At 41.5% G+C, this 134,593-nt stretch overlaps 2 protein-coding genes, 1 long non-coding RNA gene and 1 other non-coding gene across 8 annotated transcripts; 2 read left to right on the top strand and 2 right to left on the bottom strand.

Annotated features, from left to right (window-relative positions):
- The first annotated feature begins 16,340 nt into the window (after nucleotides 1–16,340).
- ZYG11A (zyg-11 family member A, cell cycle regulator) lies at nucleotides 16,341–102,649 on the top strand. Its single transcript, XM_032303731.1, is given in 15 exon segments — nucleotides 16,341–16,632; nucleotides 33,305–33,470; nucleotides 49,150–49,901; nucleotides 66,686–66,826; nucleotides 69,138–69,314; nucleotides 71,736–71,800; nucleotides 78,891–78,990; nucleotides 79,084–79,137; nucleotides 85,351–85,512; nucleotides 85,588–85,632; nucleotides 90,656–90,850; nucleotides 94,277–94,338; nucleotides 94,737–94,834; nucleotides 99,797–100,038; nucleotides 102,503–102,649. Coding segments are annotated over 15 exon segments (2,496 nt in total). The 5' UTR covers nucleotides 16,341–16,542.
- On the bottom strand, nucleotides 50,711–50,817 carry LOC116568338. Its single transcript, XR_004276559.1, has one exon. It is a non-coding gene; the product is annotated as a U6 spliceosomal RNA (small nuclear RNA).
- ECHDC2 (enoyl-CoA hydratase domain containing 2) lies at nucleotides 102,288–134,378 on the bottom strand. Of its 5 annotated transcripts, none has more exons than XM_032303644.1 (10): nucleotides 134,011–134,377; nucleotides 116,046–116,113; nucleotides 115,874–115,961; nucleotides 112,708–112,794; nucleotides 111,818–111,907; nucleotides 110,355–110,414; nucleotides 109,954–110,141; nucleotides 105,842–105,892; nucleotides 103,869–103,916; nucleotides 102,288–103,007 (listed from the first exon to the last, which is right to left on the bottom strand). In XM_032303644.1, exons 1-10 carry the CDS (start codon nucleotides 134,141–134,143, stop codon nucleotides 102,930–102,932), a joined length of 891 nt encoding a protein of 296 aa, XP_032159535.1. In that variant the 5' UTR covers nucleotides 134,144–134,377; the 3' UTR covers nucleotides 102,288–102,929. The 5 variants fall into 5 exon arrangements, with proteins under 5 accessions (XP_032159535.1, XP_032159533.1, XP_032159534.1 ...); XM_032303642.1 differs by having other exon boundaries at nucleotides 111,818–111,910; nucleotides 134,011–134,372; XM_032303643.1 differs by having other exon boundaries at nucleotides 110,355–110,411; nucleotides 111,818–111,910; nucleotides 134,011–134,369.
- LOC116568126 lies at nucleotides 130,764–131,118 on the top strand. Its single transcript, XR_004276511.1, has 2 exons — nucleotides 130,764–130,795; nucleotides 131,024–131,118. It is a non-coding gene; the product is annotated as an uncharacterized LOC116568126 (long non-coding RNA).
- Nucleotides 134,379–134,593: the final 215 nt, after the last annotated feature.

Genomic DNA, 134,593 nt, shown 5'->3' with positions numbered 1-134,593 from the left:
CTGATTTCCAGCACTGCTTCAGTTATAAGTTTTATACTGCTTCTGTATAAAATGCCTTTATTCTCTGTATGTGTACCTTTTATAAGATGTCCTTCTTAGTGTGAAAGAACAGAAAGTCGAGTCCTCTTGGAAAGCTACTCACTGACTGGAGCCTGGGTGGTTGGCAAAAAAAAAATAAATTAGAAAGAAAACTAGTAAGAGAGAAACGAGATTAGGAACTGGAGAAAGGTCTGCCCTTACAGTATAGTTTTTAAACTAGAACAAGCTATCCTTCTGGAATCCTCTCCTGAGGCAGTGAGCATATTTATTCCTGGGAGCATGGGCTGCTGCTTCCTACACAGACTGCTGGGTACTCTGTAGAAATACTTGCCCAGGCATCACAATGTAAAATATTACAGCATTCTGTGTTAAAGAAGAACTGTCTGGATCTCTAAATGTCATACTGTTGTGAAATGTGAATTTTTATAAAATTGTCTCTTGTTAAAACTGACCGTTCTTTTCCCTCTATTTCAAAGTCATTTTGTTCAGTGAAATAGAGACGACACATGGTATTACCGGCTCAGTTAAAGTACAGTTAACAACAGTAAATTTTGTCACAAGAAGTTAAATTTTCTTTCTTTCAAAATACATGTATCTTAATGTTCTCATGTTGGAGAAAGATGTCCACATCTCACTGCCAAAAATGAATGAGAAGCACTAGGCTATTATTAAGTGTAATGATTCTAGTTGCGGTGCATAAAAAGGAAATATTTTTTGATGGGTTATTTTTTAGACAATTGCCTTTCCTTTATGATACCTGTTACAGCATAGTAAAGAATCAGTTATCATTATATCAATAATGAAAGCTGGGAGGTAGGAAGTCACCACAAAACTTAATTTCTGTTTTCAGTTTTAGTTTGTGAATAAGGTTAATGACAATTTGAGATAACTGTGTTTTCTTCATAGATGGCCAGAATGTTTTTAGTAGAGATTTAAGTGGTATATTTAAATTATGGTGATTATATAGATGCATTTTTATTTAGAAAGGAGCTGGCTTAGTAGTATGATGATAACATTTTTGACATATGTATTTCAAACCACTGTCACAAAAGTCATACTTGAATTATTTCATACTCCTTTGCAGGGATGAAAACTTAAACTGAAAGAAAATAGGTATTTAGGTATTAAAAACCATATCATATTCTGGGTTACTTCTGACTTAATTGGTTTAAGGAATTTTTATAGGCTCAAGATAAATTTTCACAGATTGTCTATTTCAGAGGAAGTGGAAAATTCTTTTAACTTTCCCCCTTTTTCCCAGATTTTAATGTCTAAGGCAAAATGTAGAAAATAGGATGGCCTACACTAGCTTGGAAGTTGCTGGCTATGTTGACTACTATCTCCAGGTCTCTTAGCTTGGATAGTTAAGGGAAAGCCTGTTTGAGAAGTTTGGCTTCAAGTTTCTCTTATGTCTTATTCAAGACAAAAGTGCATGTTCCTTATATGCTAATCTTAGGTTTTTATCTTTACAAATTGTTTTCAGAAATAGCTAAAAATGTACAGAAAACAACAACTCCATTATTCAGAGTAACTTAATAGATGAAGACTCAAAAATACTTAAAGTTAATTCTAAACTTACTACTTTGAGCATTGGTAATGGTCGGATATTTCTTAGACTTAAAAGCAAAATAATTGGTCACATCCCATATATAAAAATTGCAGTGCCTTTGTGGTTGGGATTGTTCTTAAAATTGTGTATCTAAGGCACAGAATTGTTTCTAAGGTCTTGAATCTGGCTAAAATGTAATAGTTGTATATATTGAAATTATGAGGCATATCTGGCCTGTGTCTACAGTTAGAATCTGTTAGGCCTCCCTTTTACATGTGTATACTGGAATGTTAACAGTACTTGGTGCCTTCAAGGGTTACCTCCTCAGTGGCTTAGAGGTGCTGTTTCAACGTAGACTAGGGTTGAACCACTCATTACTGAAATCACTGGTGCACTCAGATATTATAAAATGTCGCAACATCAGTCCACAAGCAGCAGCGAGGTTTAGATCTACCAAAGAAAATGGAATTAGACTTTTTAGAGTATGATTCATGTTGGTATCACTGAGTAAAACAAAAATGGTTTGAAATTAAAGCAAAAATAAGGTATCTCATTCTTTTCATCAAGTATGTTTGCTTGTGGTCTTTAAATTCTAAAAAACCATTTTTCCTGTTGGCAGTTGAAAAAAAAAACATAAATCAAGTAATAATAAGGGGTTAATTTACCCTCTGGCCAAGGACTCAGTGGCTACTGATCTTAGTTGAGGCTTTTTTAAATTGTCAGACCCACAGTTCCAGGAATTGACCTTAAATATTGCTGCTCTTTAGCCCTGGACAGAAATGCCAGTTGGTAGCAATAGTCAACTTAATTACCCAAAGTGGAAGTGAATCACCATAAAAGGGTGCTACAGGGATTTAATTTCATGATCTCTTTTGTTTGCAGACTTCCAAAGAATCAAAGATTCATGTTTATAAACATCAGTCTCTCCAGCCTAGAAAGTTGTTCTTACTACTGAAACCTTTTAAGTTGGCCCTTTTTCCCCCTTGTCACTTTCATTTAGCTGTATGTTTAATTATGCTATGTGTCAAGAGAGCATTGGACCATCTTCTAGCTCTTTGGAGCACATTTTTTTTTTTTAAGATTTTATTTATTTATTTGACAGAGAGAGAGAAGAAACACAAGCACGGAGAGTGGGAGAGGGAGAAGCAGGTGCCTCAGTGAGTAGGCAGCCTGATGCGGGACTTGATCCGAGGACCCTGGGATCATGACCTGAGCTGAAGGCAGACACTTAACGACTGAGCCATCCAGGCACCCCTTTGGAGCACATTTTTATGAAAACATATTTTATGTGCTAAATTATGATATGATAGATTAGATTAATGAACGATGGTTTTGGCTTAGTGTTTTCAAAGTGCATCACTGCCCATAGAACAGCGTGCAGCCGCAGGCCCCAAGGTTGAAAAGAGGTCATGAGTAGCAGGGAAAACAAACTTAGTTTCATGTGTGTTGAAACCTACCCCTCTTCTGCCCTCTACTGGTGTGTTTACACTATTTGGTCATTGTGCAACTTTTATTCCAGAATAAACAGTATTATTAAAAGTCTAAGTAAAAGGCAGTATCATAATACCAGCTGATGTGGGCACTTTTTTATCTGTATGTAACTTGTTTAGGAACCTTATATGGGTAGGGCTTCAGAGTAGTGTATACCAGGACAGCTTACAGAGCAGTTTGCAAAACTTCGTTTCCCTCTCAAATCCATTGTAGCAGTTTCAAGTGACTGTGTGGATGTTGGATGTTTAATCTTTACCATTTGCTTTGTATTGACACATTTTTCATTTTTAGTGTCAACTCATACACTATTTTAGAAATAATGCAAATCCAGCCTTCATCCAGTGATGAGAATAACAATATAATAGGAATTTGCTAAATGTGCTTTTAATGAGTAATTGCTTTTTTTTAGTATCTCATAGACTTTGCATGACACGGTACACTCCTAATTATGCATTCTTTAGTTTTCAGATCTTAATCTAAGACATTGTATGTTAACTGATTGGTAGCCTGAGAAAGAGCTTTCTCTGCCTGTTTCTTCCATCACCAGTTTTTAGGGGTAAATTATGGGAAAAACAGTGCTACTTCTCATTTCTCTGGATGAATTAAAGTTTGTTTGGATGGCACAACCAAACTTTAGAGCAAGATAGAATGGCTATTAAGAATACTTAGAAAATCCACATTGATCAAAATTATACTGTGAAGTCATAAATCTAGTTCATTAATAATATGTGCTTAATTTTGAACTTAATTTTGGGAAAACTGTTCAAATGGGTTCTTTAAGATTATTTAATCAGCTTAGAAGCAAGAAGCTACTTAGCTAATGAAAGCTGAGACATACTTTCATAAAAGCAAGAAATTCTTGGGAGCATTTTTTTCTTTAAAAATAGGATGATGTTAATGTCAAGATTTATACTCAGATAATCTGCAAGAATAAAATTTTAAAATCCTTGACTTTTGTAGATTTCCCACTGTCAAATTCCCATGGACTTGTGAGAGAAAAGCTATCTTTTGTTTGAATTCTGATGGAAGAGTTTAACTCCTTTCAAAGGATATGAAAAATTCATTGGGAAGTGTAATGTGTTCATTTTAAGGGCTCTCAGTTATCTGGACTGAAGGCACTGTTCTCACTGTGGCCAGATGAGTGGGAGTGTTCTGTACATGAATCATGCTATATTTTAAATCAGGACATCACTTAGTATAATGTTGTGTGTGTACAGAGTTTTGTTTGGGAATTTTTTTTTTTTTGCCTAAATAAATGTTATAAATTTTATGTAAAGTGTGTCTTGTCTACTTTATTTCTAGACATTCCCTTTAAATCTAATGCAAGATTTAGATTCCTGAAAAAAATAAATAAATGAAAATAAATGAAAAAAAAAAAAGATTTAGATTCTTTGGTTATTGACTTGTAATAGTTGCTTACCAGTGGTTGTACTGCAGAAGTTTCTAGTATTGGAACTCTATTCATTTCATTAAATACATACGGTAGATACTGTTAAAGTTTTGGAATTTATATAATTTATAAGTCGCTCAGGGAACTTATAGTTTTGTGGAGAAGAAATATTAAACATATAAATATTATTGGGACGCCTGTGTGGCTCAGTTGGTTAAGCAGCTGCCTTCAGCTCAGGTCATGATCCCAGCGTCCTGGGATCGAGTCCCACATCGGGCTCCTTGCTCGGCAGGGAGCCTGCTTCTCCCTCTGCCTCTGTCTGCCATTCTGTCTGCCTGTGCTTGCTCTCTCTCCCAATCTCTCTCTCTGACAAATAAATAAAATATTTTAAATAAATAAATATTACTTAACATTATATCACAGACCAGTCCAAAGTGCTCATTATAGAGGCATGGAGATTCCACTTAATCCAAAGTGGGGACCCATTACACAGCCCAACAAGACTTCCTAGAGAGCATAATATCTGGTTTGACATCCATTCACACAACTATTGAGATAATTAACTGATTTTATGTATATTAAGTACATTTAATGAGGGAGATTACCAAAAACAAAATATAAGAACCCCATAGCCAGGAAGAATCCTTAGTTATTTTAGTTTCAGAAACTCATTTTGTAGTTGAGGAAATGTAGTCTTAGATAAAATGAGCTTGTCGGTCACACAGCAAGTCAGTGACAGACTCTGCCCTATTGTTTTTTTGTTGTTGTTGTTTTAGATTTTTATTTATTTGTTTGACAGACTGAGATCACAAGTAGGCAGAGAGGCAGAGAGAGGAGGAAGCAGGCCCCCTGCTGAGCAGAAAGCCCTATGTGGGGCTGGATCCCAGGACCCTGGGATCATGACCTAAGCCAAAGGCAGAGGCTTTAACCCACGGAGCCACCCAGCCGCCTCTGCCCTATAGTTCTTATTTCCAACTTCCAATCCAGTGGGCCTCTCTTCCCTACCATATTGTTACATAATAGTATGAGATTTCTTAGCATTATGTGATTAAGCATCAAATGAATGGTACAGAAAATAATGTGCACCAAATGGTGAGAGAAATAGAGATTGTCCCTGAGGAGGTGTTCTAAGCATTAGTGTTTAAATGCTATAGAATTGGTTTTTTGTTTGTTTTGTTTTAAGATTTTGTTTATTTGACAGATCACAAGTAGGCAGAGAGGCAGGCAGAGAGAGAGGGGGAAGCAGGCTCCCCGCAGAGCAGAGAGCCCAATGTGGCTGGATCCCAATACCCTGAGATCATGACCCGAGCTGAAGGCAGAGGTTTAACCCACTGAGCCACCCAGGCGCCCCTGCTATAGAATTGTTAATGAATGGCCACTACAAATAGTATTGCTTCACTAACACACAAACATGAGGTTAGCTGTGTTAGGGTGACAGGGTTTGTTTGTTTTTAAGTTTTACTACAATTTTTATAATAATTACTAGGATATTTTAAATATTTTATTTATTTGACACAGAGAGATCACAAGTAGGCAGAGCAGCAGGCGTGGGGGGTGGGGTTGGTAGGGGGTGAAGCAGGCTCCCCACTGAGCAGAGAGCCCAATGTGGGACTCAATCCCAAAACCCTGAGATCATGACCTGAGCCGAAGACAGAGACTTAACCCACTGAGCCACCAAAGCGCCCTAATAATTACTAGTTTTAACTTGTTATCTGTCCAATAATTCACTCAATAGCGATATGGCATTACTATGGGCCATTCATACTGCGGAAAAATACTTCTGGCTAATACTTAACCAGATAAGTGGATGAGCCCTATAGAGCCAACATTCCAAAAAGGAAAAATTTAAAAGTCCTCCACTCTTCCCCCTCCCTCACCCATTGTCACAGTTTTTATTATGTAGATTAACCCAATCTCTCTTGACTAAATTCTTCTTTCCTCCCCATTACCCTTCCATCTCCTATTCTCTATTCTTAATCTGCATTTCTGCATTTCAGGAGTCTAGTGAACTGATCTGACTAACTGCATAACTCCTGGAATTGGGAGGAGGGGATGAATGGTAGAAACTGAGCATTCACATTAATCATAATTTTAGATTCCAATGCAATCTCAGAATTCAGCCTTTACACAGGCTCCTGCCTATGAAAGAGTAAATCGTAGGGTAGGACTACCCACAGGGAGCTCTCAGCTTCCAGAAGTAAGCCTTTGCAACAGGTTTGGAGAAATGACACTAGTAGCCAGATGCTGCAAATAAAATGGCTTACTCCCATGCATTCAGCAGGACACCTGTTTAAAATCATCTTGTAATGACTCAGTCAAAGACTATCTCTCCTGAGTATCCTTCCTAGACTGGGATGTGAATGTAAGACCCAAAAATGAAAAAAACCTTTGTGCAGGTGCCTGGCTGGCTCAGAGAGTGGAGCAAGCAACTTTTTTTTTTTTTTTAATATTTTATTTATTTATTTGACAGAGAGAGACAGAATCATAAGTAGCAGAGACGTAGAGAGAAGCAGGCTCCCTGCTGAGCAGAGAGCCCAATGTGGGGCTCGATCCCAGGACCCTGAAATCATGACCAGCGCCGAAGGCAGACGCTCAACAGACTGAGCCACCCAGGTGCCCCAAGAGTGGAGCAAGCAACTCTTGATCAAAAGTTTGAGGGCACCTGGGTGGCTCAGTGGGTTAAGCCGCTGCCTTTGGCTCAGGTCATGATCTCAGGGTCCTGGGATCGAGTCCCGCATCGGGCTCTCTGCTCAGCAGGGGGCCTGCTTCCCTTCCTCTCTCTCTGCCTGCCTCTCTGCCTACTTGTGACCTCTCTCTGTCAAATAAATAAATAAAATCTTAATAAATAAATAAATAAATAAATAAAGTTTGAGCCCCACGTTGGGCACAGAAATCACTTAAAGCAAACAAACAAACAAAAAAATTAGATCTCCTGTCACTTCCCAGTAATATACATTATAAAAGGAACCATTTTCAATTACATATGCATTGTGATTGTCATATTTGAATATGGGTATTAAGGAGTTACCAAACGTATTTTCTACCTAATTCTCTGTCTCATGAGTTCAGCCTTAAACAAAACACTTTAGGGACCCCTGGGTGGCTCAGCTGGTTGGACGACTGCCTTCGGCTCAGGTCATGATCCCGGAGTCCTCGGATCGAGTCCCGCATCGGGCTCCCAGCTCCACGGGGAGTCTGCTTCTCCCTCTGACTTTCTCCTTGCTCATGCTCTCTCTCACATAAATTAAAAAACAAAACAAAAAAACTTAAAAACTGCGGATATTATAATAATGAGCCAAGTGCAGCGTTTAACCCTCTAAGATTTTGCAAGAGAAGGTAATTATCCTCCCCTATCTTACAGATGAAAGGAAGCCTAAAGAGGTCAAACATAGAGGAACTTGTAAATTAAACCTAGATACAGTTTTAGAGACAAACCATAAGACTTTTTTTTTTTAACTTATTTATTTATTTGACAGAGAGACATCACAGGTAGAGAGGCAGGCAGAGAGAGAGAGAGAGGAGGAAGCAGGCTCCCTGCCGAGCAAAGAGCCCGACGCGGGACTCGATCCCAGGACCCCGAGATCATGACCCGAGCTGAAGGCAGCGGCTTAATCCACTGAGCCACCCAGGGGCCTGAAACCATAAGACTCTTAATCTCACTAAACAAACTGAGGGGGGGTGAGGGGAGGGGAGTAGGGAGAGGGCGGTGGGGTTAGGGACATTAGGGAGGGTGTGTGCTATGGTGAGTGCTGTGAAGTGTGTAAACCTGGCGATTCACAGACCTGTACCCCTGGGACTAATAATACATTATATGTTCAAAAAAAAAATTAAAATATTTTAAAAAACCCTAAATACTGTTTTGATACTAGTGTCCCCACTATTGGTAGAACGTTGGCTACTTTGTAAAGTATTAGTACTGATGTTTTTCAATGTGAAGGCAAAGGTATAATTATAATCAAAAACCCTCTGAAACGGTTCATGAAATAGAATCACATTGTTTGTGGCTAGTAGCAATGGTTTTAAAGACTTTTCCCCTTTAAAGACCTATGAGCATAAACCAACAATAGTCTAGGATTTGGGGCAATAAATTAGCACTATGTGGCAAGTGCAATTGTAGGGGATCTATAATTTCAAATACTACTAGTTACTTGATAGATTCCAATGGTTGACTTGAAATTCCAATATAAGGGGTGCCTGGGTGGCTCAGTGGGTTAAGCCGCTGCCTTCGGTTCAGGTCATGATCTCGGGGTCCTGGGATCGAGTCCCGAGTCGGGCTCTCTGCTTGGCAGGGAGTCGGCTTCTCTCTCTCTGCCTGCCTCTGTCTGCTTGTGATCTCTCTGTCCAATAAATAAATAAATAAATCTTTAAAAAAAAAAAAAAAAAAAAAAATTCCAATATAACCAGAAAGTACATCAAGGCAAGCACTATGCTAAGCCTTTTTATGTCTATATTCTCAGCTAAGCCTTGCAGCAACCTTGTCAAGATGATAATCATTCCATTTTATGGATGCAGAAATCGTGAGTTATTAAATAATTTTGCCAAGATTACAAGCTATTAGGCATAAGAATCACAGTAAGACTCAGGTCTGTCAGGCTCTGAAATCTATGCTCTTAATCACTGTGCTATAAGGAGGGAAAATCCAATTTAACCTTTAAGGACAATCTCAAACCCAATTTAAACCTTTCCTGTTTAGGGTTGCTGACACTTTGTACCCCTCTGTGATTCTAGTTCCTTCATTTCCTAGGCATGCTTTTTCCATAATAAAAGTTTTATTGCTGATCACTACAATGGGAGAAATAAACCAAAGCTTACATACATAGATATGGGTAAACCACAAATGTTAATAGCTCATTTTTGTCTTTCTTTGATGCCCAGAAAGAAACAAAGACTTGCTCAAAGCTACAGAACATCACATGACACTTTCCCTTAGAAAGCATCCTTTTTCTTTGAGAAACCAAAAATAACACATGGGGTAGATAGTCTAATAGTTTTTGAAATTCTGCGAGTTTGGTGTTATTATTAATCTTATTTTCCAGAAAAGGAAACTGACTGAAGCTCATAGGTTAAGTAACTGCCCAAAGGAGAGGTGAAGTGGAATTTGAATTCAAGATTTATTGACATCAAAGCTTGTGATCTTACCCCTATACTTGAGGACAGCAAAACTTAAGAGATTTTAGAACATTCTTTTGTGGTTTTTGTTTGTTTGTTGTTGTTGTTGTTAGATTTTATTTATTTATTTGATAGAGAGACAGTGAGAGAGAGAACACAAGCAGGGGGACTGGGAGAGGGAGAAGCAGGCCTCCCACCGAGCAGGGAGTCCAATGCAGGGCTTGATCCCAGGACCATGACATCATGACCTGAGGCACTTAATGACTGAGCCACCCAGGCACCCCAGAGATTTTATAAAATTCTTAAAGAAATTCTACCATAATTTAAAGAGATCTTAACTAGGGTTTTCTAATTTCATTTCAGAAGTTTAATTTCTTTACACTTCATTTGTCTACATCTGCACTATACCTCCCCTACCTTTTCTTCAGAGCTGGCAGGAAAAGGGTGGGGTATATCAGTAAGACTTTCTAGAGAAGGTGACATCTAAGTGAGATCTAAAGGATCTGTAGGAATTAGTAGGGAGTGGTAGAGTGGACAACAACGAGTATGCAAAAGTACATTTCTGGAATTGAAACAATTTCAGTACACTATGGCCAAAGGAAAGGTTATAATGAGGGTACTCGTGGTTTAAACTAGAGCGGTAACCTAGAGCCAGATCATGAAGGGCCACTGAAAACCATCCTAAGAAGTTAGGGTTTCATTCTAACAACAATGGGAACATGGAAGTGTTTTAAACTGGAAAGAAGGGTGATCAGATTTGTGTTTTGGGTAGAGTACTCACTGAAAGTGGGTGAAGAGTTAGAAGGGATGAGTCTGGCAACAGATCAATTAGTACCATGGACTGAATCTTCAAAAATGGTTAAACTGAATTGAAAAACTGACAACTGACAAATAGGTGCAGAAGGGCACCGAGGAGATTAGGAGAAAAAGGGATAGGGGAACAGGTTATCACAAAATTCATCCCTCCCTAAATAGATGCAACCTTGTTTGTGATTTCAGAATAAAACTTTCCTCTAGCGCTACAATTCATTTTTTCCAGGGAGCCTTGTATTTTTTTCAACAAATACTACTGACCACCTTCTATTTATTTTTTATTTATTTAGTTAGTTAGTTTTTATTTATTTATTTGACAGAGATCACAAGCAGGCAGAGAAGCAGGCAGAAAGAGAGAAGAGGAGGAAGCAGGTTCCCTGCAGAGCAGAGAGCATGATGTGGGGCTTGATCGCAGGACCCTGGGATCATGACCTAAGCCAAAGGCAGAGGCTTTAACCCACTGAGCCACCCAGGCACCCCATACTGACCACCTTCTAAAAAGTTAGGCACTGTCCTAGGCCCAGGGATACAACAAAACAAAGTCTTTGTCCTCACTAGCTTACATTTTTTTTTTCCTTAGAGAGGAGCAGACAGAAAATTAAAAGAAATAAAATAAATATCATGACAAATAGTGTTAAGCATGAAAGCAGAGCAAAAGGAACAAGCCATTTGAGGATGGTGTGGTGATGCTTGTGAGGACTGCTATTTAATGTATCACAGCCAGGGAAGTCCTTATTGATAAGGCTCAGTATTTGAGCCAAAAGTTGCAGAAGATAAGAGAGACATCCATGAGAATAGCAAGGAGTCCAGCAGTGCTGGGGTGGAATAAGCACAGGGGAGAATTGCAGAAGGTAAAGGGAGAGAAGGACTTGAAGAGAACAGACTCTGTAGAATCTTATAGAACACCGTCCTTCATAATTTTTTAAATTTTTCCTGATATAGAAAGTTACTAGAGTTTTGTGCAGAAGGGTGACATGACCATCTAATATGATCACTCTAGGGATGTCTGGGTGGATCACTGGGTTATAAATCTGATTCTTGGGGGTGCCTGGGTGGCTCAGTGGTTTAAGCCTCTGCCTTAGGCTCAGGTCATGATCTCAGGGTCCTGGGATCAAGCCCCACATCAAGCTCTCTGCTCAGAGGGGAGCCTGCTTCTTGCTCTCTCTCTCTGCCTGCCTCTCTGCCTACTTGTGATCTCTCTCTTTCTCTGTCAAATAAATAAATAACATATTAAAAAAAAAAAAAGAATCTGATTCTTGGTTTCAACACAGGTCATGATCTCAGGATCTTGAGACTGAGCCCCGGTCATGCTCTGAGCTCAACGCAGAGTCTGCTCAAAATTCTGTTCTTTCCCTCTGCCCCTGCCCCACCCTCGTGTACCCATGTACATACCTGCTCTCTCTCTCTCCTTCATAAAAAAAAAAAATAAATAATCACTTTTGCTGCTATGTTGAGAATAGAGTTCAATGGAGTAAGGGTGGAAGCTGGGAAACCAGATAGGAGGATATTGTAAAAATTCAAGTGGGCAATGACAGGCACTTGATCCAGGGAAGAGTTAAGACATAGACAGTCTCTAGATATATTTTGAAGATATAACCAACAGAATTTCTTTTATTTTTTTAAAAGATTTTATTTATTTATTTGACACAGAGAGAGATCACAAGTAGGCAATGAGGCAGGCGGGGGGGCGGTGTTGGGGAGCAGGCTCCCTGCTGAGCAGAAAGCCCAATGGGGGACTTGATCCCAGGACCCTGAGATCATGACCTGAGCCTAAAGCAGACGCTTAACCCACTGAACCACCCAGGCGCCCCTTGAACCAACAGAATTTCTTAACAGAGATGATAAGGATATAAGAATAAAAGAGGAGGTGTCACCTGGCTGGCTCATTTGGGAGAAGATGGGACTCTTAATCTTGGGGTCATGAGTTCAAGCCCCATGTTGGGTGTAGTGCATGCTTAAAAAAAAAAAAAGGGGGGGGGTACTTGGGTGGCTCAGTCGGTTAAGCGTCTGCCTTCGGCTCAGGTCATGATCCCAGAGTCCTAGGATGGAGCCCCACATCAGGCTCCCTGCTCAGTGGGAAGTCTGCTTCTCCTTCTCCCTCTGCTGCTCCCCCTGCTTGTGTGCTCCCATGAGCATGCTCTGTCTCTCTATCAAACAAATAAATAAGTTCTTTAAAAAACAAACAAACAAAACTTAAACTGTTTCCCAAAGTTCCTATGTGGTAACCACTGACTTATTCCTTTTCATTTAAAAAAACTCTAGTATTATAATTAATCACTGTGAAAAATAAACAGTCATTGCTTTCTCACTATATATGCTGCTTTATACCCCTGAATCATAATCCCTATTTTGGTTTTGAGAGCTCTTGTTTCACAGAGTTTTGGTGTGCACAATAAACTCTTACTAATCACTACTTTGGTGATTCATTGGTTTTACTTCAAATATTTCTGAACTTTTGACAAGGTATTACCCCCATATCTCTTCTATGCTTTACAGCAAAGCTTCCCCATAGTATGATCTATATTCTCGGTCTCCTACCATTTTCTTTCACCATGGCCACTCCATTAAACAGTTCTTGTCAACTTTCAGGTTGCTAAATTTAGTGGTCACTTTTCATTCTTTGTCTTGACTATTCAGCAGCATTTGACTCAAGTGATGTCTTCTCCAAAATACTTTTATTTGGCTTCCAGAACACATCTCTTCCTCCTCTCCCATCCCTACCTCTTTCTTCTTTCTTCTCTATTCCGCCTACCTCATTGATTGCTCCTTCTCATCCTCTTGATTCCAGAATTCTCCTTTTTTTTTTTCTTTTAAGATTTTACTTATTTATTTGACAGAGAGAGAGACAGCGAGAGAGGGAACAGAAGCAGGGGAAGTGGGAGAGGGAGAAGCAGGTTTCCTGCTGAGCAGGGAGCCCTATCCGGGCTTGATCCCAGGACCCCCTGGAATCATGACCTGATCCAAAGGCAGAGGCTTAACACACTGAGCCACCCAGGTGCTCCCAGAGTCTCCATCCTTGGGTATGCCAGGACTTAGTACTTGTGTACTCCATTCTCATGGGGATTTTATCTAGTTTTATAGTTTTAAAAGCAATCTGTATGCCGATGTATCCCTATTTTAAGATGTCTACCCTATGGTTCACTTTTAGACTTCAGGCTCATATCCAGCTGTCCATTCAACATATCCTCCTGGTTATGTAAGCAGCCTCACTGTGTCCAAAAATAAAGAAGTGATATCCTTCCCTAACTAGCTTCTCTTGTCAGTCCTTCCTATTTCAGTATAGACCTACTTCTTCATTTCAGTTGCTTATAAAATCTTGGAAATAATTTTTAACTCCTCTTTTATTCTTTTTTTTTTTTAAATTTTAAAAAGATTTTATTTATTTATTTGAGAGAGCATGAGCAGTGGGAAGGGCCCACACAGGCACCCCAAGTTTAAGTTTTGCATATAATTTTCAGAGGTTTAAGCAAGAAATGACCCAGTTAAGTTAGCTTTGGAAAATAAGCTAAATTAAACTTTTTTTTTCTTTTCTTTTCTTTTCTTTTTTTTTTGTTCAAGGAATTTCCAAGCTGATATCCATTTGTTTTTTTATTTTAACAACCTGAATGGAGGAATTAGGTCAAAAGTAATATTTTTGTTTTTTATTATGGGAAAAGTATTAGCTTGACTTATTATTTATTTTTGAAATATATTTATTTATTTATACACTTGAGAGAGAGAGGAGCGCACAGTTGGGGGGTGGGGAAGAAGGAGGAGAGGGAGAAGGAGAAGTACACTCTACACTGAGCAGGGAGTCCAATGCCCTCTTCATCCCAGGACTCTGGGATCATGACCTGAGTTGAAGGCAGACACTTAATGCTTAATGACTGAGTCACCCAGGAGCCCCCAATTTTTAATTTTTTAAAGGATTTTACTTATTTTTTTTTTAAAGATTTTATTTATTTATTTGACAGAGATCACAAGTAGGCAGAGAGGCAGGCCAAGAGAGGAAGGCAAGCAGGCTCTCCGCTGAGCAGAGAGCCTGATGCGATGTGGGGCTAGATTCCAGGATCCAGGGACCATGACCCCAGTGGAAGGCAGAGGCCCCAACCCACTGAGCTACCCAGGTGCCCCTTAAAGGATTTTATTTTTAAGCAATCTCTCCACCCAGCGTGGGGCTGGAACTTACAACCAAGATCAAGAGTCCCACGCTGCACTCACTGAGCCCTAAGTACCCCTCAGCTTGTTTGTACGCTAGTGGCAACGATCTAAGAAAGGGGGGAAAATGATAATGCAGTAGAAAGAAAGGACATTGCGGGATGATATCTTCGAGTAAGCAAGATGGAATTAAATCTAGCGGACAAGTCCGAGTGCCAGAGTTGGGTTTAGGTAAGAACAAAATAGGTGATAGTACAGATAGGTGGGTAGATGTGGTGGTGATGGTGGGAGTTTGGGATGTTCTTTTTTTTTTTTTTTAATTGCTTTTCTTTTTTCAGTAAAACAGGCGGCTGAGAATATCGTTGGGAGAGGAAGTTTTGGAAGTTTGAGGATAGTGGAGAAGTTATGAAATAGTCCACTGGAAAAAAACACAAAACACTGGCTGGACTGGGAGTTAGAAAACTAGATTTTGATCATCAGGTTTTCCACTCATCAGATGCAACAATTTAACTTGTCTATTCAACCTCTCAGGTGCTCAGTTTCTCTGTGGGTAAAATGGAGATACCTACTGAAAAGGACTCCCACGCTCCATGAGGATTAAATAAAAAAAATAAATGTGAGGGGCGCCTGGGTGGCTCAGTGGGTTAAAGCCTCTGCCTTCCACTCAGGTCATTATCCCAGGGTCCTGGGATGGAGCCCCGCATTGGGCTCTCTGCTCTGCAGGGAGCCTGCTTCCTCCCCTCTCTCTCTGCCTGCCTCTCTGCCTACTTGTGATCTCTGTCTGTCAAATAAATAAATAAAATCTTAAAAAAAAAAAAAGAATAAATGTGAAAGGAACGCATTTTGCAAAGTATTTGTACTTGAAAAATTACTTTAACTTTTGAATCCACTTATCAAAGACTTGCTATGTGTCAAGCATTTTATGTTTTTAATGTACATTATCTTGTTTAATCTTTACATCAATCCTGTGTGCTAACACATTCTTTCTTACCCTATTTTACTGATGGGGATGTTGAGTTTTAAAGAAATAAAGAATCTTGCCCAAGGTTTACAACTTTGTAGGTAGGACTGAGCAAACATTCCAAGATTCAAATTCAAGACTTATACGCTTTTAGAAGTACCGTTTTCAAGACATATTTTATTCTAAATTAGCTGAAGTGTACTAATTCACTGCTCTTTGAGGGTTGCTTTCTTGGACCTTGTAGGTTAGACGGAAGTGGACTAGTTCATTTTGTGGACTTAAAAGGTCAGAAGTGGTTTTGGTATTTGATCATCCAATGTCAGTAGCAGTTGAAACAGAGAAGGTAGATATAATAGAGGTGCCTGTGCCGGAGTTTTAGGAGAAAGGTCTTTAAAATATATATGTTTTTAATGTATAACATATATTCTACAGGAGCTTGGCTGGCTCAGTGGGTACTGCATGCGACTCTTGATCTTGGGTCATGAGTTCAAGCCCCACCATGGGTGTAGAGATTACTAAAGCAAAAATAAAAATAGAACCTCTTTCCCAACTTCACTGAAGTGGTCGCTGGGCAGGATTTAGAGGGGTGACGGGAATGCGGTATCAATCTTTAAGGTGTGGGTTTGAGGGAATTTGGTCTCTGAGGGGTGAGTAGGAATGGGGTGAGTGGCACAGAAGAATAAGGCTGCTTTCGGAGGCGAAGCGGTACCCCAAAGGAGACGGTTGGGCCCTGATAGGGTGGGGTAGTGGTCGACTGTGGCGGGGGGCTGGTGGGGGCGTATAGGAGAGGGGAGAGCCCATCCTGGGGGCGGGGTCTGCGGCGGTCCGGCCTCCGCGGGAGGGGACGAGGCTGCGGCGGGCGCGTGCGCGCCGCCTCGCCGGGCGTTTCAAAACTTTTGCGGCGGGGACGGAGCGGCGTGAGGGCTGCGTGCGCTGCCCGGGAGCCGGCGCTGCACGAGCGGCCTCCCGACTGGAGACGCCTCGTCCTCTCGCGGGATCCGGGTCCCGGCTCGACACCCGCTCTCTCCTGACGTCCCGCCGACGGGGGTCGCCATGGTTCACTTCTTGCACCCGGGCCTCTCCCCCCGGACTCTCGTCCCGCCTGACGCTCAGAAGGATGCGCTGGGTTGCTGCGTGGTGCAGGTGAGCACGAGGGCGCGGACGCGGACCTCGGCGGGACGCCACGCTCGTCAGGGAGTCGTCAGGGGCTGTGCGGAGGCACTTGCTTGTTTGTTTGGCCGACGCGGGGGTAGAGCCGAAAGGGTTGAGCCTAGGCTGGGCTCCGGTCGTCGCTGGGGAAGTGCTTGCTGGAAGGGAGTTTTCTCCCCGGGGCGTCTCAGCCTCAGGGCGGAGCACACTGACCTCGCGCTGCAGCCCGGAGGCGCGGGCGGGGCAAGTGCCGCTCCCTGGGTCACTTTGGGGAGGAGGGAGTCCTCTCCTCGAGCTTCCGACTCATGCCTGTGTCTACGGTAGCCGGTATTTTGCAAGGTAGGATGAGTTTGGACGGAAGCTCCGGTCATGGCACTAGGCTTGGCCGACAGTAGACGGTGGCGCTTATTACTGTCAAAATGGAGCCAAATGCCCCAAACCTCGACCGTACTGCCACGTGCGTTGTGGACGTGGTGCCCCACAGAGGGTGTGACCCAGCAGTCCCTACTACACCAGGTCTTGGAACTGGCAACTCGAACTGGACGTCCCTCCTGAGCCCGGCGAGGGGTGCAGTGAAACCCCAAGACTGAAATGCCTTCATTTCATGTGTTCTCCCCCCACCCCAGCAAAATTCCTATTAAACCAAACTTGTCAAAATGCAGACCAAAAGAGTGTGTTTGCCGCTTACCGAGTAGTTTGGTTATCTCCCGTCTTTTGTAGGCATCGATAGTCTCCGTTTTACTGGTGTGTAGGGAAGTTGAGAACTCTGAAAGTTAGTTTATTTACTCAAAAACCTGAACCTGACGTGAGGTGTTCTGAAGTCAGATTCCACATTCTACAAGGCCTCAAGGGCCACCCTCTTAGAATTAAAAATCTGGTGAAGGCTCTAGTGAACCTAAAATTCGGAGGGAAGGAAGTATTCACTGAGATGGTATTTTGCATACAACGCCTTGTTGGAAGGCTTTTGTGCCCTGCAAAGATCTGGTCTGTGCTCCTGTACTCCTTTGGACTCACTTTTAAAAATTAATTAATTAATTAATTAACTAAATAATTTTTAAAAGATTTTATTTATGTATTTGACAGAGAGAGACACAGCGAGAGAGGGAACACAAGCAGGGGGAGTGGGAGAGGGAGAACCAGGCTTCCCGCCGAGCAGGGAGCCCAGTGTGGGGCTGGGATCCCAGGACTCCGGGATCTTGACCCGAGCTGAGGCAGACGCTTAACGACTGAGCCACCCAGGCGCCCCTGGACTCACTTTTAAATGCTGTTGTATGATTTGTAAATTTGTTTATAGCTGATGGAAAACTGGGTTTTTAAGTATGCGTTAACAGTATCTTAAGCACATTTTTTGTTGCCGCTGACTGGGATTAAAACAGATTTCCTTAGAAAAGTGATCAACCCATTTTCTGTCTGGTTACATAGTGTACTGTATATGTTCGCTTTATAATATTTTATTTTTAATTAATTTAAAAATTAATACAATGCACGAATACATTTTTGGTTATGATATCTATTTCTCCGTTTGTGTATGTTGTAGTTTTTTGTTTGTTTGTTTGTTTGTTTTTTAATTTTATTTACTTATTTGACAGAGGGAGAGATCACAAGCAGGCAGAGAGGCAGAGAGAGGGGAGGGGGGAAAGCAGGCTCCCTGCCGAGCAGAGAGCCCGATGCGGGGCTCCATCCCAGGACCCTGAGATCATAACCTGAGCCGAAGGCAGAGGCTTAACCCACTGAGCCACCCAGGAGCCCCAGTTTTTTTTTTTTTTTTTTAAGATTTTATTTATTTATTTGACAGAGAGAGATCACAAGTAGGCAGAGAGGCAGACAGAGAGAGAGGAGGAAGCAGCTTCCCTGCTGAGCAGAGAGCCCGACGCGGGACTCGATCCCAGGATCCTGAGATCATGACTTGAGCCGAAGGCAGCGGCTTAACCCACTGAGCCACCCAGGCGCCCTACACGATGTAGTTTTTGATGTAAAGATCTTTTCACGTGTTTTGTTAAATTGATCCCTATTTTTGATGTTGTAAATATATTTTTTTAATTTTTTTAATTTTATTTATTTTTTTTGACAGAGACAGATCACAAGTAGGCAGAGAGGCAGGCAGAGAGAGGAGGAAGCAGGCTCCCTGCCGAGCAGAGAGCCGGATGCGGGAGTCGATCCCAGGACCCTGAGATCATGACCTGAGCCAAAGACAGAGGCTTTAACCCACTAAGCCACCCAGGCGCTCGATGTTGTAAATATTTTTAAGATTTTATTTATTTATTTGACAGACAGAGATCACAAGTAGGCAGAGAGGCAGACAGAGGAGAGAGAGAGAGAGAGAGGGAAGCAGGCTCCCTGCTGAGCAGAGATCCTGGCATCCAACTGAGCCACCCAGGGCCTGTTTATTTCCTTTTTCTAAATTGCATTTTCTAGGACCTTTGTAGAATGTTGAAGTGGTGTGAGTAGACCTCTTTGTATTCTAGATCTTTCACCTTTAATTATAATACTGGCTGTAGGTTTTTACATAGTTGCCCTTTATCAAATTAAGGAAGTTTTCTTCTATTCTTAGTTTGTCAGGAGTATTTTTTAAGTTATGAATGTGTGGGTAGCTCAGTGGGTTAAGCCTCTGCCTTCAACTTAGGTCATGAGCTCGGGGTCCTGGGATCGAGCTCCAGGTTGGGCTCTCTGCTCAGGATAAGGGGAGTCTCCCTATCTCTCTCTGCCTGCCTCTCTGCCTACTTGTGATCTCTGTCTGTCAAATAAATAAATAAATAAAATCTTAAAAAAAAGTTATGAATGTGTGTTGAATTTTGTCAGATGCTTCAGCATTTAAGACTATGTTTTTGTTGGGCGCCTGGGTGGCTCAGTGGGTTAAGCCGCTGCCTTCGGCTCAGGTCATGATCTCAGGGTCCTGGGATCGAGTCCCGCATCCGGCTCTCTGCTCAGCAGGGAGCCTGCTTCCCTCTCTCTCTGCCTGCCTCTCCGTCTACTTGTGATTTCTCTCTGTCAAAATAAATAAATAAAAAATCTTAAAAAAAAAAAAAAAGACTATGTTTTTGTTGTTTATTCTGTTAATGTAGTGGCTTTTATTGTGAATTTAACTTTACATTCTAGGAATAATCCCCACCTGGTCATGATGTATTATTATTTTTATGTATCACAGGATTTTTTTTTTTTTTAAAGATTTTTTATTTATGGGCGCCTGGGTGGCTCAGTGGGTTAAGCCGCTGCCTTCGGCTCAGGTCATGATCTCAGGGTCTTGGGATCGAGTCCCGCATCGGGCTCTCTGCTCAGCAGGGCGCCTGCTTCCTCCTCTCTCTGCCTGCCTCTCCGTCTACTTGTGATTTCTGTCAAATAAATAAATAAAATCTTTTAAAAAAAGATTATTTATTTATTTATTTGACAGAGAGAGATGACAAGCCGGCAGAGAGGCAGGCAGAGAGAGAGAGAGAGGAGGAAAGCAGGCTCCCCGCTGAGCAGAGAGCCCGATGCGGGACTCGATCCCAGGACCCTGAGATCATGACCTGAGCCGAAGGCAGCGGCTTAACCCACTGAGCCACCCAGGCGCCCTGTATCACAGGATTTTATTTGCTGATATTTAGTTAAGTATTTTTAATCTGTGTTTATGAGGAAAATTGCTCTCCAGAAATACCTAGTTTTAGTATCAGGATAGTCCTCAAAAAATGAATTGGAAAATGTTCCCTATTCAAATTCTTTTTCCTAGTCAATTTTTTTAGCTTGTGGAGCTTGGGTATCATTTCTTCTTCTTTTATTTATTTATTTGACACAGAGAGAGAGATCACAATTAGGCAGGGAGGCAGGCAAAGAGAAGGGTAAGCAGGCTTCCTGCTGAGCAAAGAGCCCGATGCGGGATTCCATCCCAGGACCCCGAGATCATGACCCGAGCCAAGGCAGAGGCTCAACTGGCTAAGTCCCCCAGGTGCACCTCCCCATTTATTTCTTTTATGTAAACTCTGTCCCCAGTATGGGGCTTGAACTCATAATCCCAAGGTTGTTTCTTCCTTCAATGTTTAATAGAACTCACCATTGAAGCCATTGAGCCTTGAATTTCTTTGGGAGAGCAATTAATATACTTTCATTTTATATTTATAAAGGGGTCCATTTATCAAGAAGTAAGTGCATTTAGGAATGTTATGTCTAACAGATTGTCAGGTTTTTTTTTATTATTTTTTTTTTTTTTAAAGATTTTATTTATTTATTTGACAGAGAGAGAAATCACAAGTAGGCGGAGAGTCAGGCAGAGAGAGAGAGAAGCAGGCTCCCGCTGAGCAAAGAGCCCGATGCGGGGCTCGATCCCAGGACACTGAGATCATGACCCGAGCCGAAGGCAGCGGCTTAATCCACTGAGCCACCCAGGCGCCCCCAGATTGTCAGTTTTTATAGTTTGTTATTACAGTAATTTCTGTATTTCATCTGAATTACCAAATTTTTTAGCAAAATTGTTTGTACAGTTCTTTTATTTTCCTTTTAATGCTTACAGGATCTGTAATGACATTCAGTCCTTGTTCCTGGTATTGGTGTTTTTTTTCTTTTCTTTCTCTTACTTTCCCCTATACTTAGGGATTTTGTGATATTAGTCTTTTTAAAGAACTGACTTTTGGCTTTGACTTATATCCATTGTACATCTGTTTTCTCTTATTTCTGCTCTTATCTTTATATTTTCTTATGTTTACTCTGGGTTTAACCTACTCTCTTTTTTATCTTTTTTTTTTCTTTTTTATCTCTTTAAGGTGGGAACTTAGGCATGAATTTTACATGTTTCTTTTTATAACAGAAACATTTAGAGCTATACATTTCCTCTAACACGACTTTGGCTAATATCCTTAAACTCTGATATGTTGTTCAAAATATTTTCTGATTTCCATTATGAGATCTTATGTGAGCCATGGGCTATTTAGAAATGTATTGCTTCAGGGGCGCCTGGGTGGCTCAGTGGGTTAAGCCGCTGCCTTCGGCTCGGGTCATGATCTCAGGGTCCCAGGATCGGGTCCCGCATCGGGCTCTCTGCTTGGCAGGGAGCCTGCTTCCTCCTCTCTCTCTCTGCCTGCCTCTCTGTCTACTTGTGATCTCTGTCTGTCAAATAAACAAATAAAATCTTTAAAAAAAAAAAAAAGAAAAGAAATGTATTGCTTCATTACCAAGTAGTTGGGGATATTTCACTTTTTTTTTTCATTAACTTCTAACGTAATTGTCAGAGAACATACTCTTATAATTTTAATCCATTTATATTTATTGACATTTGTTTTATGGCTCAAATATGATCTATCCTGGTGCATGTTCATGTGCATTTAAGGAATATATGTTGTACATTTTGGATATAATATTCTATGAATGTCATGGCAAGTTGGTTGTTAATATTAATTTTCTATATTATTCATTTTCCAACTACTTGTTTTTTATCAGTTGCTGAAAAATGGGTGTTCATCCATTGTAATTGTGGATTTTTCTTTTTTTTTCTTTTTTTTTTTTTTTTTAAAGATTTTATTTATTTATTTGACAGAGAGAAATCACAAGTAGGCAGAGAGGCAGGCAGAGAGAGAGAGAGGAGGAAGCAGACTCCCTGCTGAGCAGAGAGCCCGATGCGGGACTCGATCCCAGGACCCTGAGATCATGACCTGAGCCTAAGGCAGCGGCTTAACCCACTGAGCCACCCAGGCGCCCCTGGATTTTTCTTTTTATTCTTTCAGTTTTTGCTTCATGAATTTTAAAGTTGTTAGTAAGTGCATATACATTTAGGAATTACATCTTCTAGATGAATTGATCCTTTTATTTTTATGATTTCTGGTAATATTCTTGCCCTGAAGCCTTCTTCTTTTGATGCTAATATAGTTAACTCCATTTTCCTTATGATTAGTGTTTAACAATTTTGTATTATTTATGTTTAAAGCACATCTCTTATAAACAAAGTTCTTTTTTATACCATCTGACAATGTGTGCCTTTTAAATTAGAGTGTAATTATTCAGGATTGTTGGGTTTAAGACTACTGTGTTGCTGTTTGTGTTCTATTTGTCCTGTTTGTTTTGTTCCTTCCCTGACTTTTTTTTTTCCTTAAGATTTTTTAATTATTTGCAAGCTGGGGAGTGGCTGGCAGAGGGAAAGCAGTCACCTGCTGAGTAAAGAACCTGATGGGGGATTGCATCTCAGGACCCTGGGCCAAAGGCAGACGTGTAACAACTTAACCTACTGAGCCACCAAGGCGTCCCCTTCCCTGACTTTTGAATTGAACATTTTTAAAGTTTCATTTTATCTTTTACTGACTTACAGTTCTGTTTCTCTTCTTTTCTTTCCCTTAATCTTTTTTTTTCTTTTTCCCTTCCCTTAGTCTTTAATGGTCACTCAAAGATAACAGGTTTTTGTTTTGTTTTGTTTTAATATTTTCTTTATTTTATTTTATTTTATTTTTTTTAAAGATTTTATTTATTTATTTGTCAGAGAGAGAGCGAGCAAGAGCGAGCATAGGCAGACAGAGTGGAAGGCAGAGTCGCTGGGAGAAGCAGCGCTCGCTGCTGAGCAGAGAGCCCGATGCGGGACTCGATCCCAGGATGCTGGGATCATGACCTGAGCCGAAGGCAGCTGCTTAACCAACTGAGCCACCCAGGTGTCCCGATATTTTCTTTTTTTTTAAAAAAAGATGTTATTTATTTGTTGAGAGAGCAGGCACAAGCAGGGGAAGTGGTAGGCAAAGGGAGAAGCAGGCTCCCTGCAGGGCAAGGAGCGTGGCTTGGGACTTGATTTGAGGACTCTGGGATAATGACCTGTGCTGAAGACAGATACGTAACCAACTGAGCCACCCAGGGGTCCTGTTTGTTTTTTTAAAGGTGGCAGTTTTTATTTATGAAAATATTTTATTTGTTTATTTGACAGAGATCACAAGTAGGCAGAGGCAGGCAGAGAGAGAGGAAGGGAAGCAGGCTCCCCACTGAGCAGAGAGCCTGATATGGGGCTTGATCCTAGGACCCTGGAATCATGACCTGAGCCGAAGGAAGAGGCTTTAACCCACTGAGCCACCCAGGCGCCCTGAAATGTAGCTGATTTCTGTGCATTGATTTTATATCCTGCCACTTTGCCACATGTGGGCTTAATCCCAGTCCTCTGGGATCATGACCAGAACCAAAAGCACTTAACGTCTGAGCCACCCAGGTGCCTCTAAGATTCCATTTTCTTAAGCTACACACTAATGAAACTTGCAAAATGTAAAACAGTACTTTTGTTATCACTAAACTTTAAAAAAATTGCTTTAGAAAGTGTCCTTTAAAATTTCTCTGTTTTTTTTTTTTTAACTGTTCTTAAAAAGGGTGGGGAGGCACCTGCGTGTCTTAATCCATTAAGCATCTGACTCTTGATTTCAGCTCAGGTCTTGATCTCAGGGTCTTGGGATCAAGCCCTGTGTCAAGCTCTGTGCTCTGCTAGGAGTATGCTCGAGATTCTCTTCTCTCTCTGCCCCTCCCCCTGCTTGCGTGCATACACGCTTGCTCGCTCTCTCAGATAAATAAATAAATCTTTAAAAAGCATACTTCGGGACGCCTGGGTGGCTCAGTTGGTTGGACGACTGCCTTCCGCTCAGGTCATGATCCCGGAGTCCCGTGATCGAGTCCTGAATCAGGCTCCCAGCTCCATGGGGAGTCTGCTTCGCTCTCTGACCTTCTCCTCGCTCATGCTCTCTCTCACTGTCTCTCTCTCAAATAAATAAATAAAATCTTTAAAAAAATAAAAAATAAATAAAAAATAAAAAGCATACTTCATTGGGGCACCTGGGTGACTAATTTGGTTAAGTGTCCAACTCTGGGTCTCAGCTCAGGTTGCTGTCTCAGGGTCGTGGGTTCAAGCCTTGTGTTGGGCTCCAGACCTACTTAAAAAAGTTAATTCGTTGTCTCCTGGCTAGTCTTGCATCTGAAGAAAGTTTAGTGGTCATACTTCTAAAAAAAGAACTGTGTTGGGGTGCCTGGGTGGCTCAGTGGGTTGGGCCTCTGCCTTCGGCCCAGGTCATGATCTCAGGGTCCTGGGATCAAGCCCCACATTGGGCTCTCTCTCAGTAGGAAACCTGCTTCCCCCTCTCTCTCTGCCTGCTGCTCTGCCTACTTGTGATCTCTCTCGGTCAAATAAATAGATAAAATCTTTTAAAAATAAATAAATATATAAATAAAATAAAAAAAGAGCTGTGCCACAATCCACCCCTCAACCTTCCGTGTTAGGGTTTTCCTTTTTATTATTGGTTTTTAGACATTTGCCATATTGTGGGGTCTTTTGTTTATTTCATTTTGGGTCCATTTTGCTTCTGGGATCAGTGGGTTAATATTTTGTATCTAATGACATATTTTGACTTTTTAAGGAAGGCCATCACATTTGTTTAAATTGTTCTTTGTACCTAGTGAATTAACTGTGATACAGTAAATAGTCAACAAAAACAACTGCACAGATTCCAAGTATAGGATGTTGTCCTTGTTGACCGTTATTTAAAAAAAAAAAAAAATTCCCCCTCCATCTCTTGTCTTTTGAAGTTTCAGTCACACATTTATATTAGACTGCTTAAGATGATGACTTGGGGCTTTATGCTTCCTTTTTTTTTTTCTCCTTGCCAACAGTTTCCTCTTTCAGTGTAGAGCTACCTTCCAACTTCACTGATGTCTGATTTTGTAGTGTCTAATCTGTTAATCTCATCTGATGTGTTATTTATTTTAGGCATTATATTTTTCGACTCTAGAAGTTGCATTGGGTCTTTTTCAGATCTGCCATTTCTCTGTTGAGATTCCATACTCATTACGTTCATGTTCTCCTTTATATCCATGAATTATAATACCTGTTTTAAAGTCCTTGTCTTTATATCTTTTTAAGATGTTATTTTTAAGTAATCTCAAACTCATGCCCCTGAGATCAAGAATCACATTCTCTCCTGACTGAGCAAGTCAGTGCCCCTTAAAGTCTTTGTCTTTAAAACATGTTAAATATGGGTGGCTTAATCAGTTAATTGCCCAACTTTTGATTTTGACTCAGGTTATGATCTCAGGGTCAAAAGATTGAGCCCTGCATCAGGCTCTGTGCTTAGCACTATCTGCTTGTCCCTCTCCCTCTGCTCTTCCCTCTGCTTATTCATGCTCTCTCTCTTGTAAATAAATATAATCTTAATAAATAAAACATGTTTATTAGGAGAGTTACATAGAATAGTTCATATTTTAGAAATAATGAGTCTAGACTCTAGGTAGAGGTAGATTGGAAAAGGATTAGGAGCAGAAGTAGAGAAATTAATTTGTAATTTCTCAGTATTCTAGGTTAGATGTGGTAGTAACTTGGATTAGAAATTGGTAGTATGGGGCGCCTGGGTGGCTCAGTGGGTTAAAGCCTCTGCCTTCGGCTCAGGTCATGATCTCAGGGTCCTGGGATGGAGCCCCGCATCGGGCTCTCTGCTCGGCAGGGAGCCTGCTTCCTCCTCTCTCTGCCTGCCTCTCTGCCTGCTTGTGATCTCTGTCTGTGAAATAAATAAATAAATAATCTTTAAAAAAAAAAAAAAAAAGAAAGAAATTGGTAGTATAGCTAGAAAGAAAGGGACAGACTAGAAATTTATTTGGGAGTCTTAACAGTCATATGCACAGCAGGAAATAGATGACACACTCAGAATAGGGATAATTCAATGAGAATTTAACTAAAGGACTACTTCCGAAGATAGTAGGGTGAGTTATGGAAATAAGCACAGTAAGGTATTACTCCATGTTCACTGAGTAACTGCTGCCATCCTTGGGCTCAGGAGTGTCTTAGTCTTCAGGCAGCCATAACAAAAATACCATAGCCCAAGTGACTTATTAACAACAGAAATTTATTTCTCATAGTTTTGGAGGCTAGAAAGTCCAACATCAAGTCCATATCTGCTGGCAGATTTGGTGTTTGGTGGGAACTCACTTCTTTTTTTTTTTTTTTTAAAGATATTTATTTATTTATTTATTTGCCAGAGAAAGATCACAAGTAGGCAGAGAGGCAGGCAGAGAGAGAGAGAGGGAAGCAGGCTCCCTGCTGAGCGGAGAGCCCGATGTGGGACTCGATCCCAGGACCCTGAGATCATGACCTGAGCCGAAGGCAGCGGCTTAACCCACTGAGCCACCCGGGTGCCCCGGGAACTCACTTCTTGTTCATAGATAGTTCTGCTATGTTCTCACATGGCAGAAAGGGGAGGGGAGCCCTCTGGAGTCTCTTTTATAAGGGCACTAATTCCATTCATGAGGGCTCATGACCTAATCACTTCCCAAAGGCTTCTATCTCCAGTTATCATCAAATTGGGGTTAGATTTCAAAGTACGAATTTTTTTAAATTAATTTTTTATTAACACATAATGTATTATTAGCCCCAGGGGTACAGGTCTGTGAATCACCAGGTTTACACACGTCACAGCACTAAACATAGCACATACCCTCCCCAATGTCTATAACCCAACCACCCTCTCCCTATCCCCTCCCCCCAGCAACCCTCAGCCTGTTTTGTAAGATTAAGAATCTCTTATGGTTTGTCTCCCTCCTGATCCCATCTTGTTTCATTTATTCTTTTCCTACCCCCCAAACCCCCCATGTTGCTTCTCCACTTCCTCATATCAGGAAGATCATATGATAGTCATCTTTCTCCGATTGACTTATTTCGCTAAGCATGATACCCTCTAGTTCCATTCACGTTGTCACAAATGGTAAGATTTCATTTCTTTTGATGGCTGCATAGTATTCCATTATACATATATACCCCATCTTCTTTATCCATTCATCTGTTGATGGACATCTAGGTTCTTTCCATAGTTTGGCTATTGTGGACATTGCTGCTATAAACATTCGGGTGCACGTGCCCCTTCGGATCACTACATTTGTATCTTTAGGGTAAATACCCAGTAGTGCAATTGCTGGGGCGTAGGGTAGTTCTATTTTCAACTTCTTGGATCATAGGGTAGCTCTATTTTCAACTTTTTGAAGTCTGTTTTCCAGAGTGGCTGCACCAGCTTGCATTCCCATCAGCAGTGTAGGAGGGTTCCCCTTTCTCCACTTCCTCGCCAGCATCTGTCATTTCCTGACTTGTTAATTTTAGCCATTCTGACTGGTGTGAGGTGGTATCTCGTTGTACCTTCCATACCTTCCATATAAAGCACTGTCATGTGAAACAAAAGAAATAGAAAAAGGTGGTATTTGTTCTCCCCAATTCTGTTTAGATGTTCTACTCTTTATCATATTATGTTATTAATCTTGATAAATCCTGTTTCAGTACTCTTCCATTCCCCAATATGTCTGTATAAAGGAGTGGATAAAAATAATCATTTGAGATTACAGGTACTTCTCTTTTAGTTATTTATGTTTGTCCTTTCATAATTCCAAAACAAATTTGAGATATCTTCATAGTCTACTTTTATTTTTTTATTTTATTTTTTATTTTTTTAAGATTTTGCTTATTTATTTGACACAGAGAGAGAGGTCACAAGTAGTCATAGAGGCAGGCAGAAACAGAGAGAGGGGGAAGCAGGCTCCCCGCTGAGCAGAGAGCCCGAAGCGGGCCTTGATCCCAGGATCCTGAGATCATGGCCGAGGTGAAGGCAGAGGCTTTAACCCCTGAGCCACCCAGGCACCCCATAGTCTACTTTTAGAAAGAATGAAACAACAGCAACAAATCCATTATCATCAAAGTTGCAAAATAGATAAATTAGAAAATTATTCACTTTCTGACAAAAAAGTCCCCAAGCTTTTCTTTTTAAGGTGCAGTAATGCAAGGTCACCCAGATAGCAATTCATATAGAAAGGTAGATTGGTAATGAAGTAATTAATTTATTTGAGAGAGAGAGTGGGCAAGAGCAGCGGATGAAGGACAGAGGGAGAAGCAGACTCCTCACTGAGCAGGGAGCCCAGTGCAGGGCCCAGTGCAGAACTCCAGGATCATGACCTAAGTGGAAGGCAGCCACTTAGCAGACTGAGCCATCCAGGCACCTCCAAAATGAAATAATTTATGAAGATACATATATGTAACTTTTTTGCAACTTGGTCTATTGCCAAAAGTAAAGTGTCTGTGAATACTTCTTCCTTTTTGTTTGGTACATATTGTAAACTCTGGAACCTTGACATTTTTATTGTTTATTCTTTTAACATGCTCATTTAGCCTTTGCTATCCAAGTGAAAGGTTGTTGATGACCTGTTGGTGGGTTGGAATTTGTTTTCAAGAGATGGTACTTGAGCACAGTTCCAGTTCCAGTGATGCTTTATGACAGCTGATAAATAGAATTAACCACAATATACAGTTAATGATCTTAAATTGGTATATCTTGTAGAAGCACTGTTAAAAATTCTCTGCTGTCTGTATTTCAGGAAATTAAAAGTAGCGTTTTTGAGTGCAAATTTTTCTTGTTAGTTTCTATCCATCTGAGACAGAAGACAGAATACAACTAGCCATTGTTAGTTTATTTGAAAACATGCTATTTTTAGCACACTAATTTCTAGAAAAAGGGGAAATGTGATTAAAATTAGATTGATCCAGATTGCAATGTGAGCTTTTATTACTTGATTCTCTTAACTTGGAAGATTTAGAATTTGTTTTAAGAAAGGGTTTGGCAGGGGTGCCTGGGTGGCTCAGTGGGTTGAAGCCTCTGCCTTCGGCTCAGGTCATGATCCCAGAGTCCTGGGATCGAGCCCCCCATCGGGCTCTTTGCTCAGCAGGGAGCCTGCTTCCCTTCCTCTCTCTCTCTGCCCGCCTCTCTGCCTACTTGTGATCTCTGCCTTTTAAATAAATAAATAAATATAAAATAAAATAGAAAGAAAGGGGTTGGCAAATGATGCTTTATAAAGGAAATGGTCTTGTTTCCTGTGTGCTCTCAATGCATTGTGGAGATCAAAACTCTAATGCCGTATGAATTGAAATGCCAAAGGTAGAGCTGCAGCATGGTGGTTGGACTACTTGGTTATTATTTGATTCAGCATTTTAATGTATTTTCTAAATTATTAGCCATGGCAACAGTTCAAGAGGTTCTTTTTTTTAAGGTTTTATTTATTTATTTGAAGAGAGGACAGAGGGAGAATGAGTGGAAGCAGCAGACTCCCCGCGGAGCAGAGAGCCTGACATGGGGCTTGATCCCAGGATCCTGAGATCATGACTTGACCCAAAGGCAGGTGCCTAACCGACTGAGCCATCCAAGCTCCCCATTTTTTATTAAGTGGGTTTGAGGGGCACCTGGGTGGCTTAGTTGATTCAGCATCTGCCTTTGGCTCGGGTCATGACCTCAGGGTCCTGCTCAGCATGGAGCCTGCTTCTCCCTCTCCCTCTATCCCTCCCTCCATCCCTTCCCCTGCTTGTGCTCTCTCTCTCTCTCTCTCTCTCAAATAAATAAATAAATAAATGAATAATCTTAAATAAATAAATAAAGTGGGGTCCATGCTTGGTGTGGAGCCCAAAGTGAGGCTTGAACTTACAGCCCTGAGATCAAGACTTGAGTGGAGACCAAGAGTCAGATGCTTGACTGACTGAACTAGGTGCCCCTAAAAGGTTCCTAATACAAAATTACAGTAAATATCTGACAAGTAAATATCTGCCATTGTTGATCAAAAATTAAAACCTGGGGGCACCTGAGTGGCTCAGTGGGTTAAGCCTCTGCCTTCACCTTAGGTCGTGATCTCAGGGTCCTGGGATTGAGCTTTGTTTTTGCATCAGGCTCCCTGCTCAGCAGGGAGTCTGCTTCTCTGCCTCTCTCTCCCAGTCATGCTTGCTCTCTCTCTCAAATAAATAAATAAAAATCTTTTAAAAAGTTAAAACCTAAGCAAACAAAAACTAACAGTAAAGATTAAACAGCTAAATAGGTTTGATGCCATTTTATTGAGCAGTAAAAGACTGGGGAAGGTTTAGTTTTCTACATGGTGAATTTGAAGTATTTGTGACAGTTAAGTAGACATGTCAGGGAGGCAACTGAGTATCTAAGTCTAGCTTAACGAGAGATAGGACCTGGAGTTAATCTGGAATTCATTGGGTTTATAGATTAATATCTATCTATTTTTAAGCAAAGTCTATTCCAACATGGGGCTCAAACTCATGACCCCAAGAGTTGCATGTTCCACCGACTGAGCCAGCCAGGTGCCCCTATAGATTAATATTTAGAGTCATGTAATCAGTCATGTAATCATGTAATCAGGTAGAGGCATTAGTCATTAGTGGTCTTGGTGGCAGGTGGAAATCTAATAGAGTGATTTGAAGAATGAATTTTATATGTTTGTTTATGTATATGTTTCTCTAGAACATATACTGATTTATAAAATAAAAACCAGTAGCAGAATACTATAGTATAATTCTGTTTACCTGAAGTTCACAAACATGGAGAACTAAACAGTATTCAAGATAATGATTGCCTTGGAGTGCCTGGGTGGCTCAGTGGGCTTAAGCTTCTGCCTTCGGCTTAGGTCATGATCCCAGGGTCCTGGGATCGAGCCCAGCATCGGGCTCTCTGCTCAGCAGGGAGCCTGCTTCCCCCTCTCTCTCTGCCTGCTTCTCTGCCTACGGTGATCTCTGTCAAATAAATAAAAAGAATCTTAAAAAAAAAAAAAAAAAGATAATGATTGCCTCTGGGTGAAGGGATGGGAAATAGTATCAGGGAGGGACACAGTAAGGGACTCCAGACATATTGGTATATTCAGTTTAGGCTATGGACTAAATAAAAGAGTATTTAAAAGTAGATCTATATTGTTTTATATCTTAACGTATTTTTATATTTGGGGCACCTGGGTGGCTCAGTGGGTTAAAGCCTCTGCCTTCAGCTCAGGTCATGGTCCCAGGGTCCTGGGATCGAGCCCCGCATCGGGCTCTCTGCTCAGGGGGGAGCCTGTTTCCTCCTCTCTCTCTGCCTGCCTCCCTGCCTGCTTGTGATCTCTGTCAAATAAATAAATAAAATCTTTAAAACAAAACAAAACCCTGAATTTGTGTGAAGACGAAGTCCTTTCAAAGTCCTTCAACACACTGATAACTGAGATAAATCTTTACTTTTGGGGGCGTGGTACCAGGGACCTCTGTCTGTAGCCAGCCTCTATTCTGATATTGACAGGGGGAACCACACATGATGTAATAGGCACTAATATTTTTTGAGCGCCCAGATTTCTTAGGAAAATTTCCTGAATAAAAATAACATTCTTTTTTTAAAAAGCACACTTTATAGTTGATAGAAATAATAAGGATGTGGGGATTAATTTTAAAAATGCTGAATCAAGTGTTTGTATCATAATGCCAGGAAATTCTCTCTCCCTTTGTTTTAACTCTGAATAAAGTTGCAAGATTTTATCACTTAAAAAAAAAAACAAAAAAAAAACTCTGGGACAGAACACAGATGTGGGGACTATCTACAAAAGGACATAGGGAATTTTGGGGTCATAGAACTGCTCTCTATCTTTATTATTATGGTGGTGGTACATGACTGCATTTATTTAAATTTATAGAACTAAGGATACAACAAAAAGTAATTTTTTTTTTTTTTTTGGGCTATGTGTGATTTACACCTCAGTTAAAAAACAAAAACAAAAATGTATAGGAAGAAAGTGATTACAGTAGTCCCTCCTTATCTGAGGTTTCACTTTCTCTGGTTTTACTTACTAGAAAGCAGCTGTGGTCCAGAAGCAGGTGATCTTCCTCCTGTTGTATTGTCAGAAGGTAGTGTCGTTTATCTAACTACATCTCATCACATAGGCATTTTATCAATTTTATATCATCACAGGTAGGGTACGTTGTAGTATAATCAGATATTTTGAGAGAGACTACATTCATGTGGCTTAATACAGTGTGTTAATCTCTTACAGTGCCTAATTTATAAATTGAACTTTATTGTAGGTATGTATATATTGAAGAGAATATGGGGGTCAACAGAAGGTTTTTTGTTGTTGTTGTTTTTAAGATACATAGTAGAGCATAAGTTACATGTTAAGAATGATTTATTTGAGGAGAGTTTGAAAGATGTATGTATGAATGAAGAAATGACAGGAAGAGGCAAGGAGAGATGAAATTCAGTCAGCACATGTAGAAGTATTCATCTTTTCATGAACTGTTGAGGGTAATAATAGGCATTCCTTCCTATCCTCTGGGACATAGTAATCATTGAATAAATACTTGTTGAATAAATGACCATGTGATTTCTGTGTTAGTTGTCCCGTGTGTTTTATTGAAGTTGTCAGATTTCTTGGTTGTATTCTGCATTAAAACTGAACTATATTTTGCTCATCCTGTATTTTCAGTGGCTGGTACAGAACAGGTGATGAGTGAAAGATTGAGAGAAATTAATTATTTTCATGCTAGAACAGAAAGTAAAATAGATAAAATTTTCCATTCAGTTAACAGTTGGAATAAGGTGGTTTCGTTACATATAAATCATATAAATCACTATTAAGATAAAGATAAAGATCTTCAGATAGCTTCATCAAGTAGTTTCTTGTTTTTTTTTTTTTTAAGATTTTATTTATTTATTTGACAGAGAGAGATCACAAGTAGGCAGAGAGAGAGGACAAAGCAGGCTCCCTACCAAGCAGAGACCCCGATGTGGGGCTCGATCCCAGGACCCCGAGATCACGACCTGAGCGGAAGGCAGAGGCCCAACCTACTGAGCCACCCAGTTGCCCCTAGTTTCTTGTATTTTGCATGACCACTTTTATGTTGAATTTTTGTGGGTGTATTCTAACAAAGTTTGTTTTTTAGGAGGAGGCATCTCCCTACACTTTGGTCAACATCTGTCTGAACGTCCTGATTGCTAACCTAGAGAAATTGTGTTCTGAAAGATCTGATGGAACCTTGTGCCTTCCGGACCATTGGAATTTCCCTCAGGAAGTAGCTGATCGATTCCTTGGGGTAATGACATGGCAAGGTAAATAAAGCTCCTTTATTTTTATTTTATTTTATTTTATTTTATTTTTTTATTTTTTTATTTTTTTTAAAGATTTTATTTATTTATTTGACAGAGAGAAATCACAAGTAGATAGAGAAGCAGGCAGAGAGAGAGAGAGGGAAGCAGGCTCCCTGCCGAGCAGAGAGCCCGATGCAGGACTCGATCCCAGGACCCTGAGATCATGACCTGAGCCGAAGGCAGCGGCTTAACCCACTGAGCCACCCAGGCGCCCTTATTTTATTTTATTTTGATAAGGTTCCTCTATATTGTACTCTAGCACTTTACTATTTGAAAAGCACTTTCATATAAAATTCCTGTTTAGCTCTCACAAGAAGTGGATGGGAAATATGGAAATTATTCCCATTTTATTTGTGTGGAGATTTGAATCTTCTAGTCTTTTTGGGATTCCTTGATGGAAATTTATCTTGCTTCTAGGCTTACCTTACTATTGGCTTAGCAGAGTGAAGACGGTGGGGAACTAAACCAGGTTCCCACTTCATCTGCTCTCTAGCTTCTGAAATGCTGTTGCTGTAGTCCTGTCTCCTACTATTTTTTTTTAAAGTTTTACTTAAGAAATCTCTGCACCCAGCATGGGGCTCAAACTAATGACCTGAGATTAAGAGTCACATACTCTTTCTTCTGACTGAACCAACCAGGTACCGCTCCTACTCTTTTCATTGTGAATATGAGACTTTGAAAAATTTTTTCCAGGGTACCTGAGTGACCCGGCTGTTAAGCAGTTAACTCTTGATTTTGGATCAGGTCGTGACTGCCGGGTCCTAGGATTGAGCCCTGCATCTGTCTTTCTCCACGCTTGGTGTAGAGTCTGCTGAGGTTCTCTCCCTCTCCCTCTCGCCCTCCTGCTTATGCTCCCTTGCTCTCTCAAATAAATAAATCTTAAAAAAGGAAAAAAAAACCCTTAAAGAAAATTTTTTCCCTTTACTTCCCATTGTAGTTGGGCTTTCAAGGGCTATGTTTAATTTGCCATGTTACAGTTTTTTCTTTTTTCCTTTTTTTTTTTTTAAGATTTTATCTATCTGAGAGAGAGCAAGTGAGCAAACATGAGCCAGGGGAGGGGCAGAGGGATAAGCACACTCGCCACTGAGTGGGGATCCTGACACGGGACTCCATCACAGGACTCTGAGAGCATGACGCTTAACTGATTGAGCCATCCAGGCACCCCTACAGTTTTTTCTTAATAAGAAGTTTTTTTTTTGTAACAAGTTACTGAGATGTATTTCACATACTGTATAATTCGCCCATTTAATATGTACAGTTCATGGGGCACCTGGGTGGCTCAGTGGGTTAAGCCTCTGTCTTTGGCGCTCAGGTCATGATCTCAGGGTCCTGGGGGTCCTGGGATTGACCCCTGCATCAGGCTCTCTGCTAGGCGGGGCGCCTGCTTTCCCCTGTCTCTCTACCTGTCACTCTGCATACTTGTGATCTCTCTCTCTCTGTCAAGTAATAAATAAAATCTTAAAAACAAAAAACAACAAAAAAAGTACAATTCAGTGGATTTTTTGTTTTGTTTTGTTTTATCACAGATTTGGGCAGCCATCATCATAATCAATTTTAGAACATTTTCATCATCTTAAACTCTTAACCCGTCCCCCCAACCCTAAACAACTACTCATCTTCTTTCTATTTTTATGAGTTTGTTTTCTTTTTTTAAAGGATTATTTATTTATTTATTTGACACAGAGAGAGAAATCACAAGTATGCAGAAGTAGGCAGAGAGGCAGGCAGAGAGAAAGGGAGAAGCAGGCTCCCTGCTGAGCAGAGAGCCCAATTGGGGGCTCAATCCCAGAACCCTGGGATCATGACCTGAACTGAAGGCAGAGACTTAACCCACTGAGCCACCTGGGCACCCCAGGTTTGTTTCTTCTAAACATGTAATATAAATCAAATCGTATAGTATGTGACCATTTATGTCTGGTTTTTGTACTCAGTATGGTCAAGGTTCATCCATATTGTAGCAGCAGTCACTACTTCATTTTTATGGGTATAATAGTCCATTGTGTGACTGTACCACATTTTATTCATTTATCAGCTGATGGACATTTGGGTTGTTTCTGCTTTTTGGCTGTTATGAATAATGCTGCTTATAAACATTCATGGTGCGCATTTCTGTGTGGACATATGTTTTCATTTCTCTTGAGTATGTACCTGGGAGTAGAATTGCTGGGTTAAACAGCAACTCTATGTTTAATTTTTTGAGGAATTAACACATTGTTTCCCAAAATGGTTGCACCATTTTATGTTCCCATCAGCAGCATGCGGGAGTTCTGATATCTTCACAACCTTACCAAAGTCGTCATTTGACTTTTTGATTATAGCCATCCTGGTGGGTGTTAAGTATTTATTGTGGTTTTGATTTGCATTTTCCTAATGAGTAATGATGTTGAGCTTGTTTTTATGTGCGATTGGCCATTTGTATATCTTCTTTAGAATAATGTCTATTCAGATCCTTTGCCCATTTCTTTTCTTTTTTTTTAATTTTAAAAATTTTATTTATTTTTTTGACAGAGATCACAAGTAGGCAGAGAGAGAGGAGGGGAAGCAGGCTCCCTGCTGAGCAGAGAGCTGGATGTGGGGCTCCATCTCCCTGGACCCTGGGATCATGACCCAAGCCAAAGGCAGAGGCTTTAACCCACTGAGCCATACAGGCGCCCCTTTGCCCATTTCTTTTCTTTTTTTTTTTTTTTTAAAGATTTTATTTATTTATTTGACAGAGAGAAATCACAAGTAGATGGAGAGGCAGGCAGAGAGAGAGAGAGGGAAGCAGGCTCTCCGCTGAGCAGAGAGCCCGATGCGGGACCTGATCCCAGGACTCTGAGATCATGACCTGAGCCGAAGGCAGCGGCTTAACCCACTGAGCCACCCAGGCGCCCATGCCCATTTCTTTATTAGGTTGTCCTCTGTTACTGAGTTGTAGGAGGGGCGTTTTTTTTTTTTTTTTTTTTTTAAGATTTTATTCTTAAAAGATTTTATTTATTTCTTTGACAGAGATCACAAGTAGGCAGAGAGGCAGGCAGAGAGAGGAGGAAGCAGGCTCCCTGCTGAGCAGAGAGCCTGATTTCGGGGCTCAATCCCAGGACCCTAAGATTATGACCTGAGCTGAAGGCAGAGGCTTTAACCCACTGGGCCACCCAGGCGCCCCTTTGCCCATTTCTTTATTAGGTTGTCCTCTGTTACTGAGTTGTAAGAGGGGCCCCAAGATTTTGTTCTTTATTTAGAGTGTGAGCAGGGGGATGAGCAGAGGGAGAGAGAAAATCTCAAGCAGATTCCATGCTGGGTGCAGACCTGGTTGCTGAGATCCATCCCATGACCCCGTTATGACCTGAGCCGAAATCAAGAATCAGTTGCTTAACTGATTGAGCCACTCAGGTGCCAGAGTTTTTTTTTTTAATTGACATATAATTGACATTAGGTTTACAACACAGTGATTAATTGCATATGTTACAAAATGATCACCATGGTAAATCTGGTAACCCTCTGTCACCATACAAAGTTTTTATACTACTGCTGACTATATTCCATATGCTATACATTATGTCTCCATGTCTGTTTTCTTTAAATATTCTAGATATAAGTTCCTGATCAGTTACTGGCTTGGCAGTTATTTTCTTTCATTCTACGAATTCTCTTTTCACTTTGCTGATAGTGTTTTTTGACTCAAAAAAGTTAATTTTGATGAAGCCCAATTATTGTTTCTTTTATGGCTTATGCTTTTGGTATCCTATCTAAAAATTCATTGCTCGGTCCAAGGTCCTAAATATTTGCACCTGTATTTTCTTCTAAGAGTGTTGGTTTCTTCACCCTTATACTCTGAGGTTTTGGATTCATTTTGAGTTTATTTTTGTATATGGCATGAGGTGTAAAGAGTCCAGCTTCATTTTTAACATGTTCTTGTACAGTTGTTCCATCCCTCTTTGGTAAAAAGTCTATTCTTTGACTATTGTATAGTCTTGGCAACTTTTAATTTTTATTATTTATTTATTTATTTATTTATTAAAAAGATTTTATTTATTTGTTTGTCAGAGAGAAAGGGGGAGAGAGCGAGCACAGGCAGACAGAATGGCAGGCAGAGGCAGAGGGAGAAGCAGGCCCCCTGCCGAGCAAGGAGCCCAATGTGGGACTCGATCCCAAGACACTGGGATCATGACCTGAGCCGGAGGCAGCTGCTTAACCAACTGAGCCACCCAGGAGTCCCGGCAACTTTCTATTTTTTATTCATTTTTACTTTTTTTATTTAAAGATTTTTTTAAAGTAGGCTCCACACCCAACACGGGGCTTAAACTCACAACCCTGATATCAAGAGTTGCATGCTGTATGAACTGAGCCAGCCAGGTACCCCTGGTCATCCAGTTTTGTTTTTTTTTTTTTAAAGATTTTATTTATTTATTTGACAGAGATCACAAGTAGGCAGAGAGGCAGGCAGAGAGAGAGGGAAGCAGGCTCCCTGCCGAGCAGAGAGCCCGATGTGGGACTCGATCCCAGGACCCTGAGATCATGACCTGAGCCGAAGGCAGCGGCTTAATCCACTGAGCCCCCCAGGCGCCCGGTCATCCAGTTTTTTAAAAAAAAGTGCCAGTGGGGTACCTGCCTGGCTCAATCAGAAGAACTTGAGACTCTTGATCTTGGGGGTTGTGAGTTGAAGACCCACATTGCCTATGGAGATTACTTAAAAATAAAATCTTTAAAAAATATATTGGGTGACCATAGAGGCATGGGTTTATTTCTTATTCTCAATTCTGTTCCATGGAACAATATGTCTGTCCTTACGTTTGTATGACTCTATTACTGTTGCTTTGTAGTAAGTTTTGAAGTTGGAAAGTGCAAGTTTTCCAACTTTGTTCTTTTTAGTATTGTCTTGGCTATTCTGGGTCCTTTATATTTCCGTATGAATTTTAGAACCAGTTGGTCTGTTTTTTTTTCTTTTTTTTCTTTAATAATTTATTTACTTGAGAGAGAAACTGTGCAGAGAGAGCACAAGCAGAGGGAATAGCAGAGAAAGAGGTAGAAGTAAGTAAGCTCCCTCTCTTGATCCCGGGAGCCTTTTTTTTTTTTTTTAGATTTTATTTATTTATTTGACAGACAGAGATCACAAGTAGGCAGAGAGGCAGGCAGAGAGAGAGGGTGGGAAGCAGGCTCCCCACCGAGCAGAGATTCCCAATGTAGGGCTTGATTCCAGGATCCTGGGACCATGACCTGAGGTGAAGACAGAGTCTTTAACCCACTGAGCCAACCAGGCGCCCCTTCCCAGGACCCTTAATGGACTGAGCCACCCAGGCACCCATCCCAGTTGGTCAGTTTCTACAAAGAATCCCGCTGTGGGGCACCTGGGTGGCTCAGTCAGTTAAGTGTCTGCTTTCGGCTCAGGTCATGATCCCAAGGTCCTGGGATCAAGCCCCGCCATCCAGGCATTCTCTTTCTTTTTTTTCTTTTAAAAAAATATCTTTCAATAGTGTTTTCTAGTTTATGCATGTAAGTTTTACACTTTTATTAAATTTATTTTTTTTGGCTCAGTCAGTTAAGCATCTACCTTCAGCTCACGTCATTATCTTGGAGTCCTGGGATCGAGCCCAACATCAGGCTACTTTCTCAGCAGAAAGTCTGCTTCTTCCTCTCTCTCTCCCTCTGCCTCTCCCTCTCCTTATGCACTCTCTCTAATAAATGAATAAAATCTTAAAATTTTTTTTATTTTTTAAATTTTGTTTTGTTTTTGGTTACTTTGAGAGCGAGAGAGAGAGAGAGATTGAGCGAGCGTGCACACGTGCACATGCTCTTGAGGGGGCAGGGGGAGAGTAGACGAGAGGGGGAGAGAGAAAATCCCAAGCAGGGATTCCATGTAGGACTCGATCTCTTGACCCTGAGATCATGACCTGAGCTGAAATCAAGAGTTGGACACTTAATCACTGTGCCTCGTAGGCACCTCAGTATTTCATTCTTTTCTTTTCTTTTTTTTTTTTTTTTTTTTTAAGATTTTCTTTATTTATTTGACAGACAGAGATCACAAGTAGGCAGAGAGGCAGACAGAGAGAGAGAGGAGAAAGCAGGCTCCCTGCTGAGCAGAGTGCCGGATGTGGGGCTTGATCCCAGGACCCTGGGATCATGACCTGAGCCGAAGGCAGAGGCTTTAACCCACTGAGCCACCCAGGTGCCCCAGTATTTTATTCTTTTAATACTATTTTACATAAAATTCCTTCCTTCCTTCCTCCCTTCCTTCCTTTCTTGATTTTATTTATTTATTTGAGAGAGAGAAAGAGTATGAGCAGGGGGAGGGGCAGAGAGTGAGTCTGGAGCCCGACTCTGGACTCCATCCCATGACCTGAGCCAAGGCAGACGCTTAACTGACTGAGCCACCCAGGCATCCTTGGAATTGCTTTCTTTCTTTTTTTTTTTTTTTTAAAGATTTTATTTATTTATTTGTCAGAGAGAGAGCGAGCGAGAGCGAGCACAGGCAGACAGAGTGGAAGGCAGAGCCAGAGGGAGAAGCAGGCTCCCTGCGGAGCAAGGAGCCCGATGTGGGACTCGATCCCAGGACGCTGAGATCATGACCTGAGCCGAAGGCAGCTGCTTAACCAATTGAGCCACCCAGGTGTCCCTGGAATTGCTTTCTTAATTTCATTTTTTGGATTGTTCATTTTTAGTGTACATAAATACCATTTTATTTATTTATTTATTTGTTATTTTTAAACAATTTATGTATTTGACAGAGTGGGAACAGAAGCAGGGGAGAGAGGAAGAAGCGGGTTTTCTGCTGAGCAAGGAGCCCGAGGCAGGGCTCAATCCCAGGACCCTGGGAACATGACCTAAGCCGAAGGCAGATAGATGCCTAACAACTGAGCCACCCAGATGCCCTACCATTATTATTTTTTTTTAATGTAGGCTCCACACCTAATGTGGGACTCGAACTCACAACCCCAAGATTAGAGTTGCATGCTTTACTAACTGAGCCAGCCAGGTTCCCCTACAATTGATTTTGTTGTTGTTGATCATACATACTGGAAACTTTCTGAACTCATTAATTCGTTGTTAAAAAAGCAAAACAAAAACAGTGCATTATACTAAGCAACCAATCAGCCTGGAGTTCAGTGGCACTAATTGGGGTAGGTTTAGGGTAAGTCCAGGACAGTAGGACTGTGGTTATTCTGCATAGTGAATGCATTCACCCCCTAATCAAAGGTATGTAATAAAATGAATTTCATTGTTTTCACCATTAAAAAAAAATTCTAGTAGTTGTTTAGTGGATTCCTTAGGATTTGTTATTACAAGATGCTGTCATCAGCAATGAACATAGTTCTACTTCTTTCTTTCTGTTTTGGATGCCTTTTATTTAGTTTTCTTGTCCAGTTTCCTGACTAGAGCCTACAATACAATGTTGAAGTATTGAAGTATTGAAATGGATATGCTTATCTTTTTCCAGTCTCGGGGGAAAGCATCTAGTCTTTCTCTATTAAGTATGTTAGTTTTGGGGTTTTGGTAGGTGCCCTTAACAGCCTGAGGAGGTTTCCTTCTATTTTAGTTGTTGGACATTTTCATCAGGGAAAGTGTTGGCTTTTTTTTTTTTTTTTTTATGTTAAAATGCTCATGGGGGTTTTGTTTTTTATTCTATTAATATAGTGTATTATCTTAATTCCTTCTTGGATATTAATACAGTCTTGTTTTCCTGGGCTAAATCCCACCTGGGCATGGTGTATAACTCTTTTGTATGTTGCTAGATGGTTTGCTGTTATTTGGGTGAGGTTTTTTGTTTTATTTTTGTTTTTGTTTTTGAGATTTGCCATTATTTTAAGGATATTGGTCTGTTATATTCTGCTTTTGTGATATCTTTATGTGGATATGGCAGGAGTTGAGAGGTGTTCCTTCTTCTGTTTTTTTTGGAAGAATTTATGAAGAATTGTTGTGTATTCTTTAAATGTTTGGTGGATTTCACCAGTGAAGCCCTTGTGGCCTCTTTGTGTGTGTAGTTTTTTGTTTTTTGTTTTTTTAAAAGTGATCTCTCTAGGCCCACTGTGGGGCTTGAATTCAACCCTGAGATCAAGAGTTACATGCTCTACCAAATGAGCCACTGTGTACCCCCGTGTGGGGAGGTTTTTTGTTTTGTTCTAAGATTTTATTTATTGGACGTCTGGGTGGCTCAGTCGGTTAAGCATCTTACTCTTGATTTCAGCTCATGATCTCAGGGTTGTGAGATCAAGCCCCATATCAGGGTCAGTGTTCAGCAGGGTCTCTCTCTCCCCTTCTCCCTCTGCCCCTCCCTTCTCTGCCCCGCCTCCAATAAATAAGTTAAAATCTTCCAAAATTCTTTTCTTTAAATTTGAGAGAGGGAGAACAAGTACCTGTGAGCAGGGGGAGGAGCAGAGGGAGAGACGCCCCCTTTTTAAAAGATTTTGTTTTTATTTATTTGTCAGAGAGAAAGTGAGTGCTAGGACAAGCAGGGGGAGAGGCAGGCAGAGGGAGAAACAGGCTCCTCGTTTAGGAAGGAGCCTGATATAGAACTTGATCCCAGGAACCTGGGATCATGACCTGAGCCAAAGGCAGATGTTTAACCAACAGATCCACCCAGGTGCCCCAGTTAGCCTGATTTTTGTTTTAAAGATTTTATTTATTTGTTTGAGAGATAGAGAGAGTGAGCGAGCACAGGAAGGGGGAGGGTCACAGGCTGAAGCCGACTCCCTGCCGAGCAGAGAGTGTGACAGGGGGCTTGATCCCAGGACTCAGGATCATGACCTGAGCCGAAACCCAATCCAGAGAGCCCAATGTGGCTCCCCAATGGCGCTTTATCCCAGGATCCTGGGATCACGACCTGAGCCGAAGGCAGAGGCTTTAACCCACTGAGCTACCCAGGCGCCGCTAGATGATTGATTTTAGATCTTTCTTTTCTAATGTATGTATTCAGAACTATAACTTTCCCTCTAAGCACTGATTTTACTTTATCCCACAAATTTTGATAAGTTGTATCTTAATGTAGTTCAACATTTAAAATTTCTCTTGAGATTTCTTTCTCGATCCGTATGTTTATTTAGAAGTATGTTGCTTATGGGCTGCCTGGGTGGCTCAGTCGTTAAGTGTCTTCCTTTGGCTAGGGCATGATGCCAGGGTACTGGGATCGAGCTCTGCATCAGGCTCCTCCACTCAGCAGGAAGTCTGCTTTCCCTCTCCACTCCCAGTTTGTGTTTCTGCTCTCACTGTGTCTCTCTCCTTCAAATAAAAAAATAAATAAAATCTTAAAAAAAGAAAAAAGAAAAAAGAAAAAGACATATGTTGCTTAATTTCCATACGTTTGAGGATTTTCCAGTTATTTTTTTCTGAGAAACCATGGTAGTTTGTTATGTAGAGTTTTTCCAGTCTGGATTTTGCCATTGTTTGACAGCACTATGATTTTTTCCTTTTTAATTTTTTTTTTAATTTTTTATAAACATATAATGTATTTTTATCCCCAGGGGTACAGGTCTACACACTTCACAGCACTCACCATAGCACATACCCTCCCCAATGTCCATAACCCACCCCCCTCTCCCAGACCCCTTCCCCCAAGAAACCCTCAGTTTGTTTCGTGAGATTACGAATCACTTATGGTTTGTCTCCCTCCCAATGCCATCTTGTTTCCTTCATTCTTCTCCTACCCCCTTAACCCCCCATGTTGCATCTCCACTTGACTTATTTCGCTAAGCATGATACCCTCTAGTTCCATCCGTCACAAATGGCAAGATTTCATTTCTTTTGATGGCTGCATAGTATTCCATTGTGTATATATACCACATCTTTATTCATTCATCTGTTGATGGACATCTAGGTTCTTTCCATAGTTTGGCTGTTGTAGACATTGCTGCTATAAACATTCAGGTGCACATGCCCCTTCAGATCACTACATTTGTATCTTTAGGGTAAATACCCAGTAGTGCAGTTGCTGGGTCGTAGGGTAGTTCTATTTTCAACATTTTGAGGAACCTCCGAGCTGTTTTTCAGAGTGGTTGCACCAGCTTGCATTCCCACCAACAGTGTAAGAGGGTTCCCCTTTCTCTGCATCCTTGCCAGCATCTGTCATTTCCTGACTTGTTAATTTTAGCCATTCTGACTGGTGTGAGGTGATATCTCATTGTGGTTTTGATTTGTATTTCCCTGATACCGAGTGATGTGGAGCGACAGTGCTATGATTTTTTGATTGTTCCTTTGATCCTTGTAATTCCTCCAAATTGGAAGTAGATGTAGAGGCTTCATCAGATTCAGGTTTTATGTTTCTGGTAGGGCCCTATACTTCCTTAAGGGGGCTAATTAAGTTTGGTTGTCTGGTTTTGTGACTTAGGTGGCCATAAATGAGCATTGCCTAGGTTCATTAAATCATAGAGGATTCTTCTAGCTTTGATTTTATTATTAATTACTCTTGGCCTTTCTGATTTAGAGTATTTCGTTTTCCTTTTTCTTTTTTTTTTTTACAATTTTGTTTATTTATCTGACAGAGGGAGAGAGGGCACATGCAGCGGGGGAGCAGCAGGCAAAGGGGAGAATAGCAGGCAGAGGGAGAAGCAGGCTCCCTACCAAGCGAAGATCCCGATGCAGGACTCAATCCCAGGACCCTGGGATCATGACCTGAGCTGGAGGTCATGGCTCAGCTGACTGAGCCACCCATGTGTCCTGAGTATTTCATTTTTCTCTATTCCCCCCTACCCACCTTGTATCATTGTTTACTCTTCCACAATTTCCTTTGTATGCTGTTGTTTTTCTGTATGTACCTTAAGTGTTCTGTGTTCCTTGAGGTTCCATCTTGGGTACTCATCTGACTTTGAACATTCCGTAGGTCTTTTTTTTCTTTAGCTACCACTGCTACTCTGATTCCCCAGAGTTCCCAGCACAGTACTCAGAACCACATATCCAGGATGTGTCCTGAGTATACTGTCCTTCTTTTCTGAGCTGTTCAGTCATCATATTCTGCTTCTGGTTTTCTTTTACCTCAGTGGCTGCTGCTAATCTGTCTCCTTATTCAGCTTCTTTGAAAGGCAGAACAAATTAAGGTGCAAGAGTTCTGGTTCTGGTGTGCGACCTTTTGGGTTTGTATACTGTCGTGGCTATTAGGTATATTTTCATGGGCCAGTTACTTAACTTTCCTGTGCTTCAACTCATCTGTAAAATGTGATTAATAATAATCCCTTCCTCATTGGGTTTTAGGAGCATTTAGAGAGTTAATGTATCTAGAATGTTTAGAACATTCAGCAGCTGTTATTTGGTATTATGACTTATTCCTCATTCTGTTGACCTTAAATGTAGATGTTTTCAGTACTTTGTCCTTGCTCCTTCTCTTTCATTCCCATATCTTCATCCCACAGTTTTAAAATTTTTTTAAATTTATTTTTATTTTTTATTTTATTATTTTTTTAAGATTTTATTTATTTATTTGACAGAGATCACAAGTAGGCAGAGAGGCAGGCAGAGAGAGAGGAAAGCAGGCTCCCTGCTGAGCAGAGAGCCCAATGCAGGGCTCAATCCCAGGACCCTGAGGTTATGACCTGAGCCAAAAGGCAGAGGCTTAACCCACTGAGGCACCCAGGTGCTCCTCCCATATCTTTAAATACTGTCTCTATGCCAGTTAATTCCAAGTGTTTATTCTTTAGTCTCATAGGTTTAAGCTCTATAGAATTTAGAATGCTTCAGCTGATCTTTTGGGGAATCCTGAAGGTGGAATAACTACTAGATCTGTGTAAATTTGGGCTGTGAGGACAAGACTTTTATACCTCCCAATTCAGTTTTGGATATGGGTCTGCATGGGAAATGGTGTGACCTTGGGTGAGGCAATTCTTTTCAGCTAATATCCCATAGATGAGGGCTGTTGGCTGGTGGCACTCCCTGCAGCTCTATCTGGTATTAAGTCCTTTGTTCCTATAAAGCATCTAGGTTTTCTGTTAAAACCGCTGTTACACTGCCGTTTCCCCCATCTCCAAAATGAGTTGGCCATATACCTCCTGTTCAGTGACTTAGGAAGGGTCATTTTTCATTTTTCATTTTTCTCTTCTTGGTTCTGTTGAAACATTTTCTACCTTCAAAATATCTTATCTCGAACATTCTTTTTCCTCTTAGCTCCTATTAATGACACCTTTCTCTTTTCTCTCGTGACCTCACAGTTGCCCTCCATTTTTTTAAAAAAAGATTTTATTTATTTATTTCACAGACAGAGATCACAGATAGGCAGAGAGGCAGGCAGAGGGGCGGTGGGGGCGCGAGGAGACAGTCTCCCTGCTGAGCAGAGAGCCCGATGTGTGGGGCTCGATCCCAGGACCCTGAGATCATGACCCAAGCCAAAGGCAGAGGCTTTAACCCACTGAGCCACCCAGGCACCCCGGTGCCCTCCATTTTTGCCCCTTGCCAAGCTCTGCCACATAGCAGACAGCCCTCTTAACAGATCCAGCCACACCTTCTTTCACCCTTGAAAGGCTTCTTCTTGTACTTAGGATGAAATGTCAGTTCTTTGCCCTGGTCTGCAAGATCTGACTTTTGCTTCTGTCTCGAACCTCTCAGATGCTGGTATCCCCTTCCTCAGCTGTGCTTTAGCCTAATTGGTTTCCTCTCATTTCACAGAAAAAGCCTACTAGTTTCCCATATCAGAACTTCAGCTCTTCCTTCCATGTAGAATGACAGTGACTTTTATCTTTTACGTCCTTTAGGTCTTAGTTTAAAACATTCCTTGAACTCCACAGAGAGACAGAAGATTTTTGTCATCCTTTTTTCTTTCCTTACCCTGTATTATGTTCTTGTTTCCTTTAGAACACTTGCATTTTTTTAAGTTTTTGTTTAAATTCCGTTTATTAACATACAGTGTCATACTAGTTTCAGGTGTACAGTTTAGTGATTCAGCACTTCATACATCGCCCAGTGCTCATCACAAGTGCCCTCCTAAATCCCCAGCCCATATTTATAATCTTTCCCTGCCTTTCCTCTGGTAGTTTTGTTTTCTATAGTCAAGAGTCGGTTTTTTTTTTTTTCTTTTCTTTTTCCTTTTGTTTCTTTTGAGAGAGAGAAAGAGAATCCCAAGTATGTTCCCCACCCAGAGCGAACCTGCCATGGGAATTGATCTCATGCCTGAGATCACGACCTGACAACCTGAGCCAAAATCAAGAGTTGGACACTCTGCTGAGCCACCCAGCTGTCCCAAAAATCTTTTTCTTGGTTTGCCTCTCCTTTTTCCCCTTTGCTCTTTTGTTTCTTTCTCTTTTTTTTTTTTTTTAAGGTTTTATTTGTTTATTTGACAGACAGAGATCACAAGTAGACAGAGAGGCAGGCAGAGAGAGAGAGAGGGAAGCAGGCTCCCTGCTGAGCAGAGAGCCCGATGCAGGACTCGATCCCAGGACCCTGAGATCATGACCTGAGTCGAAGGCAGCGGCTTAACCCACTGAGCCACCTAGGCGCCCTGCTCTTTTGTTTCTTAAATTCCACATGTAAGTGAAATCTTTTGGTATTTGTCTTCATATTTGTATTTGTATTCATATTGCTTAGCATAATACTCTGGAGCTCCATCTATGTTGTTGCAGATAGTAAGGTTTCATTCTTTTTTATGGCCAAGTAATATTCCTGTGTGTGTGTGTGTGTGTGTGTGTGTGTGTGTGTGTGTGTACATGTACATATACATATATGTATACGTACATACATACCTCCTCTTCTTTTTCCATTTATCTGTCGATGGACACTTGGGCTGTTTCCATAATTTGGCTGTTGTTGATAATGCTGCTGTAAACATCGGGGGGCATGTATCCTGTTGAATTAGTATTTTGGTATTCTTTGGGTAAATACCTAGCAGTGTGGTTGCTGAATCATAGGGTAGTTCTATTTTTAACTCACTGTATTTTTTTCCTCATTATATTCTTGATGTTAGTAGTTTTCTGCTTGTCCAGTATTCTCCCTCTAAGCTGTAAATAAACTGCATGTTGGGAGAAGCCATGTTTGTCTCATTCACCATTCTTAGCATTTAGCATAGCTAGCACTTCACATACAGCAAACACTCAGGATTTGTTGGATAAATGCATAAATGAATGTACTGAATTCTTCCTCAAAGTCTGAAGTATAGGGATTTCCTTCCTCCTGTCTTGGTGGTGTAACCAACTTAAACTCAGAAGCTAAGAATCAGCTTATGTACCCTTTTTTTCCCTCTCAGTTCTCCCCCAGTCTGTTCAGCCACCATGTTCTGTCAGCCTTAAACTTTTATCTTGCATTATGAAAACCTTTTTTTTTTTTTTTAAGATTTTATTTATTTATTTGACAGACAGAGATCACAAATAGGCAGAGAACCAGGCAGAGAAAGAAAAGGAAGCAGGCTCCCTGCTGAGCAGAGAGCCCGATGTGGGGCTCGATTCCAGGACCCTGGGATCATGACCTGAGCTGAAGGCAGAGGCTTTAACCCAGTGAGCCACCCAGGCACCCTGCATTATGAAAACCTTTAATAATATCTTGCCCCATCTCACTCCCACCAAACACCATTCTTATTATTTTATAGTCACATGATTGGTCTTTCTTTTCTTTTTAATTTTAAGATTTTATTATTAGAGAGAGAGAGAACGAGCAGGGGAGGGGCAGAGAAAGAGGGAGAAGCAGACTCCCCTGCTGAGCAGGGAGCCCGGTGGGACTTGATCCCAAGACCTGGGATCATGATCTGAACGAAAAGCAAATACTTAACTGACTGAGCCACTCAGGCGCCCCAGTATTTCTAAAAATAGAATTGTGACCTTTTTTTTTTTTTTTCTGCTTCAAAACTGAGTTGTCCCATAGGCTAAAAGTTGGAGTTTCCTAGCTTTGTGTACAGGCCCCATCTGCCTTTTACCTTCCTTTCCACTTTCCTTTGTAGCTTTTACACCACTGTGTTCCAATAGTGTTGATCTACTCAGGGTCTTCAAATAACCTGCTGGTCTGTGACTCCTTGTGTTTGATACCTTCTTCCGCCCTTCATATTCTTCCCCCACTCCCCTAAACTTATATTTAGTCTTCAGAACTTTTTCCAAAGTTAATATCATCTGTACTAGTTCAATAGCTGGTGCAAATCACTACTGCATGTGAATTCCTTGTGGTCACAGGGGTGTAATTACCTTTTGTGCCCATTACTTAACACACGATCTCACACATAGAAGATGTTTAGTAAATCTTTTCTAAGTAAAATCTGGTATGACCCATTTATTTTATAGATCAGGAAAATGAGGCCCACAGAGGTAAGTGACTTATCAGAGGCTGTTGATTAATTTGGTTAGAAGTAATCATTAGTAGTGTTATTTGTATATTATATATCCTGAACTTGTTTACCTATTTTCTTTCTTTCATTTTTTGTTTTGTTTTGTTTTTTTGTGAACCAGGTTACCATGGACAAAACTATGGGCTCTGGAGTTGAGCTGGTTTTGTTTCCTGATTCTGACACATATTTTGACTTGGAGCAAGTGACTTAACCTTTTTAAGCTCCAGTTTCCTCAGTTATGTTATTATGTTATTATGTTATTATGATATTATAAAGAATAAATGAAGTAGCCTGAGTAAAGGGTTTAGAAGAATGCTTGGCACAAAGTAAGCAGTAAATATAGTCACTGTTGCTATTAGCATCCATCATTGTTCAGTGGCCACAATACCTCCTGGAAAAGGCAAGAGATTTAGTTGTTATTACAAGCTGGTTTTGGTTCTCTTATAGGCAAGCTGACTGATAGAACAGCAAGCATTTTCCAAGGCAACCAGATGAAACTGAAGCTGGTCAATATTCAAAAAGCTAAAATCTCAGCAGCTGCATTCACAAAAGCCTTCTGCCATCACAGAGTCATTGAGCTAGATGCCACTGCCGTGCACACTGACCTCCCAATCCCAGACATCATAAGTGGACTCTGCAGCAATAGCTGGATCCAGCAAAACCTTCGGTGTCTCCTGTTGGACTCGGCAAGCATCCCTCGAGATTCAAGACTGCTATTCTTTGGTCAGCTCACTGGTCTTCGCATTTTAAGTGTTTTCAATGTTTGTTTTCATAGTGAAGACCTGGCTAATGTTGCTAAGTTACCAAAACTGGAAAGCTTGGATATCTCCAATACTCTGGTCACTAACATCTCTGCACTCCTTATGTGTAAGGATCGACTCAAATCTCTGACAATGCACTATCTGAAATGTCTGACTATGACCAAACCACAAATTCTTGCAGTTATTAGAGAACTTAAATGTCTGCTTCACCTTGATATTTCTGATCACAGGCAACTCAAATCAGATTTAGCTTTTCATTTGCTGCAGCAAAAGGATATTCTGCCCCATATTGTGTCACTGGATATTTCAGGGGGCAGTTGCATCACCGATGGAGCTGTAGAACTGTTTATACGGCAGCGGCCTGCGATGCAGTTTGTGGGACTGTTGGCTACGGATGCTGGTTATTCTGACTTCTTTACTGCAAAGCAAGGCTTGAGGGTTTGTTTTTTATCTGAAATAAGTTTGTTTCCTTTGTCCAGAACTTTATTAGGCTTTTGTTTTATATAAGAATGTACATGAGGTATTAGGGTTACAGAGACAGATAAAAAATCCTCAAGGAGCTTAACAGTAATTCCTGTGTAGCTACCATGTGCTGGGTTCTGAAATTATGGCCTTAAACAAGATATGGTCCTGGCCTCCAGGTCTTCTAGTCTAGTTTGGTATGATAAGTATAGCCATTTATACATTCCTTCCTATGTACAGGATGTCACACTGTGCACGTTGTTTTCCTCTTTAATCTTTCCATTTTACAGATGAGGATTTGGAAGCTCAGAGGTTAAACTAATCATATAACTACGTATTAAATGGTAGAGCTAGGACTTATATCCAAGTCTTTGTGACTCTAAAACTTGTGTTGTTTACCTCTAGTAACAGCTAAATATAATTAGTAAGGTGGGTGATCGACATTTTTGGTAAAGGTATGAGAGAAAACAATTTTGAAAAGGTTTTTTAAAAAAGTTTTGACAGGGCTTCTGGGTAGCTCAGTTGGTTATGTGTCTAACTAACTCTTGATTTTGGCTGATGTCATGATCTCAGGGTTGTGGGATTGAGCCCTGTGTCAGGCTCCGTGCTCAGCGGGGAGTCTGCTTGATATTCTCTCTCTCCCCCTCTGCCTCTCCTCCCGCTGGCACACTCATGTTTGTGCTGATTGTATCTCTCTCAGATAAACAGATTCTTAAAAAAAAAAAGTATTGAACACTGTCAGAATAAGTTTATAACCAGTCATGGTGCTATTTATTTTTATTTTTTAAAATGTGAAATGCTTTATAAATTTGCATATTATCCTTTTGTAGGGGCCGTGCCGATCTTCCCTGTATTGTTCCAGTTTTAGTATATGTACTGCTGAAGCAAGCACTCACGGTGCTGTTTTTAGAACAGTATATACTTAAATATTTATGTTTCAGGATATTTCTTTAAAAAAAAAAAAAAAAGATTTATTTATTTATTTATTTGACAGACAGAGATCACAAGTAGGCAGAGAGGCAGGCAGAGAGAGAGGGGTAAGCAGGCTCCCCGCCAAGCAGAGAGCCTGATGTGGGGCTCGATCCCAGGACGCTGGGATTGTGACCTAAGCCGAAGGCAGAGGCTTTAACCCACTGAGCCACCCACGCGCCCCGAATATCTTTTTTTTTTTTTCTTTTTTTTTTGACAGACAGAGATCACAAGTAAGCAGAGAGGCAGGCACAGAGGAAGCAGAGAGCCCGGTGCGGGGCTCGATCCCAGGATCCTGGGATCATGACCTGAGCTGAAGGCAGAGGCTTTAATATTTCTTTTTTCAAACAATGGTTCTCTATCTTGGTTGTACATTGTAATCACTTTGGACGTATTGAAATGTACTGATGCCTGTGTCTGATCTCCCGGAGATTCTAATTTAGTTGGACTGGGACTTGGCATGGGCATCAAGATTTTGAAAAGTTCCCAGGTAATTCTAATGTGCAGCAAAGGTTCAGAACCACTGGTTTAAAATGCTTTGTAATTACACCATATGTAATTCCTACTGGGGTGAGAGAGTAAAATGATTTTTCAGTCATTAATTTTTATTTATTTATTTATTTGCTTATTTACTTAATGTGACCAGCATGGGGCCCAAACTCACAGCCCAAAGATCAAGAGTCATGTGCTCCATCGACTGAGCCATAGGGGTGCCCCAGTTGTTTTCACATTTTTATCCCACCCCCCATAAAAGGTCTCTCACATAATTACTGGACAAGCCTACTGGTGCAGAAGCATAGTGACAGAAAAATCAGCCCTCAATAAAACATGTCTGTTCTTCAGGTAGTAGTGATATTTACAGAGTGATGGGATACGGCTGGTGACCTTCATTCAGCATAAATTTGTGTGCCATCTCATGTGTAATCTCTTTAGACCCAGCCTTGTTCTTCTTCAGTGCCTCTTCTTGGCATTGGTACTGGATTTTATTACTAGTTCTCATCAGAATCCATTGGGGAATGGGACGCTTCTGCTTTTGTTTCTTGGCCAAGAATTGCTTGATCCTGAAAGTCTTGTGAGAAGACATAGCAAAGGGTAGTCAGCTGCACGCACCATGATGGCGTAGAAAAGGAGAGAGCTATTTTCACATTTTTATTCTTTTGATGAAAATAGCAATTGTATTTTGGAGTCCTTTTATATTTTTAAAAAATATTTTGTTTATTTTAGAGAACACACGTGAGTAGGGGAAAGGTCAGAGGAAGAGAATATCCAAGCATACTCCCACTGAGCATGGAGCCCTACACAGGCCTCAATATCATGACCTGTGACATCAGGATCTGAGCTGAAATGAAGAGTCTGACATTCAACCAACTGAATCACCCAGGAGCCCGTGAAGTCCTTTTAATTTTTTTTCTTTCTTTCTTTCTTTTTTTTTTAAATTTTTTAAAAAATTTTTAATTTTTTTTAAAAGATTTTATTTATTTATTTGACAGACAGAGATCACAAGTAAGCAGAGAGGCAGGCAGAGAGAGAGAGAGAGGAGGAAGCAGGCTTCCTGCAGAGCAGAGAGCCCGACGTGGGGCTCGATCCCAGGACCCTGGGATCATGACCCGAGCCGAAGGCAGAGGCTTTAACCCACTGAGCCACCCAGGCGCCCTCTTTTTTTTTTTTTTTTTTAAGATTTTCTTTATTTATTTGACAGAGATCACAAGTAGGTGGAGAGGCAGGCAGAGAGAGGGGAGGAAGCAGGCTCCCTGCCAAGCAGAGAGCCCAATGCGGGGCTCAATCCCAGGACCCTGGGATCATGACCCGAGCTGAAGGCAGAGGCTTTAACCCACTGAGCTACCCAGGCACCCCAGTCCTTTTAATTGTCTAGCATGTCCAATGAAGCTGGAAACCATCAGTTATATTATTAGGCTTGAATAGAGATAATAATGGGAACTTACAGATTAAGCATGTAGAGTATTGTTTACCAGGAGTGTGTGTACGTAAGCCTATTTAAGATTAATAGCATTTAGTGTCTCTGATAAAAAGACTGTAGCAGTCGGTGGAATAATTGTTCTTTAGCACATAAACTGTTGGTATATGCAATAATATGGAACAAATGCTGGAATATTCTATAGACGGATTATGCATGTAGTTAAGATACTGTTAGAGTGGGTACACCAAAAGAAAATGGGAAACTGTGTTTCAGTAAACTTACCTGGTGTACATGTAAGTTTAGTTTATTTTGAAAATTTAAAATTAGGTATCATACACAGTGTTAGATATTGTTGGGATGGAGAAGAGAGACCGCAATTCTCCCGCTACTAAGAAACTCTAAAGATCTTAAGCCAGCCTTATGGGGAGTGTAAGGTATGGCAAATTTAAAAGGTATGTTTTAGCGGCGAGTGGGTGGCTCAGACAGTTAAGCATCTGCCTTTGACTCAAGCTATGGTCCCAGGGTCTCCAAAACTGGCTTCCTGCTCAGCAGGAAGCCTGCTTCTCCCTCTCCCACTCCCCCTGCTTGTGTTCCCTCTCTTGCTGCATCTCTGTTTTATATAAATAAATAAAATCTTTTTTTCTTTTTTTAAGATTTTATTTATTTATTTGACAGACGGAGATCATAAGTAGGCTGAGAAGCAGGCAGAGAGAGAGGAGGAAGCAGGCTCCCTGCTGAGCAGAGAGTCCGATGCGGGGCTTGATCCCAGGACCCTGAGATCATGACCTGAGCCGAAGGCAGCGGCTTAATCCACTGAGCCACCCAGGCGCCCCTAAATAAATAAAATCTTTAAAAAAAGAAAGGTATGTTTCAGGAAACATTTTATTTAATGGAAATATGTTTGAGGTCAGATGCAAAGTATACTAAGTATCTTAGTGTTTGAGCTGATCAAAAATTTGCTTACAGGGACGTCTCCGTGGTTCAGTCAGTTCAGTGTCTGCCTTCAGCTCTGGTCATGATCCCAGGGTCCTGGGATTGAGTTCCACCAGGCTCCCTGCTCTCCTCGGGGAGTCTGCTTTTCTCTTCTGCCTGTCTCTCCCCCTGCTTGTGCTCTCTCCCTCTGGCAAATAAATAAAATCTTTAAAAAATATTTGCTTACATTTAAATGGATAAAATTAAATGTCAGCAAAGACCTTCAAAGACAACAGATACTTATTCACCTCAAATTAGAATGGGCAACATATACTTAATTCTTTTAACATAGGCAGAAGCAGGGGTGGGGTACCTGGCTGGCTTAGTCAGTAGAGCATACAACTCTTTTTTTTTTTTTTTAAACATAAAACTCTTGATCTCGGGGTCATGAGTTTAAGTCCCCCCTTGAGTGTGGGAACCTACTTAAGAAAAATAAAATAAAATAAAATAGGCACAAAGGATATCCTACATTAGTATTAAAAGCCATGCAAAATCTTCATTTGGTAGGAAATCTTGTTGATCCCTTGGTGGGGTGTGGCAAGAATCCCTTCTGAAGATTGTTTTGTCATGGCATCTGCAGGAAGCCAAGGAGAAGAAAGGGGGAGGCAATAGCTGTCTGGTCTACTTGGTCTTGCTGTGGCTTCTCCTTTGTTCCTTTTCAGGTCTTACATCTGGATAATCATAAAGCTTTTAAAAATTTTAGAATATATCCAATATTTAGATTCTTAGCATGTAGGTCCTTGGGCAGTTAAACAATGTATAGTGTTTAAAAATTGTTTTTGAAATAATTTTTAAGTTGTGGGTCATTAATTTTAAACATTTGCCACATTTGTTGTGCCATATCCTCTTTCTACATACAATTTTTCTCTGAACCATTCAAGAGTGGCTTACATATATCATGCCCCTCTAGCCCTTAGTGCTTGATTTTGTATTTTCTGAGAGCAGTGATGTTCTCCTTAATAGCCACCATGCAGTTATCAGATTTCAGGAAGTTTAACATTGATGTAATACTGTACATAATCTTACTGTACATATTTAGAGTGTTGATTATCCTAATTATGCCCTCTGTAAAATATTTTTCCTGTTAGGCCAGGGTCAGTTTTGCATTCATTTGTCATGTTCCTTTGTAATTTAATCCAGAAGAGTTCTTAGTCTTTCCTGTCCTTTGTCACATTGATATTTATGAGGAATACAGACTAGCTTTGTTTCGTTGATTTTTTTGAAGAATAGATGTTCCTTATTTTGGGTTTGGTCTGATGTTTCCTTATAATCAGGTTCTTCGTCTTTGGCCACAATTCCATGTGAAGGGTGTTGCGTCAGTCTCAAGAATATCAATTCTGAAGCATACAGTACCCCTCATAAGTCATTTTTCTTTTTATCATGTAAAGTATTGAGCAGATATTAGATAAAATGTCTAGTGTAGATAAAATACTATCTGTGTAGTATTGTATTGTCTCTACACTATATATAGGTAATTTTTTTTTCTCTTGCAAGTAGTAAGTGATATATAAGGTAGTTGAAGACTATGCAAATACCCTGGTCCTCATCAAATTTACTAATCTGGATTTAGCATCCACTGAAGATTTTTACCTGAACCAGTCTTTACTGGAATTGTTGCAAAGTAATGATTTTCCAACTCTGGCCCTCCTTTCTACATTTAGTAGTAGGCTTCCTACCATAAGGAAGAACCCTGTCTCTCCTTCTATGTCTAGCCTATTGTCAGTATGAACTCATTGCCTCTCGTTTTCAGGGGGTTACCATTCATTACTGCCCTTAATTACTTTGATGCTCAGTTTGTTACAGATTGGCCAATGAGAGCTCCTTCATACCGGCTCCTGTATTATCTTTTTACATGTTCCCATTCTTATAATCGTTGTTATTATTTTGAGTACTTCCTTACTTTCTAGCACATTGAGGTGTTCTAGGTCTGTTACATACACTTCCCTGTTTTAGCCCTTCTAACATTTCTCCTAGGGCCCTGGTTCCTTTTATTAAGAAGCTAGTATTTGAATACTGGGTATGCTCATTGTTGTTAGTACACTTTGTTTTTAAGTCCTTTCGGCAAACAGGGCTAACAGATACATGAAATAAGCTTAAAAATAATACTTGTGTAGGGTGTCTCAATGGCTCAGTTGGTTAAGTGACTTTGGGGGCGCCTGGATGGCTCAGTGGGCTAAGCCTCTGCCTTCGGCTCAGGTCATGATCTTAGGGTCCTGGGATTGAACCCCATCAGGCTCTCTGCTCAGCAGGGAGCTTGCTTCTCCCCCTCCCCTTCCTGCCTCTCTACCTACTTGTGATCTCTCTCTGTCAAATAAATAAATAATTCTTTTTTTAAAAAAAGTGACTGCCCTTGGCCCAGGTCATGATCCGGAAGTCCTGGGATTGAGTCCCGCACTGGACTCCCTGCTCAGTGTGGAATCTCCTTCTCAAATAAATAAATTTTAAAAATCTTAAAAAAAAAAAAAACCAAAAAAAACCCCAACTTCCAAATGACCATCCTAACGTTATTTTCCTTTGCCTTTCCCCATTGTTTTGTTTCTTTTTTCCACAGTGAGAATTTGGTTCTTAGCACCGTTGGCACACGTAGAAGAGTTTCCTCAATTGCTATACTTATAGGAAACCACAAACCTGCTAAAAAGAGTTGATTTGTTTGCAGTTCCTTTTTTCTTTCTTAGACTGAGGATATAATCAAGGTACTAGGCAGTTGTACTTAGGTTCTCTTATTTCCTCCTCTTAATACAATATGCAGTAGATACTTCGCATTTGTTACCTAACAATGTGTTTTGAAAATCACCCCATGTCATTTCATATTTCCATTCTTCAATTTTTTTTTTTTTTTTTTTTTTAAGTAATGTCTTCCCCCAATGTGGGGCTCAAACTCAGGACCCAGAGACCAAGAGTGACATGCTGTACCGACTGACCTGCCAAGTGTCTGTATTTCCATCCTTTTAAAAAATTTTTTGGATGGCAAACTACACATAACATAACATTTAGCATTTTAAATTTAAGATGGTAAATGTACAGTTCAGTGATATTAAATACCTTCATGAAGTTGTGCAGTCATTACTACCATCCATCTCCATAGATCTTTTCATCTTGTAAAACTGAAATTCTGTATACCCATTAAACACTAACGCCTTAATTCCCCTTTTTCTCTATACCCTGGGCAATGGCCATTCTACTTTTCTTTTTCTATGATTTTGACTAAGTACTTCTTGTAAGTGGGATCATACAGTATTTGCCTTTTAGTGATTGGCTTATTTCACTTAGCCTGTGTCCTCAAGGTTCATCCCTATTGTAACATATTGCAACATTTCTTTCCTTTCTAAGGCTGAGTAATATCCATTATGTATATACCACATTTTCCTTGTGCATTTATTGTCAGTAGACACTTGGGTTGCTTCCACCTATTGTGAATAATTCTACAAACCAGGGTATTCAGATATCTTTTTGAGATCTGATTTCCAATTCTTTTGGTATATACGCAGAAGTGGAATTGCTAGATCATATGGTAATTCCATCTTTAATTTGTTGAGGAACTGTCACATGTTTCCCACAGCAGTTATACAATTTTATATTTCTACAAATAGTGCATAAACATTCTATTTTCTCTGCATCCTTGTCAACACGTTATTTTCTGTTTTTTTTTTTCTTTTTTTGTTTTTGAATAGTAACAATCCTAGTGGGGGTGAGGTGGTATCTCACTGAAGTTTTGATATGCACTTCCCTACGGATTAATGATTTTTAAGCTTGTTTTCATGAGCTTGATGGGTATTTCTTTGTCTTCTTTGGAGAAGAGTTAACTCAAGTCCTTTGCCCGTTGTTTGTTTTGTTTTAAAGATTTTATTTATTTATTTGACAGAGATCACAAGTAGGCAGAGGCAGGCAGAGAGAGGGAGAAGCAGGCTCCCTACTGAGCAGAGAGCCCCACGCAGGGCTTGATCCCAGGGACCCTGGTATCATGACCGGAGCCGAAGGCAGAGGCTTTAACCCACTGAGCCACTCCTCCTTTGCCCATTTTTGAGTAGGGTTGCTTGTTTTTTGTTGTTGAGTGTAGGAGTTTTCTCTATATTGTGAGTATAGGTATCTATTAATTTATTATCCCTTACCAGATATATGATTTTCTGATAATCTCTCCCTTTCTGTGGGTTGCTTTTTTACTCTGTTGATATATTTTGATGAACAAAATTAAAAAAAAAATAATGAAGTCCAGGGTGCCTTGCTGGATCAGTTGGTAGAGCATCTGACTCTTGACCACAGCATTATAAGTTCAAGCCTCACATTGAGTATAGAGATTACTTTAAAATTTCATTTTAGGTCCGATATTTAGATTTTTTCCTTTTGTTGCTGGTTTTTGGTATTCTATATAGTAAATCATTGCCAGATCCATTGTCATGAAGTTGTTTGTTTGTTTTTAAGATCTTATTTGTTTGTGAGAGACAGAGAGCATGCATGCGCACGCATGAGCATGGGGAGAAGCAGATTCCCCACTGAGCAGGGAGTCCACTTCAGGGCTCTGTCCCAGGACCCCAGGATTAAGACCCGAACCAAAGGTAGATGCTTAACCAACTGAGCCACCCAGGTGCCCCAGGGAATTGTCATGAAGATTTTGCCCTCTGTTTCCTTGTTAGAGTTGTATAGTTTTAGGGTCTTATATTTAGGTCTTTGATCCATTTGGAGTTAATTTTTTTTTTAATATATATAAAGTAGGGGCACATAACTTTATTCTTTTGCATGTGCATATTCAGTTTACTCAGCACAGTTTCTTGAAAAAACTGTCCTTTCCTCATTGAATGGTTGTTGCAACCTTGTCAAAAATCATTGTCTACATATATGACCATATATGCAAGGGCTTTCTATTTTGGAGTTTCCTGTTCTGTTCCATTGGTCTGTATGTCTGTCTTTATGCCAGTACCACTGTTTTGATTACTGTAGCTGTGTAGTTAAGTTTTGAAATTAGGAAGGTGACGTCTCCATTTTTGTTCTTTTTCAAGATAGCTGTGTCTATTTGGGGTCCTTTGGAACTTCATATGAATTTAGGATGGATTTTTCTGTTTTGGTAAATAAAATTCTTAAGAGTTTGGTAGGGATCATGTTGAATATGTAGGTCACTTTGTGTAGTATTGTTATCTTAAGTCTTTTGATCTGTGAACATGTCTGTCTGTTTACTTATGTCTTTTTTCATTTCTTTAAGCAGTGTTTTTTTTTTTTTTTTTTTAAAGATTTTTTTTTTTAATTTATTAATTTGACAGAGAGAAATCACAAGTAGACGGAGAGGCAGCCAGAGAGAGAGAGAGAGGGAAGCAGGCTCTCTGCTCAGCAGAGAGCCCGATGCGGGACTCGATCCCAGGACTCTGAGATCATGACCTGAGCCGAAGGCAGGGCTTAACCCACTGAGCCACCCAGGCGCCCTAAGCAGTGTTTTGTAGCAGTTTCATTGTGTAAGTCTTTCACCTCTGGGTTAATTCTTAAGTACTTTATTGTATTGTTGTAAGTGGAATTGTTTTCATAATTTCCTTTGCAGATTGTTACTTGTTATTGTATAGAAATGTAGCTGATTTTTTAAAAAGATTTATTCATTTAAGAGAGAGAGACTGTGGGGGGAGGGTAGAGGGATTGGAGAGAGAATGCATAAGCAGACTCAGCACTACGTGTGGAAGGAACCCAGTGTGGGACTCCCATCTCATGATCCTCAGATCATGACCTGAGCTGAAACCAAGAGTTGGATGTTCAACTGACTGAAATTACCCAGGTGCCTCGAAATATAGCTGATTTTTCTGTGTTGGCTTTGTTTCCTGCGACTCTTAAGTTTATTTATAGCACTATTGGCTTTTTTGTGTGTTTTTAGGGATTTCTGCATATGAAATATTATCTGCAGAGATAATTTTACTTTTTCCTTTGCAATTTGATTGTCTTTTATTTCATTTTCTTGCCTGATTTGCTCTAGCTAGAATTTCAGTACTACATTCAGTGAAAGTCAGGAAAGTGGGTAGCCTTGTCTTGTTCTTGATCTTAGAATAAATACTTCCAGTCTTCCACCATTGAGTATGATTTTCATTGCAGGTTTTTTTAAATACATGGCTTTTATTAAGCTAAGGTCGTTTCCTTCTATTTCCAGTTTGTTGAGTGTTTTTGCCATGAAAGGGTGTTGTCATATGCTTTTTCTGCATCAATTGAAATGATCATGGTTTTTCCCTTAGTTCTGTTAATGTCCATTAACTATTCATGTTATCCATATGCTATCCATATCACTATCCATATATTAAACCATCTTTGCATTCCAGGAATAAATCCTACTTGGCCATGGAATGTAATCCATTTACTATGCTGCTGAATTTAGTTTGTCTGTATTTTGTTGAATCTTGAATCACTGTTCATAAAGTGTATTTATCTGTAATTTTCTTGTAGTATCTTTATCTGGCTTTGGTATCGAGTGATGCTGTACTTGTAGAATGAATTAGGAAGTGTTTTCTCTTCAGTTTTTGTTAAATTTTATGAAGGATTGGTGTTCTTCCTTGGATGTTTGGTAGAACTTAATAGCAAAGCCATCAGTTCTGGCTTTTCTTTGTCAGGAGATCTTGGATTACTGATCGATTGTCCTTACTAAGTTATAGGTCTCTTAAAATTTTCTGTTTCTAGATATTTGTCCATTTCATCTAGGTTATTCAATTTGTTGTGGCATAATTGTTCATAATACTCTTACAATTTTTTCTTTATTTCTCTAAAATTGGTAAGAATGTCCCCACATTCATTTCAGATTTTAGTATTTTGAGGCCTTTCTTTTTTTCTCAGTCCATCTGGTAGCTAATGGCTTGTCAATTTTATTCAAAGAACCAGCTTTTGGTTTACTAATTTTCTGTGTTATTTGTCTATTCTTTATTTCATTGGTCTCTACTGTAATCATTATTTCCTTCACACTGCTAGTTTTGGGTTTAATTTGTTCTTTTTCTTGTTCCTTAAGTTGTGAAAAGGTAAGTTGTTGACGAGATTTTTCTTGTCTTCTTAATTTAAGCATTTTTAAAAAGATTTTATTTATTTATTTGACAGAGATCACAAGGAGGCAGAGAGAGAGAGAGGAGGAAGCAGGCTCCCCGCTGAGCAGAGAGCCGGATGTGGGGCGGGGCTCCATCCCTGGACCGCAGGATCATGGACCTGAGTCAAAGGCAGAGGCTTTAACTCACTAGCCACCCAGGCGCCCCTGTTTCTCCCTTTGTCAGTTTCATGTAATATGTTCTGATGGTCTGTAATTAGGTGCATAAATGTTTATGCTTATATCTTCTTGCTGTACTTAACCTTTTATTAATATATAATGTCTGGGGCACCTGGGTGGCTCACTGGGTTAAAGCCTCTGCCTTCGGCTCGGGTCGTGATCCCAGGGTCCTGGGATTGAGCCCCACATTGGGCTCTCTTGCTCAGCAGGGGAGCCTGCTTCCTTCTCTCTCTCTGCCTGCCTCTCTGCCTGCTTGTGATCTCTGTCTCTCAAATGAATAAATAAAATCTTAAAAAAAAAAAAGATTTTATTCATTTGAGAGAGAGAGTGCAACAGACAGAACAGAGCAAGGGGAGGGTTAGAGCGTGATGGAGAAGCAGGGAGCCCAACAGGGGACTCTATCCCAGAACTCTGAGAGCGTGATCTGAGCCAAAGGCAAATGCTTAACTGACTGAGCCACCCAGGTACTCCAACTGATTTTTTTTTTTTAATGTTTTTTAAAAGATTTTATTTATTTATTTGACAGACAGAGATCACAAGTAGGCAGAGAGGCAGGCATACAGAGAGAGGGAGAAGCAGACTCCCTGCTAAGCAGAGAGCCTGATGTGGGGCTCGATCCTAGGACCTCAGGATCATGACCCGAGCCGAAGGCAGAGGCTTTAACCCACTGAGCCACCCAGGTGCCCCTCTAGCTGATTTTTTCTTTTTTTAAAAGATTTTATTTATTTATTTGACAGAGAGAGATCACAAGTAGACAGAGAGGCAGGCAGAGAGAGAGAGGGAAGCAGGCTCCCCACTGAGCAGAGAGCCTGATGCGGGACTCGATCCCAGGACCCTGAGATCATGACCTGAGCCGAAGGCAGCGGCTTAACCCACTGAGCCACCCAGGTGCCCCAGCTGATTTTTTTTTATAGCGAAATGTTTACACTCCTTTCTCATTTCCTTTTGTGTATGTATATTCTATAACTATTTTTTGTAGTTATCATGGAGATTTCATTTAATATCCTAAAGTTCAAATACTCTAATTTGAATTTATATCAGCTTCACTTCAGTAACATAAAAAATTGCTAATTTTGGGGCGCCTGGGTGGCTCAGTGGGTTGGGGCCTCTGCCTTCAGCTCGGGTCATGGTCTCAGGGACCTGGGATCGAGCCCTGCGTCGGGCTCTCTGCTCCGCAGGGAGCCTGCTTCTTTCCTCTCTCTCTGCCTGCTTCTCTGCCTACTTGTGCTCTCTCTCTATCAAATAAATAAATAAAATATTAAAAAAAACAACAACTGCTAATTTCCGGTTCTCCTGGGTCGCTCAGTTAGGTTAAGCAGCTGCCTTCAGCTCAGGTCATGATCCCAGCGTCCCGGGATCGAGTCCCACGTCAGGCTCCTTGCTCAGCAGGGAGCCTGCTTCTCTCTCTGTCTCTTCCTGCCATTCTGTCTGCATGTGCTTGCTCGCTGTCTCTCTGACAAATAAATAAATAAAATCTTAAAAAAAAAAAAAGCTTGCTAATTTCCATCTTCATCCCCAGCCCTTTTAATCAATGATGTCCCCAAATTATGTCATTATACATTTTCTGCCCCAAAGTGTAAAATGATAATTCTTTTTAATCCCTTTGCCTATTAAATTATGTAGAAAACAGGGGCACTTGGGTGCCTCAGTTGGTTAAGCATCTGCCTTCAACTCAGGTCATGATCTCAGGGTCTTGGGATTGAGCCTTGTGTTGGGCTCCCAGCTCAGTGGGAGAGTCTGCTTCTCCCCCTTCCTCTGCCCCTCCCTCCTTCTCATGTTCTCTCGCTCTCTCAAATAAATAAAATTTGTAAATTATGTAGAGAACAAAATTTGGAGTTACAAACGTAAATTATAATAATAGCTTTTAGAGTAATTATTTTTTAGAAAATATATTAGTTTCTTTATTTTATTTTATTTTTTAAAAGATTTTATTTATTTGACAGAGATCACAAGCAGGCAGAGAGGCAGGCAGAGAGAGAGGGGGAAGTAGGCTTCCTGCCGAGCAGAGAGCCCGATACGGGGCTTGATGTCAGGAGCCTGAGATCATGACCTGAGCCAAAGGCAGCCTTAACCCACTGAGTCACCCAGGTGCCCTGAAAATGTATTAGTTTCTTAAATCCTGTATAAAACAAAATGTAGAGTTACCAGTCAGTTTTTGGTTTTTTGTTTCTTTAAGTAATTTGTATGCCCAGCATGGGGCTTGAATCCATGACTTTGAGATCAAGAGTCGAGTACTCTATCCACTGAGCCATCCAGGGGCTCCTACTAATCAGTTTTAATATATCACTAGCCTTTTAAGTTGCCCTTGTATTTACCTTTTTTGAGATCCTTATTACTTCGTATGGTTCCTTCTTATTCTCTAATGTTACTTTATTTTTCCCTGCAGGATTCCTTTGAGCATTCCCTGCAGCATTCCTTTTTTTAAAAAGATTTTTTATTTACTTGTCAGGGAGAAAGAGAAAGAGCACAAGTGGTGGGAGAGGCAGGCAGAGGGAGAATCAGGCTCCCTGCTGAGCAAGGAGCCCAATGCAGGGCTCTCTCCCAATTTCCCAGATCACAACCCGAGCTTAAGGCAGGTGCTCAACTGCCTGAGTCACCCAGGTGTCCCATCCTTTGAGCATTTCTTACAGGGCAGGTCTAGTGGTAGTCACCTTCTCTGGCTTTTGTTTATCTGGGAATGTCCTGATTTCTCCCTCACATTTGGAGGACAGTTTTTCTGGATATAGGATTCTTTGTTGACAGGGTTTTTTTGGTTTTTTTTTTCTTTTAACAATTTAAACATACTGGCCCATGTCTTCTGGCCTTTAAAATTTCTTTTTTTTTTTTTTAAAGATTTTGTTTATTTATTTATTTGACAGACAGAGATCACAAGTAGGCAGAGAGGCAGGCAGAGAGAGAGGAGGAAGCAGGCTCTTTGCCGAGCAGAGAGCCCGATGTGGGGCTCGATCCCAGGACTCCGGGATCATGACCTGAGCCGAAGGCAGAGGCTTTAGCCCACTGAGCCACCCAGGCACCCCGGCCTTTAAAATTTCTTATGAGAAATCTGCACATAATTGTATTGAGCATCCTTGTTTGTGACTCGCTTTTCTCTTGCTGCTTCCAAGATTTTCTCTGTCTTTAGCCTTCAAAAATTTGATTATAATGTGTCTCGGTATGAGTCTTCTTGAGTTCACTGATATTCATATTCATGTCTTTTATCAAATTTGGGAAGTTTTCATCCATGTTTTCTTCAAATCCTCTTTCTCTCTCTCTTCTGGGACTCCCATAATGTGTAATTTGGTCTGCTTTTTGGTATTCCATAGGTTCCTGAAGTTCCGTTCACTTTTTTTTAGGTCTTTTTCCTTTTCTGACTCAAAAATTTCCATGGTCCTTTCTTCATGTTGGTTGATTCTTCTGCCCATTCAAATCTGCCTTTGAATCCCTCTGGTGAATTTTGCATTTCAGTTATTGTACTTTTCAGCTCCATAATTTTTTTTCTTTTCTATGTTTTCTATCTCTGTTGGTTTTTCTCTTTTGTTCTTAAATCATTTCCTTGATTTTTATCTATTTCTTCTTTAGTTCTCTGAAAATTTTCAGGAAATCTTTCCTAATAGATCTGTGATTATTTTGTTTTTGTTTTAAACAGGACAGTTGCTGTTGATTTCTTTTTCTTTTGATTGAGCCGAACCTTTCTATTTCTTTGCATGCCTTGGATTTTTTTTTTTCTTGTTGAAAACTGGACATTTGAAACTGATATATGGTAATTCTAGAAATCAGATTGTTTGCTTTCCTTAGGGTTTGCTGTTTTGTTACTATATTTGTTTTGGCTTTTCTACTACTTTGCCAAGTAGTAGCCTGAGATAAAAATTTTAAGGTCTTTTTAGGTCTTTTCTGAGCCTTTTCTTGGGTATATGCAGTCATTTTGGAATTTCCTCTGTATATGCTTTTTGTTTTTGTTTTTTTTAATTTTTTAAGGTTTTATTTATTTGAGAGAGAACACAAAAGAGAAAGCACAAGCTGGGGGAGGGATGGGAGAGAGAGAAAAGCAGACTCCCTGCTGAACAGGATGCCCAGTGCAGGGCCCAATCCCAGGACCCTGGGATCGTGACCTGAGCCCAAAGCAGATGCCCAACCAACTGAGCCACCCAGGCTCCTCCCTTTTTTTGTTTTTTGTTTTTTTTCTCTTTTTTAAGATTTTATTAGAGGAAGAGGGACAAGTAGACTCCCCATTGAGTGAAGAGCCCAATGTAGGGCTCCATCCCAGGACCCTGAGATCCTGACTTGAGCTGAAGTCAGACACTTAACTGGCTAAGCCACCCAGGCGCCCCCTAGCTAACAGTTTTAAATATAGTTTGTTTTCCCCTCAGAAACTTCAGGTGGATGCCTCATGGATCTTTGTCGTTTTTTTCATATCAACATTCAATCTAAGATCCTTTGTACTTCTTTCTTGTTTTCTTACGTTTCTTCCCCTTAGTAAATTTTTATTCAAACCCGCCCTTCCTTGGGTACCTTTTAACTTAGTTTTTATATAATTTTGTCTTTTTCTTTCCTTTTTGATCAACTGATTTTCCATCTTTTTGTTGAGGGTATTTTTTTTTCACATGCCAAAATGCTTATTGAGAATATTCAATTTAGTTTAAAGTGCTGTGTTAAAATTTTCTTTTGATTTGTTGTTGAGGGTTTTTGTTTTTGTTTTTGTTTTTAAAATAAGCTTCACACCCAGTGTAGAGCCCAACACAAGACTTGAACTTATGACCCTGAGATTAAGACCTGAACTGAGATCAAGAGTGAAACACTTAACTGAGCCATCCAGGCACCCCTGTTGGTTTATAGGAAGAATTTTTCTCAGCTGAAATGTGTAGATTTGCTACTTAAATATTTCTTATAATAGCCTTATATGGAATTTATTTGAATTTTTAGTTTTTTGTTACTTAATTGACATAGTTCCTAATTCACAGGCATTGTCCATTATTGATGTTAATTAGCAGTGTGAGGTTTCTTCAGTGATTTTGTTACTGGTCATGGTGGATTAGAGAGGGGAGTGTTTTACTTTTCTGAAAAATTCTGAGTTTCCCACTTTATTGTCTTTTTTCTCTTCACTCCAAGAATATTGAAAATTGGGTTATTTTGTTTGCATTCCTTGTTAATTTTATGTTTTGGATATGGGGACACCATTATCCTCTAGACCCAAAGTCTATGTATAGATTTTTAAAAACTATCACCTAAGTGATAGCAAGGAAGAATTATGTTAACATTTAATAAATAACAAATAATAAAATAATATTACTACAAAAATGTCAATTTCCTTTTTCATTTTAGTTATTTTATGTGGCGTTTTACCTTTCTCTTATTATCTTAATTTATCCTATATGAGTAGTACTTAGAAGATATACAATCATGATTCTTGATTGTTTAAAAATATATATGCTACCCATTGTTCAACTGAAGTCTTAACCGTAATACAGTTTTAGGGAGATGGTTTTAGAATTTGGCTCCACCACATAATTGGTTCATTACATTTAGCTCCATACTTTATCTCTCTCTGGCCCCATTGTAAAATTAGGTTGAGGAAAACATTACCTATAGGCTTAGGATTCAAAAAACTTTGTAAAGCACCTGGACCATTAATTGAACACCTTTCACTGTTTGAAACACTTAAAGCCCCTAAAAGCCTGAACTGTGAAGCCTACTGGTAACATCTTTGTTTTTCAGGTTGCTGGAGGAGCCAATATGAGTCAGATCTCAGAAGCACTGAGCCGATACAGGAATAGGTCATGTTTTATGAAGGAAGCACTCTACAGGCTCTTCACCGAGACATTTTCAATGCAGATAACCATGCCTGCTATTTTAAAGGTAACTACATCTCAGAAAGGTAGTTTTTGTTACTACTTTTTACTTAGTTCAATTAAAGCTGTTCACCAAACACATGGAATACAGTAACTTATTACTTATACTTGGCCTTATTAGAGCCAAGGTACCCTTACGGAGAAAGGAAAATAGTGTTAGGCTTAATTAATGGCCAGAGCATCTCTCATTTTGAGCATCTAAATTAATTCAAGTCATCAAGTGTTTTGATTTAGTCTGAGAAGGAGAGGACATATATACTATTTTGCCTAAAATGGGAGATCTTAATCTATAAACATATATTCACTTTGCTGTAAATGTAGTTTCTTATTTATTCATTTGTGTACTCTTTAAAACCTAACATTTGGTTTTCTGAAAGAAAACAACAGTGTCTCCAACAAGAACAGAACAAAATACAATAATTAAGGGTGCAAGATCTACCATTTAAAGTATTTTGTGAATAAAGTAAAATGACCAGTATTGATAGGGCCAAACTTTGCTTTGGTTTATAGAAAAATGAATTTATTTTAAATGTTTTTGGAAGTATTAAGTGGTTTGGGAAAGAAAAGTGCATTTATTTAAAGTGAAATGTAAGATGAAAATGGAAGACTCGAAGTCACTTTGTTTTTATTATTATTCTGTAATTCTTTATAGTTCCTTAAAAAAAATTGGGTATTTCTACACTGTCGGAGATAAGATTTGTTCATAACTTAAAAGCAGTACTGTATAAAGTGAAAAACTCTGGACCTTTGTTTCCCGTATGTAATGAGGAGCTTGAATTAGATATTCTAAAAGTCCTTTTTATATCTAAGATTCTGTGATTTTTGAAAATCATGTTTTGTTTTGTTGTTTTATTTCTACATATATATTTTTTAAAGGTTTTATTTATTTATTTGACAGAGAGGAATCACAAGTAGATGGAGAGGCAGATAGAGAGAGAGAGAGAGGGAAGCAGGCTCCCTGCTGAGCAGAGAGCCCGATGCGGGACTCGATCCCAGGACCCTGAGATCATGACCTGAGCCGAAGGCAGCGGCTTAACCCACTGAGCCACCCAGGCGCCCCTATTTCTACATATTTAACTTGGATGATAGCAATCTGGTGAAATCCTAGGAGCAAATTAGTAATATAGAAAAAAATCATTTTCCATAGTGGAAATGTATCCTAGGTCTGTGTCTAGGCTCTGTTACTTCATGCAGCTGTCAGAGTGAGGGGCTCTGGTCTCTTAAAATCATGGTTCATGCCAGTATCAGCAGACTGGTTTCTGAAGTAGATAGAGATAGACAGAACAGATTGTACTGTCCCTGAATGTTAGTGCAGGTCTGGTCTAAGCTTAATACAACACCTTCGTGTTACGTTTGTGTTGTAGATCTTCTACAGTCTCTCTTTTAATGACCTAGTTTCTAATGTTTGCAGTTTTCAAATTATTTCAGTATTCTATTAAATTGAAATTTTTTCCTCCTCTGTTGGTAGATTCATCCCATCCTTTTATCTGTTCTGTGTATTTCCTTATCACATTTCCATTCCTAAGTAATCCCTTTTTCATTCCATCTCTATCTCCACCTCCTTCTGTCCAAATCTTACCTGAGTCCCTGCCTAAAGGTGCTCTTTAAATGAAGAATTCTGATCCATACCAGAAATGAATGCTCCCTCCCCAATTACCTTAGGTAGCAGTTTATATAGCTTATGGTGCTTTTTTTTTGGTGCTTTTTTTTCCTCCCAGTTTCATGTTTTGATATCCCTCACAATGTTATTTGTTTACGTACCGTGTTTTTCTCACAAGGCTTTATGCTAAGGAATAGGGTGTAAGTAATTTCCTGTAGTATTTATCACAATGTCTTGAATGGAGTGAGGCTCAATAAATGATTACGAAATCATGGAGGAAATGGAAGTTCAGAGAAGAGAAGTGACGTGCCTAAAGTCACACATCTAGTTAATAGCCTCATTTGGATGGGAAGGTATTGCTGTTGCCCTGAGAAGTAAATGCTTAGGATAGGGAAAAATCTTTTACTTTCTATTCCAGTGAACAAATATTTTTGCCAGCTAACACAAATGCAGACAGTATAAAGAATGTTTGGTGCCCCTGGGTGGCTAAGACTGTTAAGCATCTGCCTTCAACTCAAGTCATAATCCCAGAGTCGTGAGATCAAGTCCTGCTTGGTTGCCTGCTCAGCAGGAGCCTGCTTCTCCCTCTTTCTCTTTTGCTCCCCCTGCTTGTGCTGTCTGTCTGTCTGTCTCGGTCAAATAATAAATAAAATCTTAAAAAAAAAAAAAAAAGAATGCTTCTGTTGTCATATGCCACTAAAAACAAGTTCATCTTCAGCTTGTGGCTGTAGGAATGAGGAATCATCCATTGGATTTGCCAGTGCAATTCACAGCCAGTGCTTGCGCCCTCAACTTAACACGCCAGGGCCTGGCCAGGGGGATGCCCGTTCGTCTGTTGTCAGAGGTCACCTGTCTGCTTTTCAAGGCTCTGAAAAATTTCCCCCATTACCAGCAGGTAATTTGAATTGAATACTTGACTGCTTCTTACTTCAGGACAAATAATATGAAAAAATTTTTTAGTATTAGTTAGTATTAGCTATTATTAGTATTAGCATTATTTTGTTTTGATTTTTCATCTCCCTGAGAGAGAATAGATCAGGAATTTATGTTTGTTACAGAAAAAAGTAGTATATTTGGATTAGCAGTTGGGTTTAAATTTTTAAAAAATTTGTTAGAAGCCATTGACCCAGAAATCCATGTATTGTTAACACTTTAGTACATCCTTACAGGGTTAACATCGTATGTGAAAATTAAATTGAAAAAAAAAAAAAAGTTAAATTGAATTGAGTCATAGATCTAAATATAAAAGCTGAAAACCATAAAATTTCTAGGAGAAAACAGAACAAAATATTTGTGACCTTGGAGTAGGCAAAGTTTTCTTAGGATATAAAAAGCACATGTCATGGAAGAAAAATAATAAATTAGAATTCATCAAAATTAAAGTCTTCTCATATGCACACACACGTACATACATACACGTACACAAACTAAAAAGGGTAAGTCATGGGATGGAAAAAATGTTTATTTTGTATATATGAAAAAGAACTTTTATAGAGAATATAAAGAACTCTTAACTCCACATAAGACAAATCCATTTTATAAAAAGGTAAAAGATTTGAGCACTTTACTGAGGAAGATTAAGCAGATGACAGATGAACATGTGGAAAGATGCTCAGTGTTTTTAGTCAGAAGGAAAATGCAAATTAAAAGCACATTGAGGGACGCCTGGGTGGCTCAGTTGGTTAAGCAGCTGCCTTCAGCCCGGGTCATGATCCCAGCATCCTGGGATCAAGTCCCACATCGGGCTCCTTGCTTGGCAGGGAGCCTACTTCTCCCTCTGCCTCTGCCTGCCACTCTGCCTGCCTGCGCTCACTCTCGCTCCTCTCTCTCTCTCTCTCTCTGACAAATAAATAAATAAATAATCTTTTTTTAAAAAAAGCATAAAAGCACATTGAATTACCAGTAGATACTATTACACACCCTCCAGACTGGTTGAAATTAAAAGACTTGACAATACAAAGTGTTAGCAAGGGTGTGGAGCAACTGAAATTCTCATAAATAGGTGTTAAGAATGTAAAATGATACAACTACCAGTTCAACAGTCTGGTAGTTTCTTTTAAAGTTAGACATAGATCTTCTTTACTATCTAATCTTTCTATTCCTAGAGAAATGAAATTGCAGCTTCATACAAAGCCTTTTATATGAATGTTCATTATATCTTTATTCATAATATATCCCCTAAAACCAAAAACCTTTCTCTTGTTGAACAGGTGAATAGATAAGCAAATTGTGGTATATTCTTTTAAGAAACTCCTGTTGGCAGTAAAAAGGAATTAAGTGCTGTTACATGCAACATGGATGAATCTCAAAAACATTATATGCTGAGCAAAATAAGCCAGACACAGAAGAGTAGATATTATATGATTCTGTTTGTGTGAAACTTTGGGAAAGATTAATCTGTAATGACAATGTAATTTTCTGAGGTTGGTATTGATTAGAAGGTGGTATAGTGCAACTCTTTGGGGTGATGGAAATATTTTTTATCTCAATTATGGTGATGATGGATGGTAGTGGTTATACAGCTGTATCAATTTGTCAAATGTAACTGAAGTGTGTACTTACAATGGAAATTTAAAAAAAAATAAGGAAGGTGGTCTTTCTGCAATTAAAAAAAATTTGCATTTTCACTTTCTCTTGAAAAGTTGGCAGCTCCTTCAGAGTTTAGTGTTAATTCCTTCATGGAAGCCATCAGTTAGAGTAAAATCTCCCCCATAAAAGGGCATGAATTCTCCTGTTGTTCATAATTCCCACCATTGCTCTGCTGTGTCCCACTCAGCTATCTTCACTTTTTTATGTTACTGCCTAGTTCCTGTTGGCATTTCAGGCTTGTTGCTCCTTCCTCATATACTGTACTTCATTTAGACTGGCCTACTCATGGCTTTTCAAAGAGATGGTATATTTTTCTATTCTCACAGCTTTCTCAGGAGACCTTCTCTTTCTTTCCTATCTGTAAAGGCCCAGTTCAACAGTAGCAGTCTTAGGTTGCAAGTATAGCTCTATCACAGAGTTAGTTATGAGGTCTGGTAAGGACATCTGTAGATGGCCAGGCTTCAGGTAATTGATTTGGATTGGCACACAGGCACTAGGGTTCAGGGGGAAGAGACCCCCTGCTTTGCCAAAAAAGCGGGGACAGATTATTCTTTAGGCAGAGGTGAATGTGACATAGTGAGATTAAATGAATAACTTGGAGAGAGCCAGGTACACAGTGAGTTCTCAATAAGAAAAGCTCATTGGTAGCACCTTCCAGGTGCTTAGAATCTTTATTTAGAATGGGGTATACCTTTGCTCAAAATTATTTTTCTTTATTCCCTTAAAGTTACAGAAGAATTGTCTTCTCTCCTTAACTAATTCCAGGATTCTTGTGGATGTTCCCTTTGACAGGCAAGTATAAAACTTGGTCATCTGATTTTGGGATATTGACCAGTGTTACTCTGAACATTGTTGGTTTTTGGTTTTTAGCTTATTAGCGAGGGTTTGATTAAGGCTGGGCTAAGGTGTCTGAGGAAAATGTTTCTGTTAAGCATCTGCCACAGAGGTGATTGGAAGTACCCTATGGCTGACTCTTAAACAATGCAGGGATTAGGGACACTTGCCCCACCAACCCTGCACAGTCAAAAATGCGTGTATATCTTCTGAGTCACTAAAAACTTAATTACTCATAGTCGGTTGTTGACTGGAAAGCCTTCATGATAAACAGTCGATTAACATGTATTTTACATGTTAAGTATTATTATATACTGTTTTCTACAATGAAGTAACCTAGAGAAAAGAAAATGTTATTAAGAAAATCATAAAGAAGAGAAAGTATATTTATAACACTGCACTGTATTTATCAATACCAAAAGCTTACATTATCTGTTTATAAGATAATTGTCTGTTGTACCTACATCGGTATCATCTTATATCATCCAAAACACTGTAGACATTGTATGTATTACTAAGGCTAGATGACAAAAATGAAAAGGTAGGGGTGCCTGGGTGGTTTAGTTGGTTAAGCATCTGACTTTTGATTTTGGCTCAGCTCATGATCTCAGGGTTATGAGATTGAGTGTCAGGTTCCGTGCTCAGCAGGGAGTCTGCTTCTCTCCTCCTCTCTCTCTCTTCCCCTCTTCCTGCTTGTGCACTCTCTCTAAATAAATCTTTACCAAAAAAAAAAAAAAAGAAAAAGAAAGAAAAAGAAAAGACAGTGTAGGGCTCCTGATTGGCTCAGTTGGTAGAGCATGTGACTCTTGATCTCAGGGTCATGAGTTTGAGCTCCACATTGGGGGTGGAGTTTACTTAGTGAGAAAGAAAGAAAAAAGATAATGTGAAAAAGAAATACTTATTAACAAGGCACCTGGGTGGCTCAGTCAGTTAGGTGCCTGACTCTTATTAATTTTGGCTCTGGTCACGATCTTAAGGTTGTGGCACTGGCAGGCTCCGTGAAGAGTGTTCATGTGCACATACACACACACTCTCTCTCAACAAAAATGAAACAAAACATATATATATTTTTTTTATTGGGGATATAGTCATGCACTGATAATGAAGAAGCAGCCATAAGATTACTTTATGGTAGTGTTGTATAATCAATAGTATTGCTTCATGGTAGCATATCCTTCTTCTAATGAATGAATTGCAATGAATTTTTATGGCATACAGTATACAGTCATAATACAATATTGGAAACATTGTTACTTTTTTTTAAAAAAGATTTTATTTATTTATTTGACAGACAGAGATCACAAGTAGGCAGAGAGGCAGGCGGAAAGAGAGGAGGAAGCAGGCTCCTTGCTGAGCAGAGAGCCTGATGCGGGGCTTGATCCCAGGACCCTGAGATCATGACCTGAGCCGAAGGCAGAGGCCTTAACCCACTGAGCCACCCAGGCGCCCCATTGGTACATTTTAAAAAGTAAAATTATTTACCTATGATGATAGGCTTATAGGCAGTTTCTCCAATTATGATAGAAAGGCATAGTGTATGGTAATGTAATTCTTTGAAAGCAAAGTTTTAAGCTGTAAGAAAACTAACACTTTCTTAATTTTATACTAAATATCACTTACCTTATGCCATATAAGAATAGGCTGTCCACTTGCAAGTTTTGCATGTGATCTTCTGCATTATGAATGCTTAGGCGATGATGATGATGATGACACAGAAGCATCTCCTACAGTTTTTGTTGTACAGTTGTTAGATGTTCATATGAAGATACATACACAATAGATACATTTATTAACTGTAAGCATGATGATTATTTAGTGCTCATTAAGTGGAAATGGATTATCATAAAGGTCTTTATCCTCATCATTTTCATGGGGAATAGGCTGAGGAGGAAGAGGAAGGGTTGGTCTTGCCATCCTGGGGGTGGAGGAGGTGGAGGAAGTGGAAGGGGAGGCAGGCACACTTGGTGTACCTTAATAGAAATACATCTTTCTGTCTGCCACCGTTGCTTTTTCATTTCTCTAAAAATATTTTTATTTGGTACCAGTCCTTCTTCTACCATTTGGTTTAGTTTCTCTGCCCGTATTACAGAAGGGGCCAGGTTATAAAAGAAGTCAAAAGCAATCTTGAATAATAAGACTCTTCTGTCAGATTATCTAATGCCAGTTAATTTACTGTCACTGCTTCTCCTGCATCTTCTTCCTCTTTGTTGGACACTGGTTTGGAAGTGCTCATCTCCATTAAGTTGACATCTGTTAATTTCTCCCGTGTGGGCTGTATTAGCTCTTTAATTTTTCCAAGATCCTTACCATTAAACTACAAGATCCCACCCTTTTTGGGGCATATCTACAATCTCTTTCATGATTTCCTTGATTTGTTCTGTTATAAATCCTGTGAAGTCATGCACAGCATCTGAACAGTTTTCTTCAGGAGAAATTTATTGTTTCAGGCTTGATGGGTTTTACAGCTTTTTTGATAACAGCAGTGGCATCTTCAGTGGTGTAATCTTTCCACACTTTCATGATGTTCTATCAGGATTCTCTTCGTAGCATTGACAGTCCTTCCTATAGAATACCTGTGTAATGAGCCTTAAAGGTCCCTGTCATCCCCTGATCTAGAGGCTGAGTTAGAGACGCTGTGTTTGGGGGCAAATAGTGCTTTCAGTGTTGAACTTATGGCATTCTGGGTGGCCAGGGGCATTATCCAATATCAAAAGAATTTTATTTTTTTATTATTTTTAAAAGATTTTATTTATTTATTTGACAGAGAAAGACACAGTGAGAGAGAGAACACAAGCAGGGAGAGAGAGGGAGAGGGAGAAACAGGCTTCCCACTGAGCAGGGAGCCCGAAGCTGAGTTCAATCCCAGGACCCTGGGATCATGACCTGAGCTGAAGGCAGACGCTTAACATCTGAGCCACCCAGGCGCCTCTCAAAATAATTTTAATAAAATCTTTAAAAAAAATAAAATAAAATCTTGGGGCACCTGGGTGGCTCCGTGGGTTAAAGCCTCTGCCTTTGGCTCGGGTCATGATCCCAGGGTCCTGAGATCAAGCCCCACATCAGGCTCTCTGCTCAGCAGGGAGCCTGCTTCCCCCCTCTCTCTCTGCCTGCCTGTCATCTCTGTCAAATAATATAATCTTTAAAAAAAAATCTTAAAAAAAAATAGAATTTTAAAAGGCAGTTCTAAACCAATATTGCACCATATGTTAACTAACTAGAATTTAAAGAAAAATTTTAAAAGGGGTGGGGGGGGAAGGCAGTCCTTTACTAGCAAGGTACTTCCTGACTTCAGGGACAAAGTATTGATGGAACCAATCCAGAAAAGGGATTTTTTTTTTGAAGAGTTTATTTACTTATTTACATATTTGACAGAGAGAGAGGGGTAGAGAGTGAGTGGCAGGCAGAAGGAGAGGGAGAAGCAGACTGACTCCCCCACTAAGTAGGGAGCCCTATGTGGGGCTTGATTCCGGGACCCCAGGAGTATGTCCCAAGCTAAAGGCAGATGCTTAACCATCTGAGCCACCTGAGTGCCACCAGAAAGAGGATTCTTGTCCAAACCGTGTTGTACAACCAAAAGACTAGCAGCCAGTATTTATCTTTTCCCTTCAAGTCTTGGGGCTTAGCAGCTTTATAGACAGGGACAATTCTTTTTTTTTTTTTTTTAAAGATTTTATTTATTTATTTGATAGAGATCACAAGTATGCAGAGTTGCAGGCAGACAGAAGGGGATGCAGGCTCCCTGCTGAGCAGAGAGCCCGATGCAGGGCTCAATCCCAGGACCCCGGGATCATGACCTGAGCCAAAGGCAGAGGCTTAACCCACTGAGCCACCCAGGCGCCCTGATAGGGACAATTCTTAACCATAAAGCTAGCTATATTCTCACGAAGCGGTAGAGTTAGCCTGTCCCTTCTTGCCTTCATTCCTGGTGCTCACTTCTCTCTCTAATAAATGTCCTTTGTGGCTCCCCCCCCCCCCCCCAGGATGGGACTTTCATCTACATTAGAAACTTGTTCAGGTTACTCTCTTTTCTCTTCCATGATTGTCTTAATGGTGTCTGAGAACTCATCTGCTGTGTCTTGATTGGCAGAAGCTGCTTCTGTTATCTTGACATTTTTAAATTCCAACCCCTTTCTAAAATTATCAAACCATCCTTTGCTGGCATTGAATTTTATAGTTTTAGATCCTTCACCTTCTTTTTGTTTTAACTTGTCATATAATGAATTCACTTTTTTTTTAAGATTTTATTTATTTATTTGAGAGAGATATCACAAGTTGGCAGAGAGACAGAGAGAGGGGGAAGCAGGCTTCCTGCTGAGCAGAGAGCCCCATCCATGCGGGGGCCGTGGGCGGGGGCTCGATCCCAGGAACCTGAGACCATGACCCAAGCCAAAGGCAGAGGCTTAACCCACTGAGCCACCCAGGTACACCATGAATTCACTTTTTGTTGAATCATATTTGAGTCTGTAAGTATGAGTTTCTCACAGCAATCCTGTACCCACATAAAAGAGATAAAAACGTGTTTTGCAAAAAGTGCAAGGTTTTCATGCCTCCTGGCATAGCTGCAACAACAACTTAACAAATTCACTTCTCTTTTTCTTTTCTTTTCTTTTTTTTTTTTACAGTGGTCCTTATACTGGACTCATTTGTCTTAAAATGATGGGTAACCTCAGCTGCAGACCTCAGTCTACAGTAGATATCAGGCAGTCACCTTTTTTTTGTAATGTCACATTACAAAAAGGGGTGGGGGGGGGAGGCAGTCCTTTACTAGCAAGGTACTTCCTGACTTCAGGGAGCACATCTAGCATCAGTGGTGGCACTTTATGTGGGTCTTCCCCAATGGTTTTACTCAAGGTTTACAGTATTTCATGAAACACAATGAAAAATACACAAGAACTGTAAGAGATTACTTTTTACTTTGCAATTTACTGGAAAGACAAACTGCTTATACGGAGTGATTAGTTTTGCATGGCATTTTAAGTGGATACTCAGAACGCTTGAGCTCACCCCCATATTGACAGGAGGTGGCTGTGAAATAATTACAGTTGTAGAGTATGAACTACAGTTACTTTTATGCTGTTACTATTTAATACTTTGTTTACATTTCTCTTGACTGAATGGTACCATGTAGGATTGGTGTTTGTGTAAGTTTCAATGAATTTTAAACTTTTAGTAGATGTGTGTATATTTTATGGTTATAAATAGTAAAAGAAACTACTACCTAGTATTTATTTATATTTTATGCATTTATAAATACCTGTCTTAATTTTTTGATGTTTCTAGACTATGCGCTTGGTCTGAGTTTTTCCAAATTGTCGCAAATCTCCAAAAAATTTTCCAGTATATTTATTGAAAAAAAATCTGTTTATAAGTGGACAAGTACAGTTCAAACCTGTGTTGTTCCAGGGCCAGCTGTGCTCGAAAATGTCTCCCAAACTGTGATTCCAGTTCAGAATAGTGAGTGGTTAAGAACATGGGGTCCAGAGAGTCAAACATACGTGGATTCAAGTTCTATCCCTTCCATTATCTTTGCATGAGTTTCCTCATTTATAAAATGGTGACTCCTCTGAGGATTAGACATGATAATGTTTGTAAAGTACTTATGGCAGTGCCTAGCTTAAGAAGTAGAGTCTGTTCTAAATGAAAGTCTTTCTTACAATTTTGTTGATAATAATTAAGAAAATCATCTTCTTAGACTCCAGAGGAGCTCCTCCTGAGGCCTTTATAGTATAGTCTTCCAGATCCATAAGCTCAAAAACATTTGTAATAGTTGCTGCTGATGGCAGGAAAATTAAGCACAGGCTAACATGAACAAAGCCTGTGATATGTTGGTGCAGAATTGTAGGCTAGGGGCGCCTGGGTGGCTCAGTGGGTTAAAGCCTCTGCCTTCGGCTCAGGTCATGATCCCAGGGTCCTGGGATCGAGCCCCGCATTGGGCTGTCTGCTCCGCGGAGAGCCTGCTTCCTCCTCTCTCTCTCTCTGCCTGCCTCTCTGCCTACTTGTGATCTCTGTCTGTCAAATAAATAAATAAAATCTTTAAAAAAAAAAAAAAAAAGAATTGTAGGCTAAGCCATTCTCAAATCTAATTGAGATGTGTACTTAAAATGGGAGTTGACTTTTTTTTTTTTTTTTTTTAAAGATTTTATTTATTTATTTGACAGAGAGAAATCACAAGTAGATGGAGAGGCAGGCAGAGAGAGAGAGAGGGAAGCAGGCTCCCTGCCGAGCAGAGAGCCCGATGCGGGACTCGATCCCAGGACCCCGAGATCATGACCTGAGCCGAAGGCAGCGGCTTAACCCACTGAGCCACCCAGGCGCCCTGACTTTTTTTTTTTAAAGATTTTATTTATTTATTTGACAGAGAGGGATGACAAGCAGGCAGAGAGGCAGGCAGAGAGAGAGGAGGAAGCAGGCTCCCTGCTGAGCAGAGAGCCCGATGCGGGGCTCGATCCCAGGACCCTGAGATCATGATCTGAGCCGAAGGCAGCGGCTTAACCCACTGAGCCACCCAGGCGCCCCTGGGAGTTGACTTTTAAAATTACAATAGGGAAGGTGGTCTTCCTCACTAATAAAAAAACAAAAACAAAACTATTTCTACCTACCTTTTCTTGAAAAGTTAGGTCTTTCTTAATTCAGTCTTTATTCCTACAGCTGCAATCAATAGCAGTTGACTACCAGCTGCCTCTTTTTAAAAAAGGGCATGCATTCTCTCTAAGTGATTTGTTCGCTGTGGCATCTTAGCATTGTCTACAATTCAGATCACAAAGTACTACCTCTACGGGATCTTCTTTCCTTTTTTCAGACCCATCATAGTAGAAACTTAGTGGTTAAAATAAGCCTTTCTTTGATCTGCTTATCTTTCTCTGAATTCTGTGCATTTGGCTTACATTCCTATTTGCCTGCTCTCCTAATCTTTTTGTCAGATGCTTTTGATTTTCATAGCTGAGGCTTTAGAAATCTAAGATACAGAATTCGTTGGGGAGGCTAAGTGATTTCCTCTCTCCTTACGTATGGTTTAAAACTTTATTGTGAGAAAAATACTGCTTTTCAGGTTTGATGCTGCCAAGTTTGTGATGAGATGGCTCTGTAAACATGAGAACCCCAAGATGCAAACAATGGCAGTGAGCATCACTTCTATTCTAGCCCTTCAGGTATGTGATCGCTAAAGGCAAGATTTCTCTCTCTCTTCTTGAGGGAGCTCTGACCCGCTAGTATTTTACTTTTGGCTTTTTGTTTGCTTATAGCTCTCACCTGAGCAAACTGCACAACTTCAGGAAGAGCTCCTCATGGCAGTTAAGGTAAGTGGGTTATCATTCTTATAACCTTTCTTTTTTCCAATAAAAAGGGTGTGAACATAATTTAAAAAGTCAGATCCTTCTAAAAAGCTTATAAAATGAAACATCTGGGGGCGCCTGGGTGGCTCAGTGGGTTAAAGCCTCTGCCTTCGGCTCAGGTCATGATCCCAGGGTCCTGGAATCGAGCCCTGCATCGGGCTCTCTGCTGAGCAGGGAGCCTGCTTCCTCCTCTCTCTCTCTCTGCCTGCTTCTCTGCCTCCTTGTGATCTCTGTCTGTCAAATAAATAAATAATGAAATCTTAAAAAAAAAGAAACATCTGTAAGACCTGCTCCCCAGAAGAAACTTTCTACTCTACTACTACTTCTTCTAGTATCTATCTCCACATCTCTAAATAAAATGCTTTTTTTTTTAAAATTTTATTCATTTATTTGACAGAGATCACAGGAAGGCGGGGGGGGGGGGGGAGCAGGCTCCCCTCTGAGCAGAGAGCCTGATGTGGGGCTCAATCCCAGGACCCTGGGATCAAGACCTGAGCCAAAGGCAGAGGCTTTAACCCACTGAGCCACCCAGGCGCCCCTCATCGTTTTATTTTATACTTACTTTGGCATGAGGCTTGTGATACCTTCCTGCCCCCCAGTCATTTATGTTTCCTGTGAACTATTTGTTCATGTCCTTGATATGTTTTCCATTGGGTTGCTAGCTTTCTTCTGATTTATAAAATTTCTATATATATTAAGAAATTGAGGCTTTGTGATATGAAATGCATCTATTTTCCCCACTTGGTTGTTTGACTTTTTTACTTTATTCATGGCATATTTTGCCATGCAGTAACTTTAAAATATTTATAGGGTTGATTTTATTATTTTATTTCTCTGACATTGATGGCACATTTGAAAGTATTTCTCAAAATTTCTCATGATTTTTAAAAAGTACTTGATTTACTTGGAGCGTTGCTCCAACTGTTTGCTCAGTGTTTGCTTTGTACCTTTTCCTTAATGAATATATTATCTTTTCTCCACTCTTATGCATTGCTGCCTTTATCATATATTAAATTCCCGTATCTCTTTGCATCTATTTCTGGACTTTGTGCTGTGTTAATTTGTATGTCTATTTATATGCTGATATCATAGTTTATTTATTGGCTTTATAATTCCTTAATAGTTAAGATCTTTCCTTGGGTTTCTTTTAGTTATCTTTTTTTTTTTTAATGTGAACATCAGAATTGGGTTGTCTGGTTCTTTTTTTTTTTTAAGATTTTATTGATTTATTTTAGAGAGAGAGAGAGTGTACACACTTATGAGCGGGGGGTGGGGGGGAGGGTGGAGGAAGAGGAGTGAGGGAATCTCAAGCAGACTCTCCCACTGAGGATGGAACCTGACGTGGAGCTCAGTTTCACAACCCCGAGAGCATGACCCAAGCCCAAATCAAGGACTGTATGCTTAATTGAGTAAGCCACCCAGGTGCCCTTGGCTTATCTAGTTCTAAAAAAAGCTTGGTTTTCTTTGGGTTTTGTTAAGTGTATAGATTGTATAGATTGTATATTATTTTTTTTTAGAAGAATTAACATCTCTGATACTGATTTTTCCTTCTGAGAACACTATCTGTTACTCCATTTATTCAGTCTTTCATGTCCCCAGAAGTATGTGGTGTTTTCTTCATATTGATATTCTGTATTTCTTAAATTAATTCCTGAGACCTTTACCTTTTGTATTGTTTTACAAGTGGAGTCTTCTGGGTATTTGGTATCTAGTCAGTAGGTTTGGGGGATAAAAATCAAGGGTGGGGGTGCCTGGGTGGCTCAGTGGGTTAAAGCCTCTGCCTTCAGCTCGGGTCATAATCTCAGGGTCTTGGGATCGAGCCCTGCATCAGGCTCTCTGCTCATCAGGGGGCCTGCTTCCCCTGCCCCATCTCCCTCTCTGCCTACTTGTGATCTCTGTCAAATAAATAAATAAAAATCTTTAAAAAAAAAAATCAAGGGTGATTTTAAATGTGTTAAGGTCTGAGATGCTTGAGATACCAAGGAGGCAGTTTGATACAGTATGCAGCTCAGAGGATTGGGTGGACAGGGCTAGAGAATAATTTTGAGTCATCAGTTCTGATATAGGATGCAAGTACCTACCTAAAGAGTGTGGAGTATACAGAGAGAAAGGAAAAGGACTGAAACCAAGTATGTTGGAAGAGAAGGGGTAGCCAGAAAAGAGAGATAGGAGTGTCTAAAATGACTTAGTAGAAAACCAGGAAAGAGTGATTTTTTTTTTTTAAGATTTTATTTATTTATTTATTTATTTGACAGACAGAGATCACAAGTAGGCAGAGAGAGAGGAGGAAGCAGGCTCCCCACTGAGCAGAGAGCCCGATGTGGGGCTTGATCCCAGAACCCTGGGATCATGACCCGAGCTGAAGGCAGAGGCTTTAACCCACTGAGCCACACAGGCGCCCCAAAGAGTGATGTTTTTGAATCCAAGAAAATTATTTCAAGAAAAATTGAGCAGTTATGTCAGATGCTATTAAGTGGTTGAGTGAAATGAGGACAGAGTTGCCAGTTGCATCTGGCAAGATAGAAGTTATTAGTTGTCTTGCTTACATTATGTTAGTGGAATAGTGGGACAAAACCTGTTTGGACTACAATGATGAGCAAATGAGAGGTGAGAAATGGAGGCAACTTTTCAATATATTTTATTTATTTATTTTAAAGAAAGACCACAAGCTGGGGGAGCAGCAGGCAGAAGGAGAAGCAGGCTCCCCACTGAGCTAGGAGACCGATGTGGGACTCCATCCCAGGATCCTGGGATGAAGGCAAATACTTAACTGAGCCACCCAAGCGTCCCTCAATATATTTTAATGAGAAGGAAAGATAAAGGAAGATACTACATGGGCCAGTAGGGCCAGTAGTTGTTTTTTTCCAAGATCATTTACATTGATATCTATTTTATACCCATGAAAATCATTCTGAACAAAAAGGGGAAAATTGATGGCAAGGCAAGACGGAAATAATTCAGTGCCAAATCTGTGTGTGTGTGTATTAGAATTGTACAGTAGGAGTAAAGATGTTGGCTTTAGATTAGAGCAGAAGGGAAAGAGGAATACAGTGATGGAAGTGCAGGTAGGCTGGGAGATTTTATTGGGAAGAACAGTGGTAGTTCTCTGAAAAACTAGATAAAGTGATCAAATAAGAGGAGTAAAAAGATGGTGATTAAAGTTGGAGGAGAGGGGCGCCTGGGTGGCTCAGTGGATTAAGCCGCTGCCTTCGGCTCAGGTCATGATCTCAGGGTCCTGGGATCGAGTCCCGCATCGGGCTCTCTGCTCGGCAGGGAGCCTGCTTCCCTCTCTCTCTCCCTCTGCCTGCCTCTCCATCTACTTGTGATTTCTCTCTGTCAAATAAATAAATAAAATCTTTAAAAAAAAATAAAATAAAAAATAAAGTTGGAGGAGAGAAAGAATGATGAAAAAAGAGTAGCGTTGGGAGCAAATCATTGAGAAATACAGTAAATCCCCAGATACAGTTGAATGCCCTCTTAAAGTGTTTTGGCAAATATTGAAAGTGAGACTCAAGCACAGTCTTTTTTCAGTATTCAGATGTTTGGGCCTGGGGCATAAAGTGGGGTCTTTAAGGCAGCAGTTTTGTCAGGATGATTTGATGGAGTTGCTGGGGATGGTAACAGGAGTAGACAAAGATACAGAATAGATAGAGATAGCAAGTACTGAAGGAACACGGAGGGAAGAGTAGCACTGTAGTTCTCAGAGAAAGAGTTTTATGTAATGTTATGAAAAATTCGGACTTTAGGTGAAAATAGGTCAGCTGTTTAGGTGAAAACATGGTCAGCCAAGTCTTCAGATAATTTATCTAGTCAAGTCTTCAGATAATTTATCTTCTCTATGTCTCAGATTCTACATCTGAAAACTGGCATCATTTGAAAAACAGGCATCTGTCATAGGAGTAATATTTTGCAGTTGTTTTGAATGTCATTAAGGTAAAATACATAAAGCATCTAACTATGGGCCTGACCCTGACCGCAGTCATCATTGTTTTCAGGATCAGCCTCACTTTCCCTACTCCCACCCTTGCTGCTACCCGTCCCCTTGATCCTCTAGATGATTGCTGTCATTAAGTACTGTGTGTCACTCTACACTTCCCTCTTGGCTCTCCCAGATTTATTTTATTTATTTATTTATTTTTAAAGATTTTATTTATTGGGGCGCTTTTATTTATTGGGTGGCTCAGTGGGTTGAGCTGCTTTTGGCTTAGGTCATGGCCTCAGGGTCCTGGGATGGAGCCTTGTGTCAGGCTTACTGCTCTGTGGGGAGCCTGCTTCCCTCCACCCTAACTGCCTGCCTCTCTGCCTACTTGTGATCTCTCTCTGTCAAATAAATAAATAAACTCTCTACAAAAGGAAAAAAGAGTGTATTTATTTGATAGACAGCGAGAGAGGGAACACAGCAGAGGGAGTGGGAGAGGGAGCAGGCTTCCCGTTGAGCAAGGAGTCCGATGTGGGTCTCGATGCCAGGACCCGGGGATCATGACTGAGCAGAAGGCAGATGCTTAACAGACTGAGCCACCCAAGCACACTTAAAGTTTTACTTTTGTGATAAACTCTTTTGATACATGCTTTCTTGATGAAGTAAGATATTTGAAGTGGTCTCATTCCTCTTGAAAATAGACATACTCTGGGGCGCCTGGGTGGCTCAGTGGTTAAAGCCTCTGCCTTCGGCTCAGGTCATGGTCCCAGGGTCCTGGGATCGAGCCTCGCATCGGGCTCTCTGCTCCGCAGGGAGCCTGCTTCCTCCCTGCTTCCTCCTCTCTCTCTGCCTGCCTCTCTGCCTACTTTTGGTCTGTCTGTCAAATAAAAAAAAAAAAAAAATCTAAAATATTTAAAAAGAAAAGAAAAGAAAATAGACATACTCTGATTTGTTTAGTGTTGTTATATTTTATGTACCTTTTTATTAGGTGGCTGAATGAAGACACCTAACTTTTCCCTCTGTTATGATAGTCTAATATTTTTGAAAGAAAGCATGAATACTGGCTTAACTTGTGTCCAGAAATATTCTAATCTGAAATGGTATTTTGGAATCTGTTCAAGTGAACCCATGGTTTCTTTAAGCTATTAGGACACGTGATTGTAGTACTACTGTTACCCTCTAGCCATCCTGATCTGCTCAGTGACCTAGAATAGCATACTTTCTCTCTTGCCTGTCATATACTTTACCACCACCACCATGTCTTCATTTCTTGCTTAACTCACATATCCCTCTTTTTCTTTTGGTCTCATTTGTCTCAGTTTACATATTACCTGTACAGGGAGGCATCCCTTTCATACCTTTTCTAAAATACATTGTTAGGCTTTTGTGTGTTTTCTTCAGAACATTTACCAAAACTTAAAATTCTTTTTTCTTTTTTTAAGGACTTTATTTTGTTTTGTTTTGTTTTTGTTTTTTTTTAAAGAGTTTATTTATTTGTCGGAGACAGAGAGAGAGAGCACAAGCAGGCAGAGTGGCAGGCAAAGGCAGAGAGAGAAGCAGGCTCCCCGCTGAGCAAGGAGCCCAATGCAGGACTCTATCCCAGGACCCTGGGATCATGACCCCAGCCAAAGGTAGCAGCCTAACCAACTGAGCCACCCAGACATCCCCAAAACTTAGAATTCTTATTTAGTTGAGGAAAAACCAACTATTTTTTTTTTAAATCTGTCTCATATAACGTGAATAAGTGCTTGATTTCCAGGAGGTGTTTACTAAACATTCTCAATAAATGAACAATGGGGGACACCTGGGTGGCTCAGTCGGTTGAACATCTGCCTTGGGCTTGGGTTGTGGTCCCGGGGTCCTGGGACCGAGTCCCACATTGGGCTCCCTGCTCACTGGGGAGTCTGCTTCTCCCTCTCCCTCTGTCTCCTGCTCCCCCTGCTTGTGTGTGCGCATGCTCTCTCTCTCTGACAAATGAATGAATAAAATCTTAAAAAAAAAAAAAAAAATGGAATACCTAATATGTACTTGATTATGAGTTTTAGTTACAAGGACCAAGAACTAGGTCAAGTGCTCATAAAATTTTACCTCCTCCCCCCCTTTAATCTCATTATAAACCTTAGGAGTTAGATGTAACTCATTATATAGAGAAAAAATGGATCATGAAGATATGAAGTGGTTTAACAACTATTCCTTTTCTTACACTGTAATCTAGTCAGTCACTGGGGCATCTAACTTTTTGTCTCTTTGGTTTTTAGGAACTTCTAGCAATAGTAAAACAAAAGACTGCTGAGAATTTAGATGATGTCACCCTCTTGTTTACTTTGAAAGCCCTTTGGAATCTTACAGATGAGTCTCCAGCTGCTTGTAGTCACTTTATGGAAAATCAAGGACTGGCAATCTTCATCCAAGTCTTGGAGGTGGGAAAATAGAATTGAGTTTGTATGTAAAGTTCTTTTTTTCATGATAAAGTAACCTGTGTATTCTTTTGACAGACTTTTTCAGAGTCAGCAATACAAAGCAAAGTACTTGGTCTTTGGGTAAGGTGAATTGTTTTCAGTTGATTCTAACTACTAAAAAATAAATAAAACTAACACTTAATGTAGCACCTACTATATGCTAGGCACTTTTATAAGGAATTTCTGTGTATTAACTCATTTAATCTTCACATGATTCCCTGTAAAGTAATACCATATCAATCATCTGTTGCTGTGAACAAACTATAGCTCAAACTGTAGCCATTTTATTTACTTTTGAATTTGTGGGTCCACAGTTTGAACCTGGCTGTACAGTTCTTCTGGTCTCATGTGGAGTTAGTTACTTATGTTGCTTCTGATACCTGGTGGCATCACCTAGGGCTAGGGCTAGATGCTCTAGATGGCTTGACTCTTGCTGTGATAGTTGGTGCAGGTTGTTAGTTGGGCCGCATGTCTCCATGGGCTTCTTTATTTGGCCAGTTCAGGGTAGCAGAAGAAGGCAAGTCGCACTATGTAAGTTCTTCTTAAATCTCTGCTAATGTTATATTTTTCTAATGTGTCACTGGGCAAAACACATTAGGTGGTCTGGGGTGTTTCCCAATAATCACTTCTCCAACTCTCCAGCAGCAACTGGATATCCTACAGTTGAGTTCCATTCAGTTCTTATACTGAGTACCTGGAATTATCATCAGATCCCAGAAGTTAAAGGGCTCAGTCCCATGAGACTGCCTGCACTTCAGTTGCCAGTCATTAAGTCTTGGACCACCCACACTTCTGACTGACTGGCTGTAAAGTAAGGGTTTCCACAACCCCCTCCTCAGTTTAATGATTTGCTGGAATGGCTCACAGAACTCAGGAAGGCACACTTTACTTGCTATTAGTTTATTGTAAAGAATACAACTCAGAAACAGTGAAATGGAAGAAGTGTATAGGGTGGGAAGGATGAGTATATGCAGAGCTTCCATCTTCTCTCTGGGCACACCACCCTCCCATGCCTTGATGTGTTCACCTACTTAGAAGTTCTCCAAACCCATCATTTAGGACTTTTTATGGAGGTTTCATCACATAGGCACAACTGATTGTAATTCAGTCTTCAGCTCCTCTCCCATCCCCCAGAAGTTATGGAGTGGAGCTTAAACCCAGTCTTCTAATTAAGGTTGTTGTGGTTTAGTTTAGTTTTGTTTTGTTTTGGCAACTAGACCTCATCCTGAAGCTGTTTAGGTGCCTGCCAAGAGTTGCCTCATTAGAACAAAGATGCTCCTGTTATTCCTATTACTTGGGAAATTCCAAGGGATTTAAGAAATCCAATGAATTTCAAGAATTGGGGACAAAGACCAAATTTATATTTTTTATTATATGTCCATAGTTAAGCCCAGATTAAAGAAGGTAACCATCCCTTGATGGGAGGAGCAGGGAAGTCACATGGCTAAGTTAAACAGGGATAGGAAAAATTGTGCTATGTTCTGTACTCTACCACCCATTGTTCATTACATTTTATAGACAGAAAATCTGAGGCACAGAAGTGCCATTTACCCTATCCTACAATGGTATTAGGAGCTAGAATGAGAATTCGAAGTCAGGCAGTCTGGCCCCAGACCTTCTGATATTAACCACTCTACTATACTTTCTTTTTATCAAGGTAGTCAATTTTTTAGAAATTTCTTTGGGTCACTGGGTGATGCAGTTAGAGAAGTGTCCCAACTCTTCGGTTCAGGTCGTGATCTCAGGGTCATGAGATCAAACCCGGCGTCAGGTTCCAGGCTAAACATGGAGTCTGCTTAAGTTTCCCTCTCCTTTTCCCTCTGCCTCTCCCCATCCCCTCACCTCCTAAAGTAAATGAATAAATTTTTAAAAAAATTTTCTTTGCTCATACTGTTATACTAGCTCTCAATCAGGATATCTATAATTGAGAAATTTCTTTTTTTCCAAAAGATAAAGGTGAAGATTACAAAAAGTAATGAAGACATACTGTTAAGTCCCTTCAGTTTGCCATGCATGAAATGTATTGAGCTGATGGTCTTATAATACTTGGGAGGTGGTGTTAAGTACACAAATAGTTTTCTAAGTTAAGATTGACTTTGGTAAGTGCTAGAAAAGCAGCACAAAGTCTCGTGGGAGCTTTTAATTCTAGACCATGCCCTTCTTGAAAGCAGGGACTGTGTCTTTTCCTTTGTATCCCTAGCACATATAGAACTTGCACCAGAGTAGAGAGGATTAAATGATTAATATTGGAAATCTGGAAGGTACAGAAAAGTAGAAAAGAGAGACAAAAGAAGCAGGAGACAAAGGTCTTTTGGCTAGGGAAGATGAGAAAATGCAATCATTTGAGGGGCAGTGTAATACAGAATATCTAGAATTTGGGGAGATGGTGGGAAGAAGAAAAGCCATAGGAAATAAAGCCAGAAAGGTGGATTGGAGCCTCATATATGCTATATAATGTTAAGTGTCCTACTATTAGCTACCTTATTTTTTTTTTTTTTTAAGATTTCTTTATTTATTTTAGAGAAAGAGAGAGCAAGGGGAAGGGCAGAGGGAGAGGAGAGAGAGAGAGAATCTCAAGCAGACTCCCTGCTGAGCCCGACACATGGCTGGATCCCATGACTTATGAGATCATGACCTGAACCAAAACCAAGAGTTGGATGCTTAACCAGCTGAGCCACCAAAGTGCCTCTCAGCTAACCTTTTCCAAAAGATCTTTTACTTTTCTGAGAGCCTGTAAGAATGCTGAGGATTTATGAGGTTGCCCCCTTTCCTTCCTTTTTCTGAATGGAGAAGACCCACATTCTCCTGTGGCTTGCATCTTGTTAACATTTTGTTCATAGACTCTTGAAATAAGGCTCTTGAAAAAGCTACTAGAAAAGTAGCCTCTGCCGGGCTTATAAGAGAAATCTGGAGATTTCTGTCCTCAGTTATACTGAGGATGATATCATATTGTCCGTCCTTGTTTGGGGCTTCCATCTGATTGACTTAATGCTGAAATCCTGCTGCTGGTGAGGATATGTATAGCTGCCTTTGGGGAGAACTGGGGTAGATCTCAAAACAGTGTAGTTTCTGCTGAAATTAATAGAGTATAGCTGGTCTTGTGAAAAACTGGGGGAAGTGAGCTCAGAATAATGCAGTTTTTGGCATAGTACCATATGCTGCTTTTAACATACTAGTTTCTGGGGTATACAATAACTCCTGTGTTCAACTTGACTATATGTTTCACTTCTAAACCTTTGTTTTTTCATCTCTGTGGTAGGCAGACCCCAAAGGAACCTCCAGTGATTCTTACTCCTGGTGTTCGTTTCTTTGCGTAATGCCCTCCTGTCGAATGTGGGTAGGAACTGTGACTTGCTTCTTACCAATAGAATACGGCAAAGATGACAGGACATCACTCTGGTGATGATGATATGATGTATATACAGTAGACCCGCCCCCCCATCTACAGTTTTAGTTATCCGCAATGTGGAAGCAGGTGACCATTCATCAAAAGATCAGTAGTAGGGACGCCTGGGTGGCTCAGTTGGTTGGACGACTGCCTTCGGCTCAGGTCATGATCCCGGAGTCCCGGGATCGGGTCCCGCATCGGGCTCCCAGCTCCATGGGGAGTCTGCTTTTCCCTCTGACCTTCTCCTCGCTCATGCTCTCTCTCACTGTCTCTCTCTCAAATAAATAAATAAAATCTTTTAAAAAAAAAAAAAAGATCAGTAGTAGCCTAATGCTATGTCACATGCCTACGTTATCCACCTCTTTATCTTGTCATATAGGCATTTTGTCATCTACTCACAAGCAGAAGGGTGAGTACAGTAGAATAAGTTATTTTGAGAGAGACCACATTTGTGTAACTTATTATAATACATTGTTATCATTGTTCTATTAGTTATTTTTGTTAATCTCTTACTGTGCCTAATTTATATAGGTATGTATATGTAGAAAAAAAACATAGTATATATAGGGTTTGGTTCTATCTGCAGCTTCAGGCATATCCACGGGGTCTTAGAACATGTCCCTCACAGGTAAGAGGGGACTACTGTATTAATCCTTCTTGCTAGCAGATATGTTAGAGACACTCTTCACTGTCTTAGAGGAAGCAAGCTGCCATGAAATAAGTGGTTGAGGAAGAGAGAAGCCCACATGGGAAGGAACTATGGGCAGCTTCTAGGAGCTAAGGGTAGCCTCCAGCATGAAACCGAAACCCCCAGTTTTGCAGCTGTGAGATGAATTTTGCCAACAGTCTGAGGGAGCTCAGAAATAGCTTTCCCTCTTGTGGAGCCCGCAGATGAGAATGCAGCCCAGCTAGCACTTTGCAGCTATGCGAGATCTCAGAGTGCAGGAGTTGGCTAAGCCGTGGTTGAACTGTGAGAGAAACTGTGAGGGAAAAAATGTGTTAAGCCACCCAGTTTGTGGTAGTTTGTTAAACAGCATAGAAAACTAATGTATAAAAAACACAATGTCACCTGCCTTTCATTGTTACTGTTAACTTTCAAGCTAATGTAACATACAGTAGGCCCTGAGGAACTTTAAAGTTTTTGAATCAGGCCTGGATTTTATTTTAGTTTAGCCAGTTTTTATAAGTATAAACCTGACAAGTTCACTGAGAAGTTAAGTCTTGCTGAGTGACTTACTTATTTCTACAACTGTGTTAAATGAGCAGCTCCTGGATGGCACAGTCGTTTGAGCATCTGACTCTTGGTTTCGGCTCAGATTGTGATCTCAGGGTTGTGGGATTAAGCTCAGAGTGAAGTCTGGTGAAGATTCTCTCTTCCTAACCCTTTGCGCCTCCCTGCTGTGCATGCTCACACTCTCAAATAAAATAAATAATGATTTAAGAAAAGATTAAATGAGATAAGCCAGATAAAAAGACATTTTTGCCTGGTACAGTTCCTGGCACTTAGTAAGTGCTTACTCAGTGACTTGTCATTGCTGCTCATCCTTGTCTTCAAGGGGTGGGATTGTGGGGTATTAGGCTAAACTGAGAGGGAGGAGGGTGGGACTAGGTGTTCTGTCTGTATCTGAGCTAAGCCGTAGGAGAGGGAGAGGAACCAGTGTCTGATTCTGTCTTCCTTTCCAATCCCTGATATTTTCTGCTTCAACTAACCTGTAGAACAACATAGCTGAAGTTAGAGAACTTTCTTCCAAACTGCTGACTGAAGATGTGCTGAAACACATTAGCAGCTTGCTCCATAGCAAAGAAATGGAAGTCAGCTATTTGGCTGCAGGCATCATAGCCCACCTGACATCTGACAAACAGCCCTGGATGTACCAAGACCTTCAGAGGAGTGCTCTTCTCCAGGATCTGGTACAAGGACCATACCTCTTTACCAACTCTGGAGTAATCTCTTCTTGCAGGAAACTTACTTTTCTAGATAGTAAGAATTTTAGAAATACATGTTAATTGTAGAAATGGGGGGAGCATAATAGAAAAGTACAAAGAGGGGCGTCTGGGTGGCTCAGTGGGTTAAAGCCTCTGCCTTTGGCTCAGATCATGATCTCAGGGTCCTGGGATCGAGCCCCACATCAGGCTCTCTGCTCAGTGGGGAGCCTGTTTCCCTTCCTCTTTCTGCCTGCCTCTCTGCCTACTTGTGATCTCTGTCTGTCAAATAAATAAATAAAATCTTAAAAAAAAAAAAAAAAAAAGAAGAAAAGTACAAAGAAAATGTTCTGAATCCCTCCTACCCTACCATCTGCTGCTAACCTTGCTAACACTTTGTTACATTCCTTCTGGTATTTTTCTTTTATAAAAGTTTCTCATGCAGGGGTGCCTGGGTGGTTCAGTCAGTTAAGCATCTCCCTTTGGCTTAGGTCATGATCACAGGGTACTGGGATAGAGCCCCACATTGGGCTCCTTGCTCAGTGGGAAGCCTGCTTCCTGCTTGTGTTCCCTCTCTGTCTGTCTCTCTCTCTGTCAAATAAATAAATAAAATCTTTTTTTTTTTTAAGTTATATTTGCAAACAGTTGTATATGGCTTTACCAGTTCTCTTTCCCACTTTCAGCTCCTTTTCAAGCTATATCTTTTGGTTTTTACCTCCATTATCTCTGAATAACATCTTTTGCTACTTCTTGACTTTGCAGTAATAGGCATTATCTGTTCATTCATTTTCCCACTCTGGAAAATGAAGATTCTTCTTCTCCTTGTCCCTATGCACACCATTTCCTATACTCTAACTATCAATCTCCTTTCAGTATTTTTTTTTTAATTTTTTAAAAAAATTTTATTTATTTATCTGACAGAGATCACAGGTAGGCAGAGAGGCAAGCAGAGTGAGAGAGAGGAAAGCAGGCTCCCTGCCGAGCAGAGAGCCCAATGCAGGGCTCGATCCCAGGACCCTGGGATCACAACCTGAGCTGAAGGCAGAGGCTTTAACCCACTGAGCCACCCAGGCGCCCCTCCTTTCAGTATTTTCAAACATATTCTATCCATTTCACCTTCTCAGAGACTTCTCTCCCAGAACCTTCCGTTTTCTTTCATCTGGTCTCCTTATTTGTGTATCTGTCATACTGCTGTCATTTTGGAATATTCCGTTACTCTGATCCTAGGGATTCTCTTTGCCTCTCTGGTGTTGGATTCCTTGTTTTTTGGACTGTATTCCTTCTGTTGTGTGTGTGTGTGTGTGTGTGTGTGTGTGTGTGTGTGTGTGTGTACTCCCTTATTCTGTTAGATCATATCTAGTAGTTTCCTAAGAAGAAATGCATGAAATAGAAAACTTCAGACCTTCTTTGTTTGAAAAGGCTTTTACTTGACCTTCACATTTAATTGGTCACATGGCTGGGTATAGAATTTTAGGTTTGGAATATTTCCCCTTCAGAATTTTAAAGCCACTGCTACTTTGTCTTCTGTTTCTTGGTATCACTGTTAAGAAGCCACATGCCATTTTCCTTTGGGACCTTTAAGATGTTTGTCCTCAGTGTTTAGAAATCTCAGCAGTTTTCCTTGATGTAGGTTTATTTTCTTCTCCTATGTTGGCTACTTATTGCTCTGGAAGCTTGTTTCCTTTAGTTCTGGGAAATTTATTTCTCCCTTCTCTCTTTTTCCTCCTCCCTACCTTCCCTTTTCATTTTTTTTTTTTTTTTCCTGGAATGTCAGCCTTCATGGACTCATTTTTTTCTTACCTATTCTCCTTCTTGTCCTTTTTTAAAAAAATCTTTTATATTTTGGGGCACCTGGGTGGCTAAGTGGGTTCAGTGGGTTAAAGCCTCTGCCTTCAGCTCAGGTCATGATCCCAGGGTTCTGGGATCGAGCCCCACATCGGGCTCTCTGCTCAGCAGGAAGCCTGCTTCCTCCTCTCTCTCTGCCTGCCTCTCTGCCTACTTGTGATCTCTGTCTGTCATATAAATAAAAATCTTTAAAAAAAAGTCTCTGGGCGCATGGGTGGCTCAGTGGGTTAAAGCCTCTGCCTTCGGCTCAGGTCATGATCTCAGGGTCCTGGGATCGAGGCCCGCATCGGGCTCTCTGCTCAGCAGGGAGCCTGCTTCCTCCTCTCTCTCTCTGCCTGCCTCTCTGCCTACTTGTGATCTCTGTCTGTCAAATAAATAAATAAAAATCTTTATAAAAATATCTTTTGTATTTTAATACAATATTTATTATGTGTACTTACATATTTATTTTGTATTTACATATTTCTGTTTTTAATTTCTAAGAACTCTTTTTTTGTTCTTTGAGTGCTTTTTTAATACAATATTGTACTCTTTTTCCATGGTTGACATTAATTTGAAGTTTTGTTTTTGTTTTTAAGTTTTTCTCTTCCTTCGAGGTCTCTGTTTCCTGCACGTTGCTTTTTTTTCCCTATTATGTTCCTTTATGTTACAGATTTTCTTAAAGTATATGGTGATCTTCAGCTGTCCAGTCATATCTAAGAGTGGAGTTGTTTGGAAGCTGAGTGTAGATGGGTAGAATTTGTCAACTATGGGTTTTACTTAGAATGATCTTGATTAGTCATTGTCACTGTTACTAGATCTTTTGTCCTGAACTGGTTGGAATTTACCTGAGGAAGAACCTTCTGTTCTTCTAACTGAAAATTACAAGCTTGGTTCCAAGGGTCTGGAAGCCCGTTAGATGAGAGCTGAGGACAGAGGACTCTCAGCATTTATCATTTAGATTTTCACTTCATCTCCTGTTGTAATCATTGTATTCCCAACCTGCAGTTGTTCACAAGGTTGCCCAGTCCAGAAATTTTTGTTAGGGATAGTAGAGAAGACCTGGGAGTCTTGATTCTTCAGTACTTTCAGCCATTCCTCCTGTTTTCAATCCTGCCTCTGATCTTACTTCCTGAAGTATCTGGTGTGCCAAATTTTTAAGTCTCTTGGGGGTTCTTTTCAAATTGGTTCATTGTTTAACATTCTCCAGTGCTAGATCTATTAAATTAATTACCATTTTCCTTCTGCTTTGTTCTTGTGTGTTTGCCTTCTTTTATCTTTTTTACTGTTTATACTATTCTGTTCATGGGATTTAGGGGAGGAATGAATGCATGCTCAATCCTGCATCTTTGTACAGAAGCCCTCTTTTACTGCACTATTTTCCACATGACTGTTCATATTTTACATATATGATGTTTATCTAATTGATATTTTGGCAGGTAGGGATACCTTAATTTGGGTCATCATTCCCATATTCTGAAAATTTGTTTTTTCATATATATGTAATTATAAATAACATGAAAAGCCTATTACGACTTTTTAAAAATTATGGAATAAAATACTAGAATCTTGGTTTCTCTTTTTGTGTAGTATGCTACCATCCAGAATTGGCCAAGTTCAAGTTGTAAGATGACAGCACTGGTGACTTACAGGTAATCTCATGATGGTGTAGTATTTCTATTAAACCTTGCCCTCATTTTACTATGTAGAGGCCATGGTACAATGATAAAATTATTATAGTCAAATAACCTTTTGTTCAAATCCTCTTTCTGTGATTTTGGGAAAATCACTTAGAAGATCTCTGAGACTCAGTTTTCCTCATCTGTAAAATGAGGCTATCTGATAGTGTGCAAGATTGAGGATGAAATGAGATTTTAAATGTAAGGAGTGCCTAACACAAATGAAGTTTCTCAAACGTTAGGTTCTGACATATGCTCAACAATATATCTGTCTCAGTGAGGACATGACCCTATGTGGAAAAGGTTGAAAATAATTATTCTACTTCCGACACTAGCCTGAGTTCTGAGTGAACTTCTTTGTGCCTTTTTAGATCCTTCAAGGCATTTTTCCCACTCCTTGGCAACTTCTCTCAACCAGCAGTTCAGCTCTGGGCACTATGGGCAATGTATCATGTCTGCAGTAAAAACCGTATGTATTCAAAACAGTAGTTTTCCAACTATTTTTCTGTATAAAGACTAAGTTCAAGATAGAATTTTGGAAATGTGTTAAGCTGTGTACTGAATTTAACTCTTCCATTTTTTTTTTTTTTTAAGATTTTATTTATTTATCTTAGAGGGTGTGAGAAAGGGGAGGGGCAGGAGGCGAGAATCTCAAGCAGACTCCCCACTGAGCATGGAGCCCGATGCAGGACTCTTATCTCATGACCCTGAGATCATGGCCTGAGCTGAAATCAAGAGTCATAGTTTAACCAACTGAACCACGCAGGTGTCCCCTGAATTTAATTCTTTTAAAAAAGAAATTGGAGGGACGCCTGGGTGGCTCAGTTGGTTAAGCAGCTGCCTTCGGCTCAGGTCATGATCCCAGCGTCCTGGGATCGAGTCCCACATCGGGCTCCTTGCTCAGCAGGGAGCCTGCTTCTCCCTCTGCCTCTGCCTGCCATTCTGTCTGCCTGTGCTTGCTCTCTCCCCCTCTCTCTCTCTGATAAATAAATAAAATCTTAAAAAAAAAAAAAAAAAAGAAATTGGAAAATGTTTTTGTTTTAAAAATTCTACAGAATTGGGGGAATGGGCATTAAAGAGGGCACTTGAGGGCGCCTGGATGGCTCAGTGGGTTAGACCTCTGCCTTAGGCTCAGGTCATGATCTCAGGGTCCTGGGATCCAGCCCCGCATCGGGCTCTCTGCTCACCAGGGAGCCTGCTTCCCCCTTTCTCTCTGCCTGCCTATCTACCTACTTGTAGATAGATGGGGGCTTACATTTTCTGCTAAGGATTATTGTAATTTCTCTCTGTGATAAATAAATAAATAAAATCTTAAAAAAAAAAAGAGGGCACTTGCAGTAATGAGCACTGGGTGTTGTATGCAACTGATGAATCACTGAATTCTACCTCTGAAACTAATACATACATGTTAACTAAACTAAATTTAAATAAACATTTAAAGTGCTATAGAATTATATATTTGGAGGTAGATATCAAGCTGTATAGAAAGTGAAAGTTGGCTCCCACTCCTATTTCCCATAGGCAAATACAGTTAGTAATTTGATAACTATAACTGTCCTTCCAAATACTTTTCCTGTGCACATGCTGTTGTTAAAATATACTATATGTAAATATGAATGTTTTTAAACAAAATTGGCTCATTCTGTGCATGCTGTCCTATAGCTTCCTCTTTCCACTCAACAGTTTATCATGAATAATGCTTTTCCTATAGTAATACATACATCTGCCTCTTTGTAATGGTTTGTGGGAGCCTGGAGGGCCAGGAGTCAGGAGCTGTTTCCCAGTCAGATTAAATGTTTTTCCATGTTTGGCTGTTTTGAGCATTGGGGGCTTACATTTTCTGCTAAGGATTATTGTAAAAAATCTTTGTTTTTATTATAAAAGCAATATAGGCTATATTTTTATACTAAAAAACTCAAGGGATACCTTTTAGAATTAATTTAAAGATTAGCTACCAACAAGAGTATAAAATACCAAAGACAAGTTTAACCAGTATGAGACCTATATGCAGAAAATTGAGAAATAACTGAAAAACCTGAAGTAATTATGATGCATACTATATTCCTAGATGGAAATATTTATTAAGAGAGAGATGTCAGGGGGCGCCTGGGTGGCTCAGTGGATTGAGCCTCTGCCTTCGGCTCCAGTCGTGGTCTCAGGGTCCTGGGATCGAGCCCCACTTCGGGTTCTCTGCTCGGTGGGAAGCCTGCTTCTCTCTCTCTCTCTCACTCTGCCTGCCTCTCTGCTTACTTGTGATCTCTGTCTGTCAAATGAATAAATGAATAAAATCAAGAAAAAAAAAAGAGAGAGATGTCAGATCTTTTCAATTTATGGATATACTATAATTCAAGTGTGATATGAGGGATCTGAAAATTACTCTAAAGTTAACCTGGCAGAATAAACAGGAAAGAACTGACCAAGAAAAATGGTTTTAAGGAGCTTGTCTTAACATTTCTCTTTAAATTGTGAAAAAAGTATTCTGAGGGCTGCCTGGTGGCTCTCAGTGATGTGTCTGCCTTAGGCTCAGGTCATGATCCCAGGGTCGTGGGATCCAGCCCAGCATCGTGCTCCCTGCTCAATGGGGAGCCTCCTTCTCCCTCTGTCCCCCGCCACGTCCCCCACACTCTCTTGCTAGCTCTCTCACACTCTTAAATAGATAAAATCTTAAAGAAAAAAAAAGTATTGTGAATGGTGCTGGCATATGAACAGATGCAGGCAGATCTGCTGGTTAGAATGGCCCTGGAACAGACTTTAGTATATAGCAATGACTATAACAACTAGAACTTAGTTGAGTACTTTCTCTGTGCCAGGCAGCGTTGCAAGCTCTTTATGAGTTAACTCATTTAATCCTCACAACAACTAGAAGAGGGTAGCATTATTATTACTATACTACATCTGTTATAGATGAGAAAACAAGGCACAGAGAGGTCAAGTAACTTACCCAAAGTTAAAAAGCAAGCAACTGGCAGAACTCCGTAACACCATTATGAATTAAACTGCTTAGTATTTCTTCACTCTATGGATCCAGTCTGCTTTAGATGGACATTGTTTCTACTCTCTTCTATTATAAGCACTAGTTTAGTGAGTATTAACATAATTCATATACCACCATACATGTATATATATATATGTTTATAGGTATATATATGTGTATATAGCCATATACACACTATATCTATCAAGTGAAAATGCATATTTTCACTTAACTAAGAGGACAGATGCTAGAACCAGACTCTGTTCTGTTCCCAGTTTCTGCTGTTTACTAATAGTGGGAACTTGAGCAAATAACTTGACCTCACTTGTGTCCCAGTTTCTTTATCTGTTAAAATGGGGATAAAAATACCTAATTCATGGGACTATTATGAGAATTAAGTGGGTTAATACTTGTTAAATATTTAAAACACTGCTTGGCTCATAGTATTAGCATTTGTACATAGCGTACTATTAGTTCACACATAGTATATAGCATTTGTTACATATATCATGTTGCAAGTGTGTGAGTTCATCTGCAGAATATGTAGAATTGCTGAGTCAAAATGTTAGGAACATTTATAATTTTGATAGGTATTGCTAAACTGTTTTCCAGAGAACGGATTCCCAGTTTTCATTCCTACCAGCAATGTATGAGAGCTTGCCAGTTGCTGTACATTCCTACAACAGTGTTTAGTTGACTTTTTGATCTTTACCAATCTAAGGTGAAAGTGGTAGTCTCACTTGACATTTCAGTGTGGTTAGCCATCTTATATTGAAGAGTCCTTTTCTTTTTCTTGAATTGTCTATTGATATTCTTTATTCACCTTATGTCTACTGTTTGTTGCCCTTTCTCTTTTAATTGGAAGAACTCTTGCAAATATTTTTTTCCCTCTTGATCATCTTGACTTTGTTCTTTGTGTTTAGTCAACCTTTTGTTCTATGGCCTCTGGACTTGAGGTCACAGTTAAAACTTTTCAAAACTGATAAAAATTCTCAGCTGTTTAAAAATATTACTCTTTTCCTATATTTTCCTTATGGAATATCTATCAGAAGTTTCTTGTACCTTCTCTCACTTTATCCTACACATCCTGTGGACTTAAAAAATAGTAATTCCAGGGGCACCTGGTGACTGAGTTGGATGAATGTCCAACTCTTGATTTCCGCTCGGATTGTGATCTCAGGCTTGTGGGACCGATCCTCACGTGGGATTCTGTTCAGGGTGTGGGGCCTGTTTCTCCTGCCCCCCCCCAAAAACTAAATAAATTTATTTATTTATTTATTTGACACAGAGAAAGAGCAAGAGAGAGATCACAAGCAGGGGAACTGGGAGAAGAAGAAGCAGGCTTCCCACTGAGCAGAGGGCCCAATGCAGGGCTTGATCCCAGGACACTGGGATCATGACCTGAGCTGAAGGCAGCTGCTTAACGACTGAGACACCCAGGCACCCCCAAAATAAATATATATTTTTAAATGTTTAAAAGAACAGTTTCCATGTTTTTGTTTCTTTGTGCTACACTCTTGGTAATTGCGGTGTTTTTTGATCATTATCTCTCTCTGTCTAACTCGCTTTTGGACTGATTAAGAGAATCCTTTTTGGGCTGTATCATAGACATATTCCTTCAGCAGTTTTGTATTTGCTTCTGTCAGGTGCTCTAAAGGTTTCTCTGGGATTGGACTAATTTTTATGTTTACTTCTCAGCTCAAGGGTTCCCAGAACATTTAGGTGTAGTATAAATTCAAATCCTATACCAACTCAGTACTATGGTTTATGAATTCTTGGGAAAGACTTGTCCAGCCCACTCCTGTATACCCACCTAGAGCCCAGACCAACCTTAAAGATGTTTCATTGTCTTATCCCTCCTCCTGTATAGTCTTTTGAGGGACCAGCTTTAAGCACTGAAATATATTTTATTATATACATATTGCTTCTAACTTCATAAATTAAGACATAAATTCTTGGATTTTGAGAATCCAGTGAGGCTTACCCAGAATAACTCTAGTAGTTACATGAGCTTAGGTGTTCTCTGCTCTTTGTATCTGGCTCCTGAACAAATCCTTTACTTTGTACACATGAATATGCATTTAAATTTTTTGTTACATTTTATCCAGCATCTAGTGTTTTCAAGTTATCTAGCTAGACATAATGTATGAACTTGACATGTTTATAATACATGTAATAAAATGAAGTTCTTATTCTTTTAGCTAGGATTAGAGATTTTGAAGCTTAGAGTCATCTGGAAGTAAACATACTAAAATAATCATTTGTTACTGCACTACACAAGTCAAGCATTATTTAAGTTTTGACATATTCCTTTTGAATTGACTAATTTTATCTGTTAATTCTTATGTTGGGGGCTTAATCCTTGGTACCCCTTTTTCAAAAAGGTGAATGTGGTGACTTGGGAATATTTAAAATGCCAGTTTGTCCACCAAGTTTCTTTGTTTGATTTTCTTTCAGCCAGCAAATACTGCAAAATGTTAGTTGAAGAAGAAGGATTGCAGCTTTTGTGTGACATCCAGGAGCACAGTGAGGCAGACCCCCAAACACAGCAGATTGCAACCTCCATTCTAGATGACTTCAGAATGCATTTCATGAACTATCAGAGACCCCCTCCTCTGTGTTGAATGCCCTTCTTAACCTGTGGGGCTTCAGAGGTGCTCTCTGTTCTCATTGTCAGGACTTCTGCCTTGCCAGCAATTGTATGTTGGAACCAGTTGTCATTGGAGTTTGTGGGTTGGCTGCCTCACTGGCCTTTTATTGTTGATTTTCTGTAGACTACAGAAAGGTTGGATTTGAATGACAGCCGCAATCCCAAATCAAGTTGGAATCATTCTGCGAACACCCCTTCAGTAGTTTTGAAAAGTCAAGTCTTGGACTCTGTGGGAAGATCTGTGAGCTTGTGTTGCAACAGCACTGCCAGTTACTTTTCCTAACCCTGGCCAGTTTCTTAAATCTGGGAATTTGTCAGAGGAAGGGGAAAAGAAAGACCTATGGGGATACCTTAGTATTTATGTTAAATTTCATGTTTAAAAGAGTATCCTGAGTTACTATTCCTACTTACGTGAGGCTAAGAGAAAAGAAGTATGTAAAAAAGTTAATACATGCTTACTGGAGGCAGAATTTCCATTGGAGGGGAGGACAAAGGAGCAGGGGGCGGGGGGGGGGGGGGTTGTGTTTTTTGTTTTTTGTTTTTTGTTTTTTAAATAAATACCCAGGGTGCCTGGGTATGACTCAGTTGCTAAACATTTGCCTTTGGCTCAGGTCATGATCCCAAGGTCCTGGGATCAAGCCCCGCATCCCGCTCTCGGCTCTGCAGGAAGCCTGCTTCTCCCTCTCCCTCTCCCCTTGTTTATGTTCCCTCCCTTCGATGTGTCTCTCTCTGTCAAATTAAAAAAATAATAATAAAATAAAATAAATACCAAAGTATCTTCCACTTATGGGGGTAGAGGGAAGAAAAAAAAAATTTTTTTTTTTTAACCAATTTTGGATATTCTGCCTCTGGCCTTTCTTCCTCCAACTTGACACATTCGATTGAATGAACGGGACATTCTGTCTAAGTGGGTGTGGTGGTGGAAAAGAGTAGAACTTAGGAGTTCTAGTAGAGTGTTTAGGTGAAGACTGTATGGGGACTGTAAATCTTGATCCTGTCAAGTTTTGATATTGTGGGACTGTGACCAATCCAAGAGGAAGAGGAAGCCAAAAAAAATATTTTGCTATAGATTTCAAGAGTGCTCTTGCCTAGCATGGAAGCAAGAAAAATAGGGGCTTTTAAGAACCAACCTCAGCTGTAGTGCACACTACCAGAAGCTTCTGTTTTTGTCCTTTGCAAACCTCTGTGGAACAGAGTATGAATTCCTTCCTTATTACTGACAGCTAATGAAATGGGTCTTACCATTCATCTGTCCAAAAAACAAAAGTAAATTCCTTTATGAAGAGTAGCATATTTTCATACTAGGTATTTGTGCTTTTAGCTGACTGGACTCTTAACTGGAGTACTGTATACCATCTTTTGGAATCAAATGAAGCTTATCCTTATTCTGAATCATATTCCAAATTCTTGCTCACCAGCATCCTGTTTCTTCCTACAGTTCTGACACTGCATTGTATTTTCTCTTATTCTCTGTTCTGCTTAATCCCAAAAGGCTGTCTTCATTTCCTGAGCTGGGTTCTAGTACTTTAGAACATTCTGTTACCAGATACTAGCTCTTGCTAATGTGAGGATGATGTAGGAATTAGTGCCTGTTTAGGCATCCCTCCAAGTTTTATTTCACTCACAGCAATCCTCTGGGATAGATAAATTGTATTCTCCCCATTTAACAGATGAGAAAAAGGATGTTCAGTGAGGTGGTTACTTTCCAGAGTGGTTACACCCAGAACATAGTTCCAGCTAATATAGTTCGTTCTGATTTTATGACCTGGGCTCTTCTGTGTTACTCTTCTTCCAGGAACACAGGGTTGGGCACACTTGTATTTAGCAGCATAACAACAATGTTAACTGATATATATCTGTGCCCTTGGCTTAGTGTCTCTAGGCCAGGCCTAGGCTGGGGAAGCTCAGATGAATTAAAAAATGACCGTAAGGCCAAAGCTTAAGATGCAGCCTTCTCTTCTCCTACCTTGGTTCAACAGGAAGGCTAGCTAGTGTGCATGTGTTTATTAGCCTCCATCATTTCTAAGTGTGTTATCCTCCCACTCACCTTCACTCTTGCTGTTCCCCTCAGCCTTTCCACTCCTTTCCACAATGCCTGTTGAACCTTCATGCTTCACTCCACTGTTACCTGCCCATTTCCTGACCCTCTATTCTCTCCCCCAGACTTAACTGCTCGCTTTTCAGTGCTCCTGAAGGCTATATGTACCACAGCCATCAAAGACTGCCTGGCACTCTGTATAGTTCACAAAAGGTTTTCCCAGTGATAATTTCATTTGGTTCTCATAAGAACACTGTACATTAATAATAATTCCGTTTATTGAACATGAGGCACAGTTCACTTTCACAAGCACTCTTTTCTTTTTTCTTTTCTTTCCCCTTCCCTCCCTCCCTCCCTTCCTTTCTTTCCTTTCTTCTTTCTTTCCTCCTCACAGCATTTTTATTTTGCAGATAAGGCAGCTGAGGCACTTAATGAATGGCAGTCTGATTCCTGACGCCTGTTCGGCTACTGCCAGGGTTTGTGTAGTATCTCTATTGTACAGAGGAAGAAACTTGGAGGCTTCTTAGAACCTTTTGCCATCTCTGGTGAGCACCTAATAACTGAGAGCCAGAGGGCAGGCCTGAAAGCCAACAAGAAAAAGGCCCCGAGTGGTCTGTTTTAATCCTTAAATTGCCATTTGCATAGGGAGGGAAAGATAGGCTCCAAAGCCAACTTGACCCCAGCGATTATCTAGTCAGGATGAGGAATTATGAAGGCAACTGTAGGTAGCATGGGCAGTACCTTGGTATGAAACACCATTCCAGTTGTTTTATATCTATCCTTGTCCTTGTGAGGAGACTGAAGCCCGAAGAGGTGAAATGATGAACAGTCACCCTGCAAATTTTCCTTCTGGATCCTGTCCTGGAAGGCAGGCATCTCCCATATTTATAGTTAAATGGGAGTCACTTGCCAACAAATCTGGGGGGTCGCTTCTCCCTGAAGGCTGCCATGCCCTCCAGGCGGTCCTGGGTGGGGATGTTCTGAAACAAGACACAGTATTAATTTTGGGTGGAGCTGCAGGAACAGAGAGGCCAGTAAAGACTTGCTCAAACTTGTCTACCCCATGACAAGGTCAGAGTCCCAATTCCTTCCATTATCTCTTGGACAATGAAAATTATCCTCTGAGGTAATGCCTCAGTGGCTCCTTGGTCTCCTAGGGAATGTAGGCTACATCTCTAGCATCTGTGGCCTATCCTATTAGTCTCTTGCCCACTGCTTACATGCCTCTAGAGAGCTCTGATCGCCTGCAGCCATCTGACATGCAGCTATTTAGTAGAGAAAAACAGTTAAGTTTTTCAGTAAGAAATCTAGCTTTGAGTTCTGCAAGTTCTAGGACTTTTTGTTTAAGAGCATTCTGGATATTTGTTAACCTGGAGATTGTATTTTTGACTCACCCAGGAATCCAAGGCTAAGTAAGCCACAGGTCACCACCCCCACTCCCACCACCCCTTCCTCCCTCACCCCCACTGAACACACACAGCCTGCAGGTTATAACCAAGGCCTTGACATCCTGACTCCAGCCTCGCCTCTGCAGCAACCACTAGTACAGAGAGTGGAAGTGGTGGTTTGTCAGGTACCTGCCTGTGTGCTCTGCGATTCTGGGGGCAGAGTATATTGGATGGCCTAGGAAACAGGCCATCCAGAGTGTATTGGATGGCCAGAGAGAAGCAGTGTGGTTTCCCTAGGACTGTCCCAGGCTGATTGTAAGAGGCAGTGGTCCAGAGTCTAACTTTTCAAGTTGGGAGGAACCATTAAATTGGTCACATATTGTACAAGGCTCCCCACTCTGGCCTGGCCTCGGCTTGGAAGTATGTGCAGACTGGCAGCAGTTACGTACGTACCTGGGCATAGCATATGCCTTCAATGGCCATCCCTGATGCGATATCCACCTGTGAGAAAGAAGTGGTGCCTAGATCAGCCTGACCTTAGTGCCAACTATCCTACTGCCTGCACCCCCATTCCCTACTGTTCATGGATTCCTCCAGCGAAGTATTATTGAGCTTATTGTAGGCTAGTCCCTGTGAACAGAGATGATTATGATCAGGAATTTCCTACCTGGAGAGGGAATACCATTTGTAACAGAGATAAAACAACTTTGGGACAAAGGGCTGGGGAGGATGGCACTTGGCCTGGAGAGCTAAGGAGAAGGGTAAGTGTGAGCTGTGTTTGCAACAACCAGAGTTACGTCTTCACATCTGGCTGCGTACCCTGCCTCCTGTCCCTCCTGTCCCTCCTGGAAAGGAAATTTCACAGGCTTTCGTTGCCCTGGGGAGTAACATCCTAGGCTCTGACAACTTTCCAGCGTCTACTGCCTGATGCTTACTGTTACTACCACTTAAAAGCACTGTTCTACGAGAATCACCATATGTGTATAAATTCCACTGTTATTGCTACTATACAGCTGAGAAATCATGCATAGAAAGTAAAGGTCAGGGGCACCTAGGTGGCTCAGTTGGTTAGGCGGCTGCCTTCGGCTCAGGTCATGATCCTGGAGTCCTGGGATCAAGTCCCACATCAGGCTCCCAGGCTCCATGGGGAGTCTGCTTCTCCCTCTGACCTCCCCTCTCATGCTCTCCCTCACTCTTTCAAATAAATAAGATCTTTAAAAAGAAAAAAAAAAAAAAAAGAAGAAAGTAAAGGTCACAACAGTATATAGAAAAGCAGGTCTTTGAACCCAGGCCAGGCTAGCACCAGAGCCTTTGTGCCAATCTCTGTGCTGTGTAGTTTGACTCATTCCTCACTCCTGTTCAGTCAGGTTGCTTACTTATATACCTCTGTGCTTTTGCTCATACCTTTCTCTTTTTCTTGAACCCTCATCCTTCCCAAGGCCCAAATCTACAAAACCTCTTTAACCCAACAATACCCAGTAGTAGCCACTAGCCACATCAGTAATATCACAGCTCTCACCCCTTCAGGGTGTCTGCTTGATAAGACAAGTTAACCTTCTTTTAAGTAACCTCTTCACCCATGTGGGGCTTGACCCCAAGATTAAGAGTTATATACCTTTTTTTTTTTTAAGATTTATTTATTTGACAGATAGAGATCACAAGTAGGCAGAGAGGCAGGCAGAGAGAGAGAGCGGAGGAAGCAGGCTCCCTGCCGAGCAGAGAGCCCGATGCTGGGCTTGAGCTGAGGACTCTGGGATCATGACCCGAGCTGAAGGCAGAGAGGCTTTAACCCACTGAGCCACCCACGCACCCCAAGAGTTGCATGCCTTATTGACGCAGCCACCCAGGCAACTCTGCTTGGTATCCTTAACCTTGTATTAGTGATTCTGTATGTATCTGTCCTCTCTTCCCACCTTGGAGACAGTTCCATATTTAACTGATCTCTTTGTCCCAGTTCTCAGCTCAGGTCTAGATTCACTGTGTAATGAGTGAGTTGACGAGTAAGTTGTTTTAAGGATGAATTATCTTGCGTCTAAGACACCACCCTGAGTCCTATCCATGAGGCCACCTTACCACTAGCACAAACCCAAGAACATGGCCGAGGAGCCACACAAGAGCTGTATTCTATTTATTCACTTGCTCTGTGACCCTAGACAGGTCTTTTACCCTTTCTGGACTTCAATTACCTTCTATCTAATGGAGAGAGATGAAGATAAAATGTAATTCAGAATGTCACCTGGCCGAACTCTACATTTCATGGGTGGGTAAACTGAGGCAGAGGGAGAGGTCAGACTCAATGTCTCTTAGAAGAGTCCAGTTTGAGTTTTTTCCAGCTGTATTCTTAGTCTGCACTGGCATGCAAGCATTGCCTCCCAGCCACCCCACTGACTTTAGTGAATCCAAATCCTGACCCAGAACCTACTTACCTCCATTCCTCTATCAATGGCTACTTTGCCCAGCCGCACAGCAATGGGTGCCTAGGGAAAAGAAAAGAGAAAAGGCTAGGTTGAGGGAATTGGTGCTAACAGTTGGTGGGAAGAGGGGTTTCGAAGAGAGGGACATAGCTTCATGGTGGGGAGAGTCATCAACAGGGAGATCAGTCTGAGTCACTTTTCTGCTCTTCTACTGACTGTTACTGACATTTTGTTGGTGTTAGTACTTACTACTTCTCAGTTGATATTCTTTTTCTTTTAATGTTCAGTTAGCCACCATATTGATATTCTTATCTATAATGAAGGAAGCCTAACTGATCCCTGAGCCTCCCAATTCTGACTATCTCAAATTCTTGTCATTTAATCCATCCCACCAGTGTGTATAACATGCTACAACTTAACAAAATGTTTTCCTACCCACAGACTTGTCTAATGGTGCTACCCACCCTTCAAGGATGGTGCCATCTTTAACTGAGGCTCAGGAAGGTGAAACACTTGGCCATGTTTGTCCAAAGAGTGGTGAAGCTTGGATTTGATTTCCAGTCACCTTTCCCACTGTTGCTCCATTCCCCTACCCCTCTCATCTTGGCAGATGCAAGCCTCCTCTGCAAGAAGGTTTCATACCAGCAGAGTAAACTAAAGGTCAAGATGAGGATCTTGGGCTTTTGGAGTCAGACCAGCCTGGGTTGAGATCCCAAGAGGGCATTTTATACAGCCACTTAGAAGCAAGCACATCAAAGAGTGGCCACCTTTGCCTCATTGCTCTTGCTTCTAATCAACTTGTGCCTCTCCAGGCTTGGCCCTCCATCCCCAGCCTCACTTCCAGGCAAAGACTGCATTTACTTCCTCTATTGCTTGTATTGTGTTATTTGAGGTTTTTGTAAGTACAACAATCAGAAAAAGATTTTTAAAGTCTGTTAACAGAGAAGCCACAAATGAAAAAGCTAGCTACATAAATATGAATGACCTCATATTGGGAAAAATACCATAAATAAGACAGAAGTCAAAAGCAGATGTATTTGTGATACTTGTGACCAGCAAATGTCCTTGATTTACAAAGACCTGGCATAATTTTTTAACAAATATTCATAAGGATAATTCACAGAAAAGGAATATAAACACAAGGATTACTCAGTTTTACTCTTAAAGAAATGCAGTTCAAAACCATGAGGTGCCCCTTTTCACCTAAGACTAAGTGTAGGTAAATCGTAAAATGCTATTATTTGCTGAGATTCAGGAAATAGGTATTTGCATACATTATTAATAAATTGGTACAGTGCTTCTGAAGGCAGCTTGATAAGAACTGGCAAATGTTATTAGATGGATGTTTGTACCCTGATGTTGCAATTCCATGTAGGAATCTACCTTACAGATGGACTGTAAGTATGTGAAGATGTTCAGTTATATACTCCAGCTATTTTATGGTAACACAAAGCAACATAAATGTTCATTATTAGAGTACTGGTTACATAATGATGGCACATCTGTACTGTGAATGAAAAAGTGTGCATTTCAAAGAATGAGGTCGGTAAGTATGTGCTGAAATGGGAAACTCCAAAATATTGGGTGAAAAAAAAATCAAGATGCATACTAAGTATGTATATCATTATCCCGTTTGTGTAAAAAATGTTGGCGTGATACTCCTTTGGGGAGAAGAGTCAGGAGAGTGGAGAACTTCACTTTTTGTTTTATACTTTTCCATACTGCTTGAATCCTTACTATGCATATTTTAATTTCATATTTTTAATGTCTCTTAGAACTGGATTAGCCTCTAAACGTGTGTTCTTTGTCCCTCCAAACCATCTTAAAAGGAGTTCAGAGTTATTTAAATATGTGAGTATATGTGCATAATATATATTCTTATATATACAATGAAAATTTCTGGAAGTGTGTGTAAGTTAAGAGTGGCCATCTCAAAAAAAAAAAAAAAAAAAAAACCAATAAATTAAAAATAAAAACAAAACAGAAGCCAGTAGTCATCTCTGGGGAGAGAAACTGGGGAGTTGAAAGCTGTTTTGGTGACCACCTAACCTGGTCTGCCAAGGACTGATAGTTATCGGGATGTGGGACTTGCACTTTTAACTGGGACAGCCTTGGGATGACAGGGTCACCTGGGTCACCCTACTTTTTTCTTTTCTTTTTTTTTTTTTTAAAGATTTTATTTATTTGAGAAAGAGTGAACATGAGTGCTTGGGGTGGGTGTGGCAGAGGGCAGAGGGAGAAGCATACTCCCTGTGGAGCAGGGAGTGCAGTGTGGGACTCAATTCCAGAACCCTGGGATCATGACCTGAGCCAAAGGCAGGTGCTTAATCCGCTGAGCCACCCAGGTGCTCGACCCTATTTTTGATTTTTACCTTATGCCTTTACTCTTCTGTTTTGCTTGTCAGCAAAGATAACTAACTAATAAATGGATTTCTCACCAAAGAAAAGTAAAAACTATATAGATAAGGTCCATGTGTATATGCTGAAAACATACATTTTTTTCCCTGAATGTGTGGATATATCTACCGTTGACTCCCTAGTCTTGGTGGTTTATCCTCTAGAGAACAGCCAACTACCACACCATCCCCAACACTCACCCCATCCAGGAACCCTCTCATTCTCAGCACCCAGTAACTCTGCTAGAAATTAAGGATTGGGATTAGTGAATTTACAACTAATTTTTGGTAAGCTAGTGTCTTGGTATATAAAGCTACTTTTAAGTACTGAAATACTAGTAATTATATTAGTAGAATACCATTGTTTCAGTATATTCAGAAACCTGAATCCTCTTGCATTCAATTTATGCAAAAAGACAAACCCTATAGTCCACAAGTCTTGCTAGTGTCCGCCCCCTCCCCCTTCCCTAGTTTGGGAAGGGAAGTCAGCCACACACTTCCTTGAGGCACTCAGAGTTTTATGTTGGTTTAAAGACTTTTTGCTCAGGTGTAGTAGAAACCTGGCAGATTAAAATGGTCTAGGTAACAGCATCAGATTCTGTTTGTATGTGATGAAGAAAAAAGAAAGACAAAACAAATGCTTTCTTTTAGACCAAACTCACTATTAATTTTTAAAAGTTACAATCCTTACTGTCAAAGAAGACCTCAAAGTTAGGACAAGAAGGATTATTTAAATTTAAGGGAGACAGAAAGATTCCTTTCTTAAATAAAATACCTTTTTTTGTGATTAACTAAAATACTTTTATCTGTTTTTAATATGTGGCTAACGGTTTTATAAACGTATCTTTGTTTTGTAACATGTTTGTAAATTCTTTCTGTTGGAAATGGATCTGACATTTATTTTGAGGTTAATATTCTGCACTCTTTAGAATACCAGTTTCTATATTATATTTTGTATCATGCAAAATAAAAGCCCAAATACGAGTATTGTCTTTTTTTCTGGTATTGCAATCACTTTTTTGTGACATTGATTGAGCAAGTCACTTAATCTTTCTGGGTCTGTTACATCACAAATACAACAAGGGTGCTAATTGAGAGACGTTTTAAAGTACATAGGATCATGTCTGATGAGTAGGACGTGCTCCATATGGGCTAAGTCAGTGTTTATTATAAATTATAAGACCTAGCTCCATTTAAAGCTGCTTTCATATGGAAACTTGGGACATCCCTCTCTGTCTTGGAGAAGCCCGCAGTTAGAGGCTGCCAGGTCCTTGGACACCCATCAGTCAGATCCTGGCCTGTCTCCTGCAGACTCTGGACTTGGCAGCTAGCTGGTAGGGCTACACGTACGCTGGGTCCTAACACAACGTTTTACATGATGTATTTCAGGAATTTCTCCACCCCGCAGTGTGGTTGAAAAAATAAGCTGGTAGTTCTTTATCTGCTTAGAATGTTGCTTTTTTAGTTTGGGGGACATTTTATTACAGTACTGTCCAATGTAGGAGGCAATAGCCACATGTCCCTATTAGCATCTGAAATGGGAAAGTGTAACTGGGAAACTAAATGTTTTATTTTTAAGTAATCTGAATTTAAATATAAGTCTGGATGAGTGGGTCTTGTGTGGCCCCTTGGGGCATAGCCCTGGCCTCCCCAGAGGTGAGTGTCCTCCAACCCCTGTCTGCTGCCCCTGACACAGGCCCTCCCTCCTGTGCTGGGCTATAGCCACACCTGGGGCAAGATCTCCTGGGCCAATTCCAGTGCCCGATGGTAGGCGGCGTTGCCCTCCTCATTCTGGGAAACAGCGTGGTTCACCAGCCCCAGGGCTTGGGCCTGTGCACCACTCAGTCTTCGGCCTGTGAAGATGAGCTCCTTTGCCAGGGCCACTCCCAGGCATCGAGGCAGCCTCTGAGTCCCTCCTGCCGGGATGGAGCAGGGTTAGTAAATCCACATGGGAAGTGGGAGCCCAGAGAAGCCCAGTTTGGGAGTCAACCAGGACTTCTCAGAGGAGGAGATTCTGAGTTAGGATGGAAGGGCAGAGCCCAGAGCACAATGCAAAAAAGGAAAGCAGGGAAGTAACCTAGAGAGAGTGGGGATTAAGTAAGAGAAGGATGGGTCCAGTAGGTAGTTACCTGCTCCAGGGAGGAGCCCTCGGGTGGTCTCGATCAGTCCCATGACGGCTGAGGAAGCTGCTTAAACAGAGCAGAGTGAAGCACGCACGCTCTCCTGCAGTGCCATTCCCCAGAGGGAAGAGACACCTGCCTCTGAGCTCTGCTCACCCCACCCACCAACCGCTTCCCTCATGAGGTGGCTACAGCAGACCTCTCCACAGACTCTGCTTTGGGAAGAGCCCTAGCATGGAAGTCAGCAGGCTCAGACCCTCATCCTGCTTCTCCCAGGGGCGGAGGTGCCCATCCAGGCAAGTCTCACCCTGAGCCTCATTCACGGATATAAATAAATAAATAAAGTCCCCCCTCTTCTGCCTTCATCAGAGAGCTGCCAAGGATCAAATGAGATAATGGTTCTTGTAACAGGAAGGGATTCTTGGAAGGTGCCCAGTGCCTATTTGTGGGTTAAGGGATTCTCTGTCTCATTGGACCCTTGCCTCTGGCCTGGGCTAGAGCATCAGTGACTCCTGCTCCCACCACAGTTACTCCCCTTGGCTTTTCATCAGGCTGAAATTTCCCTGTGTTCAAGCCACATCTCCTGAATTCCCTTACAGGCCATCTGAACTATGCAGTGTGGCTGCAGGGAACGGCCACTACTGCCTCTACGGGGTTTTACATTCTCCTTGCTATCTACCAAACCCTGCAAGGTAGTTGCCCTAAACATGGGCACATGAGAAGCAAGGTGGAGCATGACCTGACTTGGTATCCTGATGCCTTCTCTTTGATAATGCATCATGTAGATACAGGCTACCTCTGTACCTGGAGGTACATATTTCTAAATGTTCTACCTGGAGTGGCAGGAGAAAGCAGTGAGGGGAAGAGAAGATAGTGGCACCACCTAGCGCTTGGACTTTTTCTAACTGTCTCCTAGAAGTGTACACCTGACCATTAAGTCAGGTTAAAGGCGATCAATTATATCCACCCCTCCCTCCAGTCTGCAAAGGCCAACTGCTCTGAACGGGTAATGCAAACCTTGGCTGATGCCAGGGAACCAGAGAGCAGTGTTCCTGCCCAGGCATGTTTGTGAGTAGCCAGGCAGTAGTGACCAGCTGCCCCTGTGACTGTCTCTGTGCAAAACATGACACAGAATTGGGTTGCAGAGAACTAGAAAGTTGAACAATTTGTCTTTGTCCCCAGTCTCCCCTCTCTTGTTCTTCTGTCCTCTAGCCAGTTGCTCTGGGGTTGGCAAAAGCATTCTAGAGATGAGGGGGTCTGGTTCTGAGAGGTGACAGGCACTACAGCAGTCAGGGCTGGGCCAGGAGGGGAACCAGCTTACACCCAAACTCTGCAATCTCCCACGTAGCCTTTAGTTTTGCTGCTGTTTGGAAAGCTCAGAGTAGTGGCCAGCTTTGCAGCATCCCCAGACATAATCTGTTTTACTTACACATCCCTTCTCACCCTATCCCACCTCTCCTTCTGCCCAGTACCTGCTACTCGGAGGTCACAGGCCAGGGCAAGTTCCAGGCCTCCACCCAAGGCAAACCCGTCCATAGCTGCAATCGTGGGCGCAGGGAAGGCTGCTGTGGAGATGAAGAAGGGCTCAGCCTGTGAAGCCCTAGAAGGACCGGCACAGGGACTCAAGGCTGGGGAGGGCCTATGGCCTCATTGGTCCCAGGTTTGGAACCTTACCTGGTACCTCTGCCAGTTATCTTAGAAGTAGGTTTTTCTTACTGGGGTAATCAACTGGGGTACTGGAGTGAGGAGATGGGCTAGATGATCCCCACTCAGGCCCTCTTTACCGTTGGCCTCCCTGGGACCACCAGCCTTTCTGTTCTGTGTGTCAAGCCCCCTGCTCGGTGCTAGGAACATAGAATTGAATAGACATGGGGAAGGCAGATCTATGAACAGGCAATGATGACCCAGGGTGATCAGTGCTCTGACAAAGCTTAGAGAATGGGTCAGGGAAGGCTTCCCAGTGGTCTTAAAGGGTAAGTAAAAAGTTCAGGTGGCCCAGGAGAGAAATTCCAGGCAAAAGGAACAGTAATTGTCAAAGCCTGAAAGCATGGTTGGTGAAATCTGACTCATATGGAGTAGCTGGACTTGAATCCTGAAGGTAGAGGGGTCAGGGGTCAGAACCAGCAGGACACAAAAGCTGAGAGCCAGAGCTCCCTCTGGGAGAAATGCCCTCTGAACCTCCTTTTTACCCTCCCCCTTGTAGGATTCCATGTGCTCATCCCACCTGGGAGAGTCCTCTGTCTTTCCACAGAGCTTACAACAGAAACTGTCCTTTCTTGACGGGAGAGGATGGCAGGAGGGGTAGGGCTGGGATCAAGAGGGTCCCTGAACGCCCTCCTCCAACCCACTCCAAGACCCTCACCAATCTCATTCATCAGGCCTCGGAGCCGCTGGACAAAGATCCCCACTTCTGCCTCACTCATCTGCTCCCGCTCCTTCAGGTCTGCACCTGCGGATGGTGAGGGGTTGGGGACAGCCTTTGTGAAATGACCCATTACTGAATCCCAGGCTGTTGGAGGATCCAGCAAAGGAGACTTGAGGACAAGCAGCCAGAGAAGAAGGCGAAACGTCAGGAAAGCATGGTCCAGGAAGCCAGGGAGGCAAAGGTTGGCGGGGGGGGGGGGGGGGGGGGGGTTGTATGTCTAAAAAGGACAGGTGCAACAACAACAACAAAAACCTTGGACATCAGAATGAAAAATTTTTGTGCCTCAAAGGACACTATCAAGAGAGTGAAAAGAAGAGGCACCTGGGTGGCTCAGTGGGTTAAACCTCTGCCTTTGGCTCAGGTCACAATCCTAGGGTCCTGGGATTGAGCCCTGCATTGGGCTCTCTATTCAGCAGGGAGCCTGTTTCCCTCTCTTTCTCTGCCTGCCTCTCTGCCTACTTGTGATCTCTGTCTGTCAAATAAATAAATAAAATATATTTTTTTTAAAAGTGAAAAGACAACCCACCAAATGGAGGAAAATACTAGCAAATCAATCACATATCTGATAAAGCGGTAATAATCTAGAATACATTAAGAACTCCTAGAACTCAGTAACAAAAACCACAAAAGACAAGGGACTTGAATAGACATTTCTGCAAAGAAAATATGTACAGATGGTCAATAAGCACAAGAAACGATGCTCAACATCATTGGTCATTAGGGAATTGCCAATAGAATCCACAAGGAGACACCAACCTCACATCATTTAGGATTACAAACAACAACAGAAACAGAAAACAAGGGCTTGCAGGGGTGTGGAGGACCCCGGTGCATTGCTGCTGGGAATGGGAAATGACGCAGCTGCTATGGAAGACACTTAGGTGCGTCCTCAAAAAGTTAGATGTAGGGATGCCTGGGTGGCTCAGTGGGTTAAGCCTCTGCCTTCAGCTCAGGTCATGATCTCAGTGTCCTGGGTTCAAGTCCCGCATCGGGCTCTCTGCTCAGCGGGGAGCCTGCTTCCTCCTCTCTCTCTCTCTCTGCCTGCTTCTCTGCCTACTTGTGATCTCTCTCTGTCCATGAATAAATTAAAAAATCTTTAAAAAAAAAGTTAGATGTAGAGTTACTATATGATCCAGCAATCCCACTCCGGAAAGAATTAAAAGCAAAGACTCAGAGATTTGCCTCCCAGTACCCATAGCAGCATTATTCACAATAGCCAAAAGGTATAAACAACCTAGTGCCCATCAAGAGAGATAAACAAGGGGCACCTGGGTGGCTCAGTCGTTTAAGTGTCTGCCTTCAGCTCAAGTCAGGATCCCAGGATCAAGTCCCATCTCAGGCTCCTTGCTCAGCAGGGAGTCTGCTGCTCCATCTCCCTCTGCCTTCTCTCCCCTGCTTGTGCTCTCCCTCTCTCTGACAAATAAATAAACAAAATCTTAAAATAACAAAAACACCACAATGTAGTATATATACAATGGAATATGATTCAGCCATATTCCATTCTGAATATGATTCAGAATTTCAGGAATGAAATTCTGCCATGCTACACCATGGATGAAACTTGAGGACATTATGCTAAGTAAAAGAACCCAGACACAAGGACCAAATGTATGATTCTGCTTGTATGAGGTAACTAGGATAGGCAAATTAATAGAGAGAGAGAGTACAACAGAGATTATCAAGGCCTGGTAGAGGAAGGAGGAATGGGGAAGAATTGCTTAATGAGTTCAGAATTTGGGATAATGAAAAATTTCTTGAACTGGATGGTGGCGATAGTTGCATGGCCTTGTGACTCAGATAGCTGCACCACACTATACTCAGTGTTACTTAATTTTATACTTAAAAATGGTTAAAATGTAAACTGTGTAATGTATATATTTACCACAATTTAAAATGTATAATATAATATTTAAAATATATTATTTCTTGGGATGCCTGGGTGGCTCAGTTGGTTAAGCGGCTGCCTTCGGCTCAGGTCGTGATCCCAGCGTCCTGGGATCGAGTCCCACATCGGGCTCCTTGCTCAGCAGGGAGCCTGCTTCTCCCTCTGCCTCTGCCTGCCACTCTGTCTGCCTGTGCTTGCTCTCACTTCTCTCTCTATGACAAATAAATAAATAAAATCTTTAAAAATATATATATATACATATATATGTATATAAATATATAATTTCTTTTCAGTTTTATTGAGAAACAGTTGACATTGATTATTTTTTAACAGGAGGGGACGAGTGTGGTCCAAGGAGACTGAGCAGTCAGGTAAGATGAGAACTGAGAAGCGAGGGCAGGATACAGTGGCATGGAGGTGGGCAAGGATCTTGGTCAAAGTAGTGTCATCTAAGGCTGGCAGGGGCGTGGAGGTAGGAGTAGGAGGTGAGTATATTCTCTTCAAGCCTGAGACTAAGAAGTCAGAGCTGAGAGCCCTTGCAAGTCTTTGATTAGTTCCAACCCCTCATGACAGATGGAGAAACTGAGGTGCAGGGAGGGGTAGGGGTGATCTCAGGATTCCAGAGCAAGTCAGGAACAGACCCAGATCTCCTACAGTGCCCCACGGCCCCTTCCCACCTTCCCACTGACCACTGTTGTCCCTTCCCCAGTCATCCCAGAGTGGGTTCTTAGCCCAGCATATCTCTCACTCACTTGCTTCTTGTGGGATGGGATGTTTCTAGTCTTTGAAACAGAAATTCATGGTGCTTGTCCTCTTGTGAGAACCAAACTGTCAAGGGGCAGTGGAGAGCTATGGTGACAGGGACTGAGATCTTGTGGATGGGCAAAGGGGCACAGAGTCCTATCTTGGCCACAGACCTTGTGAATGTCACTGGACTCGGTTTCTTCATTTCCTCAGTGAAGGGTCAGAACAAAGCATGGTGTAGCAGAAAGAACAAGGATTTGGGGATGAGAGGGGCCAAGGTAAAATTCTGTTTTACCTCTTACTAGCTGTGTAACACTAGGCAAGGAATTTTACCTCTTGAGTTTTTGAGTTCACATCTGAAAAACGGGAATAATAAGTCCTATGCTAGAGCTGACCTCAGCCCTCGACCCCCTGTAGGCTGGGGATATCCTGATGAGCCCAGAGGGAGGGGTACCGGCAGGGGAGGAAACCCACCTGCGCAGAACACACCCTTCACTCCACTTCTGAAGAGCAGAACACGCACTTGCTGGTCCTCCCGCAGCTGGGCCAGAGCTTCCAGCAGCTGCAGAGGAGACCTTGTCAGATACCCGCCAGCCCAGCCCCAGCCCAACACCCCCGCCCCACCCTGGTGTCTGCCCTTTCTCACCTGGCTGACCAAGACGTTCCCCAGAGCATTGCGGGCACTCGGTCTGTTCATCAGAATCTCAGTGATTCCTGCAAGTGACAGGGTAGCCTTGGGTGAGCCAATAGGCCTGCTCACTCCTGGGCTGGGGTGTGGAGGCAGCAGCCCGGGTTCTGGGCAACCTCTACACTTCATGAGCACTGGGACTTGGGACAAGTCACATACACCCATGCTTCAGTTTCCCTGACGATAAAATGTAGAGAATAACTGCTTGTTCCTTCTGCTTCACAGAAGTGGAAGAGCTTGTAAACCCATGGCTCAGTCTTTCTCCTGTACCCTTCGTTAGCAAATGATCTGTCAACCCAGAAGGCTGTCCTGCTGCTCCCTCTTCCTAACCTATGCAATTTACTCAGTCTCGCTGAACAATTCAACCTCTTAAACAGATCTCAGACCTTTCAGCTGATACCCTCCCTGCAGCCAGTAACCTGATATGGGCTCTCTCCTCTACTACATGAATTGCCCAACTGGCCCTCTTGCCTTCAGTCTTGCTCTTCCTCTTGTCTCCACAGTGATTCCCTCATTTGGGTCCAAATCCTCTTTCTAACCCAAATCCAATCACGTCCCTCCCTTTCCCTTCTCACCAAAATTAAGTCAAATTCCTTAATATCACCCAAAAGATGCCCCCCTTCCCCAATCTGGCCATTGCTTCCTACTCTAGCCTCAACCTACCCCCACAATCTGGGCCAGTTGTAGAGAAGAGAGCCCAGCTCTGGGCATGGGCTCAAATACTCTTATACCTTCTTGGCTGTTTTCCCTCTCATGTTTACCTATCCTTTAGTCTTCAAAGTCCTCTCATTATTTCATTCCAGGGTTCTTAGCCTTGTCTGTGGAGCAAGCCCTATTTATTAAGATGGCTTTCTCAGTGTGAGTTGATCTGTAACACGGGAAGGAACAATGAAAGTTTCAGGGCTCTCAAGGGACAGAGTTGCCAGCCAGGAGTTAGAGAACTGTGGTTCAGGACAGAAAACCATAACATTTCAGATTAGGTGGCCTCCTTGGCCTTCTTGGAAACCTTCAAAAAGTTCTTTGAGCCCAGCAGGCCTCTGGAAGTCCCACAGATGCGCCCAAGGTCTTCTCCAGCTCTAGAGCTCCAGGAGAGAAAATGCTACAACTTTAAGGAAGAAAAACTCTAGTAGATAAAGAAAAACCACACTGGAGTATAGCAGTCCAAGGTCTTCGTGGAGTATAGCAGTCCAAGGTCTTCATGGCAGATAGACCCTAGACTGGGCCCAGTCTTCATAGCCTCAATAATCTCTTTCCCTGGAGTGTGGGCAAGGCCTGTGAATTGCTTCTAACCAAAAGAATGCAGCTAAGATCATAAAATGTCACTTCCAAGACTGCGGTTTAATTATATGGCACTGGTGATGAGGTGTTAGTTCTATCATTAGGCTACAATGCATACATAAGACTCTCTCTTGCTAGGGCACACTAGCCAAACTAGTGGGCCTATAGAGAGGGTCATGTGGCAAGCAACTAGAGGCAGCCCCCAGCTTGGAAGTAGATCTCTCCTTAGTCAAGCCTACAATGAGACCACAGCCCTGGCCAACTCCTGGGATTGCAACTCAGTAAATCCCTGAAGCAGAGAACCCTGCCCAATTATGCTTGAACTTCTGACCTCCAGAAGCTATAAGACAATAAATGTGTGTTATTTTAAAGCTTGAGTTATTGTAAAGCTTAAAGTTATTGTAAAGCTTGAGGTAATTTGTTATGTGGCAATAGAAAACTAACACAGTCACGACATCTTGAGATTGATAGAAACTTTCTCTTCACTTTCCTGTTCTGTCTCCTTTCTTACTGGCTGGATGTCTCCCATATTTCATCTCTATCCCTTCTCTCCATCTTTATCTTCTTCTTCAGAAGACAAATAGGGTGCTTGGCTCAAGTCACAGCTTAGCCATTGACCTTGGGCAAGTTGGTTTACTCTTCAGGCCTTCAATTTCCTGATCCATAAAAAGAAATTATAAAAAGGTTGTTAGAGGATTTAAGGCGATAATGCTTGGGCCACCTAGCTAGCTCAGTTGCTAGAGCATGTGACTCTTACTTAATCTTGGAGTTGTTAAGTTCAAACCCTATGCTGGGTGTACGGAGTATTTAAAAATAAAATCTAAAAATCTAAAAAAAAAAAAAAAAGATGATGCCCATAAGTGCTTATCCAGAGTTTATGGGTATAGTAACAGGAAAAAGGCATAGATGCTAGGGAAAATTCCAGGATTCAAGAGAAGGAAAGAACTTCAAGCTGGGTGCTATGAGGAGCCAGACAGGGTGTCTTTGGCTTTCATTCAGTTTGTACTCCTACATGTCAAATCCTGGAGAAATAAGAGAGAACTCAGCCATGGTCCTGAAGCTTTTTGTTGAGCTCTGATACCGAGAGCATTGCCCTCTGCAGAGCAGTAGATCTGTATCACACCATCTCCGATCTTACCAAACCCACAAGCCACTGGTTAATAATTTCCTTAGCAGCTGACCTTAGCTCACTTCTAACTGCATGGCCTCCATCTCAGGTCAGGTAATATAGGGGGGAGTGGCAGGGACCAAGGGCAGGCTGCTTTGGGTCACTTTGGCATGAAGATTATTTGAGTTAAAAAACAGTCAAACCCAGCAAATTCAGGAAGAGCTCTTTACCTCCCCCTCCCCAACAACTGCCCAAAAATAATTTAGATACAGGATCTGATCCAGGAAGAGCGTTATCACCATAAATAACTACTGTGAACTATGTATGGTAGACTGGGAGGAACATAGCAAGACCTGATTTGTTATTGTTGTTTAAGATTCATTTATTGATTTATTTTTAAAAGATTTTATTTATTTATTTGACAGAGAGAGAAAGATCGCAAGTAGGCAGAGAGGCAGGCAGAGAGAGAGGGGAGGAAGCAGGCTCCCTGCTCCGCTCTCTGCGGAGCAGAGAGCCTGATGCGGGGCTCCATCCCAGGACCCTGGCACCATGACCTGAGTGGAAGGCAGAGGCTTTAACCCCCTGAGCCACCCAGATGCCTTGTTTAAGATTTATTTACTTGAGGGGCACCTGGATGGCTCAGTCAGTTAAACGGACTGCCTTTGGCTCAGGTCATAGTCCTGGGGTCCTGGGATGGAGCCCAAAGTCCGGGTCCCTGCTCAGTGGGGAGTCTGCTTCTCCCTCTTTCTCTGCTCCTTCCCCCAACTTATGCTCACTCTCTCAAATAAATAAATAAAATCTTTTCAAAAAAAGGTTTATTTATTTGAGAGAGAGGAGAACTCAAGAGAGCAAGTAGAAGGTAAGGGACAAAGGGAGAGAGAGAAAGACGTTAAGCATACTTGCTGACTGCTGAGCCTGAGCAGCAACCAAGACTCAGAAGTTTAACCCCTTAACCGACTGTGTCACCCAGGCAGCCTATGGCCTGTTTGATCAAAGTCCTCTATGACCCATTGTTTCTGGGTGGCCCAGCAAACATTTGTTTAGCAAACATTTACTCCTTTTCATCTTTTTTGTGAATTGTATTCCTTCCCTCTGAAGTTCCAGACCCCTACCCTCTTCTCCTTAGGTCAGAGTGACTTATGTATCTCATTTTGCCCGTTTTTGGAATTTCCATGTCTGTATGAATTCCCTGTACATACAGAATTAAATTTGATTTTCTCCTGTTAATCTATTTCACGTCAATTTGATTCTTAGTCCAGCCAGAAAGACCTTGAAGAGGACAGAAAATTCTTGCTCCCTGGAAGAGTCAATAGAAAGCACACTGTAAGGGGTACCAGGGTGGTTCAGTCAGCTAAGCATCTAACTTCTGCTCAGGTCTCAGGGACCTGGGATGGAGCCCCACGTTGGGCTTCCTGCTCAGTGCGGAGTCTGCTTCTCCCTCTCCCTCTGCCCCTACCCCCTGCTTGTGTGCGCACGTGTGCGTCCTCTCTCTCGCAAATAAATAAATCATTTATTTTTTTAAGAACTTTTTTTTTTTAAAGATTTTATTTATTTATTTGACAGACAGAGATCACAAGCAGGCCGAGAGGCAGGCAGAGAGGGTGGGGAAAGCAGGCTTCCCGCTGAGCAGAGAGCCTAGTGTGGGGCTCAATCCCAGGACCCTGGGATCATGACCTGGGCGGAAGGCAGAGGCTTAACCCACTTAGCCACCCAGGCGCCCCAGATAAAATCATTTAAAAAAGAAAAAAGAAAACACTGCAAGGTATTAGGGACCAAGTGGTTTTACAACCCCATACTATATAGAAGGGGAAACTGAGCCCCAGAGAAGAAGTGAATGTGCCTTATATTAACAGCCGGACTCAGCTGGCAATCCTTATTTCCACAGAGCTAACAGCCTATGAGAGAGCCCAGTCCAGATAAATGGAAAGTAAAGGGATAATGGGAGGGGGAGGAGTAATTGCAGAAGGACTTATATCAGCAGAGAGGAAAGAGAATTCAAGGGGACAAAACAGAAGTGGGACGGTGTAAGATGAACCCCCACTGGAAGAGAGAAGATGGGAAGGTGAGGTGGTGGTGCTGAACCCTGCGCACCCAGCTAAGGAACTGAGTCAAGTCATAAGAAGAGCCAAGAGTGGTTAAAAATCTAATCCCATTTTCTTTTCTTTTTTTAAAGATTTTATTTATTTATTTGACAGAGAGAGACACAGTCAGAGAGGGGACACAAGCAGGAGGAATGGGAAAGGGAGAAGCAGGCTTCCCACTGAGCAGGGAGCCCGATGTGGGACTGGATCTCAGGACGCTGGGACCACGACCTGAGCCAAAAGGCAGATGCTTGAGGACTGAGCCACCCAGGCGCCCCAACTAATCCTATTTTCAAGGGCAACAGGTAAAGAAGTGCAGAATGCTGTGATGCCATCAGCTTCCGTAGGAGCAGAAGCCCTGCCTTCTAACGCAAACATCAAATGACTCTAAAATGGGCTGGAGGGGAATGGATTCTCCTCTGTGAGCCTCCCCCTCCTCCTGCCTCCTCCACCTTTTCTCAGTAGTTCCCTTCTCCTGGCCTTTCTCCTGCCTTCTACTTGCCCTCTAGCAAGGGCAGAGGCTTAATCTGCCAATCCTTGGGGGTGTTTTGGGGATAAAACATTCTGTCATTTGCAAGTGAGCCTTAATTTGACAAGTGATTGTTTTGTAAAGTTGAGGCACAAGTCCTTGTTTCAGGTCACTGATTATCAAAGAGATAGTGATCTGGAGAGCCTGGGTGGCTCAGTGGGTTAAGCCTCTGCCTTTGGCTCAAGGTTCTGGGATCAAGCCCCACATCTGGCTCTCTGCTCAACAGGGACCCTGCTTCTCCCTCTGCCTGCTTGTGCTCTCTGGCGCTCTCTCTGTCAAATAAATAAATAAGATCTTTAAAACAACAACAACAACAACTTAGAATCAGCTTGCATTCCCACCAACAGTGTAGGAGGGTTCCCTGCACTGTTTGCTGCTCATCATGACCCCCTGGAGTCATACCATAAGAACCTGGATGGACCCTTGGATAGATTCTAACTGCCAAACAGCCCACTGCCTTATTTCAGCAGGAAGCAGCCAGAGCGGTCATCGTCCCATTCCGTAAGGGCAGTTAGAGTTACTGTTCCAGGGGGCGGAATGAGGAAGGGACAGGGGAGCTATGTAGGGAGAGATAGGGAGCTAAGTGATCAGGCTCTCAGAAATCCCCAAAAGGTGGAGGTGTGGGGAAACCAGAAATAGGGGACAAATCGGACCACCCTGCCCTAGGCGTGGGGGTGGGTGTCTTTATGGTAACAACCTGTGACCAACAAAGAATCACCGGCCCCTAAAAAAGGAGTAAGTCAAGATGATTGGTTAAGTTAAGAGGATTTAAGTTCCCTGGTTAGCTTTCTATAAAAGACCAACCCTAATGGCCCTGGTTGACAACCCTGGTGGGGACCCCTCTCATTCTTGAGAGGTTTTTCTGTATCTTCACTTAATAAACTTCTCTACATTGTCAAACAAACAAAACAAAACAAAAACCTTTGAATCAGGCAGGGGGAAAAATGAAGGAATAAACACAAGATGTATACAGTACACCACCATCTATGTACATTAGAACTACGTAAATTAGGGCGCCTGGGTGGCTCAGTGGATTAAGCCGCTGCCTTCGGCTCAGGTCATGATCTCAGGGTCTTGGGATTGAGCCCTGCATCGGGCTCTCTGCTCAGCAGGGAGCCTGCTTCCCTCTCTCTCTCTCTCTCTGCCTGCCTCTCTGTCTACTTGTGATTTCTCTCTGTCAAATTAATAAATAAAATCTTAAAAAAAAAAAAAAGAACTACGTAAATTAAAACACAAACCAAGTTACAACAAATTTAGGGAGAGGGCTTGGGATTGGGGAGAAAGTAAAGCCAAAACAGAACTGGTTTTGCCCTGATGGTAAATGAGGCCCGTGAGTAACCCCACTGAACGCACTTTGGTCTCCTCTCACCCCTGCAAAAACAACACAACAGGTGCAATCGAAAATGTTCTCTGCCAGTTGATGAGGGAGAAGGTAGGCTGAGGGCAAAGCACAAGCTGCTCTGTGACACCTGCCCCTGCCCTGCACCCAGCTAGAACAAGTGCGACATTCCTCAGGCACACCTGGCTGCCCCAGAACAAAGGAAAGGGGAAAAACAAAAGGTTAACTGCTGGAGATCAGCTTCCAGCAGGACTCCAGTCTTGATCCATTTGCAACTGCTTTAATGATTCGTAAGAAAAAAGCAATCTCCAGAAACCTATAGACTCAACTTCCTGGAGCCCTAACATTACCCACCTGTCCAGAGGATAGAAAATCTTACATAATCAGTCCCTCTTCATGATGAGGAAACAGAAGGCTGGCTGAGGACAAAGCAAAAGCTGACACCCAGCAACCTTCTCCCACCCCCACTCCTGGGAGGGACATACGTGACATTCTTTAGGAATCTCCCAGCTATCTTAATAGCTTGCTAAAAAGGGCAGAACAACCTTGGCAATGGCAAGGACTCTGGTATCTGGTATCATGTAGGTCCTCTTTGGCATACGAAAGTTCTATTGAAACCTCCCTTTTCCTTACTTCCCCCACCCCCATGATATATAACTGCCCACCCCTCACAACCCAGGGGCAGCAGCTCTTCCTGCCCACAGGTGCTGTCCCCATGCCTTAATATACCACCATTTTGCACCAAAGATGTCTCAAGAATTCTTTCTTAGTCCTTGACTCTGGACCTCCCTCCACCAAACCTCACGTATATTCTAGAATTTCATCATTTGGTGGCCGAACGTGGGAGTGTGAGTCTTTACATTTGGACTCTGAGCTTCAGTGCAAAATTCTCTCCTCTTCCTTTAGTCTCATTTCAGGGGCTTTTCAAGGAGTGTGGTCTTACTGGAACACAAATGCAAGTTGATTGCTCAGGCTGGAATCCTCTAACCTGTGGCTATTCTACAGGGAGGAGAATGTCTGCGTTTTGGCTGGAAGTCAGTACCCTGGCCAGAATGGTAGTAAGACTCAGAAACTTGATGCCCTCTCTCTGTTCCTGTTCTTACACCAAGTGGTCTTGTCTTGGGCTCGGGACAGCCACCTAAGTCACCAGGACGGCTGCCAACCTTAAGAATCCCGTGTGAGATTTCCTCCTGATTGGTCTAATGTGATCCCCTCCACATCCCTGGCCTAGCCATTTCTGGCCGCAGGACCACCACTGGAAGCCGGTCAAAACCAGTACCTGATTGAATTAAAATGCAACCAGGGACCATTTCCTAGGTAAGTTTGCTGTAAGGACCACATGTGTTGGAATGTCACATAGACCATGATGGATTTCAATCTTTACTGTTTCTCGTCAGTGTCTTCTACAGACTACTTAAAGCTACGAAATTGGGTAATTTCCTCTTGACAAACTTGTCCAGTATTTCTTTTTTTTTAAGATTTTTAATTTTTATTTATTTGACAGAGATCACAAGTAGGCAGAGAGAGAGGAGGAAGCAGGCTCCCCGCTGAGCAGAGAGCCCGATGCAGGGCTCCATCCCAGGACCCCGAGATCGTAACTTGAGCCAAAGGCAGAGGCTTTTAACCCACTGAGCCACCCAGCGCCCCACTTTTCTAGTATTTCCATGGGTTAAAATGGCAAAACAGTATGCAATCTTCAGGACAGAAGATGGCATAGCATGGCACAGTATTTTGGTCCATTTACCAGGTACCCATTGGCAGCCTAGGATGCAATGGGGAAGGGTAGGGGCGCCGGCACCCCTCCAGGGCCTTTTACGTGCAGGAATGCCTTCCCGGGTAAGGCAGGATCGTGATCAATAGCGATGTCTTGAGGGAAGCCTCAGGTTGATTTTGACACACGGGAACCTCTGACATAATCCAGTGTGGGACGCCACCCAGGAGTCAGGAGGGATTTGGTAATGGACCTTCTTTACTGGGAGCATGGCCTCAGTAGCCTTCTTCAGTTTCCAAGGACTCTACCTTAGAGTGCCTTTTAACCCACTGGAAATAATTTGGATTGCAAAACTTAGGAAAGGATAGAGCTCCTGTCACACTGCATGGCCTCAGTGGGATCTATCAGTTAGATCTCCTCTGCAGGAAACAGGGCAAATGGACCTAGGGTACCTTCATTGCTCATAGCTAGGCCTTCAATGCTCTACACCAGGACCCCGAACTAAAGGCCTTTTGCAGAATGTGTTTGCCCAAATGAGTCAGCTAGTAAACTCCCTCCAGATATGCTGGATGATAATTATGTAAAGAAGCCTTCTCCTTGTAAACCCAGGTTGCTGGAGGATACACAGGCCATCCCTAGCAAAGGGGACTCTGACTTTCTCTCTGTCCCTCCTAATAGATGTGGGGGCTTCTCCCTCACTCATTTCCTGTGTTAATGGCTTTAACTGGAGCCAATTGGGGTTAGTCTAACTCAAGGCAAAGATTTTAAGGAATATTCCCAAGCAGCTGCCCAAACTCCTTTGTTTCAGGGAAATTCGCTCTCTTCTCTGGCCGGACATGGACTGCTTAACCTCTCCCCCCTTTTTGGCGGGAAAACACAGCGTGTGTTTCTCTGTTGGGGCTGATGAGCTCTAAAACCAGGAATCCTTTCTCTGCCTCTTGGCAGCACTTTGTTTCTTCTGTCTCCCCCTTCTCCCGTTTCTGCACCATCGTGGTGCGGCCTGCAAGACTGGCCTCCAGACCATGCACCAAGGCTCCTTCTCTCTTCACTACTAAGGAGCAAGAAGAGCACCCCGGACCTAACACCCCCAACTTCAGATTTCCCCACCCGTGTCTTAGGTAAATACTGAAAATGGGGTGGGCCCTGGTGGAACATAAATCAGTATTTAAATTAAGTTACGTTTGTTGGTTTAATTAAGATAGACCTGTCTTCGAAGTTACAGCAGTAAGTGTGAAACTTTTATTCTGTCAAGGTTTACTGAAGGTCAAATAACCTCATGTTACCTCCGCTGGGCTGTTAGCAAAAAGATGACTAAACTGATGGTTCATTGTCTCAGAGTTTTCATGGGTAATTGTTAATATAGCTTTCAAAGTCTTTGGTAACCTGAAAGTTAAAGTTTTGCTTGGATGACAAAGGGAATTCAATTCATTGGACATCTAGGTCTTTCAAATAGGATAAAATGCTAAGTCAAGTAAATGCTTTTGACTTACTGCAAAGAAACTAAGAATATTTAAATCTGTTGGTAAACATGTTTTATGCTTAACTGATTTATAAGTTTGCCATCTGAAAATTCTGTTGCAACAGTTCACAAGTTGTTAATACTTAACTGACTAGAGACTAAGGTGTTTCTAAGAGTACAAAATTCTAACTGTAACTAAGACTAATGGAAATATGGGAAACAATTCTGTATGTGGAAAAATAGATACTTAAGAAAGATATGGAGGGACGCCTGGGTGGCTCAGTTGGTTAAGTGGCTGCCTTCAGCTCAGGTCATGATCCCAGCGTCCTGGGATCGAGTCCCACATCGGGCTCCTTGCTCGGCAGGGAGCCTGCTTCTCCCTCTGCCTCTAGCCTGCCACTCTGTCTGCCTGTGCTTGCGCTCTGTATCTCTCTCTCTCTCTCTCTCTCTAACAAATAAATAAAATCTTTAAAAAAAAAAAAAGAAAGAAATATATGGAATGGGAATGCATTTGTTAAAGATAAAAGGTAATTTTGTTCTAAATGAGATGGTTTGAAAAGAAGTGGCTTGGGACAAAATATAAATGTAAAAGAAAGTAAAAGGTTTGTGAAGGGAAACCTTCAGAAAAAAAGTTTTAGGTGTGGTCAGAACAGACTAAGATTGAAATGAATGGGTTTTAAAGGTATACTGGTATAAGATTAAAATGGTCTCCATTCAAAAATACAGTTTTCTTAAATTAATCTGCTGTTAGGAAGAAAATGTAAATAGTTGTTCCCTCTTTGCCTGCCCAGAAAAACCATTTCCCACATTTTTCCTGTATCAGGTCTTTAACATCCCTAATTATATTTAGGCAAGTGCTTTAAAATTTTATACGACTTTAGCAGATGTTGACAAGATTTAAATTGTAAATGAAATCTCTTTAACTCATTAGAATTTTCCTTGGTATGCTAAGTTACTCAGGAAGTACTGCTAAACAAATAATAAACCTTGGGTTACATTTGAGTAAATGCTACAACTATTCTAGAGATTCTATGCATTTCCTAAAGTTTTAAATTTTATATATATATAGATATAGATATAAATATATATATATAGGTATATCTATATATAGATATAGATATATATATATAGATTTTTTTTTTTTTTGGTCAGAGAGAGTGAGCACAGGCAGACAGAGTGGCAGGCAGAGGCAGAGAGAGAAGCAGGCTTCCTGCTGAGCAAGGAGCCCGATATGGGACTCGATCCCAGGACGCTGGGATCATGACCTGAGCCGAAGGCAGCTGCTTAACCAACTGAGCCACCCAAGCGTCCCTTTTATATATATATTTTTAAGATTTTATTTATTTATTTGATAGGCAGAGATCACAAGTAGGCAGAGAGGCAGGCAGAGAGAGAGAGGGGGAAGCAGGCTCCCTGCTGAGCAGAGAGCCCGATGCGGGGCTCAATCCAAGGACCCTGGGCTCATGACCTGAGCCGAAGGCAGAGGCTTTAAGCCACTGAGCCACCCAGGCACCCCAGTTTTAATGTTTGATAGCTCATCACTTGATACTGTAATTACTGAAGTGTTATGTGTCAGTGGGTCGCAGAATAACTGAGTTTCTTTGTCTACAGTATCATAGTGAAATCTCAGATCATTAACAATGTCCATTTCTGAGTTTTTTTTGTTTTAATTCTCTTGTAAAATGAGTTTCACCTTAAAGGAGATTCATATAAAGGACTTTAAGGACAAAAACAGGTATTCTCTATATTAAAAATCCTAAAACTGAAATGGGTAAGAATTTCCAGAACTAAAGCTGCATTCAAACTAAACCAGAATTAGTAACATGGGGTTAAATTAACTAAAAGATGATAGTGTTAAGTCTTATTTTAAACACTGCTGGGTCTCTAATGTTTGCTCTTCCACACTAAGGAAAATTTTACTTAAGTTATCTGTGACTTACAGAAATGTAAAAATACTAATTTGTAAACAAATCAAAGCATTCAACTCTTCTATCTGAACTCTCTGAAACTCAAATGGTCTCAGTAAGTATTCTTCCATGGCAATCATTTATTTGCATAAGTTCAGTAAGAATCTGTTCTTGTAACAGGACACCATTAGTAATTTTACCAAGACTTTGAGTGGAATGTCATATTTGAGAAAGACATACATAGACTCAGATATGACCAAACAGCTTTTAGGAACTAAGGTTGACTTTATGAAACTTGGAACCATAAAGCCCCTTGGACTGTTGGCCTAGTACCCTGCTTACAGAGTTCCCAGCAGCCTCACCAGGTGAGTAAAGAATGTCACTTCCTTGCAGGTGCAGAAACCTCAGGATACTTTTGGGACCTCAGAAAGAGGAATCTGCCCAAATCGACAGGTATTGCAGGCATGTCTGATGGCAAGTAATGTGGCTTGGCTTCTGGCCTGGAGAGGCTACTAAAAGTTCAACCTAGAGATTCCTTATAAGAAGTTCCAGCAAAGCAGATTCTTAAAGATCTATATGATCACTCACTGTTCTTGCTCATCTTATGTAAATAATTAGGCCAAGTTTGTTAAAACTGGACTTGTTTTTCAAATAAATTAGTCCTGATTTGGCTATCTCTGGAAATGAGGGTTATTTTAGAGAAAAAAATTATGTTTTAATGACACACCTTTGCTGCCTGTCAAAAAGGCCGAGACTGGGGAATACCGACCTGTTTAGGACTTGTGGGAAGTTAATAAACGGGTTGAAGATATCCACCTGATGATGCCTAACCCCTATACCCTACTCTCCTTCCTGGGCCCCAAAAGAACTGTGTATACCGTCTTACATCGCAAGGATGCATTTTTCTGCATACCTTTAGCAAGGGGATCTCAGCCCCTTTTTGCTTTTGAGTGGTCTGACCCACAGGAAGGGTTCCAAGGCCAGCTCACCTGGACAAGACTTCCCCAAGGATTCAAGAATTCACCCACTATCTTTGACAAGGCCCTACATGAGGATTTGCATGAGTACAGAACCTCCAACCCAGGAGTCATTCTGTTACAGTATGTTGATGACTTGCTGATAGCCACTGAGGACTATGAGTCATGCTTGCGGGGGACGAGAGCTCTCTTACAGACTCTGCAGGAAAAAGGGTATTGGGTGTCAGCAAAGAAAGCACAGCTTTGTCAGAGCCACGCTACTTATTTAGGCTTTGATGTCCACGAGGGAGTCCATTCACTGTCTAAGTCCAGGAAACAGGTGACCACCCGATACCCCTGCCCCACCACACCCCGACAAGTGAGGGAGTTTCTTGGGATGGTGGGCCACTGTAGGCTGTGGATACTGCGGTTCATGGAGATTGCCCAACCTCTCTACGAACTGACTAAGGGAGGACTCATTATGGTAGAGTGGCCAGCTGAGGCAGAAGCATTTCAAAAATTACAAACAGCCTTACTGAGTGCCTCAACACTGGCCATCCCAGATGTTACCAAGCCCTCCCACTTTATGTGGATGAAAAGGCAGGGGTGGCCAAAGGAGTTTTGACTTAGACTCTGGGGCCTTGGCAAAGACCAGTAGCCTATCTTAGCAAGAAACTAGACCCAGTAGCGGCCGGGTTCCCCCCTTGCCTCCGCATAATTGCTGCCACGGCCCTCCTGGTCAAGGATGCAAGTAAATTGACTTTGGGTCAAAATCTCATCTTGACCACCGGTGGATGACAAATGCCCGAGTTACAGGGTATCAGACCCTCCTCCTCAACAAACCGAAAGTGACTTTCCAGCCCCTGGCGGTGCTAAATCCAGGCACATTGCTGCCAGAGGAGCTGGCTGACCACCCACACAACAGCAGGGAGATCCTAACCCAGGTCACAGGAATAAAGCTGGGTCTCAGAGACACTCCCCTCCTGGATGCGGAGATGACTCTGTTCACAGATGGGAGTAGCTACATGGTTGATGGAAAGAGGTATGCAGGGGCTGCAGTGGTTTCTCCTGAGCAGGAACTCTGGACGGCAGCCCTGCCACACAGAACCTAGGTGCAAAAAGCGAAGCAGATTGCACTCACCAAGGCACTGCAGATGGCCAAGGTCACTGCAGGCATTACAGTCTGTCTTAAAAAGAGGCCACGAGGGATCCAAACTGCCCACACTGAGATGGAGATGGAGGTGGAACCACATCCTTACCAACTGGGGGACTTGATTTGAATACGCCGCCACCAAGTGGGAAACTTAGAGCCTCGCTGGAAGGGACCGTTTACTGTCATCCTGACCACGCTCACATCAATAAAAGTAGAAGTCATCAGGGCCCGGATTCACGCATGTCACATCAAACGAGCCAAGGACGAGGACGTCCCCCAGAGATGGATGCTGCTGCCGATGCACCCCGCTGATTGAGGACTAAAGCTAAGACTCAAAAAACAATGAGTTCATTGAGTTCATTGTTGCTCCTATTGTTAAATGTTACTTTTTGGCCCCTGCATTATAAATGCCCTAATGTCATTTGTACAAAAGAGGACATAGAACTGGCTGAAAAGTCAAGGATTTGACTAATCTCCAAAGAAAAGGGGGATACTTAGCCAGAGCGACTCCATCTCGGTTAAACAGTGATTTTGTTCTTTATGCAGTAAGACTTAAACTGACCCTGCCCGCCACCCCCAGGGGAACTTACTTAAAAGCAAGTCTGGGAAACCAGTAAAATATGGTTGACCAGTCCCTGATAACAGAGCCCAAATACAAGGATGGGTCAGGTCAGGTGGAGATAACAGAGCCCAGAATGCAGGGATGAGTCAGGCCAGGTGGAGACATCCAATCAGTAAAGCATGCATCCTGTCTCCCTAGCTACCAATGAATATGGGCCCCGCCTTTTGGGTGCCAAACTAGGGCACCAGTTCTGACCAGAGTGATAGATAGGCTAGTTCAAACAGCTACTATAGGGTAAATTGTAATTCCATTGGCCACCCATGTGTGACCTAGCATGACTATGCAACTTCCTCTGTGTATTACAATCTCATTGGCCAGGCTCAACCACATGGCCTTTGCTCTATAAAAGCTAGTCTGTGAGGCTGGGGGTCGTCACTCTCTCCGTAAGAGACGGTCCTGACCAGTCGGTTTGATTCTCGATACTGGCATGAAATAAAGCTTTGCTTGACCTTCACTTTGTATCAGTCTCGCTCCTTTGATAATGGACCCCATCAGAACTTGTCAAATTTTAAACCTAGTTACCCTATGACCCTTGTACTTCTCTATAGAGCAAAACTGTTCAGAGGTTATATTTTTTTTTTAAGGTTTTCAGTTTTGTTTTTTTTTTAATATTTTATTTATTTATTTGACAGAGAGAGAGATCACAAGTAGGCAGAGAGGCAGGCAGAGAGAGAGAGGAGCCTGCTGAGCAGAGAGCCCGATGCGGGGCTTGATCTCAGGACCCTGAGATCATGACCTGAGCCGAAGGCAGAGGCTTTAAACCACTGAGCCACCCAGGCGCCCCTGTTCAGAGGTTATTGATCTTACTTTATTTAGTTGGCCATATTTAAGATGCCCCTATTAAAAATACGAATGATAGTTGGTTTACTGATAACAATAGTTTTCATAAAAGGAATAAGAAAAGATGGTAATGCTGTAGTGCTCACTAGCACTTTGCAATTGCCAAAGCCTTAAAAACTAATATTAATACTGATTCCAAAGATGCTTTCCTAGTCCTACATGTCCATGGAGCAATTTGGAAGAAAAGGGGTTTATTATCAAGCCATAACTCCACAGTCCAATACAGGCCTAAAATTATTAACTCTTCTTAAGGCTGTACACCTACCTAAGGAGATAGCTGTAATTCACTTCAAAGGACGTTCAAAGGATATGACCTTAGGAACCAATGAAAGTAATATAGGGTTTACACAAGGCCACTGATTTGGGCAAAAAGGCCGTGGGAGGTGAGAAAAACTTTGTGAAGGAAAATTGTCCATAGGTTTGGACTCCCTTGGTCCCTACAAAGTAATGATGGACTACCTTTTATTACACATTAAAAAGATGGCTCTCCAAAACTGAATAGCCCTTGATATCTTGACTGTAGTTACAGAAACCCAAAATTGGAAGACTTGTCTCCTAACAGAACCCAGTGGTTAGTTATATGGCCACTGTTCCCTGGGTTTTGCTTGGAATCACGGATGCATTATTAAAGCCATTACCAACCTGGCCAACCTTCCAAACTTAAAACAGTGGTGAACTTGTTCTGTCTCATTGATATGACCAACTAACATCCACTTTTGTTCCCCCTTTGGAACTGGAGGACGTTTGGCACATGGAAGCGCTTACAAAGTACATGGTCAGTCCTAAATGACCCTCAAAGTAGCATTTCTCTATTAAAATGTTATGGTGATACAAATATGTAAAGCAGCTTTACCAAATAGAATGGTATTGAATGTTTTAACTGCTACACAAAGTAGAAGTTGTGCTATTGATGGGGTCCGTGAACAAAGGAGCAAGACTGATACAAAGTGAAGGTCAAGCAAAGCTTTATTTCCCGCCAGCACCAAGAATCAAACCGACTGGTCAGCGCCATCTCTTACAGAGAGATGGATGACCCCCAGCTTCACAGACTAGCTTTTGTAGAGCAAAGGCCATGTGGTTGAGTCTAGCCAATGAGATCGTTTCCACCCTGCCTGACTCGTCCTTGCATTCTGGACTTTGTTGTCTCCACCTGACCTGACCCATCCTTGTATTTGGGCTCTGTTATCAGGGCCTGGTCGACCATATTTTACCGGTTTCCCAGACTTGCTTCTAAGTAAGTTCCTCTGGAGGGGGTGGGCAGGGTCAGTTTAAGTTTTACTGCATAAACAACAAAATCACTGTTTAACCAAAATGGAATTGCTCTGGCTAAGCAGGCCCTTACATTATCACAAAAACAAAATACTATGGTTATATTCCAGATTATCACAAAATATTTCTTGGGTTATGACATACTCAAGTTAGCACTTTAAACAGTCCCTCTCTCCTTTAATGATTGATTAAACTCCTGGACTGGAAAAGGGCTTTTTGTCAACTAGCAAAAAACTTAATTTGAGCTTCATTTTCTTTTTGCTACATTAATCATGTTTTGCTGTTTCTCGCATGTCTCCTCATCTGGCGTCGACTCCTTCACTGCCATAACTTCCACAGATGATCCTTTCCACTTGGGAAGATCACCTGAGCTGTCTCCCCTGGATTCAGCTGCCTCAGACTTTCCTAACTCCCCTACACAGTCCCCAACTGACCAGTGTTGACCTGAGTAGGTAGGGACAACTCTACGCCCCTGTTCAGCGGGAAGATGTTACAGAAGCTAAGACCTTCCACCTTCCACCTTAAAGATTTCAGGGTCAAAATTGTTCAGGTGGGAATGATGAGGGAACAGAAGGCTGGCTGAGGACAAAGCAAAAGCTGACACCCAGCAGCTTTCTCCTACCCACCACTCCTAGGTGGGACATATGTGACATTCTTTAGGAATCTCCCAACTGTCTTAATGGCTTGCTAAAAAAAAGAGGGGGGGGGCAGAATGACCTTGGCAATGGCTAGGCCTTTGGTATCTGGTATCTTGTAGGTCCTCTTTAGCATATGAAAGTTCTATCAAAACCTCCCTTTTCCTTACTTCCCCCACCCCCATGGTACATAACCTACCACCCCTCACAACTCAGGGGCAGCAGCTCTTCCTTCCCATGGGTCCTGTCCCCATGCCTTAATATACCACCATTTTGCACCAAGATGTCTCAAGAATTCTTTCTTGGTCCTTGGCTCCAGACCTCACTCCACAAAACCTCAGATATATTCTAGAACTTAATCACTCAAAACCCCTGGACTCTCTTTCTTCCCAGAGGTCCTGTCCCTGTGCTTTAACAAAACCACCTTTCCCAATTCCTACCAAGAATTCTTTCCTGGCCATAGTCTCCAAACCATGTCACCAGGGATCATTGGGAACTTTCTGACTCAAAAAGGCACAAACGTCAGCCAGCGTGGGCCTGGAGAGAGCGCAGGGCAACAAGCCCAGCTCCCGCCCCTTCTCTGCTCTGCTCTCGTTCCTCCTTGGTCCGCCCCACTGGCGGATTGGCTCGGCTGCCTCGCTCCTCTGGAACCTAGCCAGGACTCGGCCCGGAGGGTTAGAGCCTTTTAATTAAAGTTACTGGGGGTGGAAGCGGTGGTACTGGTGCTGGCGGTGGGTGCCTCTACTATCCTTGAGCGAGTTGCCTTCCCCTCCTTTAAAGCCCCCAGCTCCCGAATGGGGGACTGAAGGGACCTAGGTGACCTCAGTTAGGGTCGGGGCGGCTAGCAGGGTGGTCACCCACCTCCCCAGGCTTCGGAAAGGCTTGGGGAGCCTTGACTGGGAAACCGCAGCTGGGAATCAAATCGTCAAACGCAGTGAGCGGCCCGCCTTCCCCTTACTGGTGTCTTTCCGCTGTCGTGGGCCCCCTGGCCCTGGCTCCCGCGCCGCCTCGGCGCTCCCCGGGACAGCGCCCTTACCTTGGTCGCGGCCGGTGAGGGCGCGCACTTGGATCTCCGGGTCCCCAGTAGCTCCATGGGAGGCGCAGCCCCGGGTGCGAAGGGATCTCCAGGGGCCTGGAAGGCGCAGGGCGCTGGTCAGGGCGCGCAGCATCTGGGCGCAGGCTGGGAAGGTGCCAAGACCCCGTCCACTACTCCGTCCACGCCGGAGAGAGCTCGCAGCTGTGTCCCTGGTTTTCGCAACTGCTCCACCTAGGGGCGCACAGCCCAGAGCGGTTCTCCACGCCGCTTGCCTTTTGGAGACTTGGAACCCTGGCTAGGCGAAGCCCACCCAGCTCCGCTGCGTGATTTGGGGCAAGGATGCCAACCTCTTAAGGGTCAGTGTTTTTAATCAGTAAAGCCGGGTTCATAATAATGACTACTGTCAAAGATACAGGGGGAGGCTAGTTAAAGTGAGAACAGGTTTTACTCATTAATAGATAATACACTACAGCAAAAGGGACTGTCCTGTGTGAACTGGACTTAAACTTCTGTTTGTACAGAGGTGACTGAAAGTTTTGAAGGGAGAAGGAGAGAATATGGAGGTGGGTGAACCGGGCCTGCA

The sequence above is a fragment of the Mustela erminea genome, chromosome 10, assembly GCF_009829155.1.
Source record: "Mustela erminea isolate mMusErm1 chromosome 10, mMusErm1.Pri, whole genome shotgun sequence".
NCBI classification, from domain to species: domain Eukaryota; kingdom Metazoa; phylum Chordata; class Mammalia; order Carnivora; family Mustelidae; genus Mustela; species Mustela erminea.
The sequence above is the reverse complement of the archived record's forward strand: the minus strand, read 5'-3'. Positions and strand labels throughout refer to the sequence as shown.

Coding starts and splice junctions, on each gene's coding strand:
- ECHDC2 (XM_032303642.1), bottom strand. CDS start 134,143: ATGCTGCGCGCCCTGACCAGCGCCCTGCGCCTTCCAGGCCCCTGGAGA. Junction 112,795..115,873: donor GAAGGGTGTGTTCTGCGCAG/GTGGGTTTCCTC, acceptor CACCATCCGCAG/GTGCAGACCTGAAGGAGCGG. Junction 105,893..109,953: donor CCCAGGAGATCTTGCCCCAG/GTGTGGCTATAG, acceptor TCTTTTCCCTAG/GCACCCATTGCTGTGCGGCT.